Source organism: Epinephelus lanceolatus, chromosome 4 (genome assembly GCF_041903045.1).
Source record: "Epinephelus lanceolatus isolate andai-2023 chromosome 4, ASM4190304v1, whole genome shotgun sequence".
NCBI lineage: Eukaryota > Metazoa > Chordata > Actinopteri > Perciformes > Serranidae > Epinephelus > Epinephelus lanceolatus.
The window spans coordinates 244639-381226 of NC_135737.1; the positions used below are offsets into that span (position 1 = coordinate 244639).

The 136588-nt window shown below is 43.9% G+C and overlaps 1 protein-coding gene across 1 annotated transcript; it reads left to right on the top strand.

Moving 5' to 3' along the window:
- The first annotated feature begins 34817 nt into the window (after window positions 1-34817).
- Window positions 34818-120350, top strand: kcnj13 (potassium inwardly rectifying channel subfamily J member 13). The gene is made up of 3 exons (XM_033632346.2): window positions 34818-35037; window positions 115110-115666; window positions 118089-120350. The coding sequence occupies exons 2-3, from the start codon at window positions 115150-115152 to the stop codon at window positions 118661-118663; spliced, it is 1092 nt and encodes a 363-aa protein (XP_033488237.1). The 5' UTR covers window positions 34818-35037; window positions 115110-115149; the 3' UTR covers window positions 118664-120350.
- Window positions 120351-136588: the final 16238 nt, after the last annotated feature.

Sequence of the window (136588 nt, forward strand, 5' to 3'; positions counted from 1 at the left end):
TAGTATAGGTAAGTCCTGTTGAAGAGATGAGGGAGCCAACAGCCAGCTGCAAGACACAGTTATGCATGCATGCACACACACACACACACACACACACACACCTCAGCTCCAACCACAGACCCCAGGGGCAAATAATTTGTCATTTTTCTAATGACATCCAACATAATAACATAAAATCTTGCTTTCTGTGTGATATAGGCAGTAAGATAAAGAGAAATAGAGGCAAATAAAGAGGCCTGCTTCTATGTGGTTTAATGTTATTGTGTTAGATGTAATTAGAAAAATAACTAATCACTCGACCCTTGGATCTGTGGCTGGATCAGAGGTGTACTGTATGTGTGCGTGCATGGTTGTTACTTGCAGCTGGCTATCGGATCTCTCATCTCTGCTACAGGACTTATCTGTACTAGTTTTTCATTTTTTTTTTAACATAAGGAAGGACCCAGTGGAACCCATGCTCCGGTTGGTCTTTCTCAAGCTGATGTTGTTTGAATCTCACAATTGTCGCATTCTGAAGCTCTTGTTCCTGTTGCGTGCTGCGTCTGTTTCTCTTAAATTCAACAAGGAGGATAAAATGATTTTTGTTAAAGTCAAAATTTATTTAAATAAGTTACAATTAAACATTTCAGAAACATTTTATCAAACAAAAACACCTCTCAATCTATTTTGTTCACCATTTATCCTTTAAAAATCATATCTTTATCCTCAATCTCATCCCTCTCGCCCTTTACGAATTCTAGTTACAAAGTAAACGGCCGCAACTGAGTATTTTATTTGATAGCCTTAATCATTAAATCATTTGTAATCACAAATATTTTTCATCTCTAGGTCCACGGCTCAGAACCAGAGGCTGCTCGGTGACCTGGGAAACCCTTGATCTCTCTCTCATATGGCCAGTGTACCCAAGTGTTCTGTCCTTTCTGCAAGTTAGTGTTGGAGAATTTGTTGCACTGTACAACATATGCAGGGAGAAAACATTTACTATTTTGTTCCGGAACTGTTTGAATGTTAACAATACAATATGTGTATTACAATTTGAAAAGGCTCATCTAAAATGTGAAGTTGCTTGTTTCACTAAAAATATTTTTTATGAAAAAAAAAAAAAAAATCGTAATCTTTGGAAAAAAAACTGTTCTATTTCAAAATCGTCTGTGACGACTTCCTCTCCACATCTCAGAGTTTTAAGAGCATGAAAATGTGTGTTGTATGGTTCTGCTACTTTATTTGTGGGGTGTGGAGGGATTTTTTTTTCTAATGTATTTCTTTTATTTATTTATTTCATGTTTTTATAATTTTTATAATTGTTTTGAAAATGATCTGTGGTTGCCCACTCCAAATAGGACTGGTATCCTGAACTGAACACATACTTTCTGTGTACTGTAGAGCAGGAGAGCAGAACGTGGCACTTGCACCACTTCAGTTTTCATGTTAACAGTTTTAACTTAAATACTTACTATGGCAGCATTGTGTTTTGAGGATATGCTGTTCACAATATTTTGTTTTTACCAAGATTTTATGCAATATCATGCTGCTAAGTGTTGCAGTTTGTGCAATGTTATGATGCACCCTGTTACCTTGAATAAATGGCACTTAAATGAAAAGGAAGTATTGTTATTATTGATTTTCATAGATAGACAAACTTAATTTGCAATGTAAACACATTAAAGTATGATACATTGAACAAAATGGACCCTCGTATTCAATACTGAGAACTGTTTTGGAACAAATCCGGACTACATCTGGCCCAGTTCTGATCAGAGTGTAGTTTTTGGGTAACATAAGTTTGCCATATGCGGGCCATATATTAACTTGGTTTTTGCTACTCTGGACCAGTTCTGGCCCAGAAGTGTTGCAGATCTGGCAAGTGAGTCCATGCCGGTTCTGGCCCATTGTGCAAAAAGACACTGGGGCGGATCAGTTTTACCAAATCGGACCGAATTTTTCAGTTCATCTGGCCCATGTCCCGTCCAGTTATATTTTGCTATCTGGGACCTTTATTGACCCCACAATTGAGAAATTCCAGTGTTACAGCAGTCAAGGGTAAAGAGTCAAATTAAAGATTTCAATATTTAAAAAACTTTAAAAAACTAGGCATGCAGAAAAAAAGTACAAAAAATACAAGAAACAGCAATACATAATAATAATAATAACAATAATAATAATGAGCAGTGGATAAAAAGTGAGCAATGGATTAAAGTGAACATATTTAGTGCAGGTGAATATTGAATGTGCAAATAAACAACAACATGGGGGACAACAATGCTTATTGTGGTGTTTATAAAGTGTCCATAGTGTCCCTAAAGTGTCCATGGTGCAGTTTACTGTGAGCAGTGCTGGTTATGTAGCCTGACAGCAGCAGGCAGGAAGGACCTGCGATAGCGTTCCTTCACACACTTTGGGTGAATCAGTCTATCGCTGAAGGAGCTCTCCAGAGCTTTTATCTCCTCCTGCAGAGGATGGGAGTCATTAGTCCTCAGAGATGACAGCTTGGCTGTCATCCTCCTTTCTCCCACCGCCTGCACAGAGTCCAGAGAGCATCCCAGGACAGAGCTGGCCTTCTTGATCAGCTTGTCCAGTCTCTTCCTATCTGCAGCTGAGACGCTGCTGCCCCAGCAGACCACTCCGTAAAAGATGGCTGATGCCACCACATTGTCAAAGAAGGTCTTCAGGAGCGCCCCCTGCACTCCAAAAGACCTGAGCCGCCTCAGCAGGTAGAGTCTGCTTTGGCCTTTCTTGTATAGTGCTGTTATGTGGTTAGTCCAGTCCGGTTTATTGTTAAGATGAACACCCAGGTACTTATAAGATGTCACCATCTCAATGTACTTTTCCTGGATGTTCACCGGTGTTGGGGGGAGGAGTCTGCGCCTGCGGAAATCCACCACCAGCTCTTTGGTTTTCCCCGCGTTGATCTGAAGGTGGTTCCTCAGGCACCAGTCCACAAAGTCCTGGTTCAGTTCTCTGTACTCCCTGTCGTCCCCATCTGTGATGAGGCCGACGATGCGCTGGAGAAATCAAAGAACATGATTCTCACAGAGCTTCCGGGCTTCTCCAGGTGAGAAAGAGCTCTATGCAGGAGGAAGATAATGGCATCGTCCATCCCAATGCCAGGCTGGTAGGCAAACTGCAGTGGGTCCATTGAAGGGCCGAGACAGGACCAGGTGCTCCAGAGTCTTCATGAGGTGCGATGTTAATGCCACCGGTCTGAAGCTGCTGAAGTCCTTGGGGTGCGGAGTCTTGGGCACAGGTACCACGCAGGATGTCTTCCACAGCTGTGGTACTCTCCCCAGCCTCAGGCTCAGGTTGAAGATGGTTTCAACTATCCCGCACAGTTGGTCTGCGCAGGACTTCAGGAGCCTGGAGCTGATGCCATCTGGACCCGCAGCCTTCCTCATCTTTATCTTCCTCAGCTGATCTCTCACCTGACAGGTAGTGAAGGACAAGCTGGAGCAGGGGGGCTGTGTACTGAGGGGTGGGGGTGATGAGGTGGGGGAGGGGTGGGGGGTGGTGAGATGTCCAGGGGAGCGGGGGTGGGGGAGGTGTCGAAGCAGTGTGCCAGGAGTATAGGTGGGGGGGGAGGTGAAGGTGAGGATGAGGGGGGTTGCAGCTGTGATGTCTGGGCCAGGGGAGGGGCAGACTGATCAAATCTATTGAAGAACAGATTCAGATCATTCACCCACTGCTGGTCACCTCTGGCCTGGGAGTCTGGTTGTTTGTGTCCTGAGATGGTTTTCAGACCTCTCCAGATTCCGCTGACGTCACTCTGCTGCAGCTGTTCATCCATCTTCTTTTTATATTCTTCCTTTCCCCGCCTGATGTTTCTCCGTAACTCCTTCTGCACGGCCTTCTGCTCCTCCTTGGTTCCAGAGTTAAAAGCTCTCCACTTCTCCTTCAGGAGAGCTTTTAACTCTGGAGTAATCCAGGGTTTGGTGTTGGAGAAGCAGCGTACAGTCCTGGTGGGTACAGTGCTTTCCACACAGAAGTTAATATAATCCGTAATGCATGATGTGAGTCTGTCAATGTCCTCCCCATGGGAATCGCTGAGTACCTCCCACACAGTGGCCTCAAAGCAGTCTTTCAGGGCCTCCTCGGCCTCCTCAGACCATCTTTTCACAGTGCGGGTGATTGCTGGTTCTCTCTGCACCAGAGGTGTGTAGACAGACAGAAGATGAACCAGGTTGTGATCAGCTCTTCCCAGGGGGGGCAGGGGGGATGAGTGGTATGCCTCCTTGGTGTTGGCATAAATAAATCCAGTGTTTTATTGTCTCTGGTGTGGCAGGAAATATACTGGGTGAAGGTGGGCAGGGTGGTGGATGGACAGGCGTGGTTGAAGTCCCCAGAGATCAGAAGGAGGGCCTGAGGGTGCTGTGTTTGCAGCCTACTTGTAACAGAGTGGAGAATATCACAAGCAGACTCAGCCTTTGCAGACGGGGGGACATACACTGCTACCATAATGACATGAGAAAACTCCCTGGGTAGATAATATGGTCTCATGCCAACAGCCAGCAGCTCAGTGTCCCTGCAGCAATGCTGTTCCTTGATAGTGATGTGCCCAGAGTTACACCATCTATCATTCACAAACACAGCCAGCCCTCCTCCTTTCCTCTTACCGCTGTCCGCTGTCCTGTCGTGCCTGATGAGCTGGAATCCGTCCAGCGCAGCAATCGTGTCCGGTAGTTCCGCATTCAGCCATGTCTCTGTAAACACCAGCACGCTGCTCTGCCGGTACTCCCTCTGATGGCGAGTCAGAGCCGACGGCTCGTCCATCTTGTTGGGGAGCGATCTTACGTTCCCCATGACGACGGACAGGAGGGCGGGTTTGTACCGTCTCCTACGGTATCGGCGCTGCACTCCGGCGCGACATCCCCGTCTCCTTCTCCATAGCTCGCCAGGAATGTCGTGCCTCTCCTCGGGCTGCACCACAGTGTGACGCAGTGCTAACAGCTGGTCCCGGGTGTAAACAATGGAGCCACGGCTGGGCGCCGAATCCCCGCACACGATCATGTCCAAAGAAAAATAGGAGAAAGACCGCTATAAAGAGAGCGGAGCAAATAGCACACCTAATGGCTGACGGCGCCCCAGACTAACATCCAAGAACACAAAATTGAATCCACAAAGTATCTCCATACTGCTCATCCGTAGTGATCCAAGTGTGCTGCAGCCCCGACATAAAAAGTTGTTTCGAAAAACGTCATATGAACTCTGGTTTTAGCCTCACTGTAGCCTGTAGCTCTGACTGCTTCTCTGTACTCCACGCTCACGTGTGTGCGCTCAGGGTGATCAGTGATGCGCGGTCTCTGAAGAGCAGCAGTCTCGTCAGTACTGATGTCCAGATTCTCAAGTGCAGGCATCGCCAATTCCCAGTCTGAGCAGCATAGACTTTCCTCATCCATTGGCATTGCTTTGCATTTGAAACAACTACACCACCAGGTTTCCAGCGCTCGACTCCGGTATTCTGCGGCTGGCTGACGGTTAGGCTCATGAGCTGCGGCGGCTGCTTCGTCCAGTAGCCTGAGTTCCGCGTCCGTATACTCGGGCTCAAACAAATACGGCTCAACAAAGAAATGCTGTTCCTCCTCAATTTCAAAGTCTTCAGACATGTTGGGCTGTCCTTTGCTAAAAGACTGTAGTGCAAATTATCTTTTAGCTCTGTGGTTACTGCTGTCTCCCCCTGCGGTGCACGTGTCACGTGATGTAAACACGGATGAGCAAAGCTCAGTGCGTTAAACACTTAAAGATGATTCCCCAGCGTTTCTCTTGACGTCTGCCTACTTTCACCATTATGGGCCCAAAACAATCCATGCCAGTGGAGTAAAAGGCGGCGAGCATCAAGAAGGTCAGCCATCCTTGGAATAGAAGGCTGACCCCTCTAACGTTGACACTTGGTGCAGGCTCATTGATGTTTACGGACTGCCTCTCGCCCTCTGATGATCCAGAATGATCTCCGCAGCTCTGAAAAAGCTCGCTCGGGACCTGGGTGATGCAGATCACTGTCATACTTCTGGACGAGCAGATGTGTCACTGGATGAGTGGCATCAAGGACAACAGGATGTTGGGGGACGTCAATATCCTCCAACCGCCTGAGCCGACCACCCACTCTTATTAGGCCAGATGTTGAATCGAGGACAGGTGCTAAGGTGAGTAGGCGACTTGAGGGTGACACTAGTTTCCCTGTAGTAAGGAGCTTGTAGTCCTCAGGAAAGGACTGCTTCTGAGATCTCAGTAGGATTTCGGTTTCTGCTTGCTGATAATCCTCAGCTGTGGATGGGGTACTAGAGGAGGTCGCTCCCTGGAGCTCTTTGACAGTGTCATCCATGAGTTCTTGCCAGGAACTATATCTTTTATCATCTGGGCCACAGTCAGTAGGTAAGGTGATTGTAGCTCCACAAAGGCAGTCTTTCTGAGCTCTTTGTGATCCTCTGGGGGTTCGGCGTTTGGCCTTTCTGGCCAACTGTCTGGGCTTTGCAACAGGAAGGGAGGTCCCTGGGACCACCTGTTAGGATCTTTGAGCTTTTCCAATGTTTTACCTCTTGTCAGGTCATCTGCAGGATTTTGGTCTGAATCCACATAGCGCCAGGTACATTTCTCCGTCAGATCCTGTAGCTCTGCCACTCTTGCCCCAATGAACACCTTGAAGCGGCAGGACTGGGAATGGAGCCAGGTAAGCACCGTGGTAGAGTCAGACCACAGAGTGGTGTGAGCCACTTCCAAGGTGAGTTCCTTGGTGAGGAGACTGGCTAGGTGTGCTGCTACAAGAGCGGCACACAGTTCCAGATGTGGGATGGAATGTGCACATTTGGGGGCTACTCTGGAACAAGCAAGGACAAAAGACAGATGAATCTGGCCCTCTTTCATCTTGGTCCTCAGGTAGGCCACAGCTCCGTAAGCCTGTTCCGAAGCATCGGCGAATATGTGCACTTCGCGAGTGACAGCCTGGAGGTCAAGGTCTGTGGGCATGTATGCTCGAGGAAAGGTAAGGAGAGGCAAGAAATTCAACTCATCCTCCCAGTTGGACCAGGCTTGAAGCAGTACCGCAGGTAAGTTCGGGTTATCCCAACCTCGCTGCTTATCCCACAGTCGCTGGATGATGAGCTTCACCCTGGTGGAGAAAGGCAACAGGTAACCTAAGGGGTTGTATTGCGAAGCTAGGACCTTGTAGATGTTCCTCAGGGTCAGAGCATCATAGGACACTGGCCTGTGCTTGTAGCTCAGGGAGTCTCTCTCCCAGTGCCAACTGAGACCCAGGGTCGATTCTTGAGGGTTGGTCTTGTCTTGTGCCAACCACAGGTCTAGGCTCTGTGATCGGGCCTCTTGTGGCAGGTGATCCAGGACACTCGGCTCATTGCAGGCCCACTGTCGCAGCTCGAAGCCTGCCGAAGACAGAAGATCTCTAAGGCGATCCACCAGCCTCTTGGCTTCCCCTGGGGTATGCACACTCTGTAGGCAGTTATCGACGTAGAAGCAATGGTCGACGGAGAACCTCAGGATGTCTTCAGGCTGGCAATGATCGTAACATGGCGCTGCAGTGCATATGTAGCACAACAGGGGCTACAGGTTGTGCTGAAGGCAGGACCTGCCACTCAAATACTCTTGGGGGCTCATCCACTTTCAGGTCACGCCACAGGAACCTCAGTAGAGGGCGATCTTCAGGAAGGAGGCGGACCAGATGAAACATCCCCTTGATGTCCCCACTTACTGCGATGGGATGCTCCTGGAACCTCAGCAAGACGCCCACCAAGGAAGCTCCAAGGGTGGGGCCAGGCAGTAAGTACTGGTTTAGAGTTTGCCCAAGGTATTGGTGAGAGCAGTTGAAGACGAGCCGATTCTTCCCATTGTGAGCGACTAGGTGATGGGGAATGTACCAACACTCTTCAGGTGGTTTCTCTTGGGTGACCTCTTGCACCGCCCCTGCTCCAATGAGCTTCTGCATTTCTGCTCTGTAGATCGCTGCTCGCTCAGGATCTTTCAGGAGTCGCCGCTCCATACTCCGCAGAAGAGCCATGACTGACTCCTTAGGTGCCTGCAATGGGGGCATGGCTGCATGACGTAGCAGTGGTGTAGCATACCTCCTCACTCCGTCGACCTTGATGTGGACTGTCTTGGTGTCCAGCAATGCAACTGTTTGTTGGTCCTGTTTTGACCGAGTCACTTCTCTTTCTGGTCGGTGAGGTACAGTGTCCATCTGCCAGAGCCTCTCAGCATGGCGGTACAGCTCATCCATCTGTGGTGGGATAGAGGTAAAGAGACACTGCACAGAGTCAGCTGGCCGCCCCATGGAACAGACAGGACCTTGGAGGGTCCATCCCAACTAGGTGTGGACTGCTGCAGAGCCACCAGGCGGTCTGAGTCTGACTGGTTCTACAGTTGTTATGAGATGCGAGTGATCAGAGCTGAGAAGGAGCAATGGCTTGGCATCCTTCAAGGCAGGTATAGGAAGGCCACGGAGGTGTTTATACTTCTTCTAAAGTTGCTCTATGGGGTAAGTATGCTGGGCTAAGCTGAGGCAACTAGCTGTGAAGGCACCGTCGATCTTATAGTTGACCTTAGGGTTTGAAGCTGGAGAAATATGGAAGGATATCTTACGTCCATGGAGCACCTGGATGTCCTGCCCGACCGTCCACAGAGGAAGATCTTCTGGGGCACCCTTTATTCCCAGTGATTTGGCTGCAGCTGGTAACAGCATGGACCGCTCTGAACCATCATCTAGCAGAGCGAAGGTGCTGAGACTACGCCCTTCGTGATGTAGAAGCACCGGGACAACCTTCAACATGACCCGATTGCTGGAGGGCTAGGAGGTGTTTCCCTTGACGGATGCTGCAGGGTTTCTTCAAGGTGAGCACTGAGCTGCTTGATGGTTCCGTGCACAGCGCCAGCACCGCTTGTTAACTTGAATCCACTCCTTGAGCTGCTCTTTAGAGAGTTTGGCGACCTCACTGCACTGACTGAGGTAATGTTCGTCAATTTGACAATAGGCACAATAGGCCTTCCCCATAGGTTTTGTCTTCCCAGGACTTGGCTTGGGTGCAGAAACATCCCCGGAAGGTTCTCCGAGGCCGTGTAGGACTGTCACCTTCAGTTTCCCAGAGCGAATATCCGGTCTAGGAGGCTGTCTTTCCCTGTTGGTTCTTGCGCTGACTTGGCTGTCAAAGCTCAGGCACCAGGACTCGTAGGTGAGCCATTCTGGTGGATCATGCAGGGTGTGTGAGGTCCCAGGCTGCTTGAACCGATGGCGACGGAAATCAGCTCTCTGTTCTGCTGGAAGCTTGGTCAGGAGACGAGCTACAAGGGAACCGCAATTGAGTTCAATCTTTCCCTCTGGGACTAAGGTCTTGAGTAAACCCACTAAGGATTGGATCTGAAGAGAGAACCTCTGAAATGTTGCAGAGTCACCACGGTTGATTTCAGGGGCTTCTAGGACACTAGCTATCTTCTTTAAAGCTAGTTGATGAGGCTGGCCAAATCGTACAGAGCTCTCATTGTGTCGGTGTCGGGGGTGGGGGAATTTAGATAAGCATCAGCTATTAGCTTAGCTTCCTCCAACTTCAAGTGATCCACAAGGATCTGGTACCTGAAGAGTTCTGTAGAGTCTGGTGGGAGTAGATTCTCCAAGGTGAGGCGAAGTCTAGCGAACTCACTGGGGTCTGGCTGAATGAGCTTGGGGATTGTAGGTTTGGGGCCTCTACACACTAGTTCTGACACAGGAGCCTGCACAGGGTGGTTAGTGGGGAGAGAGCTGGGTGTTGCCCTGGTGGCTATTGGGGGGGGGGGTTCTGCTCACATTAGTGAGGAGCTCTTCATCTGACTGCATCTTGGATGCTGTATCTGGCTCGAAGGACCAATATAAGGGAGGTAAGGGATCTACAGCTGATTCGTTTAGGTGAATTACAGCATCCAAGATGGGTGTCGGTCAGGACACGAGAAGAAGGAGAGAAGACCGGCCTCTCTTTAAGGCAGTGGTGCTTTATTCTGACACACACGTGTACACAGTTCTGAAACAGTAACAGATAATAATAAACAATATTATTTCCACCTGATACTTTCATTCTTGTATTCACATGAACAGTAAACATAATACATACACAATTACATATACACAATTATCTCCTGTGTATTCATCCATTATCATTACATAACAACTAAATGCATACATATTAATATAAACATGAGGTACATGATCAAACACCGCCCTCCGCTGGCTAAGCGGGGCATAGAAATGAGAGCCCACCCGCGGCGCACATGTCCGACTCAGCGAGCAATTAAGGACTAGAACAATAACAACATTCATAAATACCACACAGCTACACATAAAACAACTTTACAGCTGCAGGAAATCACACTGTACCTTTAACAAGGTGAGGATAACAGACATGGCAGCGACAAATACACACATCACTGCCGACATGTTTTAACAAGTTAACGAGGCAATAAAATACTACGATATGAACAATACTCACATTTCTTCATTCACAACACAAAGCACACTTCCAAAACACACATCAAAAACACAGTTAAGTTTCAGGTCTTAGACCTCTCAGGTACATAAAACTCCCAACAGGAAAGGGAAAGGTTCGTGAACATGGCTGCCGGCTATTTTTTTCCTAGCTTCTTCGAGCGGTGCTGCTGTCACTTCCCATGGCAGCAGGAAGGAGGGGCTATGGGCACACTTCAAAATAATAGCCTTTTATACAGTAAGACACGGGGAAATACATGCGGGAAGTGAGAGGGAGTTACACTGTACGTCTGTGGAAGTTGGGGTAAAGTAGGTGGTAAGTGAACGGGAGGTACACACTAAGGACGCGGGTCGTATTATGTAGTGTTACCAATAGTTGTAAACGACTTTACAAAAAACAAGCCCACAGTCACGGATTTGACAACCCTGCTTGTGAATACCCGCCCTACTCTGCCTCTGATTGGTTTATGATAAAATTTTACTCTCCCTAAGGCAATCATCATCACATATGCTTCCCCCTCACCTGCCCTCATCAGAGAAGAAAAACTTTAGAGCTCCTTTAGAGATGTAGAAGAAGATGCCACAGTGAAATCTCCATATCCATTAGGAAGGGTTCAGTCTTTGAGAGTTCGCACATGAGTCTTTGAACCTGGCTCAAGATTATGCACAAATTAGTTTTTTGTTGATTTTTTCTACTTGTCGAGGAGCCAAGTTCTTTGGAATGCTCTAAAAGCTTCTCTCAAAATTTGCAATGGGAAGTTGTTTTCAGTTGTCATTGTGGTGAAATAAGCCTTTATCCATAATGGTAACTTTGTGAAATGCACAGAGCAAATCTTTCTTCCTTAGGAAGATAGTGTGTTGCTGAGCAAGAGGTGTTATTGGCCATACGCAGTGTTATGGCATACACTGATTACATTGCTTGCAAACTGTTGTTTTCTCTTTTTTTTTTTTTTGTTCATTTAGTTCATTTTCAGGTATCTGTCCCACGTTCATCTAATATAAAAAATGGAATTTGTAAAATACTAAGTGTGTTATCAATACGCAGTCGGAAAACAGATGCTGCAGTTAACTGAAAGTGCCTGCTCCATGACTGTCTGCAGCTGAATCACAGCACAGAGTAGCAAGGTGAGACGTCTGTAGCTGCTCTCATGTTTCCCGGGGTAGAAGACGTAAACAGCTACAGCCGTCCCGGATGGTAAGTTGGTTTGTCCAGTAGCTGCAGCCTCACTGTCACACATATGCTCTCTCTCTCTCTCTCTCTCTCTCTCTCTCTCTCTCTCTCTGTCTCTTTGTGTCTGTCTGTCTGTCTGTCTCTCTCGCTTGCTCACTCGACCGCACACTCTCTACGCACTGCGGGGGGTAACTGGCATATTGTTTAACAGCATTTTATCCCTTCAGTTTTGCTCAAGGTCTCAGGAGAAGACATGTAGACATGATCGAAGATGGCGTTTGCAGAAGTACGCTTCAGTTACAAAGGTTTATGACACTCTTCGCTTCTCCTACATCAGTGCCATTAAACATCAGGAGAAGAGAAAAAAGATGAAGGTTGGTGGACGACATGCTTTAGTTGTCATTGATGAAAGCAAATTTTGTCACAAAAGAAAGGTACAGCAGTATGAATGACAGAGAGAGAAGATATTAAGACTACTTACAATACAAGAATATTTTTTTATAATCTCTTTTTTAAGTCATGTCCTTCAGTTTCTTGAATAATAACATGACTGTATCTTATGATTTACTTTGTGTTAGTACAACTTTGGACGATTTGGAAGGACATGGAGAAGAACCCATTCATGGGTCTTTGGGATGCTGGAGGTGGAGGCCACACACCAAAGGCCAATACTGAAATTGGTCAGACACCGCTCCAGAAGGAATCTGCTACCCATCATGCACAAGTATGTTGTTGGTGGTTGTCATATTCTAAAAAGTGTGAGTGGGCGGAAGTTCGCTGCATAGATCAGCCTCTCATTGGGCGGAACGAGCCACCCGCTGAAGTCCCGCCCTACCACCTCCGGTTATGTAGCAGTTTTCAACTTGTTGTGAGTTGTGTCACATAGTCGACAAACGTCCTTTACTAACTTTTGCGGTGTTTGATCTTGTGGGGATGTAGCCATTTTTCTGCCATGGTTCGCGTCCTGTAGGCGATATTTTTGTGGGCATGTTACACCAAAACCTGTTTCCCCCCGGCAATATTTTTGCAAGCGCACCGTTGCTGTGGCACTGCCAAGAACGATTGTGATTGGTTGAAAGAAATAAAAAAAAGCCGGAGTGTTTTTTTCTCCAATCTTAAAGTGAGTGTTGGCGCAGCCAGACCTTTATTTTCTTGAGAAAGGTCTAGTGAGCGAGACTATATTCTAAATGACTACTGGAGAGCATACAACACTCTGCAGCAACAGGGTTTCATTCACTTTCAGGTGAACCACAGGAGGTTCTTTGTTCACCCGCAAACAGGTGCGCACACCCAGCACCTGGAAAGTGTGTGGCGCACATACAAAGAAGAGCTGTATCGCTACAGGGGCAATTTAAGCAAACAGTCCCTTCGAAGAAGTCTGAAGGTATTATTTCATGACCTCAGAAAAGACTACAAGGTGTAATGTGAATTATCACCATTTTGTCTTTTGTTATTGCTTCAAGGCATTATCTTTTTTCAGACTTTATTTTTTATATTCATAGTGTGTATATATTATTGTTTAAGGTGTCTACTCATTATTTGAATTTTGAAAATAAGTTGTTGCTTTGTCCTTTTGAATAAATTTGGTCTGACCAGAAACTCCTTTAATTGAATGTTCCCTAATTAAGGTTATTAAAGGTTATCATTTGATGTATTTCTTGTATATGTCATACATGTTACAAATAGCGTTCTTAAATTCAGTTTAGTGTTAGTTTGTGTTCTCCACCTGTTCCAAATGTCTTTATGCTATGTCTGTTCTAAACTTAGTTATTTGCTGTGTAAAATGAGACAGTTGAGCGTTTAAGTTTATTCTGTTGTACATTTGTTGCAGATTTCTGTGTCAATCTGATTAGCCTTTAGAGGATAGTGTTGTTTGTTCTTAATTTAATATGGTGGCAATGTTATTTTGTGATGCTACTTGGTGCATGCTTGTGTGCTGTCATATATGGTAGTGAAGAAAGACTTAGGTTAGTTAAACTCTTGACTTTTGTTTCTATCTGAGGGTTGCTTACTAACCTATAAGGTTAGCAATAACTGTTTCAAATTCTGTACAATAGTATTTAAAGGACTGGCTGAGTGACAACTGTTCAGACAAAGAAAAGATAGCTAGGCAGTATGTATCTTTGTCTCCAGAAGTATGATGCATTGTACTTCTGATTTGATTAAAGTCACATGACCAAGTCCATTCTTTCGATACACTAAGTCACATGTAATTAACTGACAAATTTCCCAATGCCTTAGACAATTGTGGGATGAAGATTCTACAATGTGATGATGTGTCCTTTTTCTGCTACATTTGGTGATTAATTGATAGAAAATTTAAACTGGGCCACAAAACAAAACATGTTAAAAATGTCTTTTGTTGTAGCTTGCATGGTGGCTACTAGCAAACTTTATTTTGAGAAGCCATATTGTGATAAGATTTACTAAATATGTTAAGTGCTAACAATTCCTTGCACCTTATGAGTCTTCTGGCAGAGTGTGTCTTAGGTGTTATTAGATTCAGACTATTAACCAGAGCTGTATTGCATTCTCCTTCATTTTAACACAATTTCCAAATTTAAACTCCTCTATGTCATCACATCTGGTAGTTGCCACTCATGGATACTTAAAGCGAACCTTTTCCATCATGTTCATTGTGGTTGTGACAATAAATGTCCATAGTTCAATGGTGTATTTTTGACTGTACAGGAAGATATAACATAATGTACTATCACACATTTATAACACAACATACAAAGATGTATGTAAAAAAAACAAAAAACAGGCAAATGGACTGACAGACATAAATTCATATGGATGTATACATAGATGTTTAGGCTGTATTTTGTGGAGGTGTTGTATGGCCCCATGCTCGGTTTGCTATCATTTACAAATGAAAGTACTTTATGTCTTCTGGAGGGATGAGAGGATTGGATTCCTATAAGTGTAGTGAAATTAAATCGCTACCATAAACATTACCAAATAACAGGAAGCGGTTCACCTATCAGTATCTTGTCTTAAATAATTATAAATTTAACTTCTTGCTGGCCTATTTTCATTGATTGTATTGTCTACATATTACATTTATTCATATATTACTGTTTGTATCATTTCGTATGTACTTAAATAAACTTAGCACAAAAAGTAACAGCAAAATAAGCTGTTTGGCACTGGCAGAGAAGATTTGACAATTTTTTCATGGGCGCAACCCACATAACTCAGCTCTGCTGCTCATTACATAAATGCATGTTCCTTACAAATGTGGCACCATATAAATAAACAGGCTTTCCAAAGGTATAAGATTTATTGCCGAGAAGCATTGTTACAACAAAGAAATAATCTACCAAACATAAATTTCCTTACTTTTTGTGCTAACTTTATATTGTCAGTGTTACACCTCATGCTTATATATCAGACCAGAAGACATGACAGACATTTGAGAATTGCATTGTATTAAGGCAGAGTGGCCCTCTACTGGACGTGTTATTCACTCAATTTTAAGCATTAGTACATTGGGTAGGATAAGACATTATTAATTATCTTAGTATCTCAAAGATTAATGGGGTAGGTTTGCAAGTAGTGGGTGAGATTAGATGGGACAATGAGAACGATGATGCACGCCCCGCAGTCGTTGTGAAGTTTCCAGGAGCCAATACAGAGGCAGTAATTCCCGTTTTCACTGCTACCATCGAAGTGCTGAGAGCAGGTATGGTAGCTGTCAACACAGTGAATTTCTGTCACTTGTGCTTATTAAATTGTTGTCTGTATGCCATAATTTTGTAATAACAATGGTGAAAAAACAAGTATATCAAGTAGGGGTGAGTCCGTGTACACATGTCTACACACGTGTACACACGTTTGGACTCACCCCGAATATCAAGGTCAGCAGATGTTAGATTACAGATGACAATCCGTAAGTTAAATTAGTTGTCCTTGTTCGCTTTCTAACATGTCAACATGAACAACTGTTGGCTAGTGATCATGTGGCATGTTCAAAATTATTTTTAAAAAAAGTTCTTAAAGTTTCAAATTGAGGGGTTATATTTAATGTGTTTTTTGTAAACCACTAGCTAAACCCTAAAGCTAACGTTAGCTAACGTTACTTCATTTTATTAGTTACCATCAGCTTTATTTACTCTTTTAAGGTGATTTAAAGTCGACCACTTAACAAAATTTTGGTCTTAAAACATGAAAGTGTTCGTCAATTATAGCAGGACACACATGAACCCAACAAGCTGTACTTCATAGGGTGCAATGTTTTATTACGACGTAACGAAAGCGCTACATTACATGGAGTAAGCTAGCTGGTTAGTACTAAGCTTGACTGTTGCCACTTTTCTTTTCTCAGCAAATCCTATACCATGGAGGACAGCGATATAGAGAAGGCAATGGCTGATCCTGGCGGTAAGCAAATCACCATGAATGTATTTGGCTTAATGGCAGACATAGCAAAAGCAGGGTTTGAACTTTGTGGGAGCCAGTGGTAGCTGAGCTCCCATAAAGAGAGCATTAGCTCCATGAAAGCTGTAAAACCATATATTTGTGGGAGTCTTTAACAAAACATTAATAACCACTATTTATCACAAATTATGTATTTTTCATTGTAATGAGTATTATTTACTTTAGCGAGATAAATAACTAGTCCAAAATAAGGACATGTTTTCCAAAAGAACGATGATATTCTCCCATGAATGACAGGCCTTTGGCTGCAATTACGGCGCCGAGACACCATGGGGCGCTGTAGGCCTATAGCTTATCTGTATTGTTTTATGTGCTGTAGATGTGGTGAAACAGAGCTCCAGTAGCTGACATCACGCAATCCCGGCATGTAGCAGTCAAAATCAAAACACAGCCATATTGGCAGGAAAGTGCGCTGTTCAACTGACTGCCAAGCATAGGCCAGCTAACTGCTAACTCGTCTCTTCGTCAGGCTGTATTCATATAAAAGTGAACATGGTGGACAGCTGTTGTGCCCTTGGGTGTCAGAACAGTCGATACGTGAAGGGGAGAGCGTTTATCGAATTCCGAAACACCCCGAAAGATGGCGTAGGTGGATTACCGCCATAAAACGTGCACAAAGCGAGCAGAAGAAAACTGAGCGGTGGGAGCCCACAGGGAATGGATTCCACTTGCGTAGTGATCACTTCATATCAGGTACAGAATCCGACGCTCACTAACTTAAATGTTTATTTTACATGCTTTTATTGCGATTTCTAACCGTTTAATTTTTATAAAAGGCAAGTTTGACCTTTGAATTATGGCGTGGATTTTGCAGAGTTAAAAGGATGTTGCTCACTCAATGAGCAGCGCAAAACAAACATGCGATAAGAAAATTTCTTACATTATTTATTACCGTTAAATGTAAGGCTGCCAGATTGTATCCATTTGTACCCCTCCAGGCTCTTATAGGCTTTCAGGGAATCTCCGGAGTAGGACGAGGGAGAGTTGATCAAGTAATTGTATGTCGGGATACTGCAATATTGGAAAATTGTCCACTCTGGCTGTCTCGATACTCCTGAAAAACACCCCGGGGGCGTTGTAAGGGTCGGCTATGATTAATCGGTCAAGTTTTGCGATATATCGCACAATTTCTGGGGCTTTAACGTGCAAAGTGAACTCTGACGACCTGAAATCAGCACTGGCACCAGTCATTTTCACTCAAGAACTTTCACTCAGTATGGTAATGTAAACAAACTGAATCACGTGACGAGGGGAGCTCTATATGGCTGATTAAAATTTTTAAGTCCCATCGCTGTGTAGGCATGACATACAGCCGATCAAAAATTGTAAGTCCCATCGCTGTGGGGTCCATGTCATTGGTCCGACAGCCCATTGGTCCGACATCTCATTAGTCCGACGGTCCGCGGTGCTGAACGGCTCCTGGCGGGTGTATTTCTACCTTGATGGTGCACCGCGACCAACTCTGGGTCAGCTGGGAAAGGCTTGAGGTGAAGCAAGCTTTCAGCTTATGTGTTTGTCACTTTCTTTTTCATTTTAACCCACACCATGATCTTTTCCTGACCCTAACCAAGTGGTTTTTGTGCCTAAACCTAACCAGACCTTAACCACAGGGCATCATGATGATTTTGGAACTGACTTCGGAACAATGGGTTTAATATGGTCGGAACAATGGGATGTCGGACCAATGGGCTGTCGGACCAATGGGTAGTTCCCATCACTGTGTGGGCATGAACTGAGTTATTTTGCACTGTTATTTTGGAGACCCCCACGAAGCTCAGTTTATAGTTTGAATCCTGATCAAAAGTATTTTAAAATAAACTTTATTTCAACAGACAGATCTTTCAACAACATTTTGGACAACTGACTGCTTAGCCTTTACCTTATTAACCTTAATTTAAAATACTCAATAATTGAGGCAAAGTCTTTTTTTTTCTTAAACTTTGAAATCTATCTACAAGAGTTTATGCAATGGACTTGTACTATTGACTTGAGCAGTAAATAATGAACATATTACGTCTGCACCATAGACTGTTTATAAAGATGGACGTCATGACAGCTCCCCAAACCTGAAGCCAAAACATCTCAAATTTTCCCCAAAGATGGTTTCTGTCATTTCAGGTCATTCTTATCACGCTAATGTGGAGATAGGTCCAAATAATACAGTACATTCTTCCTAAACCATAATCTACTAACCTTGATCACACCTGCTCCTTGAGAATCAGCTGCCCACTTAGTCCCCTGCTCCTCTCTCACTCACCCCAGGGCTGTACGAGAACTTTTTTAGCCCATAGCACTGGTGCTACAGAGGGTGATAATTTCGTAGCACAGGCCAGAAAGTTTGTAGCACAAGTTTAAAATATCCATTACCACCTCTACAAATCACAAGTAATGCGGTTCATCATTTAAACACACTGGTAAAGGATATCAATGCATACAATATACACAATAAATATAACATTTATAAATAATAAGAAACTGAAATGTTTTCAGAAAAGCATCTTTATTTTTTAAAAATGTTTTCAGTCTTCCACTCCGCGTTGAATTTGTATTGTACAATTATAAACGGCACTGTGCACACAGTCAATGGAGCGAGGCCTGTGTTGCCTTCAGGCATTGTCATGTAAATAACAAATTCCAGCACTTAAGTGGCCATAGCGCAACACAGCAGCATGTCAAGTGGGCCGAACACGAACTGAATCCGAGCAAAATTTTTTGATTTTTTTTTCCAGCATTGTCATCTGCTCATTTCACACAAGTCACCTAAACTGACATGAAAAAAGCGAGCTGTTTGCATCCCTGATGTTTTCTCTTTCGTTTTTGTCAGTATATCTTTATTTTGGGGAATTGGCACATCTTCTTTCTCTTCAAGTGTGTCTTTTTCTCTTTTGTTCTCTTTTTGTTTGGGGTTTTTGTAGAGGGGCTGAAAATACCTCTTCATTTTCACCGCCGTCTTGCTGAAGTGAACTGATGATGGGAGAGGCTTTTTTGTAGGATAATGATGAGCCATCGCTCCTGTCATGTGTCAGATTTTATAAGAAAAAAATAGACCACACACACACACACACACACACACACACACACAAGCAGCTCGCAAGCAGTCTGTCATATGCATGCTACTAAGCAAATAAATTCATTGCACAAACAGCACTGTACAGCCCTGCACCCTAATCCCCACTCCCACATCCCTCTTTGGCGGAGGGGATTTTCCATTGGCGGAGGGCTAAAATGCCTTTGGTGGCCACCAAAATATTTTCTATGCAGGGAAAACCCTGCATAATTGACAGCTGTGACAGCCACTCTCAAACCTCCGTCAGGCCGCGGAACGGCTGAGGGGGCGTGTTCTGTGGGCCATCATCCCACTGCCTGACTCTACTATGCAGACTCTGGCTCCAAATGATGTCACACAAGCAAGATGGCAGCTCTCGTAAATTAAATATTTTGTCTTCACTTTTGTATAGCAGTAGGAAGGTGAGATGCATCATCCATATTTATATACAGTCTATGGTCTGCACAGTCTCTGTCATGGGAGGAATTCAAATTACTTTAATAAAAAAAACATAAATGCAGCCCTGATTTCAAACTCCAAAGTATTTTGGAGGTGGACATAAACTTTCTAATAGTTGCTATAGCCTAATTATGGCCATATACTTTAAATGCAGTTATTTAAACTGAACTGCAATTTTCAGTATTGTTGTTTTGTCTGAAATTAATTATACTGGTCCTCCTGGTAGCCTATTGTTTGAGACAAATGCTACATATCTGCAACAGCTGGGGTTTGATTCCGGCTGTGCACCTTTGTTGCGTAGTGTTCCCCCCTCCCTCTCCCATTATTTCCTGTCAGCATTATGCGTGCAAATACTCGGAATGAATGATGACAAATATCTTTTTTTTCACAGCTGGTCTATCACCCAGCAGTTCTTTAGCTCCAACAGCCTCCATGACCCTTAAAAAACTGAAAGATGAACAAAAGGTTTTGTTGGAACGGAGGGAGGAGCTGAGAACTGAGCTGGATCAGCTGTTGGAGTCAGCTGGCACTCCAACCCCTGCTCCATCAGCTATTAGTGCTGTCCCTCCTCATCGAAGCAGTAAGTATAACATTGTTGTGAACGTGTTTTGAACGGCTCTTTGTGCTTTTAAACATTTGCATGTATTAAAATGAAAGTCTCAATTACTTACATGTTACATTAAAAGATGAAGTCTGTAATCGAGTGTGTCCCCCAATGTTTACAGACCAGTCAAGCGAAAAGTATCTTTAGAAAAGTATTAAAACTGACAAACTAAGAGTAAATTTATTGTCTTTCAGAGAAACTAGGAAAGAGGACAAGGAAATCCTCCTCCTCCTCTTCCTCCTCCTCCTCTTCCTCCTCATCCTCGTCTTCCTTGTCATTCTCCTCTTCCTCATCCTCGTCCTCCGCCGATAGGAAAAAGAAAAAGTGGAAGAAGACCAAAAAACCTGCTGAGAGACCATTTGGGAAGAGGAGTACGTTTAGAATACATTCTCCCAGTAAATTATAGTTCAAATACCAAAAAGACAAAGGGTCTCATTCATGAAACGTGAGCAGAAGGAATTTGTGTGTAAACTGTTCGCAGACGGAAATTTACATGCATGTCCGCATTCATCAATATTTTAGTAGCTCCGATCTTTTCGTAGCTACTAACAAAATCTACTCCTGCTCCTGACCACTTGTAGTGCTTGTGTAAATTTAGTAAAGCACATAAATATTGCTTGTCACTATTGGAAATTACAATTTTAACTCGTATTGCGCTCTGTTATGTATACAATACACAGATGAAACACATAATCTAAACATGACAAAATATTAAAAATATAACACATTTAGTTAAATTAGTTGGCAATTAGCAGGTTTAAGATCCAGATTAGGTTCATAATTGTGAATTATCTATGTAAATCGACTCAATAGATTACACATTCTTTCTACATGTTGAATGATGATAATAAAAATATCTGTAAGGACAGCCGGATCACAGTCTCTTCAGCCTTGGTGCCTGGGTTCAGCAAGGGCAGCAGGAGCAGCAGGTGGTGGAGTCACGAAGGAGCACGTGCCAGCTGAAAGAATTATTTCAGACAACACTTTTTTTTTTCTTTTTTTTTGTGACTTTTTGATCATTTGAATGAATAAATCTGATTTGAAAAATGTTTAATTTACATTGTATAAAACAGTGCTTTAGGCTATTAAGATTCAAATAGACTAATTTGAAGACGATGCATACAAAACTGCTGTAGGCTATATGTTATCCCATTTGTTAAAATAAATGTTAAATAGCTCTACATTCCGACAGCCATCATTGATTTAGAGTTTATCCATAACGCACAAAACATCTCTGGTTTCCCGTTCCCACTTCATTCAAAACCCCACAAATGAATCTTCTATTTGTTTGGTGACCGCTCTATTTTTTTGTGTGTGCTTATGAGTTTCTTTGCCTCCAGTTTCATATCAAACCAGAGACAACATTAACAGCATCTGTTACCTCCCTCTGGGCCTTCGCTTTGCCTGTCCCTGTCACACCACTACTAACTGAAGAAAATAAAATGTTTTTTTTTAAATCTACTTAACCCAAAATTATTTCAATCTCCGCTTTGGAATTTTTCTTTCTTTCTTTCTTTCTTTCTTTCTTTCTTTCTTTGTGCCATGACTGACAGGTCGACAGGATGCACCTACACCTCCTTATATGGTGGTCATTGGCTATTTATGGGCAGGGATTTATGCTAATTGCTGATTACCGGGAGTGCGCTGTCACTTTACAATGGATTGGCATTCATGATCATACACACGTGTTTATGATCAAATCTGAGTTTCCCACAGCGTTCCTGAATCCGGAGTAGGTTTTTAGTAGAGTAGGCTTTTATGTGCAAATCTACAAACAGATTTACTAACTTTTCATGAATGAGACCCAGAGAGTGTATAAGCCACAGGTTCATTGCCATCTTTTTTTTTTTTTTACATAGGATTTCAGTAAAGCTGAGCTCATAAAGTTAAAACTAGAAGTTGAGGCATTAAAAGCAATCATGAACAGCAGTTAGAGATCTGCAACAATAACATTTTGTCTGTTTTTTTATACTGTTTCATAATGCTTTTAATGTACATTCTCAGAAGCTTTTTGAAATATGACCATTTACAATTACAAACTTACATGTTTAACAAAAATGGTGCAAATACGTCTTCTGCTGCTGAAAAGGTTACTAAAATATGACTTATTTATTATTCCACTCAAATTCCTGTTTTGTCCATATTGGACCATCCTTTTCAGTTTCTATAGTTACATTATGCTACTTCTATGTTCAACAGACTTAGCTAGCACTTCCTGGAAACTTGGTTTGACCTTTACTTTACAATCTCAGTGAAGTTTTATTCAGATATTTTAAAATGAAAAACTGTCATACAGTAATCACTTCTCTGTGTAGAAGAAAGTCTGCCTTCGTCTTATGCTCATGGTACAATAAAGACATAAAATGATGGAAATAATGTTCTCTAATACATCAGAGTGAAAGCTCCACAAAGTAATTAAAATTTGTTGACAGTATGGGGCTGCAACATGCTGAGATTACGAATCATTTAGACCCCTAAATATGTTATAAACAACTCATTAACAATTACTCCTCAGATGGATGTGTTCACTTTTGGATTTTGTTATCTGTGCAGATGTGACAATCTATGTATTAAAAGGGAAAGGGTGCCTATACAAAGTACGCTAATGTTTAGGGGCCAGGATTTCTCAACTACATCACTGTTTGTTAAAACTTTATAAGCTGATAATATGTGAAATGCTTTTTGTTCACTTCTGCTGACCTCACATGCCCAATTAAAATCAATGATTGCAGCATTTAGTGACTTTGTTTCAAAGCAGTGTCTAGGGGCAAAGTTATTATGCTGATGTATATGGACCCCATATTAATATAATCAAACAAACTACAGTGCTGAAGAAAAGATACCTTACAGTTTCACCAATTAAATAAATACAGTACAGGCCAAAAGTTTGGACATACCTTCTCATTCAATGCGTTTTCTTTATTTTCATGACTATTTACATTGTAGATTCTCACTGAAGGCATCAAAACTATGAATGAACACATGTGGAGTTATGTACTTAACAAAAAAAGGTGAAATAACTGAAAACATGTTTTATATTCTAGTTTCTTCAAAATAGCCACCCTTTGCTCTGATTACTGCTTTGCACACTCTTGGCATTCTCTCCATGAGCTTCAAGAGGTAGTCACCTGAAATGGTTTTCCAACAGTCTTGAAGGAGTTCCCAGAGGTGTTTAGCACTTGTTGGCCCCTTTGCCTTCACTCTGCGGTCCAGCTCACCCCAAACCATCTCGATTGGGTTCAGGTCCGGTGACTGTGGAGGCAGCACTCCATCACTCTCCTTCTTGGTCAAATAGCCCTTACACAGCCTGGAGGTGTGTTTGGGGTCATTGTCCTGTTGAAAAATAAATGATTGTCCAACTAAACGCAAACCGGATGGGATGGCATGTCGCTGCAGGATGCTGTGGTAGCCATGCTGGTTCAGTGTGCCTTCAATTTTGAATAAATCCCCAACAGTGTCACCAGCAAAACACCCCCACACCATCACACCTCCTCCTCCATGCTTCACAGTGGGAACCAGGCATGTGGAATCCATCTGTTCACCTTTTCTGCGTCTCACAAAGACACGGCGGTTGGAACCAAAGATCTCAAATTTGGACTCATCAGACCAAAGCACAGATTTCCACTGATCTAATGTCCATTCCTTGTGTTTCTTGGCCCAAACAAATCTCTTCTGCTTGTTGCCTCTCCTTAGCAGTGGTTTCCTAGCAGCTATTTGACCATGAAAGCCTGATTCGCGCAGTCTCCTCTTAACAGTTGTTCTAGAGATGGGTCTGCTGCTAGAACTCTGTGTGGCATTCATCTTGGTCTTCCTTTCCTGGGTCGGTCCTCATGTGTGCCAGTTTGGTTGTAGTGCTTGATGGTTTTTGCGACTCCACTTGGGGACACATTTAAAGTTTTTGCAATTTTCCGGACTGACTGACCTTCATTTCTTAAAGTAATGATGGCCACTCGTTTTTCTTTAGTTAGCTGATTGGTTCTTGCCATAATATGAATTTTAACAGTTGTCCAATAGGGCTGTCGGCTGTGTATTAACCTGACTTCTGCACAACACAACTGATGGTCCCAACCCCATTGATAAAGCAAGAAATTCCACTAATTAACCCTGATAAGGCACACCTGTGAAGTGGAAACCATTTCAGGTGACTACCTCTTGAAGCTCATCGAGAGAATGCCAAGAGTGTGCAAAGCAGTAATCAGAGCAAAGGGTGGCTATTTTGAAGAAACTAGAATATAAAACATGTTTTCAGTTATTTCACCTTTTTTTGTTAAGTACATAACTCCACATGTGTTCATTCATAGTTTTGATGCCTTCAGTGAGAATCTACAATGTAAATAGTCATGAAAATAAAGAAAACGCATTGAATGAGAAGGTGTGTCCAAACTTTTGGCCTGTACTGTACTTCTCCTTTTTCATACTTTTAGTGACAACACCGGATCAAGTAGGGCATCGCTACAAAAGGATCCTGAAAACGGTGGAAGAAGGATAGTGCACGGACAGTCAAAACAAACAAAACAGTGATATATGGTTAAAAACTCTCAGAGTAATAGTCGGAGAAATCTGACAGGTGATCCTTTGAGACGGGCACCTCCAGATCCTTCAAGGCGAAGTGAGAAAATGGGGAAAAACGGAAAGAAGAAGCAACTTTTCATGGACTCGGTGGGTCGGCACGGCTGTGTTGTGAATGGACCAGAGATAGGAGCTGGTAGGGATGAATCTGATGAGGTAGGAGATGATTCTTTCAGTGATAGTAGTAGCTTTATGGAGGTAGGTGCTGGGCTGAAGCAGAGAAGGGAGCGGGATTATCTTGGAGGTAGCGGTAGCGGTACTGATAGGGCGAAGAGAACTAAAGTGTCTGAGGAGAGGGAGCGAGAGGAGTTGGGGTATAAAATCATATTGAGATTTGGTGAGGAGAAGGGAATTTCTTCTATGAATCCAGAAACTCTCTGGACTTTTGAACAGTAAGGTAGGTGATATTCGTATGGCTAAAGCCCTGAAAGATGGTAACTTGTCGATTGTTTGCAAGGATGAAAAGCAGCGAGAGTATTAAATGGAGTAAAGTGGTTAGCTCAAGTCGGATTGAAAGTGGAGGAAAGCGGACAAAGGGAGTGATTTGGGGAGTGCCAGTTGGAGTGTCAATGGAGGAAATTAAAGCCTATCTAAAGGGGGAAGTTTTGAAAAGTGCCCTGCGGCTGCAGGTAACTCATGGAGGAGTGAGAGATGACAGTGAGTCTGTGTTGCTTGAATTTGAAGAGGAGGTACTCCCAAAGAAAATCACTCTGGGTTTTTTGAGTTATAGTGTAAGAGAGTATGTGCCAAAACCAATGAGATGCTACAACTGTCAGAGATTTGGACATACAGCCAAAAATTGCAAGGGAAAGAGAAGATGTGCCAGGTGTGGAGAGGATCATGAGTATGGGCAATGTAGACATGAGCAGCCAAAATGCTGTAGCTGTGGTGGCAATCACAGTGTGGCGTATGGGGGGTGTGAAGTAATGAAAAGGGAAGTGATGATTCAACAGATAAGAACCCAGAATAAGACCACCTATGCAGAAGCTGTGAAAATGGTGACACAGAGAGAGGGGCAAGATGGAAGGATGGAGAGAGGCAGAGCAAGAGTACAATCAGCAGAAGTGAGAGAGCCAGATCAGGCAAGCAAGGGGAAGATGATGGTTGAGGTAAAGAAACTAGTCACTTTCATCGCAGGTATAGTCAATGTCACAATGGAGGTCAAGTCAAAAACAGAGAGAATCCAAAGGATTGTAAAGGCAGCAAACTTCTATCTAGATGCCGGTGGGCTGACTTGGGAGGAGGTGAATAAGAGTCTCAGCAGTCAAGAAAGTCAGGAGCAGGCATGGGCTGGGGTCTAGTGCTGTTAATGGTTTTTGTACTGCAATGGAATGCAAGAAGTCTACTGGCTAATGGACAGGAATTTAAAAAGTATGTAGATGAGTTGCCCAGTAAACCAGATGTTATCTGTGTACAGGAAACATGGCTAAAACCAAATCTGGATTTCAGGATAGTTGGTTATGTTTCCATCAGGTGTGATGGGGGGGTGGAGTAGGGGGAGGCTGTGCAACATTTATCAGAGAAAATGTTTCTTTTAGAGAGGTAGGTATAGGAAATGAGCTAGAATATGTCACTGTTGAGATACGGACTAGTGAAGGGGAGCTGGTAGTCATTAATTATTATAATCCTTGTAAGAAACTAGAGGTAGATAAGTTAATGCAAATTGAGGGGATGGATGGAAATAGGATAATGTTGTGTGGAGACTTCAATGCTCACAGTACTTTATGGGGAGGAGCAAGAACAGATGCTAATGGGGTGGTAATTGAAGAATTGCTGGAAGAAAAGGGCATGGTTTGTGTCAATGATGGTAAAGGGACCAGGCTAGATGTGCGTACAGGGAACACTTCGGCACTAGATTTAACCCTGGTTTCTAGGAATTTAGCAGGAAGATGTGAGTGGGAAGTGGTAGATGACACAACAGTAGGGAGTGATCATTTTCCAGTGTTGTGTAGTGTATTACTCCAAAGGAATGAAAGGCAAGGGAAATTTTGGGGGAATTGGATATTTAATAGTGCAAAATGGGAGCAGTTTGAATATATGTGTGAGAGAGAAGTATCTAAAATAGATTTAAATGAGGAGGTGGAGGAGATTGATAGAAAGTTTAGAGCAATATTGATAAAAGTAGCTAATCAGACAATTTCTAGAAGTAAAGGAACAATGAAGAGAAAGGCTGTGCCCTGGTGGACAGATGAGTGTAGTATGGTAGTGAAAGAAAGGAATAAAGCTTTAAAGGTTTTAAAGAGAACACATAATTTCCAGAACTTAATTAAATATAAGCAAGCTCAAGCAGTTGTTAGGAGAACTGTACGTAAAGCGAAAAGGCAAAGTTGGCAGATTTTTTGTAATAAAATTGGTAGGTCAACTCCTGTTGGGGATGTTTGGGGCATGATTGGAAGCATGAGAGGTGTCAGAAGAGAATGGCAGTATCCAGTTTTGAAGCTGGAGGAGGAAATGGCAGAGTCTGAGGAAGAGAAGGCTGAAATGTTAGCTAGGGCCTTCATTAAGATCCATAGCTCTGACAATTTGTCTGAGGAGGGAATGAGAGGAAGAGCAAGAACAAGTGCAGCACATCCTGGGATCTTGGAAAGAAGGGAGGATACAGACAGTGTAATGGATGCTCCATTTACTTTGGCTGAAATGAGGAGAGCACTAGCTATATCTGGGCTAACATCTCCTGGTGGGGACGAGATTTGCTATATAATGCTAAAGCACTTAGGGGTCTTAGCATCCATGAAGCTGCTAGGTGTATATAATAAAGTGTGGGAAGTGGGGAAATTACCAAGTAGCTGGAAAGAGTCAGTGATTATTCCTATCAGGAAGCCAGGAAAGGATCCGTCAAGTCCAATGAATTATAGACCTATAGCCCTAACATCACATATGGGGAAGATAATGGAGAGAATGGTCACAGATAGACTGACATTTTATATGGAAAGCAGAGGACTCCTGTCTCCTTCTCAGAGTGGGTTTAGGAGGGGTAGAGGGACCATGGACCCTGTTATGTGTCTTGAAACAGAGATCAAGAAAGCACAAGTGAACAAAGAATCTGTAATGGCAGTGTTCTTTGATGTAGAAAAGGCGTATGATATGGTATGGAAGGAGGGAGTAATGATCAAATTAAATATGATGGGAATAACAGGTAGGGTATATAATTGGGTTAAGGAGTTTTTATTTGACCGATTTATTCAGGTTAGAATTGGAGCAGCTATATCACAGAAATATAAGGTCGATAATGGTACTCCTCAAGGGAGTGTTATTAGTCCTTTACTGTTCTCCATTATGATAAATGATGTTTTTTCCCAAGTTCAGGGGGATATTGGGCGGTCATTGTTTGCAGATGATGGGGCCTTATGGAAGCGGGGGAAGAATGTTGAATATATTGAAAAGAAAATACAAGAAGCAGTCAATGTAGTGGAAAAATGGTCCTATTCTTGGGGATTCAAGTTTTCTGTAGGAAAAACCAAAGCAGTATTATTTACAAGAAGGAGGGGTGCTGATCCTCAGTTAAAGATGTATGGACAAATAATAGAACGAGTGAAAGATTTTAGATTTTTGGGTGTGTGGTTCGATGAAAAGTTGACATGGAATGAGCATATTAATAAGGTACATGCTAAGTGTAAAAAAAATACTGAATGTAATGAGATGTTTAACAGGATTAGAATGGGGAGCAAGTAGGTCAGCTTTGAAAATGATTTATGTTGCACTGATCAGGTCAGTATTAGACTATGGGAGTGCTGCATATGGTTCAGCATCTAAGTCCTTACTGAAAAAGTTAGAGGTGGTGCAGTCTCAAGCCTTGAGGTTGTGTTGCGGGGCTTTCAGATCAACTCCTGTGTCTGCTCTTCAGGTTGAGGTGGGAGAAATGCCACTGCATTTTAGACAAAAGCAGTTAATGATGAACTACTGGGCTAATCTTCAAGGGCATTCGGAAGGGCGACATCCAACAACAAAGGTGCTTCTTCCCTGTTGGGAGAGTGAAAGGGCCAAGCGCGAGTGCTTTGCTTGGAACAGTGTGAAAGTAGCTAAAGATATGGCATTAGATCAGTTAAGATACTCACCTACAGTGCCTTTATCAGTAACACCACCCTGGTTGTTTCCTGCAGTTTCAGTTGATTTATCTATGCTCCAGGAGCAGAAAGAATCTGGTAATATTGCTCAGCTAGTTGAGGATAGGCTGAATACAGTGTACCAATTAGCTGTGCCAGTGTTTACAGATGGATCTAAGGATCCGGATACAGGGAGAACAGGGTTTGCTTTCAGTGTCCCAACAATGGAAGTCTATGTTAAAAGAAGAATCACAGGTCATTTGTCTGTCTACACAGTTGAGATGTTGGCAATAGCATCAGCATTACAGTGGGTAGAAGAGTCACAAATCAGAGAGGTTGTTCTTTGCTCTGATTCATGTTCAACACTAATGTCCTTACAGTCAAATAGATCAGACAGTAGGCAGGATATTATTTATGAAATTTTTGAAACTTTGCACAGGATTAAAAATATGAACATTGGGGTGACATTTATGTGGGTTCCGGCTCACAGAGGAGTTGGGGGTAATGAATTAGTAGATACATTAGCTAAAGAGTCACTAAAAATGAACGAGATCATGGAAATCGCATTGAGCAAGTCAGAAGCAAAATGTTTAATAAAGGAGAAGATCATGAGAGAATGGCAGCACGAATGGGATACAGCTATTACAGGTAGACACCTGTATGCAGTCCAGTCAGTAGTTGGCAAAGTAAGACCAGCCAATAGAACCACCAAAGAGGAGAGGATTTTAACCAGACTGAGGGTAGGACATGCTGGAATAAACAAGACACTGCACCTGATAGGGAAACATCCCTCAGGGCTATGCGAGCATTGTCAGGAAGTAGAATCAGTGGAGCATGTTATTTTGTGGTGCCCAAAATATTCACATGAACGTGAAGTATTAAAGAGAGAAGTCAGGACTGCACAGGAGGAGCTGACACTGAAGAATGTATTAACAGTTGGTGTAGGAGGTCTTTTCAAGTTTTTAAATGATACTGGGTTAATTAGAAGGATTTAGTTGAGTTGAAACTGTTTATTTATCTATTTTTCTTTTTTTCTTTCCATTTATTTATTTATTTATTTATTTTTTGTTATTTTAGTGTTTTTGTTTTGAAATAGAGCGATAACTCTGGTCCACACTCCAACACAGTAGGTGGCGGTAATGCACCTCAACGTTGGTTGCCACCCGCCAAAAACACCAAAAAGAAGAAGAAGAAGAAGCTCCTGAAAACATTCCAGAGAACAAGGAGTGTTTCAGAATCCTTGAAAAGGAACGGCGTGGGCAAAACAACATTTGCCCTCATGAACATCATCGCAGAGGTATGTAATGTGGCAGGATAGCGCTACACTCCCCGCCGTGAGGGGCAGTGTGGCAGATAATTAGTGAGCGATCACCTATAAATAGACCTGCCCTGCGTTCCAAATCGCATACTTCTACTATATACTTTTAGTATGTACTGCAGCTGCCCTTAAAAAGTATGTAGTGTAGTATGCAGTATGCATGCAGTATGCATACTATTGGGACACACTACATCCGCCATCACATCGCTCCCTGAACTCCGACCCTCTTGCTCACTTCCGCCGCCGTCCGTAGCGCCACATTTGAATATTTTATGTTGTTGTACTTCGGAGATGCAGCAAATCTCCTCTCGTCAAGCTCGCCAGAGCTGTGCATACCCTTGGAGGTGCCAGAGAGCTCTGTTGCTGTTATGTCGTCATGTATGTTGTTGTTTCTAATAAACAGTCCCAAGCCTATTATTAGTGACCTGTCTATTGAACTAGTCACCAGTAGGCATATTAACCCCCTTCACACACAGCTCTCTGTTGCTGGCAGATGTTTGTTGTTAAATATATTTACAGCTATGCAACTCCTGGCACTACATTCTGTCTGCACGTGAGGCAGCCTTACATTCACATTACTTTTATTTGTAGTGTAACATACCTGCACATTCTTACTACATTACTTAATATGTGTTTGACTTTTACTATTCATATATTTACTAGTCTATACTGCTCATACCTGGCCCATAGTGTATTCATATTTAGTCATATTCATTCATTATTTATACCACACTTACACCACTGCCTGTACTGGTAGAATCTTCTATATTGTAGTCATAGTTGAACCCTAACACTGATTATACTATAATCACAGTAAAGTTGAATGTTGTAAGCATGTTCTTGCAAAACTGTATGATATGTGACAGTATATAATCAGATCATTGCAGTCCTAATATGTAGTGTCTTAGTATCTCAAATTAAATAAACCATGTATGAAAGGAAGTGTGGGCGTTGGTTGTACGCGCAGCTCAGTGTGACGTAACTTCCGCTGCACAAAGGATTGTGGGTCAGAATGGCCAAAGAAGCATGCTGACATGCATACTGCGAAATGTGACCGGATGTAGTAGAACATCCTGGTACTTTTGGCATACTGCATCTGACATACTATGTATTGGGACACACAAATTCTTTTTCTGGCATACTAAATAGTATGGTAGTATGGGTATTGGAACGCAGGGCTGGTCGGACCCTTCCCCTTCCTTTCCGCTTCCTCTTCCTTCTTCACGGAGCCGACAGCCGTGTGTGGCCGCGTCTCGCTGGTTAGCAGATCGGGTTTCAAAACAAAGGTATGCGTGCTCTGCTCTGCTCCATTAATTCAGTGTTATGGGCCCTGTGTTACTCCGGTTTTGCTCCGTCTAGCAGTGTGGTGTTACCGGGAGCTGGGCTGTCTCCCTTGGGCCTGTGTGCGAGCGGTTCCTCTGGTGGTGGTTCCTTGTTCACGTTTTTCTGGTTTGCTGTGTCATGGGTGCAGTGTAGTTTTTTGGATACCTCCCCTTTTCGTTACCGCTGTCGTGGTAAGCCCCAGCCCTGTCCCATTTTCCTTTTGGTAACTCCTCATACCACTCCTTATGATTAGATTTATTATTTATTTAGTCTGTTGCTCATTTTAAAATTGTTTAATAAAGGTATTTTTATAATTGGAAATCACGCTTTTGTCCTGTGGGATCTTTTGAACTGTGTGCCTTTGTTTCAAATTGAAGATTGGTAATTTTTAAATCCTGTTTATATCCTGGGGTGAAAGCCCCCAGGTGGCGTTGTCTGCAACTTTTCCACACCGCTCGCCTTGCCACAGTAAGAATTATTGGAAATAAGTTAAAGTAATTGTACTGTTGCTACCACACAGCTTGCTGTTATGTATATTTGAGTGAGCATTCCCCATTATTGCAACAATCACATAAACTTAAAAATATATTATTGTCTGCTACCCCTAACAAGTGACAATAAATGAGTTAATTTTGACATTCAGGACACTAGTTTTCACATTAAAACTGTCAATCACAGGTGACAATTGCCTCGGAGGGGGAGGCCTACATACCACCTCCCCATGCTGCAGGGACAACCCTGCAGTCCTATGCTAAAACGCTGAAGGAATTTGTCGAAAGCTCCCCAGAAGTGAAGACTAACCGCCGGGCTCCAACGGCTGCAAATGTAAGCATCATGTCAGTGTAGCGTCGCGGCGTATTCATTTGGGCTCCATTGACTGCATATGGAAACAACACCTAGAGAAGCCAGCGGGGTTGTTTACCGTTTGCCGAGCCGAGAGGCTGCATGTAGGCTGCATGAAATGTCAAAGCATTTTCCACCTAAGTTATTACATATATTTATCTACAAGTTTACTGTACTGTTTGTCATCTACTCGCTTTCAAATGTCCGCCATGGACATTTACACAATGTCACGGATAAACATGTGTAAATGCATGAAAAAAAATCATCACATATCACCTCTGATAATGGTTTATTCATTTAAAAACACATTGTGCTCATTCAGCACACTATTTCATGTAGTTTTTATCTGCTGGAGGGTCAAGTAGGGGAGCGTAGCGCGACAAAAATAGAAGAGCCATGTAAAATAGAGTTGTCGCGCGACAGACGGGGGTTGTTGCGCCGCTCCCGTTGCCGGTGGAGCTGCTGTAATTGATTAACAGGGGGGCAAGCTGCTACGGGACTCGCACTGCAGATGTGGCGCGCCGCTGATGTGCCCGGTGGAGCCCAGCCGTAAGATTGATGACATGAAGAAGGCAAACAGGCTGTTGCCTGTGAAAAACAAGTTCTGTGGTTAATTTATTATATTTTTTCATGTTCCTTTGTGTTGTACTGCATGATTATCTTTTAAAAGGTTTTTGTAAGTTTTGTTGTGTGTTTTGCAGGTTTTGTATTGTTTGAAAACATTGTGTATTTTAAAATGTTTACTTTTTCATTAAATTAGTTTTGATAATGTTTACGTAAACTAGTAGTGCTTTAGAATACAGCCCACATACCCTGTAACTAAATGTAACAACGGGGAACTATTAGCGCTTTTATAGCTGTATTTACCCTGTAACTAAATGTAACGAGGAAAACTACTACTGCATATATCACTTGTTCTCTAAATACAGAGAACAATGTGAGATGTTTGTTTTGATTTTACTTGTCTCAAAACAGAACAAACTAAACAAACTAAATTAACTGCACAGTAAGCTGTCAGTAAAGCTTGCATGTTTAGGAGCCGTAATGCCTGACGAACACAATTGCCAGAGAGAAGACCTTCAACATTTTAATGACTTCAAAGTTGTCAACGTGTTTACACCAAAACACAAGTGAATCACATCTAGGGTGGGTGAATTCTGTCTGCCGACGGCAAGCAGAGTCATGGAGCCATAAACGAGTGTCAAGTTGGTGAGGTGAGTGACAGCTAAGACGGTCTTCAGACACCAACAGTATCCATGACAACATACTGTCACCTGTACCTTTGTTCCGAAGTAAACACACAGATGTACCCTGTAGCTGTATAGGCTACACCCTAAAAATATGAAGGAACAATGTAGATTGCCTGTTTGTTTGTAATTAGGTCATTTTGAAATAAAATCACATCTGATTTATTACTTGTTGCAGAAGTCATCTGATTTTTCAGTTTTGTCAAACTGTACCCTGTAATAATAGAATAAGTATCCTGTAATTAAAAATACCTCTTGTAGAAGTTCTCTCTAAGTTCCCCCAAACTTCCATATTATTGATAAGTAGGTCGCACATACCCTGTTATAATAAAATAGGTACCCAGTAGTTAAAAATGCCTATTGTAGAAGTTCTCTCTAAATTCCCCCAAACTTCCATATAATTGATCAGTAGGTCGCACATACCCTGTTATAATAGAATAGGTACCTGGTAGTTTAAAAAAAACCCTATAATATAAATTCTCTGTAAATTCACGAATTGTTAGCCCCTTATTCCATAACTTAACATCTTGTTCCCCTGTACCTACATATATGTATTGGTACGTATTACACTGGTACACTGTTAGTACAACAGATTACACTGTAACTACCCAGTAGTTACGGTGTAAATTGTGGGCTGTAATCTAAAGCGTTACCGAAAAAAAATATAAAAAACTGTCTATGGATAGGATATCTCTCGGCTACCCAGCAAATAATAAAATTTGGCTGGACAAAAGGCTGGACAAAAAAGGGTAAGATGACAACCTCATTTGGAAGGAGTATGGGCTGACAACCCAAAAGTTGTGTGGGCCCAGAGGTAGAAAAGTTGCTGTGGGCCCGAAAGGGCTTACATACACTGGGCCTGTGTGGGTTTTCTGTGGGCAGTTTGCTAGTGTGGGCTGCCCAGTGAAAGCCCGTAGGGAGCCCACGGAAAAGTTCAGCTGTAGGCCTCATCTGGGCCAGCCCACACTGGGCCCGTTTAGGTTTGGTGGAGGTTGGCCCTGGCCCACAGTGCCCACAAAAAGCCCACATGGGGCCCACAGGGGCCTGTTTGCTGGGGAATATCCACAAGTGTTAAGAGCAATGTCTTGGGCAGACTGACAAATTAAGAAACACACACACACCATTACACATACATTATCAGCACACCCAGCAGCAACAAGCAGCCCTTTGAATGGACTGTGACGGGGTGTCGTTATCCCCCCCACCAGTCCCCTGTCTTCCGGGAACACTAATAGGCTCCATGCAGAGTAATGTGACCAACTGAATCATCCTCGTCCTGGAGGCTGCAGATTGGAGGAGCAGAGAGTGCCGTGCTAAGTGTGGCTCCCACTCCAAGAAAACCTCTCTGGGGTGCCACTATTGGTTTATAATCGTGATTCCTCTGGGATTTTACACCTAGTCCTCAAAGGAACTAGTGGCATTCTTTTCATCTGCCTTGGCCCCTTTGCTCACTTGGCAGAACTCAGACCAGCTCTTGGGTGAAAAGGCCAGAGGGCTCCTGTTAAGCCCCGATTTCAGCTTTAGGTGAGTAAAAAACTCCAGCAGAGCTGAGGCACTAATACTAGAAGAATGAGTGACTGATCAACTGTGATCTGATCAGTGTTGATGATCTCTTAAAGAGCCTTACTGTAACTTGCTGAAACAATGGATTTGTCAAATAACATCAATTATGGACAGTTTATAGACTTTGTTAATTACAATAATGCATACAATAAATGGTTTTCTTACTGATTTTTATCAGCTAACAAGAGGTACAATACTGACTCTGGCAAAGCCAGTTTGTAGATAACAAGTCAAGACAACAAACATATTAATTTTTATTACTACAACAACACATGATCAAACTTATTTTTTCTATTGCAGACATTTCTGTTGTTTGAGTGCCGTTGACAGGGAATAAAAGAAGTGAACAGCTGCAGACTGAATGTAACATAAACATTTGTGCTCCCCTCTGAGTAGGCACTAAAGGGGCATTTCCACTAACCCCCACTCTTAACTTTTATATTAGCACAGATAGCTGAGGAATGGGAAAGGGCTGACTAGGTGCTGCTGTGCATAGCCTTCATAACTAGGATATGACAACAGTAAGTCTCAGTATTCCACCAGCCCCAGGGAGTAGTTACACAAAGTGTTGTTTGTTTGTATTATCAACTCATGGGGAAAAAAGTACTGTTAATATCTAACATAAGCTGGTTACCTTCATGGAATAATACGTCAAGCTGAAGTTGTGGATTCATAATTAAACTTGAAAGTTAAAAGTTAGGATGTGTTCACATTTACACATAGTTATGTATCAAAAATATACAAATGTGAAAGTAAAGAAAGACCCCCCCCCCCCCCCCCCCTCCCACCGCCACTGCCACCACCACCACCACCACCCACACACACACACACACAAGCACTAAAATAAGAGTACTCAATAAGTATAGGTACTGAGGAAATGCTATCACAACTGAGGAAACTCCAGAGGCGGGATAAAACCTAGAAGTACACAGGTAAGTAAAAATCAATGAAAGAGGTAAATGAAAGGATAAGAGCAGAAATATGATTAATAAATAGATATGTTAAATATTATACATACATATATACAGTACAGGCCAAAAGTTTGGACACACCTTCTCATTCAATGTGTTTTCTTTATTTTCATGACTATTTACATTGTAGATTCTCACTGAAGGCATCAAAACTATCAATGAACACATGTGGAGTTATGTACTTAACAAAAATGGTGAAATAACTGAAAACATGTTTTATATTCTAGTTTCTTCAAAATAGCCACCCTTTGCTCTGATTACTGCTTTGCACACTCTTGGCATTCTCTCAATGAGCTTCAAGAGGTAGTCACCTGAAATGGTTTTCCAACAGTCTTGAAGGAGTTCCCAGAGGTGTTTAGCACTTGTTGGCCCCTTTGCCTTCACTCTGCGGTCCAGCTCACCCCAAACCATCTCGATTGGGTTCAGGTCCGGTGACTGTGGAGGCCAGGTCATCTGCCGCAGCACTCCATCACTCTCCTTCTTGGTCAAATAGCCCTTACACAGCCTGGAGGTGTGTTTGGGGTCATTGTCCTGTTGAAAAATAAATGATTGTCCAACTAAACGCAAACCGGATGGGATGGCATGTCGCTGCAGGATGCTGTGGTAGCCATGCTGGTTCAGTGTGCCTTCAATTTTGAATAAATCCCCAACAGTGTCACCAGCAAAACACCCCCACACCATCACACCTCCTCCTCCATGCTTCACAGTGGGAACCAGGCATGTGGAATCCATCCGTTCACCTTTTCTGCGTCTCACAAAGACACGGCAGTTGGAACCAAAGATCTCAAATTTGGACTCATCAGACCAAAGCACAGATTTCCACTGGTCTAATGTCCATTCCTTGTGTTTCTTGGCCCAAACAAATCTCTTCTGCTTGTTGCCTCTCCTTAGCAGTGGTTTCCTAGCAGCTATTTGACCATGAAGGCCTGATTCGCGCAGTCTCCTCTTAACAGTTGTTCTAGAGATGGGTCTGCTGCTAGAACTCTGTGTGGCATTCATCTGGTCTCTGATCTGAGCTGCTGTTAACTTGCGATTTCTGAGGCTGGTGACTCGGATGAACTTATCCTCAGAAGCAGAGGTGACTCTTGGTCTTCCTTTCCTGGGTCGGTCCTCATGTGTGCCAGTTTGGTTGTAGCGCTTGATGGTTTTTGCGACTCCATTTGGGGACACATTTAAAGTTTTTGCAATTTTCCGGACTGACTGACCTTCATTTCTTAAAGTAATGATGGCCACTCGTTTTTCTTTAGTTAGCTGATTGGTTCTTGCCATAATATGAATTTTAACAGTTGTCCAATAGGGCTGTCGGCTGTGTATTAACCTGACTTCTGCACAACACAACTGATGGTCCCATTGATAAAGCAAGAAATTCCACTAATTAACCCTGATAAGGCACACCTGTGAAGTGGAAACCATTCCAGGTGACTACCTCTTGAAGCTCATCGAGAGAATGCCAAGAGTGTGCAAAGCAGTAATCAGAGCAAAGGGTGGCTATTTTGAAGAAACTAGAATATAAAACATGTTTTCAGTTATTTCACCTTTTTTTGTTAAGTACATAACTCCACATGTGTTCATTGATAGTTTTGATGCCTTCAGTGAGAATCTACAATGTAAATAGTCATGAAAATAAAGAAAACGCATTGAATGAGAAGGTGTGTCCAAACTTTTGGCCTGTACTGTATATATAAAATAAATCATAAATAATTAATAAATAGATTAGGTTAAAAGCCAGACTAAAAGAGGTAGGTCTTGAGTTTGCTTTTGAAAATATCAACACTCTCTGCTGCCCTCAGCTCTTCAGACAGGCTGTTGTACAGACATGAACCATAGTAATAAAAAGATGCCTCACCATTAGTTTTTGGTCTTACTTTTGGGGCTGTTAAAGGCAAATCTGATAGATAGCTAGGACCAAGACCATTACGAGCTTTAAAAACCAATTAAAGGATCTTAAAATCAATTCTGAAACACACAGTGAGTCAATGCAGAGACTTTATTGATGTAACATGTGCTCTGTTTCTGATCCTTGTCACCACATCTGTAGCTGACTTTTGTAGTAATTGTTATTGAGATTTATTTTTCTCAGGAAGACCAGAAAGTAGAGCATTACAAAAATTGATTTTGCAAGTAATACATGCATGTAGTAGCGTCTCTCTGCTGGCTGGAGAGAGAGAAATGTCCGTACTCTGGCCATGTTCTTATGATAATAAAATTATGTTTTAGTTATGTTTCTAATATGTGGTTCAAAACATCAAATCAAAGATAACTCAGAGGTTTTTAGTAGGGTTTTAGTGCTAGTGTTTGCAGTTTTGCATTCAGCTTGTCTCTCTGAGCTTTAGGACCAATAACTAAGACCTCATTTTTGTTCTGTTTTACCTGTCAAAAATGCAGTTAAAAGCATTGTACAGCTGTGCATCATCAGCATAACTATGGAAGTTTATGCCATGCCTCCTGATGACATTTCCAAGTGCCAGCATGTAGAGATTAAAATGTGTCAGACCTACAATATTCTCTATTGGTAAGACAAGATTTAAACCAGTTAAAAACAGTACCAGAGATGCCAATCAGATTGTGAAGTCTGTCTAAAAGAATAGAGTGGTCTACTGTATCAAGACTATCTCTGATTGTAATCATTTATAAACTTCAAAGTTCATATTACAAGTTGAAAAACAGCTCGCTAAACTCAGAAAGACTGACGGATATTATTCTGCTGTGTTACATCCATAGATATGTGTACATACATACATAGATACATAGATATGTGTATGCAAAAATGAGATATAGCACAGCAGAATGTATAATCAGTGTATGATGGTGTCTGTTTTTGAATGTTTAAGCCTAAATAACAAGCACCATACACACACTTCAGTGGGATGTGTCCTTGTCACTACCCCTTCTTCTACAAATTCAATTTATATACTTTTTTGAACAAATTTGTTTTGAAGGCAACATCCTGCCCCTCAAAATTCATGAAATGAGGGAGCAAACCTTTTTAATGAAAGTATTTGCAAGGTTGCATTCATCTTAAATGTTTTGTTTAAAGTTTAAAGTTTTATTTAATACATAATTAAAAATGCATTGTCTTTTATTAAAATGTTCTGCATTGGTTTAGGTTAGATAGATTGTGGCCTTGGTTAAATATATAAAAACAAAATGACTCAAGGCAAAAGATATATTTACTTTTTGGCCAAAACTACCATATATGCCGAACTAGAATGTTTTTGTAGCCAAAATGTAGCCACATGTGGCACATTGAATAGGAGCGCCTTGTCCAGTGTCAGAGTGCTGGGCTTTATATGCCCACCATCCAGCCTGACCACCTCCCAAACACGAATATAACACTTTCTGTACTGGAAAAGTGGAGCCACTGATCATAATCCAGGAAGCAATTGTTTTATCCAGAGTATGCTCAGCAAATCTGTTCAGTAATGTATAAACATAGTTTTACAATGTTTATATGAAGTGAAAATTGTAACTGTAACTACTCTTCAACAGGACAGAATTGTATTTGTCATGGGTTTACTCAGTGGTTTGTATTACATTAAAACAATTAAAGAACAGTTTAAGCCTTAAATATCTTAAAAACTATATATGTTACAAAATAAGCACATACAATATTTTTAGTATTGGTTACTTTCATATGGCTGTCCCCTACCTTTATTCTCACTGGTGTATCAGGGCGGTAGTAGCTCAGTCCATAGGGACTTGGTTTGGGAACCAGAGGGTCGCCTGTTAAAGTCCCAAAATATTGAGCGTGGACTGGTAGCGGCAGAGGTGCCAGTCCACCTCCTGGGCACTGCCGAGGTGCTCCTGAGCAAGGCACCGAACCCCCCAACCGCTCGGAGCGCCTGTCATGGACAGCCCACTCTGACATCTCTCCACTTAGTGCATGTATAGGTCCAGTTTGTGCATGTGTGTGTTCAGACCTGTGTGTAATTGACAACAGAGTGAAAAATTTAATTTCCCCTCAGGGATTAATAAAGTATATAAAATTATTATTAAATTAAAATTATATGGCACTTGTTTTATAATAAACAATGTTTTATGTGTTATCATATTCATGATAATGCATACAACACTATGTCATATGTAGATATACAAATAGATATGATAAACTGATAACTGCCATACTTTCCTGTATTATATGGATTCATCCTACTGATAAACTACCTATGTCACGCTCTGCTTCTCTGTTCCCCTCTTCAGCCACATTACCACTTCCGCAGAGACTATTACCAAGGCCCCTTTGTTGCCATTTTCTGTCCATCCACCAGATGCCTTTGGACTTTCCCTACTTTACCAGTCACCTGACTGCCACACCCATCTTCACGCAAGTTCCCACCTCCCTCATCTACTCTGCCAACACATTTTTACTTGCTTTCACTTCTTCACTGCTTCTTGGTCATACATCTCTCAAGGTCTTTCACAAATGCAAAAAAAAAGGCAAAAAATCAAACCTGTTCCAGAAACTTGAATGACAGACAAAAGAGTTGGTGTGCAAATGCAGTTGACACAACGTGGGGTCATATTTACTTTTAAATGTGCGACAATTAATATTTCCTTGGTGTGCAATGGCCTTAACTCGTCAAATACCAGTGCTGGATCAGTGGCTCTCTATGTCAAACTATGATACTCTGTGTACCCCTAACGTCGTTTTTGGACACTCTGGGATGGCATGTCAATAATTACTCGTTACACGCATTGTGTCATTACAAAATAAACTTCCCTTTTCACAGTAAATGTAAAATTTCAATTCGTTAAATTTATACAATCTCATTTTAAAACAACATCCCATGTAGGTTGACTTCATTTTTAGGTTTACTTCCTTAGGTTTAGGCAACAAAAGTACATGGTTAGGCTTAGGAAAAAGATAATGGTTTGGGTTAAAAAAAAAAAAAAGTGCATCTTACCAACGCAGTGGTACTTAAACACCTACAGTGATGTAGAATCACTGTAGGTGGGGCGTGAATGACCAAAAGAGGAAAAAGAAGTGACAAAAAAATGAATATTATCACAGTGAGCTTTATTTCACTAAAACTCAATATGAATAATTTTTATTAGTTGGTCTCCCAGTTATTATTGTTTGGGGAGGCATGTACGTTTTTTAGTTTCTGAAGGAGGACATGACAGAAGAAGTTTGAGAACCACTGTACCAACTTAACATAACATAACAACACATCCACCCCCCGTCCCGCCCACCCTTGGACTTTCTCGCTCTTTGCAGTTGGCAGTTGCTCAGAGATTCAGCCCAGTGGGTCTCATACAGACACTAAAGGGTGCATCGGCGCATCAGTAACTGATGAGGACTGCTGACCCAGAATCGGTGAATTTGATGAAAAAAATTGATGAGTTGGGAGCAAGAGACAAGTTGGAGTCCCATTCCCTTTAATTAGATCCAGCTGTACTGGCCCAGATACTTTATTCCTCTGTTAGTTTGTAATCATCATTGCAATGTAGGTTCCTGTTACCTGCCTGCTACTTGTTACCTGTCTGTCTGTCTCATTTCTCTGTTACCTGCTACCTTTCTGCTACCTGTTATCTCCCTGTTACCTGTCTGCTACCTGTTATCTCTCCGTTACCTGGTATCTGTCTGCTACTTGTTACCTGTCTGCTACCTGTTATCAGAATCAGGATCAGAATCAAGAGATACTTTATTGATCCCCATGGGAGAAATTGTTGACGTTACAGACCCTCCTTACAAGAGTAGTGGAGTGGAGTGGATGTGAGACATTGTCCAAGAGAGTTCATTGCTTAGACAGCATCCTCCTCTCTCACACCACCATCAGAGAGTCACACTGCATTCCCACAATGTGGCCTTGCAGATCAGTTTGTTGAGCCTGTTGGCGTCCGCCACCCTCAGCCTGTTGCCCCAGCACACAACAACATAGAGGATAGCACTGACCACCACATACTCATAGAAAATCCTGAGCATAGTCTGGCAGATGTTGAAGGACCTCAGTCACCTCAGAAAATAGAGCTGGCTCTGGCCCTTCCTGTAGAGAGCATCAGTGTTCTTAGCCCAGTCGAGTTTATTGTTAGTGTGTACCCCCAGGTACTTACAGTCCTCTACAATGACCACACTGACCCCCTGGATGGAAACAGGGGTCACTGGTGTCTTGGTCCTCCTCAGATCCACAACCAGTTCTCTTGTCTTTGCCACATTGAGCTGCAGATGGTTCTGCTCACACCATGTGACAAAGTTATCCACAGCAGCCCTGTACTCATCCTCATCACCCTTGCTGATACATCCAACTATGGCAGAGTCATCAGAAAACTTCTGAAGATGGCAGGTCTCAGTGCAATTAGCTGAAGTCCATGGTGTAGAGGGTGAAGAGGAAGGGAGAGAGGACAGTTCCCTGCAGGGCCCTGGTATTGCTGACCACTCTGTCTGACACACAGTCTTGCAAACGCACGTACTGTGGTCTGCCAGTCAAGTAGTCTACAATCCAGGACGCCGGGGGGGGGGGGGGGGGGGGGGTTGATTATTGTCAGCTTGTCACCCAGTTGAGCTGGACGGATGGTGTTGAACACACTGGAGAAGTCACAAAACATGACCCTCACATTGCTCACCTGCTTGTCCAGGCGGGCGTAGACGCGGTTGAACAGGCAGATGATGGCATCCTCCACTCCAAGTCGCGGCTGATAGGCAAACTGGAAGGGGTCCAAGAGTGGCTTGACCACGGGCCGGAGCTGCTTCAGGACAGTCTCTCCAGGGTCTTCATGATGTGGGAGGTCAATGCCACAGGTCTGTAGTCCTTGGAGCCACTGGGACACAGTGTCTTTGGCACAGGAATGAGGTAAGGTGTCTTCCACAGTATGGGGACCCTCTGGAGACTCAGGCTCATGTTGAAGACATGCTAGGGGGCACAGACTTTGAGCACCCTGGAGCTGACACCATAAGGGCCTGCAGCCTTGCTTGAGTGGAGTCTCGTCAGCTGTCTTCTTGTATGGTCAGCAGTCACCTCCTGTACCTCTCCTTAGCAACCTTGATCTTCACCTTCATTTCCCCCGTATTGTTCTCATCTCCTCCCTGTTACCAGCTCTGAGGGCCCTCTTCTTCACGTTGAGGATAGTTTTGATGTCTTTTGTTACCCAAGGTGTGTTATTTGGATAACAATGGACAGTCCTGGCCGGGATAGTGGAGTCCACACAGAAACTGATATAGTCTGTGATGCATTCTGTGAGCCCATCAATGTCCTCCCCATGCAGCTCACAGAGTACCTGCCAGTCTGTCACCTCAAAACAACCCTGCAGTGTCTCATAAACCTGCTCTGACCTTCTCCTCACTATCCTCATGGTCGCAGGCTGGCTCCTAACTACAGGTTCATAGCAGGGGTTGAGGTGCACCAGGTTGTGGTCTGACCTACCCAGAGGGGGGAACAGCTGTATGCATCCTTGGCATTTGTATACAGCAAGTCAAGGGTTCTTCCTTCTCTAGTAGGACAGCTCACATACTGACTAAAGTTGGGCAATGTTGTTGCCATGGTGACGTGGTTAAAGTCACCGGAGATAACTATGAAAGCACTCGGGTGTTGTCAGTGAAGATTCTCAGTCATCCAGGTCATGGTACTTGTAAGTGCTATATCGTAGGCAACTGGACTTGCTTGCGTTTCTTGAAGACGTTTTGCCTCTCATCCAAGAAGCTTCTTCAGTTCTAAATGACTGGTACAAAGTTGCAGGCTACAACCCCTGTGTGGGTGGGAACCCTTGCAGAGCGGTAGGGGTCATGTGAGCTCTTAGTTTCAGAGTCGTTACAATGTGAGTCGTTGACCCACCTGGCTACCATGTGAGTCGTTAGGGTCAGGCTTGGTCCAGGGGTTAATGGGTGTGAAGTCATCTGGGGAGGGATCCCAAGACTGCATTGTAAGTGGGTGATAAGTAGTGTCATAAGCCATCCCCTTTGTTTAACGATGGTCATTCCTGCTTGAAGTAGATGGCTTCTTTTACTCCTCTTTCAATCCATCTTTCCTCCCTGGCCAAGATGTGCACATTGCTGTCCTCAAAGGAGTGTCCCTTCTCCTGTAGATGTAAGTGGACAGCCAAGTCTTGACCCGAGGAGCTGGCTCTCCTGTGCTGTGACATGCGCTTGTGGAGTGGTTGTTTTGTCTCCCCAAAATATAAATCTGTGCATTCCTGGCTGCACTGAACTGCATACACTACATTACTCTGCTTATGTCTGGGTGTTTTGTCCTTGGGGTGGACAAGTTTCTGTCTCAGTGTGTTGCTGGGTTTAAGGTGCACCGAGATGTGATGTTTGTTGAAAATCCTCCTGAATTTCTCAGGCACTCCTGCAACATATGGAATGACAATGTTGTTACATTTTTGTGTCTCTTCCTCTCTGTCTGCTCTGGGTCTTTTTGAGGTTTTTGAAAGGGCCCACTGGGAGTTATTCAGTGTCCTGATAACTCCCAGCTTGTACTTCAGTGGGTGGTGAGAGTCAGACAGTAGGTATTGGTTCATGTGTGTAGGTTTTCTGTACACCTCTATGTTTAGGTTTCTGTCTTCTTCAGTGTGCACTGCACGGTCTAAGAAGGGTAGACTGTCTCCTCTGACATCCTCCCGTGTGAATTTAATGTTGGGGTCCACTGCATTAATGTGTTCCATGAAGGTTTCCACTTCCTCAGTTTTCATTTTGACCCAGGTGACGTCCACATACCTGAACCAGTGGCTAGGAGCAGTTCCTGTAAGGGCTTACCTCTACAGTTAGCCACTGCAAGGTGTAGCTGGTTTTCTGGTTCACACCTGTGGAGGCTTCCCATTTCCTCATTACAACAAAAACATCTCCCTCCAGTAGAAGTGTCCAGCTGTCTGGTGTCAAAAAAAATAATCCATACTGTGTCCACATTCACATCTGTTGGCTCAGGGAAGTTAGCAGCACTATTACTATAGCTAAAGAGTGCACTTTCTGGTCACGCTACAGTGAAAAAGGAGAGACAGAGACAATGGCAAGCCGGCAGGGCCCTTCTTGTGTGGGTTGTAATGTTAAAAGAAAAAAAAAAGAAACATGACTACTGTGTGTTATGTTAGGGAATTGAGCATGCAGTGCTGCTTGTGATAATCCAGCTTCATGCATGAACTGCTTCTGCATGTCTGCTAGGCAAAGGGAAGCCCGCCATTCATTTGGCAGACATCCACCAGCTGCTTCTCAGGCAGGGCCTGCAGCCAGCTAAGCACCCCAGGTTGGCGGGTGTGGTAGTGGGGGACAGGGGCCCATCAGGGGCTGTGGTTGATAATCTGGGCAGGATAGGTTGTGGGCCATTGCAACCCCCCCGCCCCCCCCCCCCCCCCCCCAAATGGATCAGGCTTTGGCTGCCTTGGTGGCTCCGTCAAAGTCCCTCCTGCCCAAATAGAAACTGTAAGGTAATGGATGGCTTGTTGGGAAATATGCCTGGCAGTCCAGACACAGCTGGCAAACACAGGTGCCATTCTGTCGCTGTACCAGCGCCATCTGGTCACAATTACCATCATTATTATTATTATTATTATTATTATTATTATTATTATTATTATTATTATTATATTATTACATTAAATTAATGTTGTTGAAAGCTATTATCATCATTGTCTGCCCTGCATTTCTCTGGCTCCGTCTCAGTTTCTCTCTCTGTCTCTGTCTGTCTTTATGTATCATTTTATCATATGGATTGCTACAAATTTATTATGTTGATCTGTTCTGTACAACATTTATTGCACATCTGTCTATCCTGGAAGAGGGATCCCTCCTCAGTTGCTATTCCTGAGGTTTCTCCCATTTTTTCCCCATTAAAGAGTTTTGTTTTTTTTTTAAGGGGAGTTTTTTTCTTATCTGCTGTGAGGGTCCAAAGGAAAGAAGGATGTCGTATGCTGTAAAGCCCTGTGAGGCAAATTGTGAATTGTGATATGGGGCTTTATTAACAAAACTGATTGATTGATTTGGTTGGCCAGCTGGAGGAGGAGCGTAGTACAGATCTAATAACCGAACTATAACATGTCTCCTTACTTCTTCCAAAGCTCATGAGAGAGCAGGGTCAAGTGGCTGGCAGGGTTATGGCAAGTTTTTGGCTGGCCAGGCACCATCTTTGTCTGTCACGGTCCACGCTGCAGCCAGAGGATAGGGCGTGTCTGCTCAAACTGCCTGTTGAGCCATCTGCCTTGTATGGGCCTGATGCATGGAAGCCCGTCGCTGTGCGGAGGAGGTGTCAGGTGCCTTGAAGCAAGGTCAGGGCTGGCAGCGGTGTTGTTTTAACAATGGTCCAGGGGTATCATTTACGGTCTTGAGCTTGGAGATCTTCACTCTCCTGGCAAAGTCAGCTATCAGGTAAGTACAGGAAGAAGCTCTGAGGGCAGGGTCTTATTCCCGCTATTTTCTTTTTCTGAAGCAGTATGTGACACTCAGGCCTGTCTTAGACCTCATGGGGCTGAATAAGTTCGTCATGCCCCTGAAGTGCAGAATGTTGACCGTGCCTAGGGTCAAACAGGCTGTCCAGGTAGTGACTGGTTTGCAACTGTCAACCTCAAGGACGCCTATTTTCAAATTCCATTCTGGGAGGGGCACAGGAGGTTTCTCGGGTTTGCCTTCAAGGGAAAAACCTTAGAGCTCTGTGTCCTGCCTTCCTGCATCTCACACCATCACCAGGTGCATGGATGCGGTTTTGGGGCCTCTGCGGCAGCAGAGTCTCAGGATACTGTATTATTTGGATGTGCACAGACAGAGGAGCAGTGCCGCCATCATGTGTCTGTGCTGTTGGATGACATTCACGAGAAAAAGGGCAGTCTCCAGCCTGCACAGGCCATCCAGTTTCTAGGCATGTGGCTGGATGCCAGAGCTGGGTTGGTGATGCTGTCATAGGAGAGGCAGGTTTAAGTCAGGACCTGCCTCTCTCATTTTTGGCTGGGTGCCAGGGCCACGTGGTGGCTGTGTCTCCGCCTCTTGGGTCTTATAGCAGTCACGGGAGAAGTGGTGCCATCGGCTCTTCTACACATGCGCCCAGTCTAGAGGCATCTCTTCAGCCTGGGGCTCTTTCTGCAGAGACAGCTGCAGGCAGCAGTGCTCGTCACTGTGCGGCTTTGTGCGGACCTCAGGTGGTGGCAGGACCCAGCCAACATCTCCAAGGGACTGGAGGCTGCACCCGGAGGTGGTTGGGACATCTGGCACACCAGTGGCCTCAAGGCCTGCTGTATGCATTTCCCCCATTCACTCTCCTCCCATAACTGCTGCAGAAAGTTTGGAAGTGCAGCTGATCCTGGTGGTCCCGAACTAGCCCCACATAACATGGTTTTTGGAGGTGGTGCCTCTCCTGGCTGGGAGGCCATGGGAGCTCCCTGTCCGGCGGGACCTTCTGAGTCAGGTGCAGGGGGCCCTGCTCCATCCCTTTCCACAGGGGCTCAAACTTTGGGTCTGGCCCCTGAGAGGGCTGGTCGGCTAGGCTTGGGACTTGCGCAGTCAGTGGTTCAGACCATGCAGAGTGCTTGAGCACCGTTTACGAGGGCGGAAGACTCTTACTGCTGGGAGCTCTTTGCATCATGATGCACAACTAACCACATCGATGCACTGACATATGCAGCCCCAGAGGTGCTCCAGTACCTGCAGGGGCTGCTTGAGATGGGAAAAATCACCTTCAACCCTCAGAGGCATGGTGGAAAACTATCAAGGCTGCTTGTACAGGGGATTATAGGCTTGCAGAAGTGGACTGCAGCCTCATCTTTCAGTTCCTGAAGGGTGTGCAGAGGCTTGTACTTGCAGTGCCAGGGCCAGCCAGTGTCGAAGGCTAGGGCCAGCCAGTGTCGAAGGCTAGGCTGTCTCATTGGATCACAGAGACAATTCTAGCCTCTGCCAACTTGTCGTGAAGTACGGCAGGCTTCACAACAGGTTGGCAGAGGCTAGAAATAGTCATCATGGCAGGGTGTACAATTTCTGCATTAGCATTTCCTATGGCGATGGAAGTAATCATCAGGGCTTCTAAGTGGGTGGTAGGTGGGGAGAGATGGCAGAACAGGTTGCATCTTCCACCAGTTAGGGCTTACATGAATGACATGACACTGGCGACCACAACAATGTCATGTACAAAGAGGCTACTAGAGAAGGTAAATAAGAACCTCAAGTGGGCCAGCATGAAGATCAAGCCTAGTAAATCTAGAAGCATTTCGATATGTAGAGGGAAGTTAAGTGATAGGAAGTTTGTCATAGATGATGAGGACATTTTTTTTCCCCGTTAAAGGTTTTTTTTGGGGGAGTTTTTTCTTATCCGCTGTGAGGGTCCTAAGGACAGAGGGATATTGTATGCTGTAAAGCCCTGTGAGGCAAATTGTGATTTGTGATATTGGGCTTTATAAATAAAATTGATTGATTGATTGATTGATTGATTGATTGATTGATTGATCCCAACAATTAGGGAAAAGTCAGTAAAGAGCTTAGGTAGGTGGTACAATGTAGAGTTGAATGATAAGGAACAGGTGGTGAAATTTAGAAAAGATGTGGCTGAAGGAGTGGATAGAATAGATAAATCAGAACTTCCAGGAAAGTTGAAGTTGTGGTGTTTGCAATTTGGGCTATATCCTAGGTTAATGTGGCCATTGTCAATTTACGAAATTCCAATATCCGTTGTGGAGAGAACTGAAAGGTCGGTTAGCTCCTATATTAGGAAGTGGTTGGGCGCTCCTAGGTGCCTAAGTAGTGTTGCATTGTATGGAAAAGGGATACTTCAGCTGCCAGTATGTAGTTTAACATAGGAATTTAAATGTACCAAGGTCAGGACAGAGCTCTTGTTATCTGGGAGTAAGGACGTGGTAGTTAGGAGTGTGGTTCCAAATCCAACCAAGGGGAGGAAGTGGAAGCCAATATCGGCAGTTCAGGAGGCAGAGGCAGCTCTTAGGCATGCAGAGATTGTAGGTAATGTTCAGTTTGGCCGGGGAGGCCTGGGGCTTGGCTCAGGCAAACCGTTATGGAACACAGCAGGTCTCAAAGATAAAAGAAAGCTGGTTGTGGAACAGATACGTAGACAGGAGGAGATAGTAAGGGGTGCAAAGGTAGTGGCCCAGGCTAAACAGGGACAGTGGTTGAATTGGGAAAGTGTAGAGAAGACGAAGCTTAGTTGGAGGGACCTGTGGAGTATGGAGGAGAATCGTATTAGATTCCTGGTAGGGGCTACATACGATGTGTTACCAACCCCCCAGAACCTAAAACTGTGGGTAAATGAGGACCCATCATGCCCATTGTGTTCAGGTACCCCAACCTTAAAGCATATTTTGTCAGGCTATAAAGTTAGCTTGTCACAAGGCCAATATACATGGCGACATAACCAGGTGTTGAAAAGTTTAGCTGCAAGCATCGAAGGGAAATGAAGACAGGTGAATTCAGAAGGTGTTAAGGATAGGAGTTTAGTAATTCAGTTTGTCCGTGAGGGAGAGAAATACAGAAGGGATAAGTTAGTAAGGAGGCAAGGGTGTGGCCGCCTAGAAGGTGCTTGTGATTGGGAAATGCAAGTAGATTTAGGAGGAAAGCTTGTTGTTCCCCAGGAAATAGTTTGTACCAAGCAGAGGCCTGACATAGTGTTGTGGTCAGTGAGTCAACGAATAGTTTATTTCATTGAGCTGACAGTTACTTGGGAAGACTCAGTGGAAGAAGCCTATGAAAGAAAAAAGCTTAGATATGCAGACTTAGGAGCAGAAGCTGAGCAGCGAGGATGGAAGACTAGGATTTGTCCAGTATAAATGGGGTGTAGGGGATTCATAGGAGTGCGGGGACAAAGTTTGAGGAAGACAGTGAAGGAAATGTCAGATGAAGCAGTTAGGTGTAGCCAGTGGATCTGGAAGCATGGAAATAATGTCAGTTGGGGACCAGCAGGGGGAACTACTAAGCAGGGTACATAACTCCTTGAGATCAGGTAGAGAGATCCACTTCCTCTCAGAAGGAAATCCAGGAAGAGGAAGGTTATTTAAGTGTGGGAGTGGCCTATTTGAATCCCTTTTGTTTGAGACCATGCTGCAAGGTGAGTGTGTTTGCTGATCCTTTAAGTTTATTTATCTCCTTTAACTTTAGCTTATGTTGTAGTTATGCTATGTAGCGTGTGAAATAGAGTATGCTGAATGTGCTTGGAAAGGTAGTATCAGCACTGCTTCTACCTGGAGCTCGCATCAACGGAGCCTGGGTTTGGTTGAAGGTGGCGGTGCTGTTTGGGCTGAGAAAGCCATGTGTAAGTAAGGTAAAGGAGGTTATTGGGTTGGTGTGGGGAGCAGTGAAACCTGGCATTAGGGGAGTGTCTCTGGGATGCCAGAGATCACTGTCTAGCCTCCTGGAGGTGTCGTGGGACCAACTAGACGAAACACTGGTGAAAGGAGGTTCCCACCCGATGACCCCAAAGACATGTTAGTTATCACTGCTCACTGGTCTGTATAGTTAAGCCATGCCATAATAGCTTATCAGCGGGCTTAGGAGGTTATTCACTGAGTGTTGATCCTTTTCTAGAGCACAAACTTCTTGTGTTTATTTGAATTCAGCAGGCTTACAGAGGGGCGGGGATTCCAGTACCAGTGAGTGCGCGGGCACACTCAACACTAGGTCCAGCTACCTTGTGGGCCTTTTGGCAGGATGCCACCCCCTCTGAGGTCTGTGCACCTGCTACATGGTCAAGCCCATCCACATTTGCCAGACTTTACTACCTGAAGGTGGCTGATGCCACCTCCTTTGGGGAGCATGTGCTGAGTGCCACCACACAGTAGGCCATGTAATTCCATGCCCCTGAGCTGGGGGGGTGTCTTACCCAGCCAGAGTGATGTCATATATTATTATCAGTGGCCTGGCAGCAGGCTGGCCAACTGGGCAGTCTTCCTGCACTGGTCGTGCTTATGGTTACGGGCACACAGCATCTGCAGTGTCACCGTCCATTGAATGCACAAGATAAGATAAGATAAGATAAGATAAGATATACTTTATTGATCCCCCAGGGGGGAAATTGAAGTATCACAGCAGCTCAAGACAAAATCAAAGGACATTAAATAGAATAAAATAAAAGAGAAGAAATAAAATGTAAAAGTTAAAGATAATAATAGGTAAATAAAAGATAAAATAAAATTGCTACATCAATAAAATTGCTACAACAGATGAATAAAGTGACTAACAAATGGCAGACAAAGTGTTGAATGAAATAAAGTGACAGGTGGCAGATAAAGTGTTATATTGGATGGATGCAAAATAAGTCATTTCAGAGCTGGATGTTGCTTAAGCCAAACCGCTGTTGTACAGTCTGATGGCAGCTGGCACAAAAGAGCGTCTGAATCATTCAGTTCTGCTCCTGGGTGGGTTAATCTGCTGGCTGAATGAGCTGCCCATCAGCCACAGCTTGTTGTGCAGAGGGTGAGAAGGATTGTCCAGGATTGCACAGATTTTGTCCTTCACCCTCCTCTCAGCCACTGTCTCCAGACTGTCCAGGTCCAGTCCCACCACAGAGTGGGCTTTCACAAGCTTTTCACAAGCTTGTTGAGCCTGTTGACCTCACCAGTCTTAACTCCACCCCACCAGCACACTACAGCAAAGAAGAGTGCACTGGCAACCATAGACCGGTAGAAGGTATTGAGGAGCCCACTGCAGACGCCAAAGATGTTGTACATTTGTTCATAGCTCATTAGTGTTTTTATGTATATACACACTTATTGGGTATTTTCAGTTGTCAATGCACCTGGTGGCAGGGACGCCTCATTCCAATAACAGGGGAGGGCTTGTGTACCTGCATCTGCTCTGTCTTCCTGGGGCCCCTCGTGGTGTGTCTTAAAGGGTTCCATAGTTATGATATAGTTACTAGGTGGGGAGATAATCTCGATACGATAGACAACATTCGGTTACTTTGTAACCTTGATCCTCTGAGTGAGGAAATTATCTCCCCAGGCTCAAGGCCATCAAGTCAAGACTAGCCTTGCTTTGCCCAATGAATGGAAGCCAGTCACAGGGACTGTGTGCAGCTTTCTGAAGTTTTGTTGTCACAGCTATGGTTACCAGGTTCCATACCACCATACCTGGACAGAAATCCGGTCAAAACTGAGCCATGTTGGTACTGATGGTGAACAAAAGTGCTGGTTACACAGATCAGCTGAAATTTTCCTCATGACAAAGTTTCAACATATAACCCCTATGTTGATACATGCTTTTGAAAAACAATCCATTATTTAAATATACATCATCTTTTTTGTTAGTGTGTGTACTTTCCACACAATGCTAGTCTAGATGATGTTACTGAACTTCATTTTAAAATGTTATCACTCTTCTTGGCCTCACATTGCATTTGTGGTTTTGTTTGAACATTTCCACTCTCCATGCTTTTTGTATTTGAAACCATGCAGTGTTCACAGCAAATGCATCAAAAGAAGTTTCAAGTGCTTAATAAATGCATGCGTGAAATGACAGTGAAAGTATATTGTAATTGGGGGACAAGACGAGTGGAGAACCTTGCAGTGCAGTAAGTTTAAAGCTCCCTGCAGATGAAAGACACATTCCTGCTCTGCATGTTGCTGTGTTCCTCAGACAGATTCCCAGCTGGGACCTTCTCTAATCTTCTGGCAACAATATTGACATAGAAATAGAAACTCTGACGAGTACAGGACCCTAGCTGTCTGCCTGTCATGACTGCCTCCACACACACACACACACACACACGTATATATAGATATAGATATAAAGAAACAGTTCTATATAATGCAAATACAATATATATTCATCAAACATTAAATAAGACTAAAAGTGTAAAGTTGCTCCTTTTGTTGCCACCTCAGGAATGGCAAATTTGTCACTAAAATCAGACTCAAGTCACATAACTTGGACTCAGACTTGTGTCATTAATCTTTTTGACTAATGACCTCACTCAGACTTTAGCCTTTTGACAATAAAGTGACTTAAATTCCTCCCCAAGTTATAAAAGTGTGCAGTGGATCAGCTCTTCATATTGCGAGTTGACAATTATACTTTGAATCAATCAGACAGCAGATTAATTAATTTATCTATTTATTAATCTATCTTACACTAATCACAGCATAGGAAGGATCAGGTGGTGGCTAAAAATGGCTGAAAACGTCATTTACATCATTTATAACTGTCATTTACATATCCCGTCCCAATGTATTCTGGGTTTAGAGGCCTTGCCCTGAGATTTTACGACATGGAGAGATGTACAGCCAAGAGAGAAACTTCTCTGAGCTAGTACTGGAAACACTGAAGTCCCAGGTCCAAATTAATCAACTGGTTCTATTTGGCAGCCTGAAAAGTGGCATCGTTTCCAAAAAAAATTTGTCCACACAAGTGGTGTGATGATACGATATGGTTTCGTGTGACGATACAATATCCACATGAAACCACAAAACCCGCTACCATGTGATGTAATACACATGCCAAAGCAATAGGTGGCCATGTAACTTCTAACAGAAAGGCCATTTTAACCAATCAAAAGTCAATACCAGAATAGGGAAGTACGGAAAATAAACACAACCCGATCCACAAAAATAGCGCAACCTATTTCAACAGCAGAGGCGCCTGAACAACCAACTACACTACCACAAAAGCAGTGACGGGCCTGCCAACGGAGGCTCTGGATCGGATCCAGAACCTCCGTTGGCAGTAGCTAGCAACAGGAGCAGCCTCCTTCATTGGTCGTTAGGTCGAGCAGCTGGATATGCCATCCAAAGAGAGCAAATAGCATGCTCACAAATACAGTTAGTGTGACATATAGGGTATTTATGTGTATCTGCCCACTCAATTGTGACATTATTTTATGCATATGATATCGATTTTGTATCTTTACAGATACCATACAGATGCCCCCCATTCAATTTAAAGCATGACGGATTTGAGTAAAGGCATGAGCGCAAATTTGGGTATATAACCCAGATAGCACACATACATTTGGCCGACGTTGGCCCGATGTATCAAGTTTAGATCGTTAAGACGTAGCAGGGAGAGCATTTGCTCATTGCCAAGACGTTGATGAGACATCGGCCTTTAATCGAAAATGACCGCCACGCGACGCTCAAACGATCAATAAAAGAAGCTGCAAAATTCTCCCTATTTCGTGTGCAAGTGTGCACAATGAAGAGACAAAAGTCAATTTGACAAATTTTATTTTCAAATTTCCACAAAAAATATCTGATGGCCAGTCTGCTTCTCCTGGCAGCCTGCAAGAGACAGAAAAGACGATGAGCATGTAACTTCAAGAAATAAATCCCAACTTCCCCACTTTATTTTTTTTAGCATTTCAGCTGTCTTTTAGCCAGATTGAAAGCTTTGGGTCCGTCACTCTGCTTAATTTAGTGTTGAAACTGTTAAATAACGGGATCCAGCGTTAACTCCGTTAACTGTTAACAGCAGCTCAACAATCAGTACTTCATCTCGGAAAAACAGTGGTTTCAAAACTGCGCTATTACCTGTAGTCACCGGGGCGGTTTGCTTTGCAGAGGAGGAGACCTTGACTGATAAATTGCCCATAAAATCACATTAACAACATACTGAAGGCATCCTTAAATTTCAATATTTGACCTCTGCGCTCCTCTCCGCTCTTCTCACCCACACTTCAGGGGTCCATGTCATTGGTCCGACAGCCCATTGGTCCGACATCCTATTAGTCCGACGGTCCGCGGTGCTGAACAGCTCCCGGCGGACGTACTTCTGCCTTGATGGTGTGCCAGCTTATGTGTTTGTCACTTTCTTTTTCATTTTAACCCACACCAAGATCTTTTCCTAACCCTAACCAAGTGGTTTTTGTGCCTAAACCTAACCAGACCTTAACCACAGGGGATCATGATGATTTCGGAACGGACTTCGGAACAATGGGTTTAATATGGTCGGAACAATGGGATGTCGGACCAATGGGCTGTCGGACCAATGGGCAGTTCCCCACTTCAGCACCCGTTCTGGGATACACAGTGTCGGCCTGCCCCGCCTGACCTCCGTAGTCCTCTCCGCTCTTCTCACCCACACTTGAGCACCCGTCCAGGGCCCCGGAGGTCAGGCCGGGGGGCCGTGGGACCACAGGTGGCAGCTCCGGGCACTTCCACTTTAACCCAAAAGGAGTGCTCACAATAACCAGATGAGCAGATAACGTCAACTAGGGAAAATAAAATGAAAACACCACAGTTGTAGCCTGTTAGCTAACATGAGCTAAACCGCTACAGTAGCTAACAGCTAACGAAAGATAACGTTAGCTGGTGGGGACATGTGCTATATACACCCAGTCGTGCCTCGCCACTCACCAGGAACCTCTTTTAACGGTCACAGAAGAAAAAACATAGCTATTTTCTGCCAATCTATTCCAATTAGCTTACCTGAAACCAACTGCGATGAGATGCTGTGTTCTGCGAGCTCAGTTCCAAACAAACACCGCGGAAATGAAATTCCGCCTTCAGTGGTGACTTCCGTATGTGGGCAGACATTCTAGGGCACTGGGCCGACCCAAAGCCGACGTAACAGAGACGTTTAATGAGCTGGGACAAAAGAGTATTAAATTTAAAGATATCCGCCCATGCGGCTGACGCTTGTCAGATGTTATAAATTCAGAGCCGATGTGTCGTCCTCAGGCCAGATGTATGTGTGCTCACTGGTGCCTACCCCTATAGGCAAGTAAGGCAAATGTCCCTCCACTTCCATTTTGCCCCCCCCCCCCCCCCTTTTTCAACTCTTTTTAAGTCAAAACGTTGTTGCATAATATTTAATTGAATATTTTCAATATAAAATGTAATTAAAAATTAAGTAAATTAATCTGATTTACATTTAAATAATCGTATTTGAATTTTTCTGCACCCCATTTTCAATCCAAGTGGCATATTCCAGGCAGTACGGAGCAAGTGCACCATGGTTGCCATGTCCGCTTATTAGAAGGAGTTTGGATTGTTTGTATTTCTGTAAATTTGCTTTCAAATACTGGTAGTTAGCTTGCCTGTTTTAGTTGTGGATGCATTTCATGTTTTCGCCATTGTAGTTTGAGACACATTAATGATAAAAACGTGAAAGATGTGGAGAAGCAGCTTGTCTGATTGCGTGTTTCACTCTGGACATCTGGCGCTGCTCTCTGCATGTCCATACTGCAGCAGAAGCTGTACAGTCCGGTATAGTGTGCCACAGACTGTAGGGTACATGAAAAACCAACCATGAAACGCCAGCTAACTATCCATAACTCATGGAACAATAAGATAAGGAAAAAAACATGTGATGTGACCAGACGTCCGCATTGCGTGGGACTGCACAGCATTTCTGTCTCTTTTCACGCGTCACACAAATTGAGACCATGTCCCGCATGATTGGTTTTCACCCGCGCTTGCATTCATGCCGGCCCATGTAGGCTCTCTGTTTATTGCCATAGTAACAACGCATGTGCATTTAATCCCTATAGGGCTTGCTCCTCCCGTCCCATATAGCAACTATTTCAACCTCCTTGATCGCAACAGGTGACACTAATTAGCTAATGACACTCGCGCGGTGCGGCGCGAGTGTCCATAGGCTCGTTGAAGATGAACTGTGCCTCACCTGGAAAGTAGATGAGAGCAGGCAGCCACAGCGGGGCCAGTGACACAAAGCTGCGGTGAAGTCGGACAGTTTCCCGACAGTTTCCAGCAGCCTTCAGTCCATAGGCCTACAGGTAGTCACAGACACACTTACATCCTGTCTGGAATGATGTCAATTCATTAAAAAGTGATCAGACCCATATATCAGTTTGTTTTCAGTCTCCAGTTGTTTTTGTTTTGATAGATTAATTCAGTAAAATGCTTTACAGGCTTTTCATTTTGCACTATGTACTTTATGTACACATTACATGAAGACTAAATGAGACATGTGGGTGTTCTATCTGCCTCATTGTACTGCGCGCTCTGTATGGGCGTGTGCACCTTGTATGACTGTTTTCTCTGGAACTGTGAGCACTCGCACTTTGGACGCTGTGTGTGCATCGTACCATGGATTTCAATCCACTCTATTTTCTTGTACCATTTCAATCTGTCTTTTTATATGTCTCTTTGTAATATTTTAATTTTTCTTTTGTTATTTCTTCTTTTGCCTGCCTCAGGGACTGCAGATGGAAACTAGCTAAAAAGCTATAATCTGGTGCAGTGCTTTACTCTGTTGAGTCCAGTGTTCTCTGTACATGGTCCCTGATAAAAAATAAATGAATAAATAAATAGATAGATAGATAGATAGATAATGTAGCCAATATATTATATAATATTGATATTGTTATAATTTTCATATAAAAGCTTATAATTGACCCAGACCAAGGAGCATATGGCAGCCAGTATCCAGTCCGCTTCTATTTCAGGCATAACAGGTGGCAGATGTGTACACAGATGTGTGTCCAAGCTGGAAACCAGTAAACATTTTATCACCTAGGCAACTAGCATTTAAATAATTCCACTGTTGCGGGGTTTATTTATTTATTTATTGTTAATGATGCTAAAATGCTAAATTACATAAACAAGCTTAGGTTTGTTGGTGTTTAAAAAAAGAACCCTAACCCATATGGAGACTGTACATTTTTAAATGATCAATATGTGGCTGCAAATACTTAGATGCCAATCAGAATATGGTCTAATAACACATACAGATGCACAGACTCTATAAAATAAAAACAAACAGCAACACACAGGAATAATAACTGATCATTTTTGCAGTCAAATGTTCTAAACTTTATTTGAACGTAATTAATACACATTTTAACAGTATCTACTAGTTTGCCAAATTTATTGTACCACGGTTGGTAATATTTAAAATGGAATTTAAATTTCTGAGGACTTAAGAATTAAGGCCCGTTTCCACTGAAGAAGTTCCTGGTACTATTTGGGGGGCAGGAACTACTACAGGAACGTCCTCTCGCTCAGCCCTCTCAACCGCCGTGTCTCCACTGAGAGAGCGGAGTAGGAGGAAGGTTCTTGTAAAGTTACGGGCTCTGGATGTGACGTAATCATTGCGTGACCATTACCGGGGCGACGTAGGGATGCCGTTAGCTGATAGCCCTTAGCGGTGTCTGTAATAACTCACTAAATGGCCCGTGAAAAAAAAAAAATTCCAGCGGATGTCTTAGTTACAACATGATTGAGCTAACTGGAGTAGTTTCATGTCGTATCCGACAACGGGAGGCTTTTAACAGATGACATCCCGATGTTAGCCTGCTGTTAGCTGTCCCTGTCAGCTGCAGCCACTGATGCTTTCTAGACATTGTGATTTCCCAAAACTGAATAAATACCACACATAGCAACACAAAACTGCTTTGCTAGCTCAATCATGTTGTAACTAAGATATCCGTTGGAAAGAATATTTTTTTCACAGGCCATTTAGTGAGTTTTTTTTACATGGCGGAGGAAGCTATATGAACAAGCTAATCCTCATCTGCTGAGTTTTAAAAATGTCGGCTATTTTGTTGCTTTCTGTTGACATCACATCCCTCCTTGAGTATATCCAATCAGCACCAAGTAATCCCCAAGCCCCAGCCGGGAGTCTTTCGGGGCCGTTCTGAGTACCTACCCCGAGGCAGGTACTTGTTTAGCCCCCGTAAAAGTTCCGGAACTCTGTCCTTCGGTGGAGACACGCACCAATGGCCCCGGCCCCGTAAAATTACCCCGAAGTTCCTGCGGTGGAAATGGGCCTTTAGATTTTAGATGGGACTTGTTGGTTTTGACTTCATAGCAGAGACTTAAAACTTAGTATGACTTTTTCTCACCTCTGCAAACACAATCCCCATAATAAATTTAGGATTTACTCTGTACAAAGTTGATTTTTTTTTTTTTTTTTTTTTTTTTTTGGTAGTGTGGTTTGAAAAGAAAACTGCTAGTGTACCAGAAATGGTTAGGGTTCATCCTTTGGATTGCAACCTCCATTTTTAGGGTTCAAGCCTTGAAAGTGCAGAACCCTGGTGAGTGTGTGCCATTTTTTAATTATCACTGAAGGTATCTTGCAGAATGTCAGGAGCAGGACGATACCCTAACAGCGTCTCTTCATGCATAAATACCCACCTAACCCACTCGTTTTCTGCAACATTGCTCTGAGCACACTCAGAGCAGTGAGCTAATGTTACTACTTCAGTATATGAGCAACATCACTGCGCATGCATCGACTTTGTGTTTGTCCGTCTGCAGCTCTACCGAAAACTGGCAATTTTCTCTGTTTTATCCAGTTCTGAATCCATAATTTTATGCTCACTTTAAGATTCCGACTTTCCTTTACCTGCCTGCTTCAACAACCGCTAATGCTTGTTAGCTGTGTTTTCGGCGCAGCTCCTGCTGAACTGTCTTTCCTTAAAACTGAGCTTTCGTCCCTGGAGAAGCTCATCCACAAACCTCTACACCGCCAGTCTCAGATCGTCTCCCGGCTCCGGCTAGCTGGTGTGGATTTAGCTGATGACCACTGGCTCTCTCCTCCGTCAGAGTCGTCAGCAGTCCCCTCCAACCCCTGGACCACGGTGCTGGGGAACTCAAAGAAGCTATCCATGCCTCTTTTCCTGGATCCCCTGGGTGAAGCGGACACTGACCAACTCCACCTTTTCAACCACTATGGGCCATTACAGGGACTAGATGACAGTGTGGATAGGCCACTGCCTCTCAACTCTGCAGTCTCCCCCACTCTGCTCTGGCCCGGCTCATCATCCTGGGCTTCGGTTGTGCAGGGCAGCTGTGTTGGTACTGGTCCATAAAATTTGCAAAAATTTGCATATTCTCTGGCTTAATCTCTTCCCTCAGATGGAGCTCCGAGATGTTTAGCCGTCTCAACAGTGCTGACCAGTGGTTGGGCAATTTCTGTTTGGCATGTGGTTATGGCTTTATTAACCACTTTGACTCATTTTGGAAAAAGTCTGACCTGTATAAGTATGATAACCTACACCTGAACAATAAAGGAATCAAAGTCCTGGCCTCCAATTTCTCCTGCCATCTATCCAGTCTTACTGTCTGACGCTATGCCTCTGTTTATGAAACTGTGAAAAATGAAGACATGAAGCAATAAAAATAGCAAAACCCAACCTCGTCTTGCTGCCCATATCCAACCTACCCCACTCATAATGACTGACCCCACTCTCTCACCTGCTGCTTGTGCAGTGACCTCTCCATGTATGGAAGACCAGGTGGGCCAAAAATGCTCTTACTACCTCACCATCCCTGTCATTGTAACCCACAGAATAAGTAGACAGCGACCGGCCACAGACAGGCATTGTTTGGGAGCAAACACCTGTCATCTGCGCCCACTGTGTCCTGCCTCTAGTGCTCCTACAGCTGCGGCCACTTGCACGCTAAAACTGGCACTGCTGAACACCAGAACTAAATAAAACTTTTATTGTTAATTTTTTTACATATTCTTTATTAATCCCCTTGTAGGGAAATTTTTTTTCACTCTTTTTGTCATAATGTCATAATGTCATAATACTTGATTGTATTATGCTAACTGAGACCTGGTTGGATGAAACTGGAAACAAGCAACTGAAAGAACCATCACCTGAAAATTTTAATTTTGTACGTTGTCCTAGATTGAATTAAAAGGGTGGGGAGTTGCAACACTCCATGCTGATCACTTAACCTCAAGTAACATTTCTTTTGAGTATGTTAATGTCGTCTTAAAATCTGTGTCACCTACCCTCTAAATTACATTGTACCATCTACCTCAGCTTAAACATGGGCTCCTAGAAGAATTCAGTGAGCTACTATCAAAAACTTTCTGTTGAATTTGACTGCATTGTTATCTCAGGAGACTGAGATAACTGAGGCAACCTCAATAATCTGGTTACAAAACAATTAACTGAACTACTGAAGGCTTTTGAATTCTCATAGCATGTTACAGAACCCACCCACAAACAAGGCCACACAACTGATTTGGTCATTTTTAAAGGTTTGAATATTACCATCACATCCATCCTAGATGTGGCAATCTCAGATCATTATATATATTTTTTAATATGACCTGGCTCCCTAAACATACCAATGCAGTCAGAATCATTTACCGCCCGCTGTGACTGAATCCTGAACTTCCAGACAGGCAGACCCCAGGCAGTGCAAAGAGGCACCAGCACATCCTCCACCCTAACTCTTAACACTGGTGCTTGCTAGGGCTGTGTGCTTAGCTCTGTCTTGCACCCCCAGCTCAAACACAACTGTGTGGCCACACACAGTTCCAACACCATGATTAAGTTTGCTGACCATGACCTGAACATGACCATCATCAGCCTGAATACCAATGGCAATGAGATGGCCTATAGAGAAGAGGTCAGAGCTTTGACATCATGGGGCCAGGACAACAACCTCCATCTCAATGCCAGAAACACTAAGGAGATGATTGTGGACAACAGGAGGAGACAGGGAGAAGGACCCGCCCCCATCTCCATCAATAGGACCACAGTGGAGAGTCAGCAGCTGAAAGTTCCTCAGGGTTCACATCAGTGAGGGCCTGACCTGTCCTGGACTCACCACACAGACACCATCACCAAGACTACAAGACAGCAGCTCTTCTTCTTCTGCAGGCTGAGTAGGTTTAACATGGACTTTAGGATACATCGAGAGTATCCTGACCAGCTGCATCACCACCTGGTATGGCAGCTGCACCACCCCCAACTGCAAGGCATTACAGAGGGTGATAAAAACTGCACAACCCATCACCAGAACAGTGCTGCCAGGATTATCAAAGACCCAAATCACCCCAGCCACAAACTGTTTTACCTGCTGTTGTCTGGCAGACAGTACTGCAGCAGCCAGTCCCGCACTAACAGGCTCAGGGACATCTTCATCCCTCAGGCCGTAAGATTGTTGAACTCTGAGCTTAGGGGCCTCATTTATAAACGTGGCGTACGCACAGAACAAGGCGTACGCTACTTACTATGCAAACTTTGGGATTTATAAAAATCAAGCTTAATGGGAAAATGTGCGGTCTTCCATGGCAGCTCTGACCCATGCGTATGCAAAAAAACCATAGACATGAGAAACTGAGACCCCCTGTAGCAGAAAAATGAAAAGGATGCTGTGAATCTGATATCATTGTGTAAAATAAAGACAGATATGACCTCTCACGTTTTATATATGAAGAGTGTACCTGCAAAAATGAATAAATGAATACACGTCTTTGTTCCTTTCACATGCGATCAATCAGTTGATGGGTGAGTGTAAAAAGCAGTGATCACAGTGTGAAAAGAGGCACAATAGCTTATTTGGCACTGTCAGAGGATGTGGTGGGTGGGAGACTCCGGAGAGAGCGGATCTTCCTTCAGGGCCAGCAGGACCTACTGGCCAATGACGATGAGTGGATTATGAATTTGTTCAGACTGCCATGTGCAGTACTGCTGGATCTCTGCGCTGCATTTGGCCCGGCATTACAAAGAAACACCCGCAGGAACCGAGCTGTGCCGGTGTTGTGTTATACAATGTGGCACAGCTGAAAAACATGCCACTACCACCTGATGCCCCGACCCCGACCTCTACCCCCAGGCATTTGAGCCAAATGCTGCTACTGCGTGCCAGCGTCTGGATGTGATGAATCATTTATGAAAACAAGACATATTTTAAGAAATCATTTGAGTCAAGAAAATCAGATTGTTTGTCAAACAGCTTCACAGCTTTTTACTGATAATTTACACCTTATTATTAATGTACACCAAATTAACACCTTAATATCGGACTACTTCTTCTTCTTGACCTCTGAAACAGTTTGAGGCAGCCGCATTTACAGCATCTGCCACCTGCTTCCACTCCGCTTTATTTTTAGCCTTAGTATTGCCCATATTGAGTACACCAAACAACATTGTTTTTCTGTTATCAACCTCCCCAACAAGAACTTCAGCTTCACATAGTGTGAAGTTTAGTTTTTTACCTTTTCTTGCTACATTTGCCGTGATCTCCTTCGTGCTGTTTCTTGTAAATGAATATTAATTCAAGGCGTTTCACTGGCCATTTATAGGCACATAGGGTGAGGCAAGACATTCGTTCACCTGCGCCAAATGTCGAGTTGAATGTGATTTATAAAGGGAAAAAGGCGTGGGACATGCATGTGCACTGTGTTATAAATCAGGATATTTTTGTGCCCAACCACTTTCCGTGCTTTGCTCTTAGGTCACCTTTAGTCAGCATTCCTATATGCAGATTTATAAATGAGGCCCCTGGTCACTGTCACTTGATATTACATGTAGCGTACCACTCAAAATAATACAAGCCTGGCCTGATAGTCTAATGCAGTTTCATTTGCTCTTCATTAACTCCATTGACCAACGTGAGAGCTAAACAGAAATTAAACAAACACAATAAAACCAACATAAATACATTACAAATGCACATTTAACACACCAACTCCTGAACATGAGGGTCATTTACATCACGTCACTTTACCTTTCTTTAAACTAAACTGTTTGCAACTCTGTACTTACAGACTTGCTTAGCGTACATTTAACCAAAGCACATTCCTGTTACACCCTGTATTGTCATGCTACTACTGATTTATATGTCTCACTCCAAATTTTATGTTATATTTTATCCGTTATTTTAACTGCACCACTTTATATCCTCAGATCATTATATTTGGTTTCTCTTTTTGTTCCCACTTGTGTAATTTTATAAGTATTATTATTATCTATGCATACTTAAATTGCATTGTTGGAGAGAGCCTGAGGGTTTTTCAATGGCAACAACTTTCTCTGGTAATTATTGTTCATTTGACAATAGAGAACCCCGTTCAGTTCAATTCAATTTTATTTATAAAGCTTAATATCACAAATCACAATTTGCCTCAGAGGGCTTTACAGCATAGAACATCCCTCTGTCCTTGGAACCTCACAGCAGATAAGGAACCAATGAATAGCCTTGGACAGAGGGAGGGTCAGGCAGATGATCAAACTCTGATAATTATGAAATACAGACAAATATTTGTGAGCGTATGACACAATAGTGTTTCAACACAATAAACAAATTGAGGTTAGCACAACAAACAGAATGGTGTGCAATTAAGTCACGATGATGTGTGCAAATTAATACACTGGAGCTGGAAGACACATCTGCTGGTTCCTGGTGTGCCGCTTAGCTACAGCAGCACTGGAGAGAGAGTTATACATAAGAGCAGAACTGTATGCTGGCGTTGCTCTGTTGCTCTGCAGTTGTAGGGTATGTGACACATCCAACATACACTAACATCACCCAGGCCACATGTAATACATTACTAATATATTACACATATATTACTAATATATTACATCTGGCCGTGATATTTTACTGTAATACATTACTTTTGTAACATTTTACCCCTAACGCTGCTGAGGAGGTATCCCTCTTCCAGTGTACAGAACAGATCAGCATAATAAATGTACAGTGATCCACATGACAAAATGATATATAGTGGGAGAGAGAGAGAGAGAGAGAGAGAGAGGGTGAGAGAGAGAGATGCACAGCAACAACAATAATGACAAATAGCTACGATAACATTAATTAAGTATGACAAGAGTGTTATGGGACTGTTGTATAGGTTTAGCTCCCTCCCTAGTGTTTACATGTAAATGGTACAGCCCAACAGGAAACAGGAAGTGTGGTTTGTTTATGTCTCTAGTGCCAGTTTTCAACAACAGCTCATACGATAGACACACTCCACGTCTCCTGTCCATTTATTACACACTAACATGGTGTCAGAAGTGACCAGGTCAAGTAGTTAAGTAACACATAAGAAGACATTAGCATCATGATGGTGTCCGCAATACCACCAGGAGAGATGAAATTGACCGGCGACCTCGCAAACAACTGGGACGAATTCAGCTCGGAGTTTGAAGATTACATGCTGGCGAAGGTCTAAAAGAAAAAGGAAAAGATGTACAGGCAGCGACCCTGCGACGGGTGATGGGCAGTGAATGTTGCCACAAATATAAACACAACTTGGGACTTTCAGAGGAACAGGCGAAAGATCCCACGGCTATACTTGACGCTTTGGAAGCGCATTTTAAGCTGGCCAGGAACGTGATATTCGAGAGATACATCTTCGGCAACTGCAAGCAAGACGAGGGAGAACCCATTGATGCATTCGTAACGCAGCTGAGAGAAAAGGCCGCGTCCTGTGAGTACGGAGACCTTAAAGAGGATTTGATAAGAGACAGACTGGTGCTAGGTGTGTGTGATGAGGCTGTGCGCTGCCGCCTGCTCAGAGAAAAAAAGCTCACACTCGCATCAGCCATAGAAATATGCCGGGCTGGAGAAATGACGGATATGAGTTTGAAAGCAATGACACATGACAGGCCTCCAGAAACAGTGCATGCAACAGACAGCCGTCAGCCGCGGGCTGCACCCAGGCAGACCCGCTATGACAGGTCTCTGAATCAGGCACCTGGCGTGAGCGAAGGTGCAATATGCAGATTTTGTGGCAAAATGCACAGGCGTGGATGTGAACTTTGCCCTGCATATGGCAAGAACTGCCGCTATTGTCTTAACACCAAACCACTTTGCAAAAATGTGCATGAAGAGGGGCCAAGCCAGTAAACAGCTAAATGCAGCAGACACCGAATACCCAGAGGATATGAACCCGTCCGACCCTGAGGCACACATATACACAGCAGACAGCATCGGGGCAGTGCAGGGATGTGGGAAGAAATGGTGTGCTAATATCAAAATGAACGGGGGGTCTCAGAGGTGCTAGTTAGATTCAGGGGCGACCTGTGATGCAATGAGCATAAAGGATATGAGGAGACTGGCACCCCAGGCAAAGTTATCACCAAGCCAAACCAGATTGGTACTGTATTCAGGCCAGTCAATGCGATCCGTTGGCATATTCAAAACAGAGTGTGTAGTGAGAAGAAAAACACACGAGCTGAGCTTTGAGATAGTGAGGAGCAGCCAGAGACCCCTGGTGTCAGGTAAAACCAGTGAGCATTTAGGTTTGATGCACTTCACCATACCTAAGGAGCTATTTATGGTAGGACACAGCAGCTCAGAGCCTCTAATTAGGCAGCACCTTATCCATACCTATGACGACGTTTTCAATGCACCAGTCGAATCACTCCCAGGGGAGGTTCATTTTGAGTTAGACAAAGATGTAGCTCCAGTGCAGGCTTCTCCACATAATGTTCCTGTGGCTCTCAGAGATGCAGTCAAGGCTCAATTAGACAAACATGAGAGAGATGGACACTTAGCCTCAGTGTCCAAGCCAACCGAGTGGATTAGCAACATGGTTATAGTCCGGCAGCCAGAGAAGCTGAGGATTTGCATAGACCCCAAGTCACTAAATCTAGCTTTGAAGAGGTCTCACTACATAATGCCAACACTTGAGTATGTATTATACAAACTGCTCAGGGCCCATGTTTTCACCCTTGTAGATGCACGTGATGCCTTCTTACAGTGTAAGCTAGATGAGGAAAGCAGTTACACAACCACATTTTGAACGCCCTGGGGCAGGAAGTGCTGGTTGACGCTGCCTTTCGGGGTGTCAGTGGCCCCAGAGATATACCAGCGAAAACTACATGAGGTACTGGCAGGGCTCATGGGAGTAGAACCCATTGCAGACGATATACTGGTGGTTGGATGTGGGGACACAGATGAAGAAGTCACGAAAGACCATGATAGAAAACTGACAGCGCTCATGGACAGGTGCAGAGAGGTGAAGCTTAGACTAAGTCTAAAGAAACTGCAGTTTAGGGTCAGGGAGGTCAAGTTTCATGGACACATTTTGTCAGCTGAGGGGCTCAGGGTGGACCCCGAGAAAGTCAGGGCTGTCCAGGACATGCCCCACCCCACAGACGCCAAAGCAGTGCAAAGACTAATAGGGTTCGTGACCTACCTTGTGAGGTCCACCCCACGCCTCTCAGAGATATGTGAGCCACTATGTAGGCTGCTGGACAAGGATGTCCCATGGCACTGGCTACCAAAGCATGACGGTGCAGTTGAGGAGATCAAGCGTCTGGTCACAGCGGCCCCGATCCTGAAATACTATGACGTGACCAAGCCAGTCGCCATCCAGAGTGATGCAAGTCAGAAAGGACTGGGCTGCTGTCTATTACAGGAGGGTCAGCCAATAGGGTACGCATCACGGGCACTAACTCAGACAGAACAGAATTATGTGCAAATCGAAAAAGAGTGCCTGAGTATTGTGTTTGCATGCCAGCGGTTCGACTATTATCTGTATGGGGGGGGGGAGATCACAGCAGAAACAGATCATAAACCACTCACCTCTATCTTCAGCAAGCCCCTCCTCACCGCCTCCAAGCGTCTCCAGAGCATGACACTAAATACCCAAAGCACAGCATCTGTAGCGTGCAGAGGGTGCAGGAGGACACGGAATAGATAAACCAGGCTGACTACCTGAATGTCACTAGCCAGCGTCTAAGTCAGATCAGACAACACACTGAGGGAGATGAAGCTCTTCAGTTGCTGAAGGTGGCAGTGCTCCAAAGATGGCCAGATCAACAGGAGGACACCCCTCTGGCCATCAGAGAATACTGGTCAATCAGGGACGAGATCAATGCACGAGATGGAGTGCTCTTCAAAAGCCAGTGAGTCATAGTCCCAAAATCACTGTGTGCAGAAATGTTGAAACGCATTCATGCCAGCCATGTAGGAGGAGATGCCTGCTATAGACAGGCTAGAGACACACTGTATTAGCAGAACATGCACTGGGAAGTCAAGGACTACGTGAGCCAGTGCTCAGCGTGCAACGAATACTCGCATGAGCAGCAGTGTGAAACAATGATGTCACATGCACTCCCAACGCGGCCATGGCAGATTGTGAGTATGGACTTGTTCAGACAGGCAGGCAAAGACTTTCTGCTTATTGTAGATCATTATTCAGATTTCTGGGAAATAGAATTGCTCCCAGATCTTTCAGCAGAGACCACTGTGCTGCGATGCAAGGCCCAGTTTGCAAGGCACAGGCAGCTTGATCGGGTGATAACAGACTGTGGCCCCCAGTTCGACTGTGAAACATTCAGAAATTGTGCAAAGGAATGGGACTTTGACCATGTGAAGTCCTCACCCAGACATCCAAAATCTAATGGAAAAGCTGAGTCAGCTGTGAAAATAGTAAAGAACCTGTGTAAGAAGGCGGCCTGTGCAGGCAACGACCTGTGGCTGGCTATTCTACAGTGGAGGAACACACCCACGGAGGGCATGTTCAGCAGCCCAGCACAGAGACTGATGTCTTGTAGATTGAGGACCCTGCTCCCAGTGGCTGACACGCTCCTGGAGCCAAGCGTGGTCACTGGGGTCCCAGACAAACTGCGGGTTAAGCACCAAACAGCTAAGCTCTGGTATGACAAGTCAGCCAGAGACCTGCCCGAGCTGTGCATTGGCCAGGACATTAGAATAAAGCCCTTGCCCGGGGACAGAACGTGCAGGTGGAGAAGAGGAACTTGCATGCAGCAGGTGGGTCCCAGATCGTACCTGGTGGATGTTGAAGGGATATACTACCGGCAGAACCGGGTGGACCTGCGACCAGCAGAGGTGGGAGCGACAGGGTACCACCCTGAGCAGCACAGCAGCTCGCCTATCGAGCAACCCAGTAGTCCACCCCAAAATGAAGTGGATAAGGTTGTGGACTATGGCACAAGTGCCCAGGAAGTCAGGCCGCCAAGGCAGAGTGCCCTTCACCAGCCCATGGGTGACCCGCCACCCACACCAGGGCACAGTATGGCCAATGGCAGGCTGGTGAAGGTGCCAAACAGACTGAACCTATAGACTGGACTTAACTGGGCCCATTTTTGTTTTGTTATTGTGTGATGTTTGCAAAAAAAAAAGGAGGTATTGTGGAAACAGCCTGGAATCTATTTTACTTGAATTTAAGTTGCAATACAGTTAAACAATTATTTGCACTACGGGCTATGCTAAGTTGCTATCTAAAAAAGGGGAGATGTTATGGGACTGTTGTATAGGTTTAGCTCCCTCCCTAGTGTTTACATGTAAATGGTACAGCCCAACAGGAAACAGGAAGTGTGGTTTGTTTATGTCTCTAGCGCTAGTTCTCAATACAGCTCATACGATAGACACACTCCATGTCTCCTGTCCATTTACTACACACTAACAAAGAGCAGAGTTGGGTATAACTATAAGTACTTTGATTACTTTTTGCAGTAACGAGTAACCTAACGCGTTAGTTTGCTGTTTGAGTAATCAAATACTTAAGTACATTTTCAAACAAGACATCAGTTACTTCTGTTACTTTTAGAACACTGGTCCTTCAGCTCCGAAACAGCAACAGCTGTCATTTGGTTCTAATAACGGAGATAACGTTAAACCTATCAGTCTGAAAGAAGCCACGGAGCTTGTGGCTCACTACGTGGTCGGAGAAATGCTGCCATTGTCTACGGTGGAGTCTAAATAGGTGGAGTAGGACTCGCTGACAGACATATTTCAGACTCAGGACTTGCATTATGCCTGGTACACGCTACACGCTGTTACTCACCAATTATCCCCGGTCGTCTTTCACGGCATGTGTGATGTCATCCGGTTATTTTTTTCCTATATTTATTACTTTCACTATTATTTGAGTCACTGCGTCTGTTCATGTGCCAGCCGACATGTTGTTGTAGTCACCTGAAAGCGTCAGCAGATGGCAGGATCTACATTTGAAGCGCCATATGTAAACTATCAAGCTACTGTATCTTCCACAGGAAGTTTTGACCAATGTTTCAGAATAAAAGCCTATTTAGAAAATGGAGGGATTCTCTAGCCGAGGTTATAAGGGGCTTTTAATTTGAAACAAGTGTCGAGTTTGAAATGACGGTGCGATATGTTAACTTTATAAAGACAATGGAGTGGATAAAAAGTAAATATATAAACACACAGAGGGATTAATAAATAACGGACCGTCTATAATGTAGTTTGTTTCAAATGAAGCTGCTGAGTAAAGGCCCCACTGCTATTTGTTAATGTTATTACTTTATGTCCGACCGTGAGGATGTACCATTATTTGCTAGCTTGATGCTAATGACAGTAACGTTAACTCAGCGGGTTGACAAAGTGCCTCTGCTGTTTCACACCATCATTTCCCCCTTTTACTCTGTGTGGTAACATCCCTAGAGGAAATATTAAAAATGCTGGGGTGTTGTTGTCATACAGTTGTCTACGGCAGCAGATCGTTCTGTGTTTCTACTGGTCAAAGTGACGGCTGTGATGGGAGAATTGGATTTCAGTGAAGGGCAATCAATCAATCAATTTTATTTATAAAGCCCTATATCACAAATCACAATTTGCCTCACAGGGCTTTACAGCATATGACATCCCTCTGTCCTTTGGACCCTCACAGCGGATAAGGAAAAACTCCCCAAAAAAAACCCTTTAATGGGGAAAAAAAACGGTAGAAACCTTTGGAAGAGCAACTGAGGAGGGATCCCTCTTCCAGGACGGACAGACGAGCAATAGATGTTGTACAGAACAGATCAACAAGTGGCAAGTGGTCCATAACTTTAATTTTGGAGACAAAAAAATGTAGGCTTAGCGCCCTGTGGTCCATTGCCCAATAGGAAATGTAGAATACTCAAAAGTACTTTAAAAGTGCTTGAGTTTTTCTCATGGAGTAACGTTGGAAGTACTTTTAAAGTATTTGAGTTACTTTATTCAGGGAGTAACGCAGTAAAGTAACTGGTTACTTTTTTAAAAAGTAACGCAGTAATGTACTTTGATTACTTTTAAAGTAACCCTTACACAACACTGGACAAGAGTGAGAGAGAGGGGATAGAAGGGGCTCGGTAAAAATCTTTACTGATGTACATTTTTAAATTTGTTGAGAACAAAATTACGTAACAGTGGTCAATGGAAACCAAAATCATCGACCCACTGAGGGCTGGATTCCAAATCACACTGAAATTCAAAGTGAACAACTGAAAACATTTGCTGATCGAACTTGTGTGAATTTTATCACAGCAACTCATAATGTGACTCATGCCCCCACGTGCCTGTATGCACTCCAGACAATGTCTGGGCATGCTCATGATGAATCGGTGGATGGTGTCCTGGGGGATCTCCTCCTGTATCAGGGAACAAGAGGGCCAGTCAATGGCATCAATACCTTCCTCATCCAGGAACTGCCTACACACTCTGGTCACCTGAGGCCGTGCATTGCCCTGCACCAGGAGGAACCCATGGCCCACTGCACCAGTGTAATGTCTGACAATCACTCTGAGGGTTTCATCCCGGTACCTAACAGCAGTCAGGGTACTGTTGGCTATGACATGGAGGTCTTTGCGACCCTCTAAGGATAGGCGTCCCCAGACCATCACTGACTCACCGCCAAACCAGTCATACTGGATGATGTTACAGGTAGCATAACTTTCACCACAGACTCTCCAGACTCTTTCACGCCTGTCACATGTGCTCAATGTGAACCTGCTATAATCTGTGAAGAGGACGGGGCACCAATGGTGGACCTGCCAATTCCGGTATTCTCTGGCGAATGCTAATCGAGCTGCATGGTGCTGGACTGTGGGCACAGGTCCCACTAGAGGACGTCGAGTCCTCATGCCACCCTCGTGGATATTGTTTCTGACAGTTTGGTCAGAAAAATGCACACCAGTAGCCTGCTGGAGGTCATTTTGTAGGGCTCTGGCAGTGTTCCTCCTGTTCTTCCTCACACAAAGGAGCAGATATTGGTCCTGCTGCTGGGTTGATGCCCTTGTATGGCCCTGTCCAGCTCTCCTCATGTAACAGCCAGTGTCCTTGTATCTCCTCCATGCTCTTGAGACTGTGCCGGGAGACACAGCAACCCAGAGGAAAATTTTACTGCTCAAAGCTTGCTCTTCTACAGCTCGGGAGACAAATTTGAGATTCTCATCTCAGCCTCATTTTAGTTTCTGTTTTGTCTGATATGTTTCTCATATGTTTCTCCTAAAATTCACTAGGAGAAATAGGTGAGACAGAATAATTAGAGGGAGTCATACTTGAGACTTAAGAGAGATACCTTGCTAATCTCGATTCAGTGTTTTTAATGGCTCCTTTGTTTCTCCTTTGGAAAAGAAAATGAGCAATACTGGAGCTACTATGGAGCAATATGTCAGTCTCATACACACACACATGCACACACACACACACACACACACACACACACACACACAACACTTACAAATTCTGGAGCAAATATGTCTTTATTGAGTCAATTTGTAAGTACAATGACTACCTACACTGCAAAAACCAAAAATCTTAAAAAAAAATCTTACTTTGTTTTATCGTGTCATTATGTCTCGTAATTTGGTACAGCAACTTGATACCTTTGGATACACAGATCGTGTTAATTTAGCCATATCAGACCACTCAAAAACTGAAACACTCAATCTAAAATCCACCAGACACACCACAATAAGACACAGAGACCTTAAAAGGAACATCATAGAAAATCCAGGCTGTGACATTTGATGTTTTTGAGATTTCTGTTAAAATTGCATTTTACTGGGATAAGTTGTTGAGCTCTTCTGTTCTGGACATTGCTCAGAAACTCCTGCTTATTGATAACATAACTTGGACAGATGCACCTTCTCAATGCCCTACATCTCAAGTTTATAAATGTTAGCTGCATGAATCTAGAAGAAGTGGTCTTAATGGTCTCACTACAATGCAATAGCTACTATGGGAAATAAGCTCATCACATATGAATACACTTTTGGCTCCCTGGAACATCAAGAGCCTAAGCTTTCCAGTCATATATGATTTATGTAACTGCAGGACAGTCTAGGGCCGGCTGTGTGTAAAAATAATCAAATACACCTTTTCAGAATAGGCAAAAGAAACAAACACATATTCCTACTAAATGAAAAAATTACATCCTTTTTCCCAAACTGCATGTTATTTACATAAAGTGGGCATTTAGGTGGGGGCATTTGGTTACCATGGTGACAAGTCGCAAGAGCAGCAGTGAAGACACCAGCGCCTTTCTTAAGAGTTCACGTATCTTCAACTAGAAGCACTTGGAGCACTCTGAAAAGAGACCCATAGCTCTCTGCTCACTGGGAACAAGTGAAAGAGGACGCCGGCGCTTCGTGGACACACATACGCGCCATAACAAGTTCAGAGCCACATGTGGTCCTGGCTTAATGTTATAGCCTCGCTAGCTAGCTTAACTATTTGCCACATATGCCGACCAGTTCCTTCAGAAAGTATCAGAACCAACATAAGTACTCACCATCTAAATGTTACAAAGTTTTACCCATATAACGTTTGACAAACATGTAGCTTACCTTCTTTTTCATCCTGTGACGGTTTCTTGCTCCATTCCTCCTGCCTGCGTTAGCGCATTAACTGTTCTCCGACCGTTAAGTCAGCCCCCGCTGTGAATCAGCCAATCATGATGCAGCATGTATGACTGATGGTGCTCTCTTCCAATTAGATGTTGACGCTGTGGCTGCATCATCCACAGGGTTCACAGTTCAGGGTTCACGGTTCACAGCTGTTTTGCGTCAAATGCAGCTTCTGTAAGCGCTGAGTGGATAAAGCTACACTGTTTCTAAAGAATGAATTTACTTTTTTGTTTGACAGTAGCCAAATCTAAGAAAAAGCATACAAGTATCTGCTACTGGTACGTTTTAATCACTGGAATGATTTTATGTACATATAGGCCTGGCCTACCAAGATTATTATAGTTTAGCATTTATAATTAGTTATTATAAGGGACCTCGGCTGAAAGGCGAGGACCCTATTGTTCTTGTAGTGTTTATTATTATTATTATTATTAGGGACCGAGCCTAGACGCAGAGGACTGCTCAAGGAGCAGTCCTCGCCAAAGGCGAGGACCCTCTTGTTTTTGCTGCGTGCGTTTATTAGTGACCGGGCCCAACAGCAGTGGACTACTCACAAAGCAGAAAATCATGACATTAACCCCTAAAGTGCCAAAATGGGCTCTCTAGCGCCACCTAGGCACACAAAAATGGCCGCCACGGCCTGTAAGAATGTCGTAGAAACATGAAACCAAAAGTGGCGTGTTCGTCTCATGAAGACCTAAAAATCACGCGCTGACACCCCTGACCTAAATCCAACAGGAAGTGAGCTATTTGCCCTTTCAAAGTAAGATTTTGCCTTAAAACTGCCTTTCCTAAAAAATCTTCTTCTCATACACCGCTTATCCAATCGGCTTCAAACTTGCACAGATGACAGATCAACTCGTTCTAATCAAAAGTTATTCGTAACTTTTTCATTACTCGCTTAGTTTGGATTTTATGGGCTCCATAAGGTGAGATGTCAGAAAAACGTCCTGGCGATCTTCGAAAGCTGTCCCATAGGAAATGAATGGCAGCAGGGGGGAGAAAGACACCAATCTTAGGGCTTTTTCTAGCATTTACAGCATCTCCATACTTTGTGCTACAGACTCCATTCCAACTCTCAAATGTTGCCACAGGTCTCATCTATTCACTCATGTTTTCATCTTATTCATATCTTTTACCGTTTTTCATCTGTGCCTCTCAAAGTACCATGAGCAAAAGTGGAGAAATTCTCAGTTTACAATGGGTGTGTATTGCACGGAATGCTGTGAGCTAGAGTGGAGAGGGCTCTAAAAATCGTCTAAAACTTTTGTCTTTAACTCTCTGCCATGGCCACAATTTTCACTGTACAGACACAATTTATACCACAAAACGTAGGAAAATTTGTCCTGTTCACAGATATGTTGACATGGAATCTCTCACACATAAACATTTTTGATGAGTGGCTCCAAAGCGAAGGGAGCGCTGATTTTTTTCTCATTCACTCCCATGTAAACTCAGAGGAGAAATTTCTGGAAACAGCTGGGGTGCAACACATTTTAAACTTGCTCCCCTGACCACATTTTTGACTCGAGAAATATAAAACGCGACGCGCGTTCACAAGACGTGGCTGTCTCTCAAAATCACTTTATTTTCTTGCTTGGACCAACGGTTTGGGTATGCGAAGCATTTGTTGGAGGAGTTAAATCCCTTTATAAACAGCCTTTGGTGATCTGCTTTCCTGACGTGTCTGTGTCTGCCACAGGTGCGGGCAAGTCATTAATCGCCATGACAACGGCTGCACACACAGACACAGCCACAGGGCTCTCTGGTCTGTGTGTCTCACAATCTTTAAAGGACAGATTACAGCAGCAGAAACTTCATTTGAAACAGAACACACACATTATTAATCCCTACAGTGCCAAAATGGGCTCTCTAGCGCCACATAGGTGCACTAAACTGGCCACTGCAGCCCGTCGGAATGTCGTATCAAGATCATACCAAAACTGGAGTGTTCGACCTACAAATAACACGCTAACACCCATGACCTAAATCCAACAGGAAGTGAGCTATTTGCCCTTTCAAAGTAAGATTTCCCCTCAAACGTGCTCTTAAAAAAAACACATCTCCTCCTACACCGTTTATTGTGTCGGCTTTAAAGACGCACACATACCAGTTCAACTGCTGCTAAACAGATCTTCTGTATAACTTTATCTCTCTCATGATCACATTATTGTGATGATTGGACCAGCGGTTTGGGAATGGGAAGAACTTCTTCGAGGAGTTAAATCTCCACTAAAACAGGTCTCTCTGTGTTCTGTCTCTCTCTCTCTCTGCTCTTCTGCCAGGTGCACCTACTTCATCACCATGGCAACCGCTGTCACACACAAACTCACAGAAACATGATGTGTGTGTGTGTCTAAATCTTACATGCAGATATGACAGGGGCAGAATCTCCATTTTGACCCTTTAGGTGCCAGAGTTTATTGAGCAAAAAAAAAATTCCATTTTCATTTCAACATTTCAAAAGGCTGTGGCTTGAAAGTGGTGAGACATAAAGGCATACTGTAAATGACAAAACTATTCATCATGACCCAAAGTTTGTCCTGGGAGTAAATTAACTCATCTAATTTGCATTTTGTTACGTCATTAGGCAGTGGCCATATTGGATTTCATGCATATCAGTAAATCAACATATTTACGCAGTAGGTTTCTTTTGTTTTGTGCTGTTTTTGTTGTCTGTTCCTCAAAATAAAGGAAGAGGACTCTGCTGGGAATAAATTGATTCATCTAATTTGCATATTGTGACATCACTTCTACATACCTACAGCTACAGAAAGCATTCAAACATCAAAACGTTCAGCTCTGTAAGGATTTTCTGATGTTTGTGGCAATATGTGTGATATTTCTAAATAATTCGCTGGAGGCCGAAACGGGTGAGGTCCTGCCAAACGCTGCTTGCAGCTTTAATTTTTTTTTTTTTTTCAGTTAACTAAAATAATTATTTTCTCCTCCTCTTTTCCTCCTGGAGTTTCTGTAAAGAGGACAGTAGTTGGACTCGAAAGTATTTTGGGCAAATTGATTTGTCTTCCATGCCTGGTATTGTGTTTGCTGCACATTTCCTTAACAAACTTGAAAGAGACTAAACATATTATGAAGTCAAAGATGTGATCTTATTGTGAACTGAAGAGCTCATGATTTTTCCAACTAGTTGAAATTCCTTACTGAAAATGTACAGTCTCAAGTTGATGGACAGATAGTTTGTATTGTGATGCCATACCTAGACAAATGCCCGTGATCCCACAACAGTTTTATGTGGGGAAATCTATTGTCACACAAAAAGGTCCCACTGGGGCTCAGCATAAGAAGATACAGACATCTGAATATACTACACTGACAAAAGTAATGGTCTGAGTTTTTGACTTTGATACAGCTGAAATGTTGTATTTTCCTGGTCTTAAAGACTACATTATTTGATGGTGATTGAATTTTATGAACTTGAAAGACTGTTATAACTTACTCATACTTAACTATTTGTGCAATTTTCCATGTGCATGTGTTATTTAAGCAATATCACATGAGAGGGAGTGATGTTATACTCCTATAACAATGCCCAGTCAAGGACCTCTCCAGAGCCGCTGAAAAGGGGAGTCAGTGGCTCTGGGCCCTCAAATGAGTAGATGGCATCAAGGGGGTGAACCTGGGAAGCTGGGATTCACTGCTGAACCCTCTGGAGGTGTCGTGGGCCAAACAACGAAACACTAAGGAAGGAGGGCGCCCACTTGATAACCCAGAGAATGCCATCTCTCACTTGATGATCCCACGAAGTCTCTAGCAGTGTCTCAAGTGTGCAATAAGGGATATTAATATCAAGTCCTACACAACAGCTCTGATGATATTTTAAATCCCAACAGGTCGATCATAATGTTAAGCAAAAACACTTCTCTGGCCATTAACCATGGTCATACCTCAGGAATGGGTTCAGGTTTTAAGGTTCAGGGACACCATCCCCACATTTAAGAGTAGGCTTAAGACCTTCCTCTTTGATAAAGCTTATACACTGCTCCAAAAAAATTAAGGGAACACTTAATGGTCACAGTGTAACACCAAGAGTCAACTTCAGGGTTATCAATCTGTCCATTTAGGAAGCACAAGTGATTATGAATCAGTTTTACCTGCTTTGGTGCAAATTAAAGTGACAACAGGTGCAATGGAGAGGCAAGCAAGACAACTTTCAAAAAGGGAATGGTTTTACATGTGGTGGCCACAGACAGTTGCTCTCTCCTTATCCTTCCTGAGTGGTTCTTCTCTAGTGTCTTCCTGCAGCCCAACCAGGTTGCACAGGTAGTCCACTTCCTCCAGGATGACACATCCATACATGTGGTCACAAGGAGGTTTCCCAGAGGAAAAGAAAATTCGAAAAGAGATCTCAAAAATGTTTCATTTATTTCTCCTAGACAACTATGAGATCTGTGTGACACTAAACTGAGACTAAGGTTTATTTCTCCTGTCTCTCAATTTTTTCTCCTAAGCAATAAGATGCGCTAAATCTCAATTTAGTCTCTGTTTAAGTTTCAGAAGAGATCTCATCAAGCTCTAATATAATTCTCAGAGTTTCTCAACTTTTGTGTCTTTTTGTCAACTCAGACAGAGAAATCAGAGAGCTCTCTCTGTGAACTCAATCTACTCTCATCTCAGCTTCAGTTCATGCATCTCATACTAAGCTCAGACAGAGCAAATGAAGAGCTCTCCGCAAGCACTCATTGAATTCTCAGACTTAGATAAGTGTTTTGGTTGTTTTTAATCTGATATCTTGTTGACTTTATTGTAATCCACACAATATTTTTTTTTTAAATTATGTATTACTGTACGCAGAATGAATTGATTGAAAATGTATGATTATATTTTCTATGAATAATTCTAAGTATTCCACTGCACGTAATTCAGTTGTTTTCATGCACCACAAAAAACTTGAGAGCTATAAAGTCACTATTGCAACAAAGTGCAATATCAAAATAAGGCCCTGTTTATTTATTTCCTCAGATGTCACTTAAAAATACCACTACCACTATCATTGCCTCCAATAGCAGACACCTTTGTGAATATACAGTTATGAAAATAAGAACAGAACAGAAAACAGAATGCTACACTTCTGACATTTGCATTGTGGAATTTTGGTTTACATAACTGACAAAACCATGTATAACAATATTTTTCACTGGACATCTCAATAATCTAACAACATATTGGGGATGACTTGCACTTAATTATACAACAGTTAGTTCCTGCCCTGCAATCTGATTGGTCGAAAGACAGTAAAACCGTGACGATATTGGAGTACAACATCACGGTTATTTCACTGTGTATGTATTACTCCGCCTCACAGCTGATTGCAATCAACAATCAAATCAAAACTGACGGTTGGTGTCAGTTAGGTAAGCAGTTGCATTGCATCCTTGTGTATCCATCCATACATCCATGTGTAAAGTTAGTCTTCTAATTAGGAGTCGGGCCCTCAAATATACCTTTTGTCTTGCATGTCTGAGAGCTTATTTAAAAGCTACTGGAAGCCATCCATGGAGAGCAGGAAACGATGGAGCAACATACTGTCAGATCAGAAGGCAGAGTCGGCTGTGCCTGTGAAGCAACAGTCCACCATGCAGTCACCAGAGACTTATTTCACCGGCTGCACAATTAATGGAAATGTGCAGATAAATGTGTATAAAGAGTAAGTGCCTGGCACACCATGTCTGCGTTACATAGCAACGGTGACAGCTGAGTCCTGAGGGAACTATTTTTGTTGGCAGAAAACAAATAAAATGCCTAAATTATCTATTTTGTCCTAATTTTTCAACATTTCTTAATCAGCCTTGCTTATTTAACTGTTGAACTGTTGTATAAAAGCAATATCACACTCGAGCTCATGATGTTATACTAGTATATTGTCACGGCTGTGATTTGGTCATAGGCACGAGGCCAAAATGCCCCCCCAATATATAACTGAAACTGAGAAACAACAACAAACTTTGTTTACTGCAAACAAAGTGGCAAATATTATCTTGGAGGACATCATTGCACTTGGTTGACTATTTTTCTATTATCTTAGATGTAAATATTGCGTGTTTCTTTCGGATAAAACACATTTTTGACTTGTGAATGAGTCAATGGAATTTCTTGCAATAATGAAAAAATACTGGCAATCATGTCCGCCTGGCACAAACCACATGTTTTGGACAGCTGTGAAGTGACAGAATGTCCCAGCATCATGGTTCTTATATTGCCAGATTCCAGGGAGTCTCCCCTCTTCATATATGGCAGAATATGTCATTTTCCAACTTGCTATGCTGAGATACATGTAAAAATGTAAGAATTTAGTCACACAGATTTGTTTTTTCATTGATATAAAAATTAATATAAAATACAGGCACATAGAAGGACATGGTGATGGCAGATTGTCCTGAAAAAAAAAACAAGATATAGCATGTGTATGTAGCCTTTATAATGACTGTGATATGAGCTTAAAAGTAAAGGCAGTAAAAATACCCCAAAAACGCCTAGGGCCCATAGGGTTAAGTGTTGCTAGACTCAGACAGAATGGGCATGTGGGGTCTTCACCATACCACTGGCTGAGGTTTTTGGGAGATGGAAGGACATCGTAGGCAGCCCTGATAGTAAAGCTTGCCCTGAATGCCTCCATTTCCCACAGCTCTTGCCAGGAGATCTTCCTGACGCACCTCCTGAACCACCAGCTTGTGTCTCTGGGACAGAGTGGCCTTGATCCAGGCTGGTGTGCTGTCCCCAAGACCAAGACCACTCCTCCCCTGCTGTACTCGGCCAACAATGTCCTTGTGCTTTAGTGCTGCCTTTGCCTGCTCAGTTGCAGCCAGTAGAGTCCACTTCCTCCTGGTAGCCAGGATGGGGACAGCTTGGGCTACAAATAGATCACTCAAATCCAGTAGCGTCGTCTCCAGTCTTACTTTGGCGCACTTGTACTCCTCTGATAGACTGAAAATAAGCAGGACTAACATTCCCTTGCCAAAGAGCCCAATACTGCTGAGGCACCTGGGAAGGCCAAGCCATTTCCTTGCATATGAGCTGACCAGTCTCTCCAGCTTTTCCACCTTTGAGATCAGAACTTCATAAAGGGTTAGTGTCAACATGAGGAATGGAAGTAGCCCGAACTGCATGCACCAGAGCTTCAGCTTGCCAGGAAGCATAGTTCTGTTGATGTTCTCCAGGCTGCTGGCTATGTCCTTCCTGAGCTGATCTACTTGCGCTTTGTCTTTGAGGGAGGCATTGTAGCATCAACCTAGGCTCTTCACAGGCTTCTCTGAGACAGTTGGAATAGTCTCATCACCAATGTGAAAGCGTTGGTCTAACAGTTTTCCCTTGATGATTGAGATGCTTCTGGATTTGCTCAGCTTGATCTTCATCCGAGCCAGCTCGGTGCAGCTTTCTCAGCAGCCATACTGCGCAAGCCTTGGTCTTGGTGAGTGTTGTGAGGTCATCCATGTATGCTCTGACTGGTGGCAGCCTCAGGCTAGGTGACAAAAATGAGACAGACAGGAGTGACCTTGACTTTTGACCTATGGCCACCAAAATCTAATCAATACATTGTTGAGTCCAAGTGGATGTTTGTGTCAAATTTGAAGAAATCCCCTCACAGTGTTAGGATATCATGTTCACAAGAATGGGATGGACAGACAGACAGATGATGGATAGACGAATGAAAGCACCAGTAGTCAAACCTTCCATATTGTTGCTATTTGGTCAAATATATTTGATATCTTCATATTACCCTGCCCTACAAATGCTACTGCTCTTCTTACATTGTAGGCTAATTATCCTCATTTCCAGGCTGCAGTGCATTGTTATGGCTTCCTGGATAGTTCCAGGAATCCATGTTTTGAGGTTCTCAATAATAAATTAGTAAAAAATTACTGTAGTGTTAGGCACAGTTGCCACCACAGACTCAGTGAATTCATTAATGTCATCAGTGACATCAACAGTTGTGTCCAAACTGCCAGACTGCATCATGCAGTGCAGACTGCAGGATGGCCTCTCATTTCCCTTACTTGTTGTGCCAGGAGGAGCATGCATCATAGTTCATTCACATATTTTGACCTCAATAAGATGGTTGCATTGTTGCTCTCCTGAATGTTAGTGGCACCATTGCTCTGCAGCCACCTTCAAACTAGGCTGACCAGGGCTCTCCCACCTCCCATCAAGTTTCAACACCAGCACCATATACCTACATCATCCAGGAAAAATGACTCTGGGGTCTCAGCACTCCATGCACTCCACATAAAGCAAATGGGGCAGCATGCTGTAGGCAGGGCATTTGGCACCAGGATGCCAGTGCCCCTTACCATACAGATTCAGATATCATATCTGCCAGCCTTTGCAGGGGAACCTGGCACCAGGATGCTAGCGCCTCTTACTGCCTACTTCCAGCAATTGCAGCAGCTTGCTCTAGCCAGGGCTCCTGGCTCTGGCTCCTGGCTCCTGGCTCCTGGCTCTTTAATTGAGCTGTGTTTGGGGCATGTAAAAAGGGTTTTTACAGCCGTGTAGCCTTGGTTCTGCTGTTAAATTTGATGTGCAACATCACTATATTCTTCATGATCAGTGTATTGTTGCACACTGTGCTTGTAAAATCGCTCTCAAAGTCGGGTTTAACAGGTTCTGACTACAAAACTTCTCCCCCTTTAAATTCCAAGCCTTCAGTGGTGTCATTAAGACACTCCACGGGGCAAACATAAAAAACAGTCTCCAATTCCCAGCCAAGTTGTGTGTTGAGCATGGAAAGACTACTACCTTCACCTCACCGGAGGATGCTTAGCTGTTTGCAAATTCCTTACCTTTTAGCTGACTCTACTAACCCATGTGTTTGGTAAAAGCTACTAGTTTGCTGCAAGATTAAGTATTTGGTCGGTAATAATAATGGCTTGACATACAGCTTTGTTATCTTTTTCTTCCTCTTTCCTTAAACTGTGAGGGTGATTATCACATGCAATTATTTCTTATTGGAGCATTGCAGGCTAAAATATTAAGCATGTAACCACAGTGGTTTTGAATGTGTGTGGTAATGTGGTTAACCCATAATATTGCCTTGTTGTTTCCTTAAGAAGATGGGGGCACAGCCAAACCCTCTGATCAGAATAGGCTCAGGTTAAATTGGTTTTCAAAGGTTTACCAGTTTACACTTTTATCTAAAGGCAGGGAGGGTTGCTATTTTGTTTGGACAATCTGTACCATTTAAATGATCTCATCTTAATATTGACCCCCCTGGTAGATAAGTGATAGTTTCGGGAAATGTCGACAATGTTTCTGTTACCTGTGTTAATATATATTGCCCTAATATTGAAGAAATCTATTACCAGATCTGAACTCCACCGACCTAATCATAGGGGTTTGGTAGATATATGGAGTATAAAGCATCCAACTTAAAAAATATTATTGATTTTTCTCACATGTGCATAAAACATACACTCACATTGATTATTTCATTATTGACTTTCAAGTGGTACTTACCTAAAGCTTTTTTACTCTTGGTGCTTTAACCCTTTAGACAGCAATTTTCACAATTACATGAAAGCCGCCATGGATGAATTTTTTAGATGGTGTTTCTGACTCTACTTTGTGGGGGTCTTTTTAACCTGTGGTGAGAGGCAAAATCATTGCTTATGAAGCCTCTATGAACAAGGAAAGACATAACGCCGTGCTGCCATAGTGGAATAGTGAAACTGAAGTATGAATACAACACTATTATGAGTGATCAGGTCAGTAAGCAAATACTTAAGCTGAGACAAAAGCAATTTGAATTAAAGCTGCAAGCAGCGTTTGGCGGGACCTCGCACTCGCGCCCGTTTCGGGCCCCAGCTTATGTCGTCACTGTGAATTATTTAGAAATATCAAACATGTTGCCACAAACATCAGAAAATCCTTACAGAGCTGAACGTTTTGATGTTTGAATGCTTTCTGTAGCTGTAGGTATGGATAAGTGATGTCACGATATGCAAATTAGATGAGTGAATTTATTCCCATCAGATTCCTCGTCCTTTATTTTGAGGAAGAGACAACAAAAACAACACAAAACAAAATAAATTTACTATGTAAATATGTTCAAAATGTTGTTTTACTGAGATGTATGAAATCCAATATGGCTGCTGCCTAGTGACGTCACAATATGCAAATTAGATAAGTTAATTTACTCCCATGACAAACTTTGGGTCATGATGAATAGTTTTCTCATTTACAGTATGCCTTTATCTCTCACCACTTTCAAGCCACAGCCTTTTGAAATGTTGAAATGAAAATGGAATATTTTCCTCAATAAACTCTGGCACCTAAAGGGTTAAAATGGAGATTGTGCCCCTGTCATGTCTGCATGTAAGATTTAGACACACACACACATCATGTTTCTGTGAGTTCGTGTGTGACAGCGGTTGCCATGGTGATGAAGTAAGTGCACCTGGCAGAAGAGCAGAGAGAGAGAGTGACAGAACACAGAGAGACCTGTTTTAGTGGAGATTTAACTCCTCGAAGAAGTTCTTCCCATTCCCAAACCGCTGGTCCAATCATCAAAATAATGTGATCATGAGAGAGATAAAGTTATACAGAAGATCTGTTTAGCAGCAGTTGAACTGGTATGTGTGCGTCTTTAAAACCAACACAATAAACGATGTAGGAGGAGATGTGTTTTTTTTTAAGAGCACGTTTGAGGGGAAATCTTACTTTGAAAGGGCAAATAGCTCACTTCCTGTTGGATTTAGGTCATGGGTGTTAGCGTGTTATTTGTAGGTCGAACACTCCAGTTTTGGTTTGACCTTGATACGACATTCCGACGGGCTGCAGTGGCCAGTTTAGTGCACCTATGTGGCGCTAGAGAGCCCATTTTGGCACTGTAGGGGTTAATAATGTGTGTGTTCTGTTTCAAATGAAGTTTCTGCTGCTGTAATATGTCCTTTAAAGATTGTGAGACACACAGACCAGAGAGCCCTGTGGCTGTGTCTGTGTGTGCAGCCGTTGTCATGGCGATTAATGACTTGCCCGCACCTGTGGCAGACACAGACACGTCAGGAAAGCAGATCACCAAAGGCTGTTTATAAAGGGATTTAACTCCTCCAACAAATGCTTCGCATACCCAAACTGTTGGTCCGAGCAAGAAAATAAAGTGATTTTGAGAGACAGCCACGTCTCGTGAACGCACGTGTCGCGTTTTATATTTCTCGAGTCAAAAATGTGGTCAGGGGAGCAAGTTTAAAATGTGTTGCACCCCAGCTGTTTCCAGAAATTTCTCCTCTGAGTTTACATGGGAGTGAATGAGAAAAAAATCAGCGCTCCCTTCGCTTTGGAGCCACTCAGCAAAAATGTGTACGTGTGAGAGATTCCATGTCAACATATCTGTGAGCAGGACAAATTTTCCTACGTTTTGTGGTATAAATTGTGTCTGTACAGTGAAAATTGTGGCCATGGCAGCGAGTTAAAGACAAAAGTTTTAGACGATTTTTAGAGCCCTCTCCACTCTAGCTCACAGCATTCCGTGCAATACACACCCATTGTAAACTGAGAATTTCTCCACTTTTGCTCATGGTACTTTGAGAGGCACAGATGAAAAACGGTAAAAGATATGAAAAAGATGAAAACATGAGTGAATAGATGAGACCTGTGGCAACATTTGAGAGTTGGAATGGAGTCTGTAGCACAAAGTATGGAGACGCTGTAAATGCTAGAAAAAGCCCTAAGATTGGTGTCTTTCTCCCCCCTGCTGCCATTCATTTCCTATGGGACGGCTTTCGAAGATCGCCAGGACGTTTTTCTGACATCTCACTTTATGGAGCCCATAAAATCCAAACTAAGCGAGTAATGAAAAAGTTACGAATAACTTTTGATTAGAACGAGTTGATCTGTCATCTGTGCAAGTTTGAAGCTGATTGGATAAGCGGTGTATGAGAAGAAGATTTTTTAGGAAAGGCAGTTTTAAGGCAAAATCTTACTTTGAAAGGGCAAATAGCTCACTTCCTGTTGGATTTAGGTCAGGGGTGTCAGCGCGTGATTTTTAGGCCTTCATGAGACGAAGACGCCACTTTTGGTTTCATGTTTCTACGACTTTCCTACAGGCCCGTGGCGGCCATTTTTGTGTGCCTAGGTGGCACTAGAGAGCCCATTTTGGCACTTTAGGGGTTAATTTCATGATTTTCTAAAATTTTTCACCGGTTCTGATGTGCGTACCAATTTTGGTGAGTTTTTGAGCATGTTTAGGGGGTCAAATTCCAGTTCAAAGAGGCGGCGGGAGAAAGAATAAAGAATAAAGAATAATAGTAATAAACGCAGCAAAAACAATAGTGTCCTCGCCTTTGGCGAGGACTGGTCTGTGAGAATGAACGCAGCAAAACGTATAGGGAGGGTCCTCGCCTATGGCGAGGACTGCTTTGTGAGTAGTCCACTGCTGTTGGGCCCGGTCACTAATAAACGCACGCAGCAAAAACAAGAGGGTCCTCAGGACTGCTCCTTGAGCAGTCTTCTGCCTCTAGGCTCGGTCCCTAATAATAATAAACGCAGCAAAAACAATTGTGTCCTCGCATTTGGCGAGGACTGGTCTGTGAGAATGAACGCAGCAAAAACTATAGGGAGGGTCCTCGCCTTCGGCAAGGACTGCTTTGTGAGTAGTCCACTGCTGTTGGGCCCGGTCACTAATAAACGCACGCAGCAAAAACAAGAGGGTCCTCGCCCTTGGTGAGGACTGCTCTGTGAGCAGTCCTCTGCCTTAGGGCTCGGTCCCTAATAAACGCACCAAAAACAATAGGGTCCTCGCCTTTGGCAAGCACTGCTCTGTGAGCAGTCCTCTGCCTTAGGGCTCGGTCCGTAATTAAATGACAAGCCAGGTAAAGTATTTGCCACACAGTTGAGGGGCATTCACTTGAGTAGGTCCATTTTCAAAGTCTTCCTCTGGGGAAATCTCAACTAATCCTCTACATATAAATAATTACTTCAGGAATCTCTATGTAAAGTTATATACATCCAACGTAATGCATTTGATGATGAGATAGAGAAATTCCTACATTCTGTTGAATTACCCAAATTAAGCAATACTGCTTAGGTTGATCTAGAGTCTAATTTTACTATACTAAAAATCAAAGCGGCAATAAAATTATTTTCAAATGGTAAAGCTGCAGGCCCAGATGGGTTCAGAGTAGATTTTTTCAAGCCCTTCACTGATTTCATCATCTCCTTGCTATTTAGAATGATTAACATTCCATCATCAACAAGATATTTCCTTTTCTTTTTAAATGTAGCCACAAAGGACCAAGATGAATCAAGGACATACATGCTAAAATAAAACAAAATGTCCCTTTCAATTTAACAATAAATCAACCCCTCCACAGAATCCTTTGGTAAACAAATGTCTCAAGAACTCAGAAATCAAAGTGCAATGAAAAACTATTTATATTGTGTCAAACACTGCTGCTTAATGAGAAAAATGGCATCTTGCGTCTGTTGCCAAACTTTGAACTTTGGCACAAATGGTGTGTTGGCCAGGGGGAGACACTGATGCAAGTGTTCATTTGTGAGCGTAGGCCTACCACTTCAAAAGAGAAAGTAAAAAAGTGCCGTTCTCGCTAACAGCCTATCAGCGCATCGTTGGCATCGAGATGACAGCCCATTTACAGGTGCTGACCAAACCATACACACACAGTGAAGGAGTCACGTATTCAACTCGCGGTCCGCAAATAGGCGGCTTGTGGGCCGGATGCGGACTGTATATTTCTCATGGAATGATGTGAGCCATGATTGTCGCAGGCAGGTACAAGGTTTTACCTCTCCAAGTGACGCCAAGTCATTCATTGAACAAGCATTAAAAAAGTTAATTGTTTCGGGATGTATGGCTTTTGAACTGGGATTTTTGTCTGCTTACTTGAATTCCTAAATGACACGTGTAGATGGCAGATTAAGTTTATTCCATTTCTTTTTTGTATTTTTTCACCATGGAGTGATTGAGGGTTGCAGCAAGTAGGCAGTTGGTGTGACTGTGAGTGTAAATGCTTGTCGGGAGAGAGGCACTGTTTGATGCTTTACCTCAGTATGTTACGTGACTAGGCAAGTGAACCCAAAAGCAGACAAAAACACAGACTAGGAGTACAATCTAGTAGATGATTTATTTGTAATGAGAGGCAAAGGTCAGAGGTTGGGGAGTGAAGCAGGGGAGCTGGGCTGGGGAAGCTGGCTGAGAGGTTCCAGAGCGGTGAGGTGAAAGGAACAGATGGGGTCCAGGTGGTTTCTTAGTTTAGCAGGAGTTTCCGTGCAAGGGGAAGAGCTGATGTGATGGCAGATGGTTACAAGGTGGAGAAGGAGTGGAGCAGGAGGCAGGAGGCAGATGGGGATAATGCTGCAGGCACAGGGAAACAGGTATTAGTAAGCAAGTCAAAAGCACAGGATTATCAAGGTGGCTTGAACATGACTGACTGGTAAGCAGAGGCTACAATCTGGTGGTGTGCTGAAGTTGGAGCCTGGTATTTGAAGCAGAGTTGATTGAAGATGATTAGCAGCTGCAGTCACTCCTGCACACCAGAATACACTTCTGTACTCTGAGCGAGAGAGGAAGACAGAGAGGGAAGGAGGGAAGCTCCTGGCTAAGAGGGAGAGGAGGCTGCAGCAGAGGCTGTCATAGTGGTCTTCTGGTGGAGGAGCGGAGCAAAGTGGTCCTGGCTTGTTTCAATACCTTGAAGCAGAGATGCATGTGGGTCTGGACAGAGGGGACAGTCAGTTCACGTTCCTGTGCATGGAATAAGGGGGGTTGATAACCAAGAGAGCAAAAAGGCTTTGGGCAAGGTGTTTTGAGCATATTCCACCCAGGGAAGCTCCAGGAGGATGGACTGGATGAGGTGACACAGAGGAGCACAGCCTCCATCTCCTGATTGTCTCTCTCGGTTTGGCCATTAGTCTGAGGATGGTATCCTGAGGAAAGGCTAGTTGTGGCTCCCAGGGCAGAAGAAAAGTTTTTCCAGACCTGTCACTCATCTAATCAACCTTTCTCTTACTAGTGGGATCTTTCCCAGTAAATGGAAACTAGCCCTTGTCATATCTATTTTATATCAGGAACAGTTGATCAGGCATGTAATTATAGGTCAGTTAGTGTATTACCTGTATTTTGTAAGGTCCTTAAAATCAGTTGCTCAGATATATAGAATCAAACAATTATCTGCATCCCTTACAGTTTGGCTTCCAAACCCTAACCCTAACCCTAATTATTCCACAGAGACTGCTTACTGCTTTATTATAGAACAGTTCAAATCATCAGTTGATAAAAGTGAAGTAGTTGGGGCAGTCTTTCTGGACCTGAAAAAAGCTTTTGATACTTTAAATCATAATTTCCTCATTCACAAACTCTCCAAATTTAATTTCTCCAAAAAAACATTACAGTGGTTTCAATCTTATCTGCCTGACTGAGAACAGTGTGTTATTATTAATGATGAGAAATCTTCTTTCCAACAGACTTGAAACGGGTGTGTTTGTGGACCCAAATGCAGTACCAGGCTCCCAGGAACAGTTGGTAATGACTTTTATTAGCACCACAGCAAACAGGGAATGCAGCAGGCAGAATAAACACAGAATAAAGTTCGTTCTTTGGGCAAGTTGCCCTCACACAGTCTCTGAGGCTCAGATGAGGGAAAGAGATCAAGCTTACGGCAGCCAAAGGTGGCGAGGCAGACGCACCGTAGGCTGAAGCGCCGGCTGATCGTGCTGAGAAGCCGACGAGGAGTGAGCTGAGGCGAGGTCGGGAGCTGGTGGGGGGGTCGTAGCTAGAAGAGCTGTCAGCGAATTCCTCAGAGGCCTCTGTCCCAGTCTCTTCATCCTCCGAGGCCGGTCCCGCATCCTCCTCCTCAGACCCAGATGCCTCAGATGCAGGAGGAGACCGAAGGTCAGTGTTGGGGCCCCCTTGTGCCGAGGTGATGTTGGAGGGCTGGTCAGGGTGTTGGCGATGGAACTCCCTGATGAGCCGTCCGTCCAGGATCTGACAGGCCGGAACCCATGACCACTCCTCCGGACCGTACCCCTCCCAGTCGACGAGGTACTGCAGGCCCCTTCCGACGAGAGCGGAGCAAGCGGTGCACCGTGTAAGCAGGGTCCCCATCGATGATGCGAGGCGGTGGGGGTGGCCGGGAGGCGGGCTGCAGGTGGCTCTCCCGACACGGCTTTAGCTTGGAGACATGGAAGGTGGGATGAATCCGCATGGAACGGGGCAACTTGAGTCGGACAGCCACTGGGTTTATCACCCTCTCGATGGGGAATGGACCGATGAATTTGGGGCCCAACTTCCTCGACTCCACCCTCAAAGGCAGGTCCCGGGTAGAAAGCCACACCTTCTGTCCCACCTGATAAGGGGGGGCCTGGGAGCGGTGACGGTTGGCGGCTGTCGAGTATCTGTCGGCGGCCCGTAGAAGTGCAGCCCTGGCCTGTGTCCAGGTCCGGCGGCAGCGGCGGATGAAGGCCTCCACTGAGGGACAGACGGTCTCTTTCTCTTGAGCAGAAAACAGGGGAGGCTGAAAGCCGTAAGCGCACTGGAAAGGGGAGAGTCCAGTAGCGGAGCTGATGAGGGTGTTGTGGGTGTACTCCACCCACAGCAGTTGCGAGGACCAGGAGGCAGGGTGCCTGGAGACCATGCAGCGGAGCGCCATTTCCATTTCTTGATTCATCCTTTCTGACTGACCATTAGACTGGGGATGAAATCCAGACGTCAGGCTGGTGGAGGCCCCCAGGAGACGGCAGAATTCCCTCCAGAAGGTAGAGGTGAACTGGGGGCCTCGATCGGAGACCACATCAGACGGCAGACCGTGAATCCGGAACACGTGTTGCAGAATCAGTTCAGCAGTCTCTTTGGCCGATGGAAGCTTGGGCAGGGGCACGAAATGAGCCATTTTACTGAAGCGGTCCACAATAGTCAAAATGGCGGTGTGGCCCCCTGACAGCGGCAGTCCAGTGACAAAGTCCAAAGAGATGTGGGACCAGGGGCGGTGAGGCACAGGCAGGGGTTGCAGGTGGCCGGCAGGGGCCTGCCGAGGGGCCTTGTTCTGGTTGCAGATTGGGCAAGCGTTAACAAAGTCTCTGGTGTCCTCATCCAAAGTAGCCCACCAGAACCGCCGTTGTAGGACCTCCTTGGTACGGAGGATCCCCGGATGGCAGGTGAGCCGGGAGTCGTGGGCCCACTGCAGAACCTCCGTCCTTAACTCCTGCGGGACGAATAGGCGGTGTTGGGGGCAGGAGCTGGGCCCGGGCTGGTCCTCCAAAGCAGCTCTAACTCGCTCCTCCACCCCCCAGGTGAGAGCGGCCATCAGACGAGAAGTGGGGAGGATGTTGTCAGGGCTGGGGGAGTCCTCTTCCCCGACCATGAACTGACGGGACAGGGCGTCAGGTTTGACGTTGCGGGAGCCTGGACGGTAGGAGAGAGTGAAGTTGAATCTGGCGAAGAAGAGGGCCCACCGGGCTTGACGAGAGTTCAGCCTCTTGGCCGAGCGGATGTACTCCAGATTCTTGTGGTCAGTCCAGACGAGAAAGGGGGTCTTGGTTCCCTCCAACCAATGGCGCCACTCCTCCAGTGCCAGCTTCACCGCCAACAGTTCTCGATTCCCGATGTCGTAATTTCTTTCAGCTGGGGACAGACGCCGGGAGAAAAAGGCGCAGGGGTGAAGCTTCTGGTCCCTGGCAGCACGTTGGGAGAGGACGGCCCCCAACCCCACATCCGAAGCGTCGACTTCTACGACGAACTGTCTCTCGGGGTCAGGGATCAGGAGAATGGGGGCTGAGGTGAACCGCCGCTTCAGGTGCAGGAACGCCTCCTCGGCGGCCGAGGTCCACCTGAAAGGGACCTTGGGGGAGGTGAGGGCGGTGAGAGGTGCTGCCACCGTGCTGTAGCCCCGGATGAACCTCCTATAGAAGTTGGCGAACCCCAGGAATCGTTGCAGCTGTTTGCGGGAATCAGGGACGGGCCAGGAGGTGACAGCTGATACCTTGACGGGGTCCATCTCCATGCGGTCCCGGCCTATGATGTACCCCAGGAAGGAGACAGAGGGGGCGTGGAACTCGCACTTCTCCGCCTTGACGAACAGGGAGTTCTCCAGCAGTCGCTGCAACACTGTCTGGACGTGATGAATGTGTTCTTGCTTGGAGCGGGAGAAGATGAGAATATCGTCTAGGTAGACGAACACGAACTTATTGAGCATGTCTCGGAGCACGTCATTGATGAGGGCTTGGAACACAGCAGGGGCATTGGTGAGGCCGAAAGGCATCACCAGGTACTCGTAATGTCCAGTAGGGGTGTTGAAGGCCGTCTTCCACTCGTCTCCCTCACGGATCCGGACCAGATGGTATGCATTGCGGAGGTCCAACTTAGTGAAGATGGTGGCCCCTTGGAGCAGCTCGAAGGCTGAGGCGATGAGGGGGAGAGGGTAGCGGTTCTTCACCGTGATGTCGTTGAGCCCTCTGTAGTCGATGCAGGGCCTTAATGTCCCATCCTTCTTGTCGACGAAGAAGAACCCCGCTCCGGCAGGTGAAGAGGAGGGTCGGATGATCCTGGCGGCCAGGGCGTCGTTTATGTAGGTCTCCATGGCTTCCCTTTCAGGTGCGGACAGGGAGTAGAGGCGGCCCTTGGGAGGGACGGAGCCGGGAAGGAGGTCGATGGCACAGTCGTAGGGCCGATGAGGGGGCAGAGAGGTGGCCCTAGCCTTGCTAAACACCTCCCGGAAGTCGTGGTAGTCAGGGGGCACCATGGAGAGGTCTGAGGTGGAACGGGAGCTGGCCGGTGGCGTGGATGCCACTGCTGGTCTGAGGCAGATCTGTTGACAGGAGGGGCTCCATCCCAGGATGGACCCCGTGGACCAGTCTATGTGGGGGTTATGACGACGAAGCCAGGGGTAGCCAAGAATCAGGGGAAGGTTGGGAGATCTCAGAATGTGAAACTGAATAGTCTCTTGATGTGTGCCGGACAGAAGCATCGAGATGGGAGTGGTTTGATGAGTGACAGTCCCCAGGAGATGACCGTCCAGGGCGCTGGTTGGCACGGGATGAGGGAGAGGGACCCTAATGAGGTCCAACTGGCGGGCGAGCTCCTCGTCGATCAGGCTGACGTCCGCCCCCGAGTTGATGAATGTGGCGAGGGTGTGGGACCCCCCTGGCAGCAAAAGCTGGACGTGGAACAGAGGTCTTGGGTTGGGGGCAGAGTTGTGTGAACGGCTCAGCAGAATGCCCCTCTTTACTGCTGAGCCCTCCCTTTTGCTGGACACCGGGAAACAAAATGGCCGGCCTGGCCACAGTAGAGGCAGAGATTTCCCCGGCGTCGTCGCTCTCGCTCCTCCGGCGTTAGGCTGGTCCGCCCCACCTGCATGGGCTCCGCCCCTCCATGTATGGGTTCAGGAGGTGGGACAGGAGGGGCTGGGAGTCGACGTTGACGGAAAGATGGCCGGTGATCCCCTCCCTCGTGGCGTTGTTCCCTCCTCCTTGTCTGAATCCGCCTGTCCAGCCTCGTGGTCAACTCGATGAGTCCGTCCAGGGAACTGGGGAGGTCGAACGAAACCAGCTCATCCTTCACGTACGGAGCCAGCCCGTTGAGGAAAGCGTCACATTGGGCGGCAGCGTTCCAATCACTGAGACGAGCCCGGGCCCTGAAGTCAATGGCGTAGTCAGCAACTGTCCGATCCCCCTGCCTCTGGCTCATGAGACCCCCTGTAGCATCAGGACCCAGGGAAACGGGACCAAAAACCTTGCGAAGCTCCTCTGAGAAGGCCTGGAAAGAGGCGCAGGCTGGTGTGCCTCTCTCCCACTCTGCCGTTCCCCACAGACGTGCCCTTCCAGTGAGGTGGTTGATGGTGAAGGCGACTCTAGCCCCCTCTGTGGCGAAGGTATGAGGTTGCAGGGCGAACAGAATGGAACAGTTTGTCAGGAAAGGGTTGCAGCCCTCAGGGTCCCCTGCGTAGCGTTCTGGCGCCCCCACCCGGGGCTCGGGTGCAGTGCTAGAGGACGGCCCCGGGGTCGGAGCAGGAGGGGCTGGAGCCGCAGCAGGAACGGCGTGTTGTGTCATGGCGGCCGCCATCTGTTGCACCTGGGCGGCTAGCGAGGTTAGCGCTCATTCCAGAGCAGACGCCGACTGATGAGCCTCCGCCGCGTTGGAGGCTAACTGAGCCTCATGCTGCTGGAGCATGCCCTCCACCCGGGCTAGGCGAGACTGAGGTGAAGCAGGGTCTGCTGGGTCCATTTCTGGCCAGATTGTACTGAAACGGGTGTGTTTGTGGACCCAAATGCAGTACCAGGCTCGCAGGAACAGTTGGTAATGACTTTTATTAGCACCACAGCAAACAGGGAATGCAGCAGGCAGAATAAACACAGAATAAAGTTCGTTCTTCGGGCAAGTTGCCCTCACACAGTCTCTGAGGCTCAGATGAGGGAAAGAGATCAAGCTTACGGCAGCCAAAGGTGGCGAGGCAGACGCACCGTAGGCTGAAGCGCCGGCTGATCGTGCTGAGAAGCCGACGAGGAGTGAGCTGAGGCGAGGTCGGGAGCCGGTGGGGGGGTCGTAGCTAGAAGAGCCGTCAGCGAAGGCAGAAGCACCGTTGAGGAGCAGGCAGGAGGGTAGACGAGGCCGGGCGGAGGAGTCGAGACCAGACGAGCAGGCAGAAACCAGAGACGCTGAAGCAAAGCACGAGGTCGGGGACAGAAGGCAGGTGAGTTTACCGGGAGGCAGATGAGGAGAGCAGGTCGGGGACTGGCAGAATTGGCACCGGGAGATCAGGCAGGAGAAGAACGCTGGAGAGTCTCGCATAATGCTAAAGAACAATCTGGCAGTGAGTGAAGATGCTGGAGAGGCTTATATGCAGGGCTGGTTGATGAGCTGCAGCTGTGTAGGCAGGTGAGCAGAGTTGGGCTGATGAGGTGGGCGCGGCTGGCAGGTAGAGTGAAGCAGAGGGAGGGGGAGTGGAAAAACACTGCAGCAGAGTGGCAGGAGAGGACTGAGAGACAGGGATTGTGACAAGACTAGAACAGGAGTACCTCAGGGTTCTGTTCTTGGTCTGCTTCTTTTTAGCTTGTACAATAATGACTTACCACAATCATGTGCTGGAGCAGGTTTTCAGATGTATGCGGACGATACAGCAATCACCGAAAACTGCTCTGGCTGCTACCAAACAGCTGTCATGTCACTTACAGTCCATAGCAGCATGGTTTGAAAAGTCACATCTCTTACTTAAGAGTTTATTCAAGAGAGGAGCTTTTTTGGTTGAAACAGAGCAAGTCTGGAGGACAGCATCCTATTCCAGCCAAGATGAAAAGGTGTTTTTGTGGTTGCCGTGCTGGTGCAAAGGTGAAGGCTTAGAAATGGAGATATAAGCTCTTTCTGCCATCAGTCATCATGGGAAATGTCAACTCTCTGCCCAACAAGAGTGATGAACTGGAGATATTAGTGAAAACTCAGAAAGTATACTGTGAGTGCAGTCTCAAATGAATCAAATCTGAATCAAAACATCTCAGACTCCAACGTGGATCTACTTGGCTTCACTCTCATATGATCAAACAGAGACTCTAAAGCTAGTGGCAAGAAAAAAGGTGGGGGTCTGGCTTTACTTGTGAACCAGAGATGGTGCAGTCCTGCACATAATACTGTCAAGGAGAACATGTGTTGTCCAGATATTTAACTTTTGGCAGTTGGTATGAGGCCATATTATGTACCAAGAGAATTCAATCATATCATAATAATACTTGTGTACATCCCACCCAAGGCAACTGCTGAAGTTCCATGTGAAGTTCTCCACAAACTCGTTGCTAAGATACAGACTAAACATCCTGAGGCTCTATTGATAATATCAGGAGACTTCAACCATGTTTCCCTCTCCTCTCACCCAAACTGGAAATCCATCGGTTAAAAAAAAAAAATAAAATAAAAAAAATAAAACTTTTTTTTTCTTTCTGCCTTTACCTCTGGAGGCACAGCCCAGAGTTTTTCTGACTAATGGAAGTGCAGGGGCCTCGGCGAATGCTCACGCCCTTCACTTCTGGCGGTGCCCCCAGGGAATCGCCGTGTTGTTTACAAATACTTCAGGCAGAAAACCAGCAGAGTTTAGCTATATATCACATTTTTCACGTCACTATATCACACAATGATTGAACAAACGTTACTATTTCTGTGTGCATGTTTTGTAATTAATAACATGGTTATCATAGATTAGCTGGGCTAACCGTTAGCCATTAGCGGTGTTTGTAATAACCATAGACTGTATAAAAATAAGGTAATAACTCAATAAACGGTCCGTGAATAAAATATTTTTTCCAGGGGATATCTTAGTTACAACATGATTGAGCTAGCAAAGCAGTTTTGTGTTGCTATGTGTCATATTTATTCAGTTATGGGAAATCACGATGTCTAGAAAGCATCATTGGCTGAAGCTGACAGGGACAATTAGCAAAGCTAACATCAGGACGTCATCTGTTTAAAGCCTCCCGTTGTCGGATATGACATGAAAATACTCCAGTTAGCTCAATCATGTTGTAACGCAGACATCCGCTGGAAAAAATATTTTTTTCACGTTAACGAGATGGCGTTTTGGGTGGAGCAGTCGCCATGGACGAGGAGCTTGCTGTTTCTGTAGGTACACATTTCCTTGGGACACCTGCACATCTCTGCCATGCCCCCTCCATTGTGATTGGCTAAAGTGCAGCATCGTTCAAACTCAAAGCCCCCCCCCCAGTCGTCTTTCACACAGGGCTGCCGATAGATTCTACAGTGTAAACTGCAGAATCTGTCTTAAGAGATTACCTCTCCCCTGACTGGATTTACACAGTTTACTCCACCCCCATTTTGTGGCGAGAACGCCTAAAAAACGCCTAAAAAAAGTTCTGACTACATGCATGCATGAGGTCTTGCCAGAAAACTTCCTGAAGTTTCTTGTTAAAGTGTTAGAAACACTAGGTGATACAGAGACAGAGTAGAAAGATCCACTGGAGCTCCAAATGACAAGAGCACTCACTCCGCTTCAAAACAGTACTATCAGTGATCAGACAACACTCAGCCAGCTTCAGACATTGTACCTTATTGAAATCAGGTGTGATTATGATAGCTGATGTTGTTTATGACACAGAAACACCATAAAATATCACCAAATAAAGTCATATGAAACATGAAAGTTATGATCCCACTTTCTAGGCGGTATATCTCAGCCAAAAATAGTGGTAGGAGTGAGACTCTTACCTTTTATAAAACAGCTATGTGCCCACTTGCCACTCCGCATGAGATCGCGAGTAATCCTTTAACTTTTCCCCTCGAAAAACAGCATGACATGGCTTGTCACCACTCATCCCAATTTTGGACTCTGTGTGTTTAGGCTGCTCTGGTGCGAAATCCATAAGAAATAACAGAAAAACAATGCCGGATTCAGGAAGCCGAGAGCTTACTGAATCTGGTGATACCAAACATCACATGGTTTGATGACGTAGTGCACCTGTGTGATACCATTTAACAGAGGAGGAGGGGATCGCGGACGCCAGCGTCCGAGGGGAGTTGGAGAGGTTAACTGTCCAACCAGAGAAAATAAAACCCTTGATCTGCTATATGCCAATATCAAAGAAGCTTACAGAGCTGCCTTACCACCACTGGGCAGGTCAGATCACAACTTGGTTCTTCTGCAGACATGTTACGAACCCCGTGTGTGGAGGCAGTCTGCAACTAAACTCACAGTCAGGAAATGGACACCAGAGGCTACTGACGCCAGGGCCACACCGCCCACAGAAGCGCTGCGAATAGCCTCGAAGCGAAGCCAGTTTCCTTTTGGCGCCCGTGTTAACCGACTGTGTCATCCAAACCAGCCGTGGAGCTGCGCGGCGCGGCTGGTTTGGATGACACAATCGGTTAACACCGCCCTGCAGAGATCGTTTCGGTGTCTGGTCTATTTTCTGCGCAAGCCACGAGCGAATGTGTTAAGCCGGGCAGGAAGTCAAACAAAGGAGCAACAACAGCATCCAGTCAATTTTCAGAATAAAACAAATTTCAAAATAAAACACCCCATTTGACAAATGGAATGTATATATGTGTGTGTGTTTATATACATATAGCCTACTCATTACTACTCATTACTATTACTAAGAAGTGGACATGTACAGTTGTTAGGAAAAAATGGCGTATAATTTTATGAGGTTATTTACTTACCCATGATGGAAAAACAGCCCCAAATGTGACGGAGACAGCAGCTAGGAGCAGAAGCGCTTGTCGACCGGCGTGGAGAAATACGCATCTGATTGGAACGGAAATGCTCTGGCTCGCGTGAGAATTTTGGTGTGCTGCATTTTGGCCCTGGCGTGAGGCTCTAAGAGACTGCTTTGAATGCAGAGACTGGGATGTGCTGCTGGAAACAGAGGAGAACATCGAACATCATGGACACTGATAGACAGATTGAATGTTTTACTGATTACATCAACTTATGTAGAGACACAGTCATACCTACAAAGACTGTACGCTGTTTCCACAATAACAAACCTTGGATTACCAGTGACATAAAGGTAATCCTCAATGAGAAGAAGGCAGCTTTTAGAGATAGTAACAAAGCACGGCTCAGACAAGTGCAGCATGAGTTGAAGAAGAGACTTAAGATGGCAAAGGTGGAATACAAAAAGAAACTGGAGAGGAATCTACAACACAGCAACATCCGTGAAATGTGGAGAGGAGTCAACACCATCTCTGGTTACAACAACAAGAAAAGACAGCCAGTGGTGGGTGATGCAGAAAGAGCTGATGAACTCAATCAGTTCTTCAATAGATTCAATACAGCAGCCACTCCCACTTCCAATGCTGCTTCTCCTCCTCCTCCTTCCTGTGTTGTGCCGGTACCAAAAATTAAATGTCCAGCTGAACTTAATGACTTCAGACCAGTAGCCCACACTTCGCACATCATGAAGACCTTGGAGCGGCTGATTCTACGCCTACTGAGACTTGAGGTCAAAGACAAACTCGACCCCTGGAGTATGCATACAAACAACACATTGGAGTGAATGATGCTGTCCTCTACATGCTTCACCGTGCCCTAGCTCATCTGGAGGAACCTGGCGCTTATGTGAGAATCATGTTCTTTTTTCTTTTTTCAAGCGCATTCAACATTATCCAACCCAACATACTCAAAGACAAGCTCACAGAGATGGCAGTGGATCCTTCCTTTATCTCCTGGATCACAGATTACCTGACAGGAAGGCCACAGTATGTCAGGTTGGGGAACTGTGTTTCTGGGACATTAATGAGCAGCACGGCGGCTCCACAAGGGACTGTCCTGGCTCCATTCCTGCTCACTCTGTACACGGCGGACTTCAAATACAACTCTGAGTCCTGCCACATCCAGAAATACTCGGACGACACTGCTATTGTGGCGTGTATCAGGAATGGGCAGAAGTCTGAACATAGGGACCTGATAAAAGCCTTCAGTGACTGGAGTCACAAGAACTGTCTCCTCCTGAACATCTCAAAGACCAAGGAAGTGATCATAGATTTCTGCAGGTCCAAGCCCCCTCTTCAGCCAGTGAATACCTCTGGGGTGGACATCGAGGTGCTGCCAAGCTATAAGTATCTAGGTGTACACCTGGATAATAAGTTGGACTGGTCCCTAAACACAGACGCTCTCTACAAAAAGGGGCAGAGCCGTCTTTTTTTCTTGAGGAAGCTCAGATCTCTCGACATCTGTAGTAAGATGCTGCAGATGTTTTATCAGTCTGTGGTGGCAAGTGTGTTGTTTTATGCTGCAGTCTGCTGGGGAGGAAGCATTAGACACAAAGATGCAAGGCGGCTGGACAAACTAGTCAAAAGAGCTGGCTTTGTGATTGGAGTCAGATTGGACAAACTGGAGGAGGTGGAGAGATGCACACTGAAGATGTTCGAGGCCATCATGACAACCCAGATCATCCACTCCACAACACCTCGATGGACCAAAAAAAACTGTGGTGGAAGGCTCCTCTCTCTTCTATGCAGGACAGAGAGATACAGAAGATCCTATATACCCACAGCCATCAGGCTTTATAATTCTTTGACATATAATAGATGAGCTGACAGATAATTGAATTTCCCCTTGGGGATGAATAAAGTTATTCTTATTCTTATCCTTATTAATATTGACAAAACGGTCAGTTTGCTTTTCTGCCAGGGCTCACTCATCAACAGAAGCTAATATATTAAATCAAAATATTTATGGAAAGCATATCCAACAGGTCTCAGAGGCAAAATACCTCAGCCTCATATTAGACTCACAGCTAAAATTCGAGAAGCAAGTTAACCCTCTGGTGCATAGCGGTCACTGCAGTGGACAGCTACTAAAAAGTCATTTTCTCTTAAATGCAATTCTTTCTATGGTGGAACTGCATATCAGCCTCTAGAGTGCTCTCTGCTGCCCTATTCCATTGAGGTCTATTCAGTGGTCAGTTGGTGTAACTGCAAGTAAATTTCCTCTGAATCCAAGATGGCCACTAAACAGCCACCCCTGCCGACCACTGCTGGCATATCCTGTCAAAACTTCTATTCTAGAAAAACCCCAGAGGTAAAAAAAAAAATGTGATGATATACAGTAACATCTAAGGAAGGATATTATCCATTTGGAATATGACATTTTTATTTCCAATATGTAGAAAATTACGATTAACCATGTGTCCAATGAAGTGGACATCATGCATCACCCAATATATTTTCAACACAAGTCATGTAATTGCTTCACTGTTTCTTGTGACTGTTTTGGTTAGTCAGTGTATAATTGTTATAGTAATAAGCTATTCATTTAAAATATACATTTTTTTTGTGCAGATTAGCTGTAGTTTGTGTTGCTATAATAATTATTTTGTCATATTTTGTAGACTTCAAACGCAGCAAAGAGTAAGGCAGTCTACAGAATAGTTCAGGAAATTCCGTCCAGCTCCAGTGATGATGAGTCCAGTGATGATGAGTATAGTGACAACAGTGATGATGAGTGGCTGCCAGAGAAGAACAGAGACATAGGAGCTGAGGATGATGGAGATACAGACAGTCAGGATGCAGAAAGTGAGGGTGCCTATAGTCAAGATGATGAGGGGCAGGATGCAGAGGGAGGTCAGCATGATCAGGGAGCTGTGGAAGATGGGCACATGGCACCTGACCATACTCAAGCCCGCAAAAATATCTGGAAAGTCCAAGACAACGACTTTGATGGAGACTTGCCTCCTTTTCTAGGAGAGCTTCACACATCTGTTTCCAGCAGATCTCATTGATGATATAGTGCAAAACACCAACTTGTATGCTCTTCAGAAAGGGAAAGAAAATCTGGTAGTGACAGGAGAAGAAATGCAGATTTTTTTAGGGATCAACATGATCATGGGGTACATTTGTTATCCTAGGGCACGAATGTAATGTAGTATTTTCTTTTTTTATACTCTTTATTTAGGTTCATTGAAGTTCATACAAACATCACTACTCCAAACAGAAAAAGGGGCAAAGTCACTTCTGTATGTATGCCCTTCTGTGCCCCCCCCCCCCCCCCCCCCCCCCCCCCGCGCCCCCGCCCAAAAAAGAAAAAAAAGTAAGAAAATAATTTACTACATAAATATATATATAGCATATCCATGTGCGTATACATGTATCCCACACATACCTGCCTACACATCCACACACACATTCATGCATACCCCCATTATCTATACACAAAAATACACACAAAGAGAAAAAAAGGGAAAAAAAGCATATAGTAAGTTTGGTTCAGGGATTATCTTATAATGTACTGTTTATTCTTGTATAAAATTCATTTTCTGTAACTTCTCCCATCTCATATCAAACAGTTCAACTTGATTAGTAATTAATTCCATTTTATACATTTCATTAATTGTGTCATTCCATTTATTTAGTTGTGGTGCTGCCAGTTTCAGCCAATTTTTTGTTATCTGTTTGAGTGCTGCTGCCCTTAAAATTCTAAAAAGGTACTTGTCAGTATTTTGAGAGAGGGACTGTGGTATTCTACCAAGTAGAAGTTGCTCAGGTCCCAAAACAAGCGTGCACTGAAATATGTTTTCGATAGTCTCACTTATTTCCGTCCAATATTGCTGCAACACTGGGCACGAGAAAAAGATATGGGTGTGGTTGGCTTCTGCCTCCCCACATCTCCACCAACAACTTGATGTTACCTCCTTAGAATACTTTGCTTGAATAACAGGAGTTTTAAAGAAACGTAGTTGAATTTTCCTCCACCTTAAAGAACTTGTGGTTTTCCATGTATTATCACTCATGTTTTTCCATATTTCTGGTGATATAGTTAAATTCAATTCCTTCTCCCAACTAGTAATTAATTTGATTTCCTGGTTTCTGTACTCTTTCTCCATAATACGGTATATCTGACCTAATGTGTTTTTTTGTATTAGCTCTATTTGATATATTTATTATGCAACCTATTAAGGGGTGTAACTCCTTCACTGTTTTATTTAATCCTATTTCCTTTACAAGATAACTTCTAATTTGCAAATATTTATAAAAGTGAAGCTTTGGTAAGTTATACAGTTTTGATAGGTTCTCAAAGGTGTCAATTCCTTTATCTGTAACTATCTGATTATATCGCAACAGTCCTTTACTTGCCGAGATTTTAAAGGTGTTATCATTTAAAGTTGGTTTGAATTCCCTGTCCATTGCAATCTCTCTCATAAATATTAAATCCTTCTGAATATCCTTTGGTTTTGTAACTTTTGTCCAGGTCCTTATTGTATTTTTTATACATGTATTTTAAATTTTCCTAATGTCCTTAAAGGTGCTGTATGTAAGAATGTGGCCAAAACGGTTACTGCACTCAAATTCAAATTACTGCCACGAGTCGTGTCCGCCCCCCCTCCCCTACAGATTCGAGGTTGCTGGACAGCAGCACGCTGGAGACTGATTTGTTTGCCCACGGGCGACTGCCATGGCAGGGCCGTTTCGTCGCGTCCTTGATCTTCACTTTTCCAGCGGACCGTTCGAGCAAGTCCGGCTTCTCTGCTGCTAACGCTGCTGCCGGGATACAGCTGAGGAAACTGCTAATGCTATGTACTGGGACACTGCTAATGCTGCTTGCTGTGCTGCTGTAGCTCAGTCGTAACTTTAACTGATGCTGAGACTCTACTGACTGCGTGACTGGTAGACGGCGGTGGGTGGCGCAACAGGCCATAACACAAATTCAAAACATAAACATGATTTGCAGACTGTAAAATTATTTTTTAAATGCGAATATTCTGGCTGTACTATTGTTGTCGGTGAGATCAGTATGTTATATGAACATTATTCCTTAATCTCTGTGACATATTAGAATGATTTTACGACTATTTGCTTTAGATTTCTTACATATAGCTCCTTTAATAGACGTTTCAGCTGAGATGTACATGTTCCAGTATTTACCCATTTGTTGTATTTCCATTTCCTTCCATTTTGCTGCTGAAGAGTTGCATAGCCAGACAGTAATTGGTTTGATTAGAGCTGCATTATAATAGTTGACTAAATTTGTAAGGGCCAGACCTCCATGTGATTTAGTTAATTTGATCGTCATTCATTTTATACGGGGTTTCCTTTCTCCCCAAATAAATTTACTAAGCATTTTATCCGATTGGTTAAAAGCTTTTTTTGGTATATAAATTGACAGATTTTGGAAGAGAAAAATAAATCTGGGTAAAATATTTGTTTTGATAATCTCAATCCTCCCAATCCTAACCAATTTAGATTTTGTAGATCTTGTTTAATTTAGCTCTCCAAAGCCCCAAAATTATATTGGTAAAGCTTACTAAAGTCTTTACAGATGATCACTCCCATATATCTCACTTTATTTCGGTCCCATTTTAGATCATATTTAGATTTAATGGTGTCTGATATTGGCTGCCCAACTACCATTGCTTCTGATTTATTCAAATTTCGTTTATAGTTGGACACTGAGCTATATTGTTTTATTTCATCCATAACGATCTCCAAAATTGTGTTATATTAGTTAAATAAAGAATCAGGTCATCTGCATATATCGCTAATTTATGTTGTCCCAGTACTAGACCTTTTATTTTAGCATTTTGTCTTATTTTCTCTGCAAATGGTTCCATGGCCAAGATGAAAATTAAAGGGGAAAGCGGATCGCCCTGCCGTGTTCCCCAAAATAGAGTAAAAGAATCTGAGATTGTACCGTTGACCCATATTCTTGCCTCTGGTGCAGGGCTGTGACAATAACTGCATCACTGCAATACCGCGGTCACGTGATGCCTACCGCAGTGAAGAGGTTATCACCGCACAAAAAACAAAAAAAAAGCTGATTCATCATGGTGGCAGATCTGGTTCCCAAGCCAAATGTTAAAAGAATACTCCGACGATTTGGGAGTTATGCCCTTTCGCTATCTTTTTCACATTGAGACAACATGATGGATATCGTTTTTGTGTCTGTACGTCCAGTGGCTGGACCCCAATGCGGTTCGCATTGGGGTCAGTACGTCGGTCACTGTGATCCGCGGAGGGATACACCGGTGAGCAGGCACAGGCACAGACGTAGCCCGTAAACAAAACTCAGCTGTTTATTTTGCCTAGCAATATCTCCGGACTATAGTAGCTGCAATGGACGACTTTGAACGCGATTTTGAGGAGTTTCTTGTAGCGGACACAGACCCAGAGCCATACCTGTTTGAGTCGGAGTTGACGGGTACATCACAGTACCCCCCCGTCACAGCTGTGAGAAAAAATACATACCGTCACAGCCCTACTCTGCTGTATTATATATCATTTTTAACCAATCGATAAATGTATTATTAAAGTTGAATTTTTGGCACACTTCAAAAATGAAAGACCAAGAAACCCTATCAAATGCTTTTTCAGCATCTAACATTAAACAAAGCATTTGTTGTTTTGTCTTCGAAGCAATTTCTATTATATTCAGAGTTTTCCTGACATTATCCCCCAAAGTTCTATTAGGAACAAAACCGGTCCGATCAATATTTATAATTTTGGGAATAATGTTTTTCAATCTATTTGCCAAAATTGATGTAAGTAATTTATGGTCTACATTTAATAAGGATATTGGGTGGTATGAGGCACAGTCTGTTAATTCTTTACCTTCTTTATGAATTAGTTTAATAATTGCTGAGTTCCAAGTATGAGCGTATTGTCTATTCTCCAGAGCCCAATTAAAAGTTTTACATAACAAAGGTACTAATAAGGTTTGAAATTCTTTATAGAACTCATTTGTAAAACCATCACTTCCTGGACATGCTCTAAATACTTACGGGGTATATAATTATTTTGCTATTTCTGACCTCTTTATTAATATTTTACCAGTACTATCTTTAATTTTTAATATGCTTGTTTTGTTATTCTGTCTTCATAGCATCCATGCTAATAATTTCTGGGCTCTTGGTCCACTATCATAATTTCTTTGTTTAGTAAAAGTGAGTATTCTTTGTATTCTTTCTGTTCTGTATCTATGTGATCTTTTTTTTTTTTGTTTGATCTATCTCATCCAGTATTTGTTTATCTGGGCTCTTTTTATGTTCTTCTTGAAGTCTTGTCAGTCTACTGACCAGGTTATTTCCTTCCTTTCCTCTTTGCTTTTTCTTGAATGAGGCAAAAGCGATTATTTCCCCTCTAATGACTGCTTTAGCCCCTTCCCAAACCATCAAGGGGTAGACTTCCCCATTATCATTAATCTCAATATATTGTTTTATTATTGTTGCTATTTTGCTTTTGAATTCATTGTTGTTTAAAAGAGAGTTATTTTATTTCCAGATTGATGCACCTTTTTCTATTGCCAGTCTTATTTCCATAGATATTGTTGCATGATCTGACAAATCTATTTTGCCAATAGAATGTTGGGTTACAATGTAACCCTGGTTCTCTGAGTATGTCTCCACTACATACACAATATATGTTATGGGATTACTGACAAGGATGTCAGTAATCCCATAACATATATTCTATAGCATCAGGATCGGGACTTCTATATATTCTGCCAGGAGGCAGTTGACATGAATAATCATTTAAGACACACCACGCCTATTGTGGCTTCCCCTGCGACATCTATAAATAGACCCAGCTGCGCAGAGTACCACTGATTCACCCTGATTTGAACTGTTCCCGAGCGGCCTTGATGTGGAGATATTCTCTATACTCAGAGAACCAGGGATGCCAGATGCCAGATGCTGCATGCCACCGCCCCATGCTCAGGCGCCAGACGCAACCTGAGCAAACCAGCCCCACAAGAACTCAAGGGCTAGGTGTGAGGAAGAGGCCCCTCAGATGGCCAGCACCCTGCTAGGCCACTGACAATCTGGGATCTGGGACACCCCCATGGCCGGACCTAAGGCCCACCAGCACAAGGGCACAGTGAATCTGTTGTCTATCGTGAAGTGGCCCTCAGCACACGTTCCCCAAAGGAGGTGCTGGCCGCCACATTCAAACAATAAAACCGAGTAAATTTGGTCGAAGTCGACCACATAGCGGCCGCACACACCTCTGATAGGGTGGTGCCCCGCCACAAGGCCCAAGAGGTTAATACACCCTGTGTGGAGTGCACTTTTACCCCCACCGGTACCGGCTCGCCTGCTTCTCTGTATGCCCATTGAATTGCCTCCACAACCCAGTGAGACAGCCTAGCCTTAGATACTGGCTCACCCAAGGACTGGGGCCCAAAACAGATGAACAGCTGATCTGTCTTCCTGAATGCTGCTGTACACTGAATATAGGTCTTCAGGGCCTAAACCGGGCATAGCACTGACTCCTCCTGACCCTCGCCTGCCTCCTGAGAGGGCCTAAGGGAGCGCAGCTCTACTGACTGATTCCAGTGAAAGTCAGTGAGCACTTTTGGTAGGAATGCCGAATTCGGACGCAGGACAACCCCCATGTCGTCCGACAGAAACCGACAGCAACTCTCATGTACACAGAGAGACTGCAGTTCTCCCACCGTCTTGGCTGATGTTACTGCCAAGAGGAATGCGGCTTTGAGCGACATCCACTGAAGGCTCACTGATTCCAGAGGCTCAAAGGGCTCCTCCACCAAGGCAGACAGAACCCGACCCAGGTCCCACGTCGGGATGGACAGCCTCCTGCTGCAGCCTCTGTGCACCCTTCAGAAACTGTGATGAAAGGCTGCCATCATCCACAGACAGCCTAGCCTCACCCACACGGGAGGCCTTGATGGCTGCCACCACACCCCTCAGGGTCGATGGTGACTTCCCAGCCTCCAGGAGCTCCTGTAGGTATCTAAGCATCTCTGGGGCTGAACACGTCATTGCGTTGATTTGGTTAGTGCCGCACCATGACACAAACAGCTCCCAGCGATAAGAGTATGCCGCCCTTGTTGATGGGGCTCGAGCACTCTGCAGTGTCTGAACCACTGAGCTTGTGAGCCCCATGTCTAATAAACCGGCCCTCTCAGGGGCCAGGCCCAGCGATTGAGCCCCTGAGGGAAGGGATGAAACAGGGTCCCCCGTGCCTGACTCAACAGATCCCGGTGAACCAGAAGTTTCAATGGTGTCCCGTCCAGGAGTGGTGTCACCCGCTCTTCCAAAGCGGTGCCAGATCTCCTCCACCACTGCTGGGTGCAGCCTCCAGTTCCCCGGATGTGGCCCGCTCCTGGAGAGGAGGTCTGCCGCCACATTCACCACTCCCGGCACATGCATGGCCCTGAGTGACAGGAACTGTGTGTACGCCCATGTCCACAGTCTGTGTGCAATCCTGCACAGACGCGGAGAGCCCAAGCCCCCTTGTCTGTTGACATATGCCGCTGCTGTGGTGCTGTCGGTTCTCAGGAGAACATGGCGGCCCTGCGGCATTGGCAGGAAATGCAAGAGTGCCAGGTGGATTGCTCTTAGTTCCAAGACGTTGATATGCTGACCCCGCCAGAGGACCCCCCCCCCCAGCGCCCCCTGCCTTCAAGGAGAGCGCCCCAACCCTCGAGGGATCCATCCATAGAGACCATCTGGCAACGCAGCACTGGACCCAGCCTGCTGCCCCTTGAGATGTTCCCCAGGACCTTCCACCACCTGAGGGCCACACACAACCTCCTGGTGACCAGCACCATAGTCTGTAGGTTTCTCTGCGGGTACAGCCCCAGACTGAAAAGTCACCTCTGCACCAGGCGCATGTGCAGGAGAGCTAATGGTACCACCTGCACAGCAGTAGCCATGAGGCCCAGAAGGCGCAGACACAGTCTCCAAGTGACTCTGGCCCCGAGACGAAAATGCGCGAGGCAATCGCTGAGGGAGTCCTGTCTGTCCTGTGTCAACCTCACCAACCCAGTCCTGGCATCCAGCCACATACCTAGGAACTGGGTGGTCTGAGCTGGCTGCAGATTGCACTTTCTGTAGTTGATGCGTAACCCCAGGTCCTGGATGTGCGCCAACAACATTTGCACATGACGACGACACTGCTGCTCTGTCTGAGCACATATGAGCCAGTCGTCCAGGTAATTCATCACCCTGAGACCCTGTCGCCACAGAGGCCCCAAGACTGCATTCAGGGGAGGACACAGAATTAGAAGATTTGGCCGTTGAAGACAAACCTGAGAAACCTTCTGTGGCCCTCCCAAATCGGGATTTGAAAATATGTGTCCTTGAGGTCGACTGTTGCAAACCAGTCGTTCATAAGGACGGCCTGTTTCACTCGCGGCACAATCAACATCTTGTACTTCAGGGGCCGGAGGAACTGTTCAGGCCCCTGAGGTCCAGAATTGGCCGGAGCGTCCCGTCGTGTTTCGGTATGAGAAAATAACGGGAATAAAACCCTACTTGCCTGTCTTCCTGCCCCACCTCTCTGATGGCCTTCTTGGTCAGAAGAGTGGACACTTCGGAGCGCATGACCTCTCTGTGCAGGTGATCTGCTACGATGGAGAATGCAGGTACCGTAGTCACAGAAGGGGTGCTCAGAAACTGAAGACGATACCCCTGGGTCATTGTTGAAACAACCCAGGGGTCTGCCCCCAGGGCTTCCCATGAAGGATGGGACTCCTGAGGGCACAGGCAGGCTGGGGAACATGTAGCATCAGGATCGGGACTTCGGGCCCTGGGGTGCCTTGCCACCACGGCCCTTGTTCCCTTTTCCACCACACCGTGCTGCATCTAACCTAACCCTCAGATCAGGCTGGGGCTGACTGAACTGCTGCTGCTGTTGCTGTTGCTGTTGCTGTTGCTGTTGCTGCAGCTGTTGCAGCCAACGCCCTTCCTGGCGACATGCCTGCCAAAGCCCTGACAAGGCCTTGCCAGCTGCCACCCCTTGCTCCCTCATGAACTTAGGGAGAAGTGAGGAGACCTCCTGTAGTTCACCTACCAGCTGTCCCCCACCCTCTTCTGACAGTTGCTGGACCAAATGTTGTTGGTACAGCGACAATATGGCTGCTGTGTTGGCTAGTTTCACCTGAACTGCCATAGCACCATGCATTTTTTCAAGCAAGCCATCCATTGCACTGCAGTTCTTGCTCCGGCTTTTCCCTTTCCCGAGAACTGATTTGGAGGGAGCCACCAGAGCTGCTAAAGCAGTGTCCACAGAGGGTGACGGCCCGCAGCCGATTCTCTCTGGAGCATGCACTGCGGTCATGGTCCGACAGAGCCCAGACCAGTGACCCACCATCAATGGTGTCTTAAACTGCTTCCTGACCACCTCCTCAAAATTCAAGAGGAGGGGCACCAGGAAATGTGCCATCTTGTCATCAAAACGTGATGGGGCAGGCCCTTGGCCGGGCGGCATGTCCACATTCAGGTCAGCGGCCGCCCTACAGATAAGACCCTGCAGGTGAGGCGACCGCTTCTCATCAAGCTCCTCCTCCCCTTCCCATTGCTCTATGGAGAGCACGTCTATCTCCTCCTCCTAGGAATGCAGGGAGAGACTGTCGTCTTCATCCCCCTCCACATCTGTCATGGGGGAAGGGGAATGGAATTCCACAACAGCCGGCACTGACTGGGTGGAACAGACCACACACACCCCCTGCTGTGCAAACCGTAATGGAGGCATGTGCAGTGCCTGTGCCAGCCCCCGTCCCCACTGCAGAGGCCGCTGGCCTAGACCGCTTGGTGGGCTGTGGCCCTACAGTAGGGGTGACTGTTTTCAAAAACAACCGGCAACGAGCCTCTCTTTGCCTTGCTGTCATGCAGAAACAATTCATGCATGCAGCAGGGTCTTCCCGCACTGCCCACGCATGGTCTTCCCCCAAACAATAAACACAAAAATCATGTGCATCTTCTATGGGGATTTTCACCCCACAGCCCAAGCACAGCAGACCCTCCCGACTTGCCATAGCTATGACCTCACATCACATGACCAGGAAGAGCCCACAGTGTTTTGGTAGCCACAGGTAGCAACAGGTAGCAACAGCCCTTGAATGGAATGAATGAAGGTGGAGAGACAGCGGACAGCAAACTTGCATTATGAGTGCAGCACAGAGCTAACACTGTGTTTCGTGGAGTTTGTTAATGTGTTTAATGTAACACGAAAGTCAACCCAGGAAGAGGACGCTGGCCGTGCCTGTGATACATCGCTTCTCTGAACCAGCTGTACCAACGCGGTACCCCCTCCCGATGGATTACTTTAGTTACACACAGGAAAAAAAGGACTATAATGAGAGAGGACGGTGGCTGCACCCGCAACTATGTTGCATCCTCAGACCAACTATACCACATGCGGTACCCTCAGCTCACTGTTCCCTTTTCAAAAGAAAAGAGAGAGCAAGAACGTGACTTCGCAATCCTGAGAGGAGCCTAACAATAGACCAGCTCGCTACCCACAGGTAAGCGGATCACACACAAAGCCACTGTTCAAACTCCCCACTCTTCCTTCTGTTTTTTCTCTCAAACAATTGCACAGACTTAGTCTGCTCTCACGTCGTCTGATCCAGTGAAAATCAGAGGATCAGCAGTACTCTGTGCAGCTGGGTCTATTTATAGAGGAAGCCACGATAGCCATGGTGTGTCTTAAATGATTATTCACGTCAACTGCCAGGATGTCAGTAATCCCATAACATATACTCTATATGTAGTGGAGCGATATTCTCATAAGAAAGAGAACATTGCTTTACTTTCTCTAAATCTGATTTATTCATTAAAAAGTAGTCTAATCTTGAGTATTTATTATGGGCTTTTGAGTAGTACGTGGAGTCTCTTTCATTGGGATGTAACTTTCTCCAAACATCTATGATGCCAATTTCTCCCTCCGCCCTCTTTAAGAGTATAGATGTTTTCTCTGATTTATGTTTCAAACTATATTGACAGTCTAGCTTTGGGTCCATAATCAAGTTTACATCTATTATCAGTGTTTTTACATTTGCTGTTATAAAAATACAGAGTATCATTTACATCCCACGCCAATGACATTTTACTGTCTTGCAGTCCCAGACACTTTGGGTACTATTTTATCTCATATGATATGGAGTAGCCTACTTCATTCATCGTTCTGATGATATGATATCAGTCCTAATAAACACCCCCGCCTCTTTCAAATAAACACGCTCATGGCTGGATAGGAAAACCCAGAGTTGACTGAACCAGTTGATAACCAGCTTTGTAGTACCAATTTTTCAAACGGCCAATATTAGGGTTAGTCAAACCAGATAATGAAAAGATATCCTGGCTAAGCTAAACTGGCTTCCTAGTACAGGCCTCTGGTCTAATTAAACAGGTTCATCAGTGGTTTATGGTCTGTAATTACTGTGAAACCCAGTCCATAAAAGTATTGATGAAAGCATTTCACAGCTCACCTTCCTTATCCAACTATGAATAACCCATTTCCACCGGTGCCAGGGTACATGAGGCAAAACCAGTTGGCTTCTCTGCAACATCCTCTGTTACATGCAAGAGAACTGTCCTGACTCCATAGGGTGAGTCATCACCTGAAAGAGTGATCCCCCTCTCTAGGTCAAAGTGAACAAGCAGCTTCGCTGTGTGGAAGAGTTCTTTTACTTCCTCGAAAGGTCCCTCCTCCTCCTTATTTCAGTGCCACTTAGTGGAACTGTGAAGCAGCTTATACAGACCTTTGAGGAGTCAGGAAGAAACTTGTTTTAATAATGCTCCATGCCCAAAAAAGATCCTTAGCTCATGGATGCTCGTGGAGCTTGATAGTAGAGATGTACCGATACCATGTTTTCCTTCCCGATACCGATTCCGATCCCTGAATCTTAGGTATCTACCGATAGCGAGTACCGATCCAATAACAGCGTGTAAAATAAAAATGGATGGGATATGAATTGTTGTATGTCTCAACTCCTAAAACTTTCTAAAATATTAAGAAAGAAATACATCCTACTATTAAATGGAGAAACCTCTGTCCCTCCCTCTGTCTGTCCGTCCCTCCGTCCATCCATCATCATCCGTTTTTCTCCTCACTGCTTTGGCCTACTTCTCTGAACTTGCACATAGGCTTTCATCTTGGGCATGTGCAGACAGCCACGATGCCGTTTCTGCATTTTTCCCACATTTCTACTGTTTATATTCATGTTTTTGTCCACTACCCATTCATACTGTGAGCACCATCAGCAGCATGAGCTGCGCATGCGCGGGTCATGTGCAGACAGCCACGATGCCGTTTTTGCATTTTTCCCACATTTCTACTGTTTACATTCACATTTTTGTCCACTACCCATTCATACTGTGAGTACCATTAGCAGCACGAGCTGCGCATGCATGCTGGGACCACAGTTTGGCTGGGAAGCCTTTATCTCCAACACTTGCAGATCAAAACCTGTATGTGTGTACCTGTGTGCCCACGCACAGCCCCGCGCACGCGCGTGCCTCTGTGCCATCAGCCAAAACTATGCTCCATGTATTTTGCCATAAAGCATATTTCTAAATACAGTGGGTCTCATTCATGAAAAGTGAGTAAATCTGTGTGTAGATTTGCACATAAAAGCCTACTCTACTAAAAACCTACTCCGGATTCAGGAACGCCGCGGGAAACTCAGATTTTATCATAAACACGTGTGTATGATCATGAATGCCAATCCATCGTAAAGTGACAGCGTGCTCCTGGTAATCAGCAATTAGCATAAATCCCCGCCCATGAATATCCAATGACCGCCATATAAGGAGGTGTACATGCATCCTATCGACCTGTCAGTCATGGCGTAAAGAAAGAAAGAGAAAGAAAGAAAAAAGAATTTTTCCGAAGCGGAGATCGAAATAATTTTGGGTGAAGTGGACTTAAGAAAAAACATTTTATTTTCTTCAGCTAGTAGTGGTACGACAGGCAAAGTGAAGGCCTGGAGGGAGGTAACAGATGCTGTTGATGTTGTCTCCGTAGTACAAAGAACCAGAGGTGAAGCGTAAATGGTTTGATATGAAACTGGAGACAAAGAAACGCATAAGCACACACACACAAATATACAGCAGCCACAGGAGGAGGAGGCTCACAGTCACAACTATCTGCTGCAGACGAGCGCATCGCTGGCATAATTGGGGAGACCTCTCTGTCAGGAATTATTCCTGACGGAGCCAGCGACATGCCTCCACTGGAGTCAACATCAAACCCAGACTGTAATGTGTTATAGCCTAATACATTCTGAAAATCATCATTGGTAGCGTAGTGGTCACTAAACAAACAGAAGATTCATTTGTGGGGTTTTGAATGAAGTGGGAACGGGAAACCAGAGATGTTTTGTGCGTAATGGATAAACTCTAAATCAGTGATGGCTGTCGGAATGTAGAGCTATTTAACATTTATTTTAACAAATGATAAGGATAACATATAGCCTACAGCAGTTTTGTATGCATCGTCTTCAAATTATTTGAATCTTAACCTTTAACCTTAATCTTTATACAACGTAAATTAAACATTTTCAAATCAGATTTATTCATTCAAATGATCAAAAAGCCACAAAAAAAAACAAAAAAAAAAAACACGTGTTGTCTCAAATAATTCTTTCAGCTGCTCCTGCTGAACCCAGGCACCGAGACCGAAGAGGCCGTGATCCGGCTGTCCTTACGGATATTTTTATTATCATCATTCAACATGTAGAAAAAACGTGTAATCTATTGAGTCGATTTACATAGATAATTCACAATCATGAATCTAATCTGGATCTTAAACCTGCTAATTGCCAACTAATTTAACTAAATGTGTTATATTTTTAATATTTTGTCATGTTTAGATTACGTGTTTCAAAGGCATCTGTGTATTGTGTACATAACAGAGCGCCATACAAGTTAAAATTGTAATTTCCAATAGTGACAAGCAATATTTATGTGCTTTACTAAATTTACACAAGCACTACGAGTGGTCAGGAGCAGGAGTAGATTTTGTTAGTAGCTACGAAAAGATCACAGTGCATTTACAGTGCTCTGATTTTGCATCTCCTCTATTATACTGTTTTTGATTTCTTATTCCTCTATACATAACACATCCCCGGGTATGGACTAGTAATAGTAGAATGAATGCCATAAAACTTTTTTTTTTATTATTATTATTATCCAGTGTTGACACAGATCAAGACACAGGTTAAAGTGCAGCCACACAATTTGGTAAAAAAGTCATTTTAAAGGCTACAGTAGAATGTAGGGCTTGTATTAAAAAATACAAGAATTTTCACGAGATGACTTAAAGTAAGAAGATTAAAAAATAATGGCAGGGCTTTTACTCACCACAACTGCAGAGGCTACCAGCTTCATTTGAAACAGACTACATTATAAAAGGGCCGTTATTTATTAATCCCTCTGTGTTTTTATATTTTTACGTTTTAATCCGCTCCCTGAACTTCAAATTAAAAGCCCCTTATAACCCTGGCTGAGAGAATCCATCCATTTTCTAAATAGGCTTTTATTTATATTCAAATGTAGCTCCTGCCGTCTGCTGGCGCTTTTTACGTTACTACAACAACATTTCAGCTGGCACATGAACAGACACAGTGACTCAAATAATATTAAAAGTAATAAAAATAGGACAAGAATAACCCGATGACATCACACACGTCGTGAAAGACGACCGGGGATAATTAGTGTGTACCATCGTGTAGTGTGTCATGTCTGTTGGTCAAGTCACAGCATGATTTTATGACTCCACAATCGTGTAATGTGACATAGTGACTTTCAGAACGGGCAGAAAAGACGTGTAGTGTGTACCAGGCATAAATCCTCCTTTACCATACTGGTATCAGTATGGGTACAACTCTACTTGATAGCTTTCACTTTATCCTCCACTGAAGTAGCCAAATGCTACATCTCCCTGGGCCCCAGTGGGGTCCATTAATGTCTGTACACAAACTAATGGCATCCATCCATCAGCTGTTGAGACACTGCAGTCTGGACCAAAGTTAGATAACAAAGGCTGACATGCACATAGTGGATTTACATGGGTAGTGGCACATACATAAAACCAAGTCATTATAGCTTCATCAGGAAACATTGGAGCTATTTCTTTAGCCGTTGACTGCAGTTATTCATATCATCTAAAAGCTCTGTCCCCGTTACCAGGTTTGAGCTCTAAGCTCACTACTCTGTTGAACTTGGCTGACAAGATACAACATGTCAATCTGACAGCTTGTTGCCTCTGACAGTTGTTTGAAGTTTTACCTTTAACATTGCCAGGCAAGAGTCCCCTGCCTTTTGTGACAAAGAGATTCAGTCATGCATTCATTTTCCGTAACCGCTTGTCCTGTTAGGGGTCATTGGGGGCTGGAGCCTATCCCAGCCGACAACAGGGGTACACCCTGGACAGGTCACCAGGCTATCACAGGGCTGACACAGACAACCAATTATGCACACATTCACGCCTACCTAGAGTCACCAATTAACCTATCTTGCATGTCTTTGGACTGTGGGAGGAAGCTGGAGTATCCGGAGAAAACCCACACTGACCCAGGGAGAACATGCAAACTCCATGCCGAGGGGCTCCCCCACCCCAGGGGTGCGAATCCCCCCACCCCAGGTTTGAACCGGGATCCGTTTTGCTGTGAAGCAACAATGCTAATCATTGCACTGCCATGCCATCCTTGGACACAGAGATGATTTATATATATTGATATTAACTGATAGAGTGTCTTTTATCATTTCATTTCAGGATTGTCCTGACTTACCCTGCTTGAGATCCACGTGCAAACATGACAACCACATCCAACAGCAGCATTTTGGGTGGCAAGGTTTCTTCCTCGCCCCTCATATCTTCTCCACCCCGGCAACGCCTAGTCACCAAAGATGGACACTGTGCCCTTCGTCCACCTCTGTGCTCTTCAGGCTTGCAGCGCAGGGCCTTGGGCAGAGCTTGGTTACTGGCATTGCAGGATTTGTGGGGACTGTTGGTGGGTCTGCGCTGGAGATGGGTCCTGCTGGCCTTCTGCACCTCTTTCCTGGCCCACTGGCTGCTGTTTGCCTGCCTGTGGTACTTGCTGGCCCACTTCAACGGAGACCTGGTGGTGCAGGATCATGATGCCCCCCCACAGGGGCATGTGGTTTGCGTAAAGCACATAACCAGCTTCACTGCTGCTTTTTCCTTTTCCCTGGAGACACAGCTGACCATCGGCTACGGCACCATGTTCCCCAGTGGAGACTGTCCCAGTGCCATAGCACTGCTGGCTGTGCAGATGCTGCTGGGGCTTATGCTGGAAGCATTCATCACAGGTACAACTCTCCTATTCCTAAAGCCCTCTCTCCAAAAACATGAACTCTCACAGTTTTAAGTTTAATGGACATACTAAGAGCCAAACTGGAGCTTAAGATTGAAACTTAATATAATAATAATAATAATAATAATAATAATAATAATAATAATAATAATATGATTTTTTTGGACATTAGATGTGAAAAAGTGGGGGTTGTTATATATTCAAGGACTTTACATTTATGTATTCACAACAGCAGGTGTTTGAGTGTTGAGTCAAAGTCTGATTCCTCATCAATTTGTGTTTCCCCTTCCATCAATCTCAGCCCACACCCCAATCAGTCAAATGCTGTGATACTTGTGTTCAAACAAGCCCCTTATCTTAATCCTAACCAATTATCTCCTAAACACCTAGCTGTATCTTGACCTGGAGCCAAAGAGCCACTATGAAGCTAAATATACTTCATTGTTCCAAAGGTTTTAATTGCTTTTGAGCAGTGTGGCCGATCATCCCTTTTTCAAACCATCATGAAACCTCTCTGATGATGTCATTGTCTTTTCAATCCTGGCTGCAGCCATGGTAATGAGGCCACTATGTCAGAACTGTGCAATAATCTGATAATGCACACCCTCTGTCAACACTTAGGTACAAATTCAAGGTACTTTACTGGAGTATATCCATTTTTTATTACCATATATTTGTACTTCACAACATTTTTGAGGAAAAATTTACTGTTTACTGCACTACGTGTATCTGACAGATGGAGTTACTAGTTACTTTACAGATTAAGATTTTATGTGTTTACAAAACACACCACATTGTTTAGATTAAACAGGTGGTTTGTAGCTTGTGACCTCTTAACAAAAAAGCAGTATGGAGTTTGGGCCCTTTGCCATATTTCATATGCCTGTGAGCTGTTGGCAGTTCCAACAAAGACAGAAAATAAGGAAAGCACACGCACATCTCATACATAGGTGCTGAGTCCGTAAAATAGAAGTAGGCAGGTAGAAGACTAGCAACACTGCGGCTCCCGTAGAGGAATTCTTTTATTAAGTGACTACGTAATAACTAAAGATTACATAATAGATAAAGACAATGTTTTAAGCCCAAACGGGCTCTTCGTCAGGTCAGTGATTAGACAAGTGTGTGCAGGTGTTCATCATATACACTCTGGGGATCCACCCATAGGTGTGGTCAAAAAGATGAAGACAAACAAGCAGACACAGCTGATGATCACAATGGCACTCATACAATATACAAGTAAAATACCAAAAAATTTCAAATAATATGTACAGTATAAAAATAGGGATTCTGTCATTTAATAGCTGCAAATTTGATAAGAAGGCCTGTGTAAACAAAAAAGAAAAAATCTCCACTAGGAAAATTTAAGTGACTCAAAGGAGGACAAAATTAATGAAATATTAATAATTCGAAAAATGTAAGAAAAAACATAAATCATGGTTGTCTGGGGAATAATAATGAGGCAGCCTAAAGCCGTCAATTGATGAAGAATCAAGTTCTCCTTCCCTATGAAAAAAGGGAAATGATATTAGAAACCAAATATAAAAATTTACACACAAAAAAATAATTTAAGTATTCAAAATTAATTCATATGGGAGCCAAAACAAAAGAAAAAATATCTATAAAACATATATGAAGAGACTACACAGAAAAAATGGGGGGAGAAGGGATATTCTCTTCCCTCTTGATCTGGCTACTCATTTCTGGGACATCATTGTTAAGCATTTAAAGCTGAAGAAGTAAGTCATTTCCCCTTCCCTAAAATAAGAGAAAAAGGAACAATGATAAGGAATGAATACCCAGATTAACAAAAAAGAGTGTGTATAAGAAACAATGAGGATTAACCTCGATACATAAATAAACAAGTACATCAAAGTGATAAATATTGAGAGAAAAACCTCAAATGTAACAAAAAAAGGTTTCATAGAAAAATCTTCACTCATTGAACAAAACAAAATGTATATAGGTCTGTTTGGGTTCAGTATGCTTGAAATTAATTGAAAATCTAAAGGCAAAAATGTTCATATCTGTGCTAAGTGGCCAAACCTAAAGGCTGGGCAAACAGGAGGGCTCCACTCTAATTTAACTTTGGCCCCATTAGTGAATCACGTTCTTACCTTAATGGCATCCATAAGCCAGCCAAAGACCAACCGATGTGGACCTACAGGAACATGTGGGTGGGGGCGCAAGGCAGACACCAAATCAAAATCAAAGACAAATCAAAAAATAAAGACAGAAACACATTTTCAACCGCACTTCTTGTTTGGTGCCTATTCATTTTGAGCATCCAGAACATTTTGTGGTATTACCTCTGCTGCTATTGTTACAGCCTGATTTATTTTGTTGCTATTTACTGCAAAGCAGCATGAGACAAAAGGCCAAAACATCTCCTCATCATATAATTTTGTTTTAACCTTTAGGTGCATTTGTAGCCAAGATTGCACGTCCCCAGAAGCGAGCAGGAGCCATCCAGTTCAGCCCCCAGGCGGTGGTGGGCCAAAACCAGGGCCAGATGTGCCTCATGCTACGGGCCACCAACCTGCTGCAGCGACCTCTGGTGGATGTAAAAATGAGTGCTGTGCTCTATGAGGAGCATGAAGGTCAGGCTCTGCACCAGACCTCTCTGGACTTTCACTTGGATCATTTAGGCCAGCAGCCCTGTCCATTCTTCATCTTTCCACTCACCTTTTACCACCCCTTGGACCGCCAGAGCCCCCTCTATCCTGCCCTGTGTGAGGGCACATCCAATCACTTTGAGTTGGTGGTCTTCCTGTCAGCCTTGCAGGAGGGAACTGGTGACTCCTGCCAGAAGAGGACCTCCTACCTGCGCCAAGAAATCCAGTTTGAGCGTCGCTTTGTACCTGCCTTGGGGTTGGATGCTCATGGGAGGTACATTGTGAGCCCCCAGCACTTTGACACGGCTCACTCAAAAGAGCCTTTTAACAAGGACTGTGTGGTGCAGATCAATGGTGATGGCAACGACAGGATGGAGTAAAAATTCTGAAGGGCAGGTCTCATAGGGACAGATAAGAGTTTCTAAGGGATAACTGGGGTGGGTAACAGAGAGGTAGATATTTTTGTCAGGTGGTACTTGATTTAATTTGGTAAATCTGAATTTATAAGCTATCTAAGCATTTGAAATTAAAAATGTATATGAGACATAGGTGCTGCTGTGGTCTGCCTCAGCTTTAACCTGTTATTTGTTATTGGAATGGTAAAATTACTGACTGCTGTAAACATTCATCAGAGTTTAGAGACCTACTTCCTCCTTCAGCTTTGAACTGCTGTACTTACTACAGCTGTTTGCGTTGGGTATTGGGGCGATCATCTCACTGCTTGTGAGTTGTTGTTTTTTTTGAAGATTGGACCTAATTTTAGAGATGTCCCTGCATTCTGAGATCTGAGCAGTTACTATGCTGAGTGCAACATTGTCATACCTGATAGAACTGATGGCCAGGGCTACAAAAATAAAACCCAAACTGTAATAAAGCACAGTTTGCTTTTAAATTTAATCAAAATTCCTTTGCATTGTATTACTTTCCATGTAAGGTTTTGTGACTGGATTGAATACAGTCAAGCTATATTTGTGATGACACAGTCCATTTCAAATTCAGTTCCACTTTCGGTAATCAATATTCTATCATTAACACTAAATCAAATGAGCATGTGTAATGTGAAAGTGGGCATTCATTGTGATGGACCCTCAGTGATCAATATTTCCTTTTCTTTCAGCTCATTGTTTTAGTCTTATGGCACATTTAGTGTTTGGTTAAATCTCTTCGCTCTCAACTGCTTGGTTTACAGCAACAGCAGGTAGCTGATTTCAGCAAAAAAATAAATATAAAAGCTTTAAAAATCTGACTCTTCACTACATGCTGAATATTTGTACAAAATTTCATGGAAATCCACACTTTACAGTTGTTGAGATATCCCACTGTGGACAAAAGTGGTCGACCCACAAACCAACGGATGACCATTCACATATTAAAACCCAAAATAATTCTTTGGAATATGCCCAGTGGAAATGTAAATTATAATTGATTTGTACTGGATGTATAAAAACACACTTACAGTCCTTAAACCTGTTGTGAATTCCATAGCATTTGATAATTAAATTGGTGCAGATCAACAATACATTACAAAGGCGGATGAACTCATTCAAAACCACATGCCCCAGGCACAGCGCTCAGTCCTTATACTTTGGTGCAGGTGATGGCAGGTATATTGAAAGTGTTGAAATAGCAAGTACCAATCCGAAAGCAATATAATGCGATGACTTCACTGTCATCTCTGTAAAACAGGGCATTCATGTCACTGATCAATGATTTCCTCTACTGATGTTTGTGGACTCACAACACAACTGAAGGATTACACTGTTACTGTCAACATGAGCTCACCTGCATGAAATGACATATGGCTTAGTATTAACTGATAGAATTATACTGACTGCTGATTGATTTATAATGTCTTTTTTAATCATTGCCTCAATCATTATGCAAAGCAAAAATCAATGTATTAACTTCAATTTGTACAGTATCGAATGTCTCTAGATTTGGCAAAGAAAGCAAGGAAGTAAGGAAGAGGTGTTGTAGTAAATGTGTGTTTGTATTTGGAGTGCCATCTCTTTAAAGGCTGATGCCATGAAGAGAATCACTGTGTTATCTACAGTACAGGCCAAAAGTTTGGACACACCTTCTCATTCAATTCGTTTTCTTTATTTTCATGACTATTTACATTGTAGATTCTCACTGAAGGCATCAAAACTATGAATGAACACATGTGGAGTTATGTACTTAACAAAAAAAGGTGAAATAACTGAAAACATGTTTTATATTCTAGTTTCTTCAAAATAGCCACCCTTTGCTCTGATTACTGCTTTGCACACTCTTGGCATTCTCTCGATGAGCTTCAAGAGGTAGTCACCTGAAATGGTTTCCACTTCACAGGTGTGCCTTATCAGGGTTAATTAGTGGAATTTCTTGCTTTATCAATGGGGTTGGGACCATCAGTTGTGTTGTGCAGAAGTCAGGTTAATGCACAGCCGACAGCCCTATTGGACAACTGTTAAAATTCATATTATGGCAAGAACCAATCAGCTAACTAAAGAAAAATGAGTGGCCATCATTACTTTAAGAAATGAAGGTCAGTCAGTCCGGAAAATTGCAAAAACTTTAAATGTGTCCCCAAGTGGAGTCGCAAAAACCATCAAGCGCTACAACCAAATTGGCACACATGAGGACCGACCCAGGAAAGGAAGACCAAGAGTCACCTCTGCTTCTGAGGATAAGTTCATCCGAGTCACCAGCCTCAGAAATGGCAAGTTAACAGCAGCTCAGATCAGAGACCAGATGAATGCCACACAGAGTTCTAGCAGCAGACCCATCTCTAGAACAACTGTTAAGAGGAGACTGCGCCAATCAGGCCTTCATGGTCAAATAGCTGCTAGGAAACCACTGCTAAGGAGAGGCAACAAGCAGAAGAGATTTGTTTGGGCCAAGAAACACAAGGAATGGACATTAGACCAGTGGAAATCTGTGCTTTGGTCTGATGAGTCCAAATTTGAGATCTTTGGTTCCAACCGCCGTGTCTTTGTGAGACGCAGAAAAGGTGAACGGATGGATTCCACATGCCTGGTTCCCACTGTGAAGCATGGAGGAGGAGGTGTGATGGTGTGGGGGTGTTTTGCTGGTGACACTGTTGGGGATTTATTCAAAATTGAAGGCACACTGAACCAGCATGGCTACCACAGCATCCTGCAGCGACATGCCATCCCATCCGGTTTGCGTTTAGTTGGACGATCATTTATTTTTCAACAGGACAATGACCCCAAACACACCTCCAGGCTGTGTAAGGGCTATTTGACCAAGAAGGAGAGTGATGGAGTGCTGCGGCAGATGACCTGGCCTCCACAGTCACCGGACCTGAACCCAATCGAGATGGTTTGGGGTGAGCTGGACCGCAGAGTGAAGGCAAAGGGGCCAACAAGTGCTAAACACCTCTGGGAACTCCTTCAAGACTGTTGGAAAACCATTTCAGGTGACTACCTCTTGAAGCTCATTGAGAGAATGCCAAGAGTGTGCAAAGCAGTAATCAGAGCAAAGGGTGGCTATTTTGAAGAAACTAGAATATAAAACATGTTTTCAGTTATTTCACCTTTTTTTGTTAAGTACATAACTCCACATGTGTTCATTCATAGTTTTGATGCCTTCAGTGAGAATCTACAATGTAAATAGTCATGAAAATAAAGAAAACGCATTGAATGAGAAGGTGTGTCCAAACTTTTGGCCTGTACTGTATGTTGTTTAAAATCATGTAGCCTTTAGACATAACAGAGGAAATGTTCCAAAAATGCGATTGTTAATGGTGGGATCTCACTGAATCTCAAATGCTTCAGTGCCTTTGTACAGTGTACATTTCATGAAATAAATATTTTCTAAACAAACTCGGAAGTGATCCTTACATGATTTAGCTTGTAGACTTCATGAACTCATCAATATGGAAGCGCATTGCATTCACTGGATAAAATAAAAAATTAGACACCTTATCTCATAATTACGAGATCTTTTCTCATAATTACGAGATCAGGATCTCGTAATTATGAGATCAGGATCTCGTAATTATGAGATCAGGATCTCATAATTACAAGATAAGGATCTCGTAATTATGAGATCAGGAAAGGTGCCACATTAGCCACTGCTTCGCTCAGAACCACATACTGCACATCCACGAAGGGGGGTCGGAACTACTGTAACCAGCTGCCACTCGGGTGGTGCCATCTTGACTATATCCCATATCTTTATTATAATGTGTATATATTGTAAATTACGACGGAGCATTAGGGTACGACTGAGTATTAGGGCCACATTAAAAAAAAAAAATTCGGAGATTTTGAGAATAAAGTCATAACTGAGAAAAAGTCATAATATTAGGCTACGAAAAATAAAGTCTAATTATGAGATTAAAGTCGTTATTTAATTGGAATGAAGTCATAATATTACGAGAATAAAGTCGTAGTTTTTTAAGGAAATAACCAACAACAAACAGTATGTCAGATTGTCTTTCATGCCAGTGTAAGTAGCCTACTTAATTAGGTTCGGGAACCAGCACTGTGCCAGTGTTCTGACGATTTGGTTCTGTGTCAGTCGAAATGCGCTGTTTGTGACTCCGGGCCCAGCTCTGCCACTGATGGGCCAGTCTGACATCCTTCATAATACATAAAGAACGTTAGTGAAACACATAGGCCTAACACAAACATGCGTTCGTTTGGGGACAAGTTAGTGGTCACGTTACTCGTTCCACAGGCGAAGGACCCCGGACACATAACCTACAGTAAATACATCGGTTGTAAGTAACTTTTAACATAGCCTACATGAGTCTTTGTGACGCTTGACTCTTGTCCCCTAACTAACGCTTGTTTCTGTTTCATTAACAATATTTTCACACGATTAAGTCACATCCCCTTATTTCCTCTGTGAACCTAACGTTACAGCAGCCTACAAGCATACTGTGTCAATAAATCAGCTCAGACACTGTTAGAAATGTAGTATTTAGCCTAATAACATCATACTACATCAGTAATAACATCAGCTTTAGTCAAATGGCTCTAGCTCTCCCGGTAAATGTCAAAAACTCTGGACACATTTTCCCTGTATGTTGACATGATAATGGCCACGTTTCCCAGATCGCTCTTAGCTTAAGAAGATCTTTCACTAAGAAGGAGTTGTAAGATCGAGCTGACCCACTCTTAACAGCCTTCTTAGTGACCAAACACCCACAGATCCAGCCGCTGCAGGCACATTAATATTACACTGAGCAAGGAGATATTAAAACAGTGCGCACCGTATATATTTTGATCTATTTCATACTTCAGATTTATATTGTTTGGCGTTAATTGGTGACAGAAAAGAACAAATTTCATTCTGCAGGGAAACGTGTGTCCTTACTGTGCATATTGAATCTTGAATCTATGTTTTATGAAGACCCTGTGTGTGCTCAGAGCTGTGGCACAAGTTATGCACTGAAATCTGGCGCATGAAAAATAATAATAAGACGAAAAATAAGTAGGCTGTGTGTGACTAGCCTATGCGCTGATGAAGTGGTGAGTGATCAATGTGCCTGACATCGATTGATTTAGTTTCAGCACTGCGGTAGTGGCCAGCTCCTGTTAAAGGACAACTTCAGTATTTTTCAACCTGGGCCCTCTTTCTCCATGTGTATGTGTGCGTATGATTCATGGGTACAACTCGTTCTAAAACTGGTTCAGTATCGAGGAGCCGCGAAACGAGCTAAAACGGTAACGGGGGCAAATGCGTCCCGTATAAGTTTGCGCATTAAAAGTGCTTTTTTTTCGCCACTGACCAGTTCAGATCATCAGTGCTATGAGTGCTATGAGTGCTATGAGTGGAGTCAGCTGTCAGTCAGTGTTGGAGCAGAGAGGGGGAGGGCTGCCCCGCTGGGTACTGTAAGTGAGTAGGGCTGTGTGTGTATGAAGTGTGTGTGTTACGCTAGAAGAGTCAGAGGACGGAGTCTTTTATGTGCTACCCCCTGGAGTGTAACCGGAGTTTTTGGAGTGCTCAAATAAACGGGCCTTTTTCCCGAACGCAAGAACAGGATGTAGCACAACACCCCATACAGCTTTCATAGGCTGCCTTTGTCGGACGGCGAGATGCTGAAGTTGTGGCTAGTTGTGCTACAAATGGATGCTAACACTCCTGTCCAGACACTGCGCCTTGCAGACCATCGGGTCTGCAGTGCTCACTTCTCTCAAGATGACTACTGCCAGCCTAAGAAGAGAAGACATCCAATCCCGAAACACCTCTTCCTCAAGAAAACGGCTGTCCCACGAGTAGAGAGAGCTACAGACACAGTGGAGCAAAGCCTGTGACATCACACAGCCCAGAGGTAAGGGAAAGGCTTGTATGCTATTTACAGAGATAACACTGGCAATCTGAACCGGTCAGTGGCGAAAAAACACACACTTCATACACACATACTCACTTACAGTACCCAGCGGGGCAGCCCTCCCCCTCTCTGCTCCAACACTGACTGACAGCTGACTCCACTCATAGCACTCATAGCACTGGCGATCTGAACTGGTCAGTGGCGAAAAAAAGCACTTTTAATGCGCAAACTTATACGGGACGCATTTGCCCATGTTACCGCTTTAGCTCGTTTTGCGGCTCCGGTTGCATCCGCCTCCCTCAATACTGAACCAATTTTAAAACGAGTCCGCTTTCATTCTGTTTATATCTTAACAGGAGCTGGCCACTACCGCGGTGCTGAAACTAAATCAATCGATGTCAGGCACATCGATCACCCACCACTTCATCAGCGCATAGGCTAGTCACACACAGCCTACTTATTTTTCGTCTTATTATTATTTTTCATCCGCCAGATTTCAGTGCGTAACTTGTGCCACAGCTCTGAGCGCACACAGGGCCTTCATAAAACATAGATTCAAGATACAATATGCACAGTAAGGACACACGTTTCCCTGCAGAATGAAATTTGTTCTTTTCTGTCACCAATTAATGCCAAACAATAAAAATCTTTAGTATAAAATAGATCAAAATATATACGGTGTGCACTGTTGTCCTTGCTTAGTGTAATACTCCGTCGTAATTTACAATATATACACATTATAATAAAGATATGGGATATAGTCAAGATGGCACCACCCGAGTGGTAGCTGGTTACAGTAGTTCCGACCCCCCTTCGTGGATGTGCAGTATGTGGTTCTGAGCAAAGCAGTGGCTAATGTGGCACCTTTCCTGATCTCATAATTACGAGATCTTTTCATCTTTTTCTCATATTTTCATATGAGATTCTGATCTCGTAATTATGAGATCTTTTTCTCATATTTTCATATGAGATCCTGATCTCGTAATTATGAGAAAAGATCTCATAATTACGAGATCAGGTTCTTGTAATTACGAGATAAGGTGTCTAATTTTTTTTTATCCAGTGAATGCAATGCACTTCTGTACATCACAGATACCATGGTGCCTGACTCATCTTTAAAATGTCACTGACATCCATTTGATTATTGTCCTCAAGTAACAATACATAGACCTAACTATTTTTAAGGTTACCATAATTCAAAGACATACATGTTATTTTTCACTCATTCTTGAGAATTGGGAGAAAAATAAATATCTGGGGCAGGGGTTGGGATGGGGGAATTGTTACTCCTTAATCAGGCCTGAAAATCTATTTTAAAAGATTTTGGTCTTGACTGTTAAACCCTGTAATGGACCAGCCTCCCAGTGATTTCAGTTTTTTCTTGAATAGCAAACATAATGGGTGTCAGATGTGAAATCTGGTGGAGTTGACTGATTACAAAGTTGACAAAAAGTTATGATTTTTTTTTTTACTTTCACAGCTGTCATAGTGAAGATCCATTTTATTTTTTCAAAGTTTCTAAGAGTTGTCTTGCTGCACATTCTCACTCCGACCTTGTCACATATCAACGTTTGGTCAGAAAACTTTTCATGTCGAGCCATGAGTGCATTGGTTGTTGACATTCTGGGACACTGTGTCAACTTCAGCCTGTTACGTGCATTGCCTGTTTTCAAAATACATTTTCGTGTTCACAGGAAATGTACAGTTCAAAATAAACACATTACATTGGTACAACACCACAAATTAACGTTTATTCCTTCAACAACCAACACGTGGTTATGTTTTGCAAACATACACCCATGGATGGGTTTAGAAAAAAAGAACAGGGTTTGGCTTTACAATCTCCTGAGAAGCAAACACTGGCGTCCTGGGTGAAACTCGGTGGCTGCTGGCCTAGTTATCTAATGAATATATCACAAAATAAACAACTTTCTGGTTATTTAACAGCATTCCCACCTTTTTGGAAACAAGGAAGTGAGACAGGTAGTGATGGGTCGACTTGTGTCTTTTAGGGCCAATGATGTCATTGATGACGTTCGAAGCCTCGCTGGTTCAGGAAGTGGTTCGAGTATTGGTGTGATTTATGAACATATATATACCGCAATGGATCCACTCACACTTCATGGGTTAGTGTTGGTGATTTGTTGGTTTGTGTGTGACACAGAGGTGCATTTTTTTTATACTGCTTCTTATTTGTGATGGAGCCTGTGAGAAAGAGAAAGTTTTCCCCTGTGTGGGAACATTTTGATCTGATCCCTCCCAATAAAGTAAGTACACTTTCATTTACATTGTTACAAGTGCTTTATGTTTGGTATGCAATGTACTATATTTTTTCACTGTCTTTTCTGTTAATCCAAGGTGAAGTGTTTGTTGTGCGTTAAAGAATTGGGGTACAACAAAACCTCATCTATGCGAAGGCATTTTTGTGCTTTGCATGAAAATAATGAGGGGAATGTGGCTGAGTAATTCAAAAATATCCACTGTAGGAGCATACTTTTCCACTCCTGACCAGTGTTGGGTAAGAGTTACTTTAAAAGTAATCAAAGTACGTTACTGCATTACTTTTTAAAAAAGTAACCAGTTACTTTACTGTGGTACTCCCTGAGTAAAGTAACTCAATTACTTTAAAAGTACTTCCAACCTTACTCCCTGAGAAAAGTAACTCAAGCACTTTTAAAGTACTTTTGAGTATTCTACATTTCCTATTGGGCAAGGGACCACAGGGCACTAAGCCTACATTTTTTTGTCTCCAAAATTAAAGTTATGGACGACTTGCCCTTCACTGAGATCCAATTCTCCCATCACAGCCGTCACTTTGACCAGTAGAAACACAGAACGATCTGCTGCCGTAGACAACTGTATGACAACAACACCCCAGCATTTTTAATATTTCCTCTAGGGATGGTACCACACAGAGTAAAAGGGGGAAATGATGGTGTGAAACAGCAGAGGCACTTTGTCAACCCGCTGAGTTAACATTACTGTCATTAGCATCAAGCTAGCAAACACATCCTCACGGTCGGACATAAAGTAATAACATTAACAAATAGCAGCGGGGCTTTTACTCACCACAACTGCAGAGGCTCCCAGCTTCATTTGAAACAAACTACATTATAGACGGTCCGTTATTTATTAATCCCTCTGTGTGTTTATATATTTACTTTTTATCCGATCCGTTGTCTTTGTAAAGTTAACATATCGCACCGTCATTTCAAACTCAACACTTGTTTCAAATTAAAAGCCCCTTATAACCTCGGCTGAGAGAATCCCTCCATTTTCTAAATAGGCTTTTATTCTGAAACATTTGTCAAAACTTCCTGTGGAAGATACAGTAGCTTGATAGTTTACATATGGCGCTTCAAATGTAGCTCCTACCATCTGCTGATGCTTTTAGGTGATTACAACAACATGTTGGCTGGCACATGAACAGACACAGTTCTGGCAATGACTCAAATAAAAGTGAAAGTAATAAAAATAGGACAAGAATAACCCAATGACATCACACACACCGTGAAAGACGACCGGGGATAACTGGTGAGTACCAGTGTGTAGCGTGTACCAGGCGTAATGCAAGTCCTGAGTCTGAAATATGTCTGTCAGCGAGTCCTGCTCCACCTATTTAGACTCCACCGTAGACAATGGCAGCATTTCTCCGACCATGTAGTGAGCCACAAGCTCCGTGGCTTCTTTCAGACTGATAGGTTTAATGTTATCTCTGTTATTAGAACCAAACACAGCCGTTGCTGTTTCAGAGCTGAAGGACCAGCGTTATAAAAGTAACAGAAGTAACTGATGTCTTGTTTGAAAATGTACTTAAGTATTTGATTACTCAAACAGCAAACTAATGCATTAGGTTACTCGTTACTGCAAAAAGTAATCAAAGTACTCTAACACGTTACTTTGTAACACGTTATACCGAACTCTGCTCCTGACGTATCTCCTAATCAACTATAATAATGAAATTGACAATTAAATACTATTTTTTTTTTTTTTTTAAAAAAAAGTCTTTTTTCTCCTAATGAAGGAGCTGGATGAGGCCTTGGTGTCAATGATTGTCAAAGACACACAGCCATTCAGCAATGTAACTCCCATTTAAAATCCTCACCGGACTGTGTTTTTTCATCTGCTTAACACTCAGAAAATTAGGCCTGTCCTGTCCCAAGAAGATGCAGAAAAATTGGTCCATGCTTTTGTTACCTCTAGGCTGGAATACTGTAATTCCCTATTATCAGGTAGCTCTAATAAGTCTCTGAAAACTCTCCAGCTAATCCAGAACACGGTGGCACCTGTACTGACCTCTCTGCACTTGCTCCCTGTAAAATCCAGAATTGAATTTAAAATCCTTCTCCTAACTTACAAAGCTCTAAATGGTCACGCTCTGTCATATCTTAGAGAGCTCATAGTGCCCGATTGTCCCACCAGAACACTGCGCTCTGAGAATGCAGGGTTACTCGTGGTTCCTAAAGTCTCCAAAAGTACAACAGGAGCCAGAGCCTTCAGCTATCAAGCTCCTCTTTTGTGAAATCATCTTCCTGTTTCGGTCTGGGAGGCAGACACCATCTCCACATTTAAGACTAGACTTAAGACTTTCCTTTTTGATAAAGCTTATAGTTAGGGCTGGCTCAGGCTTGTTTTGGACCAGCCCCTAGTTAGGCTGACATAGGCCTAGTCTGCCAGGGGACCTCTTATAATACACTTCCTATAATGCACCAAGCACCTTCTCTCCCTCTCTCCCTCTCCTTTGCTAACATTAATGTCCTATTACTGCATCTCACTAACTCAACTCTACTGCATGTCACTAAGTCGGCTTCTTCTCCGGAGCCTTTGTGGTCCATTGTCTGGCAGGTTAACTCATATCTCAGCTGTGCCTGGTTGGTATGACATGGTTGTGTTGCTGCCTTGGTCCTGCCTGATGCCTCCTACCGCTGCTGTTATTATTAGGGACCGAGCCTAGAGGCAGAGGACTGCTCAAGGAGCAGTCCTCGCCAAAGGCGAGGACCCTCTTGTTTTTGCTGCGTGCGTTTATTGTGGACCGACTCCAACAGTAGTGGACTACTCACAGACCAGTCCTCGCCAAAGGCGAGGACCCCCCCTATTGTTTTTGCTGCGTTTATTAGGGACCGAGCCCTAAGGCAGAGGACTGCTCACAGATTTTCTGATGTTTGTGGCAACATGTTTGATATTTCTAAATAATTCACAGTGACGACATAAGATGGGGCCCGAAACAGGCGCGAGTGCGAGGTCCCGCCAAACGCTGCTTGCAGCTTTAGTTATTATTATTATTATATTATTATTATTCTTTCTCCCGCCGCCTCTTTGAACTGGAATTTGACCCCCTAAACATGCTCAAAAACTCACCAAAATTGGCACGCACATCAGAACCGGTGAAAAATTTTAGAAAATCATGAAATTAACCCCTAAAGTGCCAAAATGGGCTCTCTAGTGCCACCTAGGCACACAAAAATGGCCGCTACGGCCTGTAGGAATGTCGTAGAAACATAAAACCAAAAGTGGCGTGTTCATCTCATGAAGACCTAAAAATCACGCGCTGACACCCCTGACCTAAATCCAACAGGAAGTGAGCTATTTGCCCTTTCAAAGTAAGATTTTGCCTTAAAACTGCCTTTCCTAAAAAATCTTCTTCTCATACACCACTTATCCAATCGGCTTCAAACTTGCACAGATGACAGATCAACTCGTTCTAATCAAAAGTTATTCGTAACTTTTTCATTACTCGCTTAGTTTGGATTTTATGGCCTCCATAAGGTGAGATGTCAGAAAAACGTCCTGGCGATCTTCGAAAGCTGTCCCATAGGAAATGAATGGCAGCAGGGGGGAGAAAGACACCAATCTTAGGGCTTTTTCTAGCATTTACAGCGTCTCCATACTTTGTGTTACAGACTCCATTCCAACTCTCAAATGTTGCCACAGGTCTCATCTATTCACTCATGTTTTCATCTTTTTCATATCTTTTACCGTTTTTCATCTGTGCCTCTCAAAGTACCATGAGCAAAAGTGGAGAAATTCTCAGTTTACAATGGGTGTGTATTGCACGGAATGCTGTGAGCTAGAGTGGAGAGGACTCTAAAAATCGTCTAAAACTTTTGTCTTTAACTCGCTGCCATGGCCACAATTTTCACTGTACAGACAAAATTTATACCACAAAACGTAGGAAACTTTGTCCAGCTCACAGATATGTTGACATGGAATCTCTCACACGTACACATTTTTGCTGAGTGGCTCCAAAGCGAAGGGAGCGCTGATTTTTTTCTCATTCACTCCCATGTAAACTCAGAGGAGAAATTTCTGGAAACAGCTGGGGTGCAACACATTTTAAACTCGCTCCCCTGACCACATTTTTGACTCGAGAAATATAAAACGCGACACGCGCGTTCACGAGACGTGGCTGTCTCTCAAAATCACTTTATTTTCTTGCTTGGACCAACGGTTTGGGTATGCGAAGCATTTGTTTGAGGAGTTAAATCCCTTTATAAACAGCCTTTGGTGATCTGCTTTCCTGACGTGTCTGTTTCTGCCACAGGTACGGGCAAGTCATTAATCGCCATGACAACGGCTGCACACACAGACACAGCCACAGGGTTCTCTGGTCTGTGTGTCTCACAATCTTTAAAGGACAGATTACAGCAGCAGAAACTTCATTTGAAACAGAACACACACATTATTAACCCCTAAAGTGCCAAAATGGGCTCTCTAGCGCCACATAAGTGCACTAAACTGGCCACTGCAGCCCATAGGAATGTCGTATCAAGATCAAACCAAAACTGGTGTGTTTGACTTACAAATCACGCGTTGACACCCATGACCTAATTCCAACAGGAAGTGAGCTACTTGACCTTTCAAAGTAAGATTTCACCTCAAACGTGCTCTTAAAAAAACACATCTCCTCCTACACCGTTTATTGTATCGGCTTTAAAGACGCACACATGACAGCTCAACTGCTGCTAAACAGATCTTCTGTATAACTTTATCTCTCTCATCATCACATTTTTTTCATGATTGGACCAACGGTTTGGGAATGGGAAGAACTTCTTCGAGGAGTTAAATCTCCACTACAACAGGTCTCTCTCTGTGTTCTGTCTGTCTCTCTCTGCTCTTCTCCCAGGTGCACCTACTTCATCACCATGGCAACCGCTGTCACACACAAACTCACAGAAACATGATGTGTGTGTGTGTTTGTAAATCTTACATGCAGATATGACAGGGGCAGAATCTCCATTTTGACCCTTTAGGTGCCAGAGTTTATTGAGCAAAAAAAAATTCCATTTTCATTTCCACATTTCAAAAGGCTGTGGCTTGAAAGTGGTGAGACATAGAGGCATACTGTAAATGACAAAACTATTCATCATGACCCAAAGTTTGTCATGGGAGTAAATTAACTCATCTAATTTGCATTCCGTGACGTCACTAGGCGGCGGCCATATTGGATTTCATAAATCTCAGTAAAACAGCATTTTGAACAGATTCACACAGTAGATTTCTTTTGTTTTGTGCTGTTTTTGTTGTCTCTTCCTCAAAATAAAGGACGAGGAATCTGATGGGAATAAATTAACTCATCTAATTTGCATATCGTGACATCACTTATCCATACCTACAGCTACAGAAAGCATTCAAACATCAAAACGTTCAGCTCTGTAAGGATTTTCTGATGTTTGTGGCAACATGTTTGATATTTCTAAATAATTCACAGTGACGACATAAGCTGGGGCCCAAAACAGGCGCGAGTGCGAGGTCCCGCCAAACGCTGCTTGCAGCTTTAGTTATTATTATTATTATATTATTATTATTCTTTCTCCTGCCGCCTCTTTGAACTGGAATTTGACCCCCTAAACATGCTCAAAAACTCACCAAAATTGGCACGCACATCAGAACCGGTGAAAAATTTTAGAAAATCATGACATTAACCCCTAAAGTGCCAAAATGGGCTCTCTAGCGCCACCTAGGCACACAAAAATGGCCGCCACGGCCTGTAGGAATGTCGTAGAAACATGAAACCAAAAGTGGCGTGTTCGTCTCATGAAGACCTAAAAATCACGCGCTGACACCCCTGACCTAAATCCAACAGGAAGTGAGATATTTGCCCTTTCAAAGTAAGATTTTGCCTTAAAACTGCCTTTCCTAAAAAATCTTCTTCTCATACACCGCTTATCCAATCGGCTTCAAACTTGCACAGATGACAGATTAACTCGTTCTAATCAAAAGTTATTCGTAACTTTTTCATTACTCGCTTAGTTTGGATTTTATGGGCTCCATAAGGTGAGATGTCAGAAAAACGTCCTGGCGATCTTCGAAAGCTGTCCCATAGGAAATGAATGGCAGCAGGGGGGAGAAAGACACCAATCTTAGGGCTTTTTCCAGCATTTACAGCGTCTCCATACTTTGTGCTACAGACTCCATTCCAACTCTCAAATGTTGCCACAGGTCTCATCTATTCACTCATGTTTTCATCTTTTTCATACCTTTTACCGTTTTTCATCCGTGCCTCTCAAAGTACCATGAGCAAAAGTGGAGAAATTCTCAGTTTACAATGGGTGTGTATTGCACGGAATGCTGTGAGCTAGAGTGGAGAGGGCTCTAAAAATCGTCTAAAACTTTTGTCTTTAACTCGCTGCCATGGCCACAATTTTCACTGTACAGACACAATTTATACCACAAAACGTAGGAAAATTTGTCCTGCTCACAGATATGTTGACATGGAATCTCTCACACGTACACATTTTTGCTGAGTGGCTCCAAAGCGAAGGGAGCACTGATTTTTTTCTCATTCACTCCCATGTAAACTCAGAGGAGAAATTTCTGGAAACAGCTGGGGTGCAACACATTTTAAACTCGCTCCCCTGACCACATTTTTGACTCAAGAAATATAAAACGCGACACGTGCGTTCACGAGACGTGGCTGTCTCTCAAAATCACTTTATTTTCTTGCTTGGACCAACGGTTTGGGTATGCGAAGCATTTGTTCGAGGAGTTAAATCCCTTTATAAACAGCCTTTGGTGATCTGCTTTCCTGACGTGTCTGTGTCTGCCACAGGTGTGGGCAAGTCATTAATCACCATGACAACGACTGCACACACAGACACAGCCACAGGGTTCTGTGGTCTGTGTGTCTCACAATCTTTAAAGGACAGATTACAGCAGCAGAAACTTCATTTGAAACAGAACACACACATTATTAACCCCTACAGTGCCAAAATGTGCTCTCTAGCGCCACATAGGTGCACTAAACTGGGCACTGCAGCCCGTAGGAATGTCGTATCAAGATCAAACCAAAACTGGAGTGTTCGACCTACAAATAACACGCTAATACGGGCGCAAGTGCGAGGTCCCGCCAAACGCTGCTTGCAGCTTTAATTAGTCATACTTCTACTGTTATTATACACATATGCTTATTATTGTCACATACATATACTATCATTAACATATACTTACAACATATTGTACCACAATAGCCATGATTATTATTATAATATTATTACTTAAATTAATGTTGTTGTAAGCTACTGTCATAACTGTCCTGCATCTTTTTCTGTCTCTGTGTCTCTCTTTATGTCTCATTTTGTCATATGGAATACTGTAAATTTATTATGTTGATCTGTTCTGTACAACATCTATTGCACATCTGTCCGTCTTGGAAGAGGGATCCCTCCTCAGTTGCTCTTCCTGAGGTTTCTACCATTTTTTTCCCCCGTAAAGGTTTTTTTTGGGGGAGTTTTTCCTTATCCAGTGTGAGGGTCCAAAGGACAGAGGGATGTCCAGTGTTTCCGCTACATTCATTTAGCAGCGGCGACACGCCACTCCTAAATTATTGCCGCCGCTGCTGCTCCTTCAAAACAGTTATTTTGCAAATGCACCACCACTGCAGACATCTGTGCACTTGCACAGCGCAGCAGCCAGTGTAGTGAGGAGAGCAGCGGTGAGGGGAGGGGGGAGAGGGGAGTGGGGGAAGGCTCCTATTTAGGGATGCACCGATTGGCCGAATATTGCAAAAAACCACACATTCGGTATTCGGTGGAATAAGTGAAAAGCAAGGCCGAATAATAGCTGCGTGTTTTGATAACGCAATCAAACAGCATGTGGCGACGGACGGAGTAAAATGTCGGCAGTGTGGTGATATTTTACTCCGTCCATCACTGCACTCGCATTTGCGACTAAAAATAGTTTTGTGCGGGCAAAATAAATCATTCAGCACGCTGTGCGAGTACAGATTTCAACCAGCAGCAGAAACGAAACGGTGAATCCCACCGGTTGTGGGTTGAACGGGGGTCACAGACACAGACAGGACGTATTCCTGTCAAATACGGCGGCGTATGATAACGGCTTACCAGCGACGGAGAAGTCCGGCTCCAGGTGAATAACTTGTTGTCATGACTGCCCAAAAGTACCTGAACAGATGAGCCATGGCGGCACACAGAATGTGGCGTATCAGTGGAGAAACGAGCCGTTCACATTTCTCTCTCTGTGGCAGGTAACGGTCCACAAACCTCACCGCACTTTAGAGACTGTTCTTTACTTATGAAGGGACTTGTCAGAGGAGGAGGGTGGCTAGTTGATTTTTGGTTGATTTTTATTTCATTTATTTATTTTGATCCCCCCTATGTTAATCACTTATTGATGCTGTTTTTGAAATATGAATAAGTCAATAAGTATGGATGGAGGGATGTCTCTCACCCCTTCCCCCCGCCACCCCCGCTGCTGAAAAAAATCCTAGAGGAAACACTGATGTCATATGCTGTAAAAGCCCTCTGAGGCAAATTGTGATTTGTAATATTGGGCTTTATAAATAAAATTGAAAACTGAAGTACAGAGACAAGTCCATTGTCTGAAGCAATCGGAAGATCATTTGTTATTTTTACTAGTGCTGTCTCTGTGCAATGATGCACTCTAAATCCTGACTGAAATTCCTCAAATAAATTATTATTGTGGAGAAAGTCACACAGCTGGTTTGCAGCTACTTTCTCAAGGATCTTTGAAAGAAAGAGAAGATTAGATATGGGTCTATATCAATCAATCAATCAATTTTATTTATAAAGCCCAATATCACAAATCACAATTTGCCTCACAGGGCTTTACAGCATACAACATCCCTCTGTCCTTTGGACCCTCACAGCGGATAAGAAAAAACTCCCCCAAAAAAAACCCTTTAATGGGGGGAAAAAAAATGGTAGAAACCTTTGGAAGAGCAACTGAGGGGAGGGATCGCTCTTCCAGGACGGACAGACGTGCAATAGTCGTACAGAACAGATCAGCATAATAAATTAACAGTAATCCGTATGACACAATGAGACAGAAAGAGAGACAGAGAGAGAGAGAGAGAGAGAGAGAGAGAGAGAGAGAGAGAGATGCAGGACAGACGGTAATGACAGTAGCTTACAACAACATTAATGAAAGTAATAATATTATCATTATAGTTCTGGCTACTGTGGTACAATATGTTGAAAGTATATATTAATATCTGGCAGTATACATGTGTGACAATAATCATATGTGTATAATAACAGTAGAAGTATGACTAATGACTAATGATGGCAGCAGCAGCAGGAGGCATCTGGCAGGACCACAGCAGTAGCACAACCACACACGTCACGCTATCCAGGCACCGCTGCAATATGAGTTAACCTGAGAGACAGTGGAGCACAAAGGCTCCGGAGAAGAAGCCGAGTTAGTGACATCCAGAATGGCCGAGTTAGCAAGATGCAGTAATAGGATACGAGAGAGAGAGAGAGAGAAGGAGAGAACGTGCCCGGTGTATTATAGGGGGTCCTCCGGCAGACTAGGCCTAAGTCAGCCCAATTAGGGGCTGGTACAGGGCAAGCCTGAGCCGGCCCTAACTCTAAGCTTTATCAAAGAGGAAAGTCTTAAGTCTAGTCTTAAATGTGGAGATGGTGTCTGCCTCCTGGACCGTAACAGGAAGATGATTCCACAGGAGAGGAGCCTGATAGCTGAAGGCTCTGGCTCCTGATCTACTTTTGGAGACTTTAGGGACCACGAGTAACCCTGCGTT

Coding starts and splice junctions, on each gene's coding strand:
- kcnj13 (XM_033632346.2), top strand. CDS start 115,150: ATGACAACCACATCCAACAGCAGCATTTTGGGTGGCAAGGTTTCTTCC. Junction 115,667..118,088: donor GCTGGAAGCATTCATCACAG/GTACAACTCTCC, acceptor TTTAACCTTTAG/GTGCATTTGTAGCCAAGATT.